The sequence below is a fragment of the Dasypus novemcinctus genome, chromosome 17, assembly GCF_030445035.2.
Source record: "Dasypus novemcinctus isolate mDasNov1 chromosome 17, mDasNov1.1.hap2, whole genome shotgun sequence".
Classification (NCBI taxonomy): domain Eukaryota; kingdom Metazoa; phylum Chordata; class Mammalia; order Cingulata; family Dasypodidae; genus Dasypus; species Dasypus novemcinctus.
In genome coordinates, this window is record NC_080689.1 from 2,828,892 (window position 1) to 2,954,410 (window position 125,519).

Genomic DNA, 125,519 nt, shown 5'->3' on the forward strand with positions numbered 1-125,519 from the left:
ACGCTGCGCTCTGCCGGGGCCCGGGGCCTGGAGGGTCCCAGAGGGGAGGACCAGCCTGAAGGAGCAGGGCTTGCCCAGGCCGCCTCTAGGGGCCCTGCGTGGAGCCCACCGCCCCCTCTCCCTCCCCAGGCAGCAGGGGGCCCACCGCCCCACCCTCCCCTCCCCCCCAGGCAGCAGGGAGCCCACACACCCCTCTCCCCCAGGCAGCAGGGAGCCCACACACCCTTCTCCCCACCCAGGCAGCGGGGAGCCCACCACCTCGCCCTCCCCCTTCCTACAACCCCCGTCGAGGGCGGGGCCACCAGCCTCCCGTGGCCGTGCCGGGTCCCCCTCCAGACACCGGCCCTGCCGGGTAGAGGCCTGGCCCCCCACCGGAAGCCCTGCGTGTACCTCGGGTGGGTCCAAGGGGGCGTGGGCAGGGCGGGGGGCCTCGGGGCCAGCCCCTTGCTGGCCAGTGCCCCTGCCCTCTGGGGGCCTCCTTCCTGCCCACGGGGCGGGCCACCCCCTCCCAGTGCCCCCACCTGGGCCTCGGGGCCAGCACCTGCGAGGCCACCCGGCTCTCCCGCCGCCTCAGGGCACCCTGCTCCGAGCCCAGGCCCGGGGGGACAGAAGGGCCCCCTTCAGCTCACCAGCTGTGCTGCTGCCCCCACACGGCATCTTCCCACGGGGCAGGGGGTCCGTGGGCTCCGGCCCCTCCCGCGGGGACTCGAGGACACCGAGGCCATCCCCGCACCCCCTGCTCTGACGCCTGGAAAGCCCCGCTGACTCCACCCCGCTGTCGCCCGGAGCCCGCCCTGGCCCCCACCCCCGGCCTGCCCCAGCCTCTGCCCCAGCCCGAGCTGGCAAACCCCGCCTGCCAGCTGGGAAAACCTCGGGACCCTCAGCCACGGAGGGAAGCTCTGCGGGCGCCGGGCACAGCTCCCCAGCCAGGGCGTGGAGGCCGCAGGGCGCGGCTCCCCCGGGGGGTGGGGGGGGGGGTTCACGTCCCCAGGCCGCGTAAGCCAACAGCGTGCAGCGGCCGGGGCTTAAACAACGGGGATTTATGCACTCGCGGGCTTTTATTTTTAATTTTTTAATTTTTCACTCACAGTTTTGAGGCTGGGAAAATGTCCACATCATCAAGGCGATGCTTTCCACCCAAGCCCGGTTCCTCCGTCACACAGTGGACTCCGCCAAGGGGACTGAGGCCCACCCTGAGTGAGGGCCGCGCCTTAACTGGAGTGACCCCACCAAAGGTTCTCCTTCCAGCGGGTTCCCGCCACAGGAATGGATTCAGTGTAAGAACTTGCTTTTCTGGAATACGCCTTTAAACCACCACAGGTAGGGAGAATTTTAAAAGCACAAATTATACTTGAAGAGATGATAGATTTGACCACATGAAAATTAAAGATCTCTGTCCAACAATGTCGAAGATAGTTACACAAAACAAAAAAAAAGCTAATAATCAGTAATAATCCTATAAAAGATGTTAGCTATATTTAGTCATTGGCTGATCTTGCTCTAACCTTAAAGTTTTATGATTATTGGCCTCTGTTGCATTATCCTATCCACCCACCCCACCCTACCACCCCAAATTATCTAGCTGTTTTAAATATCAGCCTTACCCTGGTGTAGTCACTGCTGTATATGCATTATTGTTCTTTGTTGCTGTTTTATGCCTTCATATTTGCAAAATATGAAGTTCTGTGAAAAAGAAACAAAATCTTTGATCTTAAAAAAAAAGCCTCCCCCTCCCCTTCTGCAGCAGGAAACAAATTGCTTGTTCTTGAGAACTTCACTGTCAAGAATTTAATAGAGGTGGCGGACTTGGCCCAGTGGTTAGGGCGTCCGTCTACCACATGGGAGGTCCGCGGTTCAAACCCCGGGCCTCCTTGACCCGTGTGGAGCTGGCCCATGCGCAGTGCTGATGCGCACAAGGAGTGCCCTGCCACGCAGGGGGGTCCCCCGCATAGGGGAGCCCCACGTGCAAGGAGTGCGCCTGTAAGGAGAGCCGCCCAGCGTGAAAAGAAAGAGCAGCCTGCCCAGGAATGGCGCCGCCCACACTTCCCGTGCCGCTGACGACAACAGAAGCGGACAAAGAAACAAGATGCAGCAAATAGACACAAAGAACAGACAACCAAGGGAGGGGGGGAATTAAATAAATAAATAAATCTTTAAAAAAAAAAAAAGAATTTAATAGAACCAGGTATACTGATATCATTTTGATGTTTTTGTTAATGTTTCCAAACATTTGAAATCAGAATTACTCTTATTCATTTTCGTATAATTCTCCTGACTCTCTTCATCACACATTAGTGCTCAGAAACGAGGTGTAATCCCCAGACCCCGCTAAGAGCTAAGCAGGAACTTACTGTAAGTGAAAGGGTGTTCTGCCCTAACTCTTGGGTTGTGCAAGCATGACCTGCTGTTGGGTTTGATTGCCCATAGATGGACTGTGGTGCAGTGTACTTGAAGGCTATTGAATGCAAAGAACAATGCTTAATAAAAATCTTTATTCTTTTAGTATTAAAAAAAAAGATAGTTACAGATGGGTGATGGACTGGAAGTATCTGCAATGACTAAAGCTGACAGAGGTTTGCATATTATGGTTAATTTCACAAATAAGGTAAATACATAAACCATTAAGGGGCTCTGGCCTGGCCCTGAGCTCCCCGCTGCTGAACGGACACCGCGGGGTGGCTTAGGCACAGGCCGCCCGGCTCGCGAGGGCAGAGGCTGCAAGGCTCCCGCCTCCCAGCGCCTCGTCCTCTGCTGCTCGGCAGCCGGCAGGGCCCTGGGCTTTCCCGTCGCCTGGCGACGCACAGGCCCGTCTTCTCCTTGCTCTTCTGGGTTCCGCTTGTAACCGGGTTTTCTCTAGGATCTTGACCAAGCACCAAGAAATGAATTTCAAGAGCTACGTTGATTAAGCCGGTAATATATTCAGGTCGGAAGGGAAGAGAAAAGGGAGAAAATAACAGACCATGGGTCCCAGGTAGAGAGGAAAGGGCTGAAAAGTGATAAAGAGGGCTGGATTCCCAGACTACAATTCCCCATTAAGATTATAAGGGCCCAGGTTTACTTCCATGTTGATCCAGGCGGGGCAAAGAAGCCAGAATTGGGCACAGACAGGGCCCAGGCCAGGGCCGGGAACACGGTCAGTTGTCTTTCCCGCCTGCCTTGTAAGCCACTGATGATTCTGCCGCTTTGCTAACGGCAGGGGAGGAGTCCCAGCTGTTGGCTGTTTTGATTGATTGCCCCAACCAACAATCCCCCGGGAGGGCCCAAGGATAAGGTCCCTGGAGAACATCCCGGGCTTCTCCTGGCTTCCGCAGGAAGTCTCATTCGGAATGGGAGTTCTCGTGAGGGTCCTCCAGCAGCCGTCCCGGGGCACTGATGTCCACGTGGACTTTCACCAGGATCCAGAGCCGCTGTTGATTCCCCGCCTAGCCTGCCTCACGCTGACTCCAGCTCCTGCTGCTCCCTGACTCTCTCGGTGGCCTTCCCTGTAGGCCTCCAGGACGGGCGGAGACCCGTCCTCACCAGGCGGGCGCCCCTCGCCCAAGTGACCCCATCGAAAGGTCCTATGTACAATGGCTCTCACCCACAGCAAAGGAGTAAGACTAAGAACACGTTTTCTGGGGTGCAGAACTCCAAGCCACGGCAGGCAGAGAGAAGGAATTCTTGAAAGTCAAGAAGTAGAAGAGAGAAATTACAGAAAATTCTCCACGAAAAGAAATGGAGTCATAACAGGCCATTCATTTAAGGGAAATCTGAATGGTTAACAAGTACTGAAGTACAAAGGAACAAGGATGAACTCCCCAGTAATTAGAGAATTCAAAATTAAAACTATGAGATATCCCTTTACACCACCCAGACTGAAATTAAAAGATCAGTCAGGTGAGACCAAGCACTGGTGAGAGTGTGTGGGGAGAGCAATGAGGTGGCACTAAGGGAAAAAGAAGACTGGCTACTACCTCCACGTTAGCAACATCTCTTGTCTCTTTACTTTTAAAGACAATCAGAAAAACACACCAAAAATTAACTATTCCTACAAAGTGTATGGGATGGGGTGAAGGGGTAAAATAGGAGATGGAAAAAAAATGTTTAATACAAATAAGTGAAATTAAAAAATAAAGTGAAAAATAAAAATAAATAAGGGATAGAGTGAAATGGCACTTCCATTCTACCTCAAATGGGATGTGAAATAATATGCAATGCAGATACCAGGAAACTGAGACTACCTGCAACTCCTAGCAGGAGAATCACATCTGTCAGCCATGTGGGATTTAAGCCCCGTCTAGATTTAGAGGTGGAGTGGGCATCACCATCCCAGGGTCCTCAGGATGGAGGAATAAAATATGGATTAGAGTGGACTATTGGTATTCTACTATGGAACTACTGTGACTAGTAATGGAAGAAATTGTAGCATTGATCTGGAGGAAGTGACCACGGTAGTTGCTGAGGGCAGGGAGAGGGAAGAAGAAATGTGATGTGGGGCATTTTTGGGACTTGGAGTTGTCCTAAATGATACTGCAGGGACAGATGCTGGACATTATATATCCTGCCATAACCCACTGAATGGACTGGGGGAGAGTGCGAACTACAGAGTAAACTATTATCCATGCGGTGCAGCAGTGCTCCAAGATGTGTTCACCAAATGCAACGAATGTGCCACAATGATGAGGGAGGTTGTTGATGTGGGAGGAGTGGGGTGGGGTGGGGAGTGGGGCATATGGGAACCTCATATATATATATATATATATATATATATATATTTTTTTTTTTTTTAAAAGATTTATTTATTTCTCTCCACCCACCCCTCCCCCGCAGTTGTCTGCTTTGTGTCCATTCTCTGTGTGTTCTTCTCTGACCGCTTCTATCCTTATCAGCGGCACCAGAAATCTGTGTTTCTTTTTGTTGCATCATCTTGTTGTATCAGCTCTCCGTGTGTGCGGCGCCATTCCCGGGCAGGCTGCACTTTCTTTTGCGTTGGGCGGCTCTCCTTATGGGGCACACTCCTTGCGTGTGGGGTTCCCCTATGCTGGGGACACCCCTGCGTGGCACAGCACTCCTTGCGCACATCAGCACTGCACATGGGCCAGCTCCACATGGGTCATGGAGGCCCAGTGTTTGAACCACAGACCTCCCATGTGGTAGGTGGATGCCCTATCCATTGGGCCAAGTCTGCTTCCCTTATATTTTTTAATGTAACATTTTTTGTGATCTATGTATCTTCAAAAAATAAAAAAATTAAAAATATGCAATGTAAGTATAAATGTAATAATGTGAGACAAGGAATAACTGGAAACCTCCTAAATGTCCCAAAGACCCTTACCTCACACCATATTTAAAAATTAACTTAAGGGAAATGGATGTGACTCAACCAGTTGGGCTCCTGTCTACCATACAGGAAGTCTAGGGTTCAATGCCCAGGGCCTCCTGGTGAGGGTAAGACGGACCACGTGGTGAGCTGGCCCACACGGAGTGCCAGCCCACATGGAGTGCCAGCCCACACGGAGTGCCAGCCCACGAAGAGTGCCAGCCCACACAGAGTGCCGCCCTGCACAGGAGTGCCCCCCTCCGTGGGAATGCCACCCAGCATGGGAAAGCCGCCCCACACAGGAGTGCTGGCCGACGCTGAGAGCTGGTGCAGCAAGATGATGCAACAAGAGACACAGAAAAGAGAAAATAAGAAGACGTGGCAGAACAGGCAGCTGAGGTGGCGCAAGAGAGTAATCGCCTCTCTCCCACGCTGGAAGGTCACAGGATCGGTTCCCAGAGCCACCTAATAAGAATACAAGCAGACAAAGAAGAATACACAGCGAATGGACACAGAGAGCAGACAACGGGGGGGATGGGGACAGGGTGGGAAGAAATAAAAATAAATCTAAAAAACAAAAAAAAAGATCCCATTGGGAAGAATTGACATTAAAAAAAAATTAACGAGGGGAGCAGATGCAGCTCAGTGGTTGAGCATCTGTTTCCCATGTCTGAGGTCCTGGGTTTAATCCCTTGTACCTCCTCTAAAAAAATTTTTTTAACTTGAATGGGATCACAGATCTAGATGTTAAACCTAAAACATTAAAATGAAAACATAGGAGAAAATATTTGCATCCTTGGCTTAGGCAAAGATTTCTTGGACAGAACAAAAATGTACAAAACGTGAGAAAAAAGTTAATAAATTGGGCTTCATTTAAGTTAAAAATCTTTGCTTCAGAAAGACATCATTAAAAAAAAAAAAGTCACCAAGAGGGAGAAAATATTCACAATACATATATCAGAGGACTGGGATCCAAAATATATAAATACACAACTCAACAATAAAAAGACAATCCAATTTAAAAATGAGAAAAGGATTTGAATATTCTTCCAAAGAAGATAGGCTAGTAGCCAATAAGCACATGAAAGGATGTTCAATCATCAGTCATTAAAGAAATGCAAATCAAATCCACAATGAGATATCATTTCATACCCAGTAGGAGGCTAGAATAAAAAAAGATGGGGAAGCAGATGTGGCTCGAGTGATTGGGCCCCCATCTACGATATAGAAGGTCCAGGGTTTGATTCTGGGGCCTCCTGGTAAAGTCAAGCTGGCCCGAGCAGAGAGCTGGCACAGCAAGATGATGCGGCAAAAAGAGACACAGAGGAGAGGCAATAAGAGATGCAGCAGACCAGGGAGCTGAGGTGGTACAAGAGATTGAGCACCTCTCTCCCACTCCAGAAGGTCCCAGGATCGGTTCCTGATACTGCCTAAAGAGAAGACAAGCAGACACAGATGAATACACTGCAAGTGGCCACAGAAAGCAGACAGCAAGCGCAAAAACAACAGGGGCAGGGAGAGGAGGGAGAAATAAATCTTATTAAAAATATATATAATAACAATGGTTGGAGCAGATATAGAGAAATTGGAACCCTCCTATATTGCTGGTGGGAATGTAAAATAGTGCAGCTCTTTTGGAAGACTGTGGCAGGTCCTCAAAAAGTTAAACTAAATTTAATCCAGCAATTCCACAGCTAGGTATATTCCCAAGGGAACTGAAATGTGTTCACACAAAAACTTGTATGCCAATGTTCATAGCAGCCAAAAAGTGGAAACAACCCAAATATCCATCAACTGATAAATGGATAATCAAACTGTGGACTATGCATAGTGTAGCAGATATGGTTCATGAAGTCCAAAAATAGAAAATGGGTTTGTCACCTGGTCTGTACCTGGGCGTGATTAAATTATGATTAGGGCTTTGATTGGGCCACATCAGCAGGGTATTGCGTCCCTGTCCCTTGGTGGGTGGGGACTCACAGAAAAAAAGGCACGGCAAAGGACAGAGTTGAAGTGTTTGATGCTGGAGTTTTGAGCTGGAGCTCAGGAAGTAAACGCCAAGGAGAAGAACATAGAGGAGAAGAGACGGCTCCTTACACACGGCAGAAGCCCAGGGGAGAGAGTCCGAGCTGGTCACCTGATAGTCTACAGCTGACCTTGTGGAGAAAACAGAGGAGCTGAGCCCAGAGAGAAATGAACCCCAGGAAGAGAGGAACCCAGGAAGCCTGAACCCTCGCAGGCGTCGGCAGCTATTTTGCTCCAACATGTGGAAATAGCCTTTGGGGAGGGAAGTAACTTATGCTTTATGGCCTCGTATCTGTAAGCTCCTACCCCAAATAAATATCCTCTATAAAAGGCAACCGATTTCTGGTATTTTGCATCAGCACCCCTTGGCTGACTGATATACTTACAAGGAATATTATCATACCATAAAAAAAAAATAAAGTGCTCATTCCTGCTCCAACTCGGATGAACCCTGAGAACATGAGTGAGAGAAGCCAGTCACAAAAGGCCACCTATGGTACTTACATGTATGTGCGCTTTAAAATTTAGGGTTAATTTTTTTGGCATGTGAATCATATCTCAATTTTTTAAAAGGAGAAAAATATAAATACTCTTACAATGTAATAAGAAAAAGACAAACAATCCAATAAAAAGAGCAAAAGATTTCAAATGATATCTCATAGAAGATTATGAATGGCCAAAAAGTAGAAGAAAAGATGCTTGACATGATTAGCCATTAGGGAAATGCACATCGAAACCATTTTACAACCATTAGATTGGTAGCGTCAAGAAGACTGGCCGTAGCAAGATCTGCCAAGGAGGCTGAACAACTGGAACTCTCCCACACTGCGCAGGAAGCTGTCGAACAGGGCAACTGTTTTGGAAAACGGGTCGGCATTAACTTAAAAATATTTGAACAACTGCAGCCAATTAAGCCGACCAGCTCCCTCTCGCCGTGGGGGCCCGGTGTGCAGTGGCTGCAGCTGGCAGACCCCTTGGTAGTGCCAGTGGCCGGTGCTTATACGCGTGGCCCTAAGGGGCCTCTGACACAGCCCTTGCCTGTTGCTGGTCCCGCCTGTGACCTCGTGCCATCCCCAGTGTAGGCTCCAGGCGGGTATGCGAGGAGCCTTTGGAAAGCCTCAGGGGCCGTGGCCGGGGCCGCATCGGCCAGGTCGTCATGTCCATCCACACCAAGCTGCAGAGCAAGGAGCCTGTGATTGAGGTGCTGCGCAAGGCCAAGTTCAAGTTCCCTGGAGGCCAGAGAATCCACATCTCCGGGAAGTGGGGCTTCACCAGTTCAATGCTGATGAATTCGAAGACGTGGTGGCCAAGGCACCTCATCCTGGACGGCTGGGTGAAATGCATGCCCCGTCGTGGCCCTCGGGCACGTGGCAGGCCCTGCATGCGTGAGGGCTGTGCCAGCCTTGCCCTCACCCGACCTGTGCCCTCCCATAAATGACTTCCTGGCCGTCTAAAAATAAATAAATAAAAATTGAACATACTACTACCATGACCCCGACACTCCACTCCTGGGCATGTACCTAAAAAACCTGACAGCAAAGTCCACACGGAGACAAACGCGACTGTTCACAGCATTCCACACGCCCACCGCGGGGAAACGAACAAACCAGAGTCCCTCCACGCAACGAGATAAACGCAGCATGGAGGAATTCAACATCATTATGCTGAATGAAAGAAGCCATAAAAAATTCCATTTACGTAAAATTCTAGAAAATGAATAAGCTACAATGCCAGGAAGTAGATCAGTGGCTGCCGAGGATGGGAGGGAGGAGCCGAGAGGACTGCAAAGGCCACAGGCACACTTGGAAAATGAAATCCTCATGACCTTGATGGTGATGATGACGTCACAGTGTCAACACGTGGCAATATTGCCTTCACCGTGCACTTGAAGTAGAGACGATTTCTTGTACTTAAATTACACTGCTGAAGATGGGGGGATACACCACTACTGCTAAAGAAACGAACAAAACTGTGAGGACCCAGGTGAAATGACAGACTGAAAATACATGTTCACTTTTCTCCCTCCTGAAACCCCATTTAAAATAACAGAAAAAGAAACCAAATTTAAGGAAACACCCACATGATGAAAGAAAAAGGAGAATACAAAAAAAAAATATTTTGGAAACCAGAGAACAGATGGACAAAATGGTAGATAACACAGGGGGGAACAATTGAATTCCCAGCCAGCAGTGGGAGAAGCCTAGAGCCAATCCAGAAGCCCCAAAGGGCGCAGGGTAAGTGGGGACAAAGTGAGGCGAGGAGAGGGACAGCGGTAAGAGCTGGCTGAAGGTTGGTGAAACCCACAGCAACTCCCAACACTCACGAGCCCAGAGCACGCATCAGCCTCTCCGTGAACCCACAGCCCACGGCTTTTAGCCACGCAAGGAAAGCTGCCCCCATGCCAGACAGCAGCTTCACAGGAAGACGGCTTGGAGGAAGCACGGTGTAGGAAGAAAAGAACACCAACAAAATCACCCCCGTCCTTAGCCGGGGAGATTCAGCCCCCCTAACACAAGAAGGGTTACCACAGGAGGGGACACTCGGAAAACAAAAAGATCTCTTGGGTATTAAAAATTTAAAGAAGCAGAGAAGTGGACTTGGCTCAACGGATAGGGGATCCACCTACCACATGGGAGGCCCAGGGTTCAAATCCCAGGCCTCCTTGACCCGTGTGGAGCTGGCCCACGCGCAGCGCTGATGAGCACAAGGAGTGCCTCCCCCGCGTAGGGGAGCCCCACGCGCAAGGAGTGTGCCCTGTAAGGAGTGCCACCCAGTGCAAAAAAAAGCACAGCCTGCCCAGGAATGGCGCCGCACACACGGAGAGCTGATGCAGCAAGATGACACAACAAAATGAGACACAGATTCCGGGTGCCGCTGACACAAGTGGACACAGAAGAACACACAGCGAATGGACAGAGAGAGCAGACAACCGGGGGTGGGATGGGAAAGGGGAGAGAAATAAATAAATAATAATAATTTAAGAAGCAGAAATTAAAAACTCAATACCTGGGTTGGATGATAAAGACAAGGGAAACTTCCAGAAGGTAGAGCAAAAAGATGAAGGGCTGAAAACAGAAAACAGGTACAGTGAGAAGACAAGTCCAAGTGATTGAACACGTGAATAATAGAAGGGCCAAAAGAGAGGAGGGAAAATGCACTAAGTGAAGAACGTTCCCTAGAACTGGAGGGTGTGGACTTACGCGCTCGTCGGGCCGGTCACAGTGTAGGGGGTCAAAACAGCCTTGGGACACCGGGAGCGAGCTCGGAGCTCGGAGTGGGGTACAGACCAGACTGAAGATGGGGAGCAAGAGCAGCCTCAGACTCCGCCAAAACTCTAAGGGGAGACGACGTCCAGCTGGTATTCTGCGCTCAGCTGGACTATCCAACATGTGGATACATTTTTTTGCCTTCCATGTACCCTTTCTCCTCTGGTGATCAATGAGGAGAAGCACTGAGAGGGAGATGTGGAAAGAATGGCGGATGGCGAGGGCCTGGGAGCACAGCCGAGCAGCAAGCCCAGCACCTCCGCCCACCCCCGGGAGCCCACTGCCTCTAAATATCCAAGGCGAGATCACCGGTTAGCAAGGCGGGGGCAGCTGAATTAGTGATAAGAACACAACAGACTAAGCAAATGAAAAACAGGATTAACTCCAGGAAAACAAGAAGTTGTGCAAGGGAAGCTGATGTGACTCAAGTGATAGGGCCTCCGCCCACCATATGGGAGGACCTGGGTTCAATCCCTGGGCCTCCTGGTGAAAAAGAAGACGAGTGCATACCCGTGGCAGCAAGCCAGTGCCCACACGGTGAGCTGAGCGCCCACGTGAGTGCCCATGTGGCAAGCCAGCACCCACGCGGTGAGCCAGCACCCATGTGCTGAGCCGAGTGCCTGCACAAGTGAGTGATGCAGCAAGATGATGATGCAACAAAGGGGAGACAAAGGGGAGAGTCAAGGTGAAGAGCAGCAGAGACCAGGAACTGAGGTGGTGCAATTGACAGGAAAACTCTCTCCACATCAGAGGTCCCCAGGATCGAATCCCGGTGACTCCTAGATGAGAAAGAAGAGAACACAAAAAGAGAAACAGGTACAGAAGATCACACAGCAAATGGACACAGACAGCAAAAACATCGGGGGTGGGGAGAAGAAACACTGGTGAGTAACATTTCCAAGGGGATAACAATGTAAGTGCTAAACAATGACGTAACTGAAATGAGATCTAACTATTTGGGGAGGATGTGGGGATGGGAAGGGTGGAGGGAGTGGCAGGGGAAGAAAGAGAAATCTTCATATGATGCCTAGAGGAAAAATCAAGGTGTGGCAACTTAAGCCCAGGATTTGGAGACCTGGAGGTAAACGCCAACGCTGTCAATCTCGCAAGAACTGCTTGACTTTTTAAATGATGTGCAAAACATACTTTTATTTTTAAAAAAAGTTATGTGCTGATGTAAGTACAGAAAAGTCCTATACCAATCCTCTCGGCTAAAAGGGTTAGGGATCATTTTTTCTTTATATTTTTATGAATAGAATAAGTGTATAAGTGCATTATCTGTTTGATCATACAATTATTACTTTGAAAAACAAAAGAATGCAAAGGCAAAACCAAAGGAGTGTTGTAAGAGCCGGGCATCAGTTTAGTTTTCACCTAAAGGTAATATAAAGCAGGGAGGAAGAGAATATTAATTAATGTAAGCTGGCAGCCTACTGCCTCAAGTCTCCCACTCCCAGGTTAAGCAGGAATGAAGGAAAGCAGCTGAAGCCAGTCCTAAGCCGGTAAAAAGGATGCCCGAGAAAGAGCTAAGTCAATACCAATTCAGCACTAAATTCCATTCCTTATTTGGCAAAAGTGAAGCCGGCTAGTGGGATAGGGAATCCACAGATGGATCTGGAACCTGGCAGGGTCCACGTGGACATCAACAGCCCCGAGGTGGCTGCCCCTCAGAACAAGATCCTGCCCCTCAGAACAAGATTTCCTCCAGAGGCCAGGAGAAGCCCCGGATATTTCCCAAGGACTATCCCTGGGCCCTCCCGGGGGCCTAGTGGGGGGGGGTCATCAATCAAAACAGCAAGCAGCGGGCCTCCTCCCCCGCCCCTAGCAAAGGGGCGGGATAACCAGTGGCTCACTGAGCAGGCCCGCGGCCTGAGCGCTCTCCCGCCTTTGGAGCCCTGCTCTTGCCTTCGCCCTGTCCCGGTGCCCGTGCTGCCCTGCTCCTGCCTTCTTTGCCCTGCTCTCCCCGTGCCCCCCGACATGGTTCTGCACACAAGCAAGCCCTGGGCGCTTATCATCTATAATGGGGGATCGTAGTCTGTGAATCAGCCCGCTTTATCCCTTTTCAGCCCCTTCCCCTCTACCTGGGCCCCCTGATCTGTCATTTTCTCCCATTCCTCGTCCCTCCCTACCTGAATAATAAATTACTGGCCTAACTCACCTGACGCGCCCTTGAAAGTCATTTCTGCAGCACAATCAAGAACCTAGGCAAAATCTGGTAACAAAGGAGTGGGTAAAAGCCGAAAGGGTTGGAATGGGATGGGGAAAGCTGCTAACTAAAAACCGGGGGACCTGCGCGGGACACTTAGGCCTCTCGAATGGGCTCTAACCTCCGAAGCAGCCAGTCTAAAGAGAAACAGAGGAAGGGCTTGCGTGCCAGGCTTAGCGGGATAAATGGGGTCATTTTCCTTTGTTTGGAGTGGCGGCCACGTTTTCTGGTTGTGCGCCTCTCTTGCAAGACTGAGAATAAATTCTTTTCTTCTGCAGTCAGGAGGGCCTTATTTTCTTCCAGATTTCTTTCCTGCAGTGTCCAGCTAGCTGGCAGGCCGCCAGCCACCCCGCACAGGACATGGCTGCGCTGCTGCGGGACTGGGCCATCTGAGCGTCCGGCTCAGAGTCACCTTAGCCAGTCCCTCGAGTCCTCAGCACGTGGCCCTCAGCAAACCTGCGCCGCTTGTGGCCCCAGGGCCCTTCTTTCCGAGGTCTGATGTGGGCAAAACACCACGAATCACCCAGGAAATGCAGGAGCCACGGCAGCCTGCAGCCCGGGCCACCTGCTGGTGCCAGCCCACGGCCCACCCCGGGGAGCTCGACTGCCCAGAGCGGAAAGGCGGGAGGGTGGACCCCCCAAGCACGTGCACACCCGCGCACACGTGCGCACACTCGCAAGCCCCCTGCTTGCCCACGGCGCAGTAGGGCCCCTGCTCCCCACCACCCCCACCACCCCCTCTGCTCCCAGTGCCCGCCTTAGGCCTCGAGGCGGGAGGGCTGCTGGTGCCACCACCTGGTGCTGCCGTTTGTACAAGCCGTGAAACCCGAGCAGCCGCGGCGAAGCCGGCGAGGCGCCCATGGGCGATGGGTGGCGGGGGTGCAGCCCTATCCCCTGCTGCTGCCGCGCGAGGCCGCGGGACGGGTGACGGCCAGGCAGCGCCCCTACGTCCCTTCAAGTGAGGTCTCGGCAGATGTCCCCTCTTCTAGGGCGTCTGCTTGGAGCAGGCGGGGGTGGTGTGTCAGATGTTTTCCAGCTTGCTCATTATGAATTTTAAAGATTTCCTCAAAAGCTTTGCCAAGAAGTTGCACCGTGGAATGGAAAATGCACCTGCTCCCTGGGGTCCAAGACTCTAGACCTGGCCTCGGCAGGGCTGGGCGTGTGGCTTGGGACAAATCCTGACCTTTCTGCGTGTCATTTATAAAACGAGAGGTTTGGACTTGGCCTCTGAGGTGCCTTCCAGTATTATACATTTGTCCAGATATTGGTACGGACCTGTCTAGGAGATGCAACCTGAGGCACGCACAAGCAGAGTGCACACAGGAGAAACTGCCCGCTCACCGGGAGCCCCTGGTGTTCTGGGGAGGTGGCCACAGGCCACCACCAGCCATGTGAACACCCACCTCGACGGCGTGGTGGCCTCCCGTGGGGCATGTCCACAGTGGGGAGGACGCTGGCCAGGGCGGAAGCGCCACTCATCCCAGCGGGCTTTTCCTGGAACACAGGCACATCTGTCTTCGGGTGCCTGGGGAGACCCCGAGGCCAGGCAGCGCCGGTCCTGGCCAGTGGGGTTTGAGCCCACGGAGCCGGGTCGCATGGCGCAGGCTGACCAGCCCGGCGGCGCGAGGAGACCCCACCTTGGCCCCCAGCTTCTCCTTGGTTAGCCATGTCCTTAGCTTCTTATGGAAACATATAAAAGGGGAGCTTGCATCCCAGAAGAGTGCGCTTTCTTTCTCTCCCATCACCCAAACTTTTCAAATGAGTCCAGATTTCCACGGAACCGCAGGCCGAGACTCAGATCACTTGCCTGTGGGAACTGGAAGTGGGCCTAGAGCTTGTGTCGATTTAAACGCTTCCCTGTTCCAAGAGACCAATTAAAGGAGCCTACAAGAATTTGGGCATGTATTTAGAAAGTAAGAGCAGGAAGAAAAGCAAAATCAAATCGAGTGAAAAAAAGAAAAAAAAAACAAGGGCAGAGCCATAAAGTAGATCCAGAAGTGAGGCAAAAACAAAAACGCATGCCTGAGAGTCCTACTCCTGACACTGAGACTGAAGAAGTTTCTTCCGAGAGTCCCCTAGACGCATCACGGCCAGCGCGGGTGAGCAAGGCCCTCCTGGGCGAAGGCTGAGGCTGAAGAGGCCGCAGGCCGGGGTGGCTCAAGGGCAGTAGGACTTTTTAAAGATGGGGTTTAAGGTCCAGAGTTACAAACCAATTGGTTTGATGCTGATGCCAAATAAAATTCTGGAAGCTCTCATTATACAGTTTGGACATTTAAATTAAACTGTCCAATTTGTCCACAATTACAACCACATCATGATGAGACACCATTAAAATAACAAATACTGATAATAGCAAGTGCTAGCAAAAATTTATAGTTTGCTGGTGGGAATGCAAAATGGTACAGCCATTCTGGGAAACAGTGTGGCAGTTTCTCATAAAGTTAAACATAGGGAAGCGGATGTGGCTCAAGCAACTGGGCTCCCGTCTACCATACAGGAGGTCCAGGGTTCGATGCCCAGGTTCTCCTGGTGAAGGCGAGCTGGTCCATGCAGAGTGCTGGCCCACATGGAGTGCTGCCCTACACAGGAGTGCCGGCCCACACGGAGAGCTGGTGCAGCAAGGTGATGCAACAAAGAGAGACATAGAGGAGAGATGATAAGAGATGCAGCAGATCAGGGACCTGAGGTGGCACAAGAGATTGATTTTCTCTTTCCCAGTCCGGAAGGTCCCAGGATCGGTTCCCGGAGCCACCTAATGAGGATATAAGCATACACACAACACACAGCAAATGGACAGAAAGAGCAAACAGTGGGGCAGGGGGGAGAAATAAATAAAATAATCTTAAAAAAAAAAAACAAATGTTAAACATATACTTAAAATATAACCCAGCAATACTCCTCAATTGGTGTTCATTCTAGAGAAATCAAACTTATGCTCAGGCAAAAATCTATGTAATTGTTTACAGCAGCCCCATTCACAATTGCTGAGGCAACTCAAATATCCTTCAATAGGTGAATGGATTGACAAACTGCAGTGCGACCGTCCACCCGTCCATCTATACATAGACACATACACATTGAAGAATATGAAAAAGAATGAACTACAGATACAGGCAGGTGAGTGGATATAGCTCAAGTGGTTGAGCACCTGCTTCCCATGTACAAGGTACTGGTTCAATCCCTGGCACCTCCTAAAAACAAAACAAACATGAAAAAACCAACTCTCATTGGGGAGTGGATGTAGCTCAGTGGTTGAGGGCCTGCTTCCCACGTATGAGGTCCTGGGTTCAATCCCCAGGCCTCCTAAGTTTAAAAGTCCACAACTGCACGATTCCATTTAAACGGCATTCTCAAAAGGCTAAAACTATCGTGACAGGTGGCCAGTGGCAGTGTGGGCAGCATGCCTACAGACTACAAGGGGCAGCAGGAGGGAGCTGGGGGGAATGAGAACTCTTCTGTACCCAGGTAAGTGGAGGAGTTACAGAAGATAACATATGTGTTAATTCACAGAACTGTATACCTTGAAAAAGTAAACTTTACTGTTAATTTTAAAAATTTAAATTTAAAAAATCTTACACTTACATACCTTTTTTGTCATGCCAAGCACTTTGCTGCCAATTCAGAAAAAAATTCTGTCATATTTGCCTTTTATTTTACTTTTTTAGGGAATGGTTTAGAACTATTTTATTTTTTTACACTTTTTAAAAATTAAATAGATGACAAAGAGCGTTACATTAAAAAGCATGAGGTTCCCATACGCCGCGCACCAGGCCCGGTACAGGTGGCCAGCCAGCCTGGCCCCGCCCTCACAGCACTCTCCCAGGGCACGTGGAGTGGTGCCAGTTCTGGGCTCCACATTTTTGGAAGGACATTAGGGAACTAGTTTATCTACAGCCGGGTTGTTTTCTTTTTGGTGGTTGAAAATGACAGGAACTCACTGTTTGGAGGCCGGAAGTCTGATACCGAGGTGCTGGCAGGGTTGGTTCCTTCTGGAGACTTAGGGAGGGAATCCGTCCGTGCCTGTCCCAGCTTCTGTGGCTGCGCAACCCTTGGTGCGCCTTGGCTTGTAGCTGCATCAATTCCATCTCTGCCCCCGTGGCTCCCCCTCTGTGCCTGTCTCCCTTTCCTTTTATAAGGACACTCGTCACTGGAGTCAGGGCTCCCCCTAATCCAGGTGATCTCTTCTCAAGATTCTTACCTCAGTTATATCTGCAAACACGCGTATTCCAAGTTAAGGTTGGTGAGGGTCCAGGCGGAACCTGGAATTCTGGAGCCACAATGCCACCCCTTACAGTACCTGAGTCTGCACTAACAAATCACGCTAATGGGTCATGGCTGACGTATGCTAGTATGTCTTAGCTTTATTGAGCACTTTCATGTTTTCACATCAATGAACTCATTTCATCTCATAAAGTAGCTGGGATAGGGATTATCATTCCTTTTTTTTTTTTTAAGGAGATACCAGGGAATGAAGCCAGAGCCTTGTACACAGGAAGCAGGCGCTCACCCGAGCTACATCCACCCCCAATAAAGCAGGGGTTCTTAATCTCTTGTTCCACGGACCCCTTTGCCAGCCAGGTGAAAACCATGGACCCCCAACTAAGTCCACACCGTACTCCATATTATTTCAAAAATATATCCCATCTGCACCAACACCTCCCCGCAAGAATAACGTTTTCTTAATTTATTTCAATTCAAACTCATCTGTTAAGAACCCTGACCTAGGAATATTATCAGGAGAAAATAAAACAGCGAAAACACTGTGTCGTTGGGGATTCGATCATGAGCCCCACAAATCTTCATCTCATGCGTCTGAGTGTGAGCCCACTTACAAACAAGACCTTGGAATGCGCGGTCCGGGTGTGGACTCTTTTGTGCAGTCCTCCAGGAGTCTCCTCAGGTGTGGGCCAGCGGAAGAGGGCAAGTCTTTTTTTTTTTTAAGATTTTATTTCTCTCCTCTCCCCGCCCCCCCTTGTCTGCTGTGTCCACTCACCGTGTGTTCTTGTGTCTGCTTCTATTCTTGTCAGTGGCACCGGGAATCTGTGTCTCTTTTGGTTGCATTATCTTGCTGCATCAGCCCTGTGAGTGTGCGGTGCCACTCCTGGGCGGGCTGCACTGTTCACGCAGGGTGGCTCTCCTTGCAGGGTGCATTCCTTGAGTGTGGGACACCCTTACGTGGGGGACACCCCTGCGTGGCATGGCTCACATTGTGCACAGCAGCACTGCACATGGGCCAGCTCACCATGTGCACCAAGAGGCCCTGGGTTTGACCCCTGGGCTTCCTATATGATAGGCGGACGCTCTATCAGTCGAGCCACATCCGCTTCCCAGGAGGGCAAGTCTTAATCGGAATGATGCGGCCTTCCAAGAGAGGCCCGAGACCCGGAGCTAGCTTGCCAGGGGCAAGGCAAAGGTGCAAGCAAGGAGAACCATCAGCACGGGGGCAGCGCGGCCTGCCAGTTTCCGGCTGGACATGCAGGTGCCCGCTGTGAGCCAGCACGGGGTGGTGCCCGTCACAGCAGCCCTGGCACCATTCTCAATGCGTTACTTCCTCTTGACAACCCTTTTGTTGTATTTCCCTCACAGATGAGGACAAAGACACAGGCTCAGTAACTCCTCTCAGCCATGTTGTCACTTTCTGTCCCTCGAGGCATAATACACACACACACACGGCAGTCATAGGATTAAATGTGTTGACCGTAAAAACATTCAATTTTACTCCTTTCAAACATTCATCCTGACTTTTTAGGTTTGATTAGGCCCTTTACGTGGGAAGCCGGCACTCAATCCCTGAGCTACATCAGCCTCCCTTGATTAGGCCCTTAAAACATGGATGACAAATTTAATTTACAAGTTGTTAAAAGTACATTTGTGGACTGGAATCAACCATAAGGTTATTAAAGCAACTGTGTGTTTGGCTTGGGGCTCTTTTTGACTGATGTTCTATCAAGTACCCACTGATGATGTAGGAAGAAGTATATTTTATATCAAGACCCCTTCCATCCACACTCTAGAGTTCAGCTAATTTTCTAGAGGTTTCCAGGTCTCAGATTTTATGAAGAATATTTTCATTTTGAGAAATTTCAGACTTCTATCCCACTGTGTTGGGTATAAACACTGATTACTGTCTAATATTTTTGTTTAGAAAATGTTTTCAAGCTGTCTGTAGGAAAACCCACCTTGTTCCTTTACGATCAGCTGTCAGCAGTGGCGGCATACACTTGCTGAGGTTTTCAGGAGAGCAAAGCTCTTCCTGCTTCAGATACACATAGGAAGAGCACCTCAAACAATCCAGAAGAGAAAAAAAAAGCTCAGGCAACTATTACACTGAATGATGAAACTGAGGTGGGGGCAGGGTGGTAGTGGTGGATAAGCCACCCAAAATTTATCAGGGACAGGCAAAAAAAACCTAATGATCCAAGTTTCAAAATGAGTCAACCGACTTGGGAAGGAATCTAGCACGACAGCATTTATAAGAACCTAATCTACGTTTCACGGCATGCTGCTAGCGGTCTTTGGAGAGGTCAGATACAGGCCTACGTCCTGATTCAGTTACTTTCTGTGTGACTTCAAGTAAGAACATGACTTAACCCCTGTATTAGTTGCCCAGCTGCTAAAACAAACACCACACCCTGGGGTGGCTCAACAACAGGAACTGATCGGCTCAGTGTGAGGCCAGGCTGCCTCCCCTGGGGGTCTGTTTCTTCTGGCTGTCCATCTTTGGGGTTCCTTGGCTTTTCAATCACACGGCAATGCACATGGCAGAGGCCACTTTTTCTTTCATGTTCTGCTCGCCATGGCTTCTCCTGTGTCCCATCTCCTGGGCCTAAAAAGATACCAGCCTCATTCTGTTCGGGCACCTTAACTAACAGCTTCAAAGGTCCTACTTACAAACGTGTCTACACCCACAGCACCAGGGATGGAGCGAGACTCAATCCCCAGCACCCTCTTGTGCTGCTTCCCCGTCCACGTGTCCACAGGAGGACACAGAGGATTAGACCTCAAAGCATGAAAGGAGTGTTCCGATGGAAGCTCTTATCGGCTGACCGCTGGCTCAACACAAGCCCACGCTGACGCTGTGAGGACAGGTGACAGGTTGACATCTCTGCCTGTACCCATACACAACCGAGGGAGACTACTGCTCCTGACATCCAGTACTTCCACACGGCACGGAATGACACCGCTGTTCCTCACCTGTGTGCCAAGGGAACTGGGGCTAGGTAGAACGTCCCCAGGCTTCCAGAAAGAACATACATGCTCAAGGGTTCTGGGTGAAATATCAAGTTTGCAACTTACTTTCAAATGGTTATGAGAAAGTAGATACAAAAAGAAAAACACACATAGAAAGATAAGAACCAGCCAGTGCAGGGGAAGGCTGTACAAGATATTCTTCCGAATTTTCCATACATATGAATTTGTTTCAAATAAAAATGCGTGCGTGCGTGCGTGCGTGCGTGTGTGTGTGGTGGGTTTAAAACAGGTGAAGCTGCCGGTGACATAAAGCCTGGGAAAAGCTTGGGGGCACGTGAGCACTGCCTCAAGACCTTGGAGAGCTCTGACCCAGTGGCAGACGGCCCGAGGCGGCGGCTAGGTCTCGAGGTAAAGCCAGAGCTGCCCGACAGTGGAGGCGCTGCTCTCCCCAGGGCTCGGCTGCTGTGGAAGTGTTCCCGCAGCGCCCGAGAGTCTCGCTGGGGAGCTGTGCGGGGCCCTCTGCGGCAGGGCAGGGCTGGGATGCTTGAGGCCCACCGACACATAACCTCTGACAAGAAGTCTTTCCAGTAATTACCTTAGAGCTGTTTGGAGACGAGTGACCATCGTTCACAACCACTGCTTTCCAAGGATCAGAAATCCCACTCCAGCTGGCTCACCCGAGGCCCGTGGGCAGTCGGCTCCAGGCACTCAGATGCTCCCAAGACAGCCTTTGCTGCTGCCTCTCGGGCCCTGCTTTCCGGGGTTTGTTCTCAGGCAGGCTCTCCCCGGTCCAGGCTGACATCCTCAGCTCAGCGGCTTCTCTCAGTCAACAAGTTCCACAGGAGGTCCAGGATGGGGTCCCATCCCCACTCCAAGGAGGTGGGCTCTGTAAAGACTCGCGCCCATTTGATCCTCCATCCTGTGCTCCCCTGGGGCATTTTCTTCCTCCTCTGGTCAAGCCGTGACCCTGCCCGGAGTCAGACCAAAGGCAGGAGCCTTTCTGCTTAGTGCCTTCCCTCCAGCCTCCCACGCCCTGCACCCTAAAGGCAAGTGGGGTGCAGGGAGACACCTAGACCAGGCCTGTCCAACCTTGGGCGCCCCCAACCTCCCACTAGTGCGGGGAGAAGGCTCCGCTACGCCCAGGCTCACTGAGCTCTGGGGATTAGGCACAGGCCAAACTGGCCCTGGCATCCCCAAACATCTACAGTAGGCTCTCCTGTTCACAGTGCTATCAGCTCTCCTGTAGTGCAATATATGCCTTCTCAAAGTCACCGTGCCATGCAAAACCACACAACAAAAACCACAGGGTTTATGGACACGTGGGGTGGGTGCTTGACACTCAAAAACCCTGCTAAGGACACACAACGGCAGCACAGCTTTATATAGTAAGGCAGTTAAGGAACACAGAAACCCTACAGTGACTGCTGCCCGTCATCTTGGAAACGACCTGTGCTTGCCTGTGGAATCCCACCAGCCCTCCACCCAGTTCCCACCCCACCAACCTGTGCAGAGAGGAGCCAATGAGAAACAGAGAGGGGGACAGGACAGAGGAGAGCCAGTAAATACACAAGACAAGCTGCAAGGAAGAGAAGCTTGCGGGAGCATGGGGCCCGGGGCCCAGGCACCCGGGAGAGCTACAGCTCGAGGGACTGCGATGGGAGCAGGCGGGTTCCCGCTCAGTGGACGCTGCACCACCGGGCACTGTCCTCGTGGGCTAGGCTCACTTTGTGTACTCCTATACAGCTGGATTCTGCTGGGCAAAACCACCCATAAACCAACTTGAAATTCATGTTCCGCTCCCAGTGTTCTCCAGCATGCCAACCGCACTGCAACAAATTTGCATTTTCAAAACAAGCACACCATGGCAGACTTGCCAGCCAGTCCAGCCCTCTTTGGACCGTGTGGAGTGGGTTTTGCGCTCTCCCCTGCCACTCTTCTAGGCTCTGTCCCTGCCCTCCTGACTCACTCAAGTCCTGCCGTCTGTAAAGCTCTCTGCAACTGCTTCCTCCAGCCTACCCTTCTTTAAAAGCAAAGGATATGGGCGAGCAGATCAAGACAAGGGAACTGGAAGAAGGAGTTATTTCAGGTGCCAAATTGGTCGCCTGGAAAAGGGCTCATAGTGCGGACAAGGTTTGGCTGTGGCCGCAACGACCGGGTCCTACCGCCCACACACCGACTCTGAGGAGAAACGCTCTTCTTTCAACTTCATGATCACGAAGGAATGAACCCAATACAAACGATTTCCCCACCACCATTTCTCCAAAGACAAATCCTCTTTTGTACTAATCTTTGTTTTTATTCACACATTTGATAAAAATGTCAGAGTTAGGAGTGAGATCGTTACAATAACACTAGTGACTGTACAGAGACCCCAAGTGCAGAGTCAAAGTGCCACAGGGCACGGAGCCACGCCCAACTCCCCAGTACCTTCCGCACACACAGCCAGCCACACGCCGACAATCGTGAGTGCTGAGTTCAGATATAACCCAGGGACCCTTCCCTGGCTTCTGCCAGGACCTGGAGATCGTAAGAGAGAAACGATCTGTGAGGAGAAGCCGGGGCTGCTCGAGGCATCCCTCTGCCTCTGCCAACAACGCAGAGAAGACAAAGCGTGAAGCACCGGGGCAGTCATTTCCTTGGCACAAAACCTAACTGGCAACAGGGTCAAGGGGAGGCTTACGTTAGTTTCATGTTTAGATACTTTTTTCAGGGCCACAAAAGGGTAGTAAGTAGGGGGAAAAAAGGAGGGAAGAGGATTTAAAACTTGATCCCGTTCTTGACAGACTGCAGCTTGACCCTAGGGAAACCAGCTGGGCCAAACTGACACCACCTGACCATCACCTGACAGAACAGAGTCTGAAGGGAGGAGGAGAAACGAGGGCCATAAACCACATTCCCATCATATTAGCATTCTGGGCGAGACTATATCTATTCTTTCCCACCGTCGGCCTTGAGCCTGAGAGTTCTGAAGGAGTGGGATGTGCCCACTCTTCTGCATTTAGGCTTCTGAGAAGAATGAGTCCTTGGCATCCAGGCAAACCCGAAGTGTGAAAAATAACGCCTGAATCAAATGAAATCCCATTCAATGCCCCAATTCCTTCATTTTGATACTAAGATTTAAAAATCAACAACACTAACCTAAATTTAACTGTGAAGTTTTCAGCATCTCCACTGATTCTATCGAAACACCAATAACACAGAAAGCCCCCACCTAGAAGGACTCACTTCCCAGTGCTCACGGTAAGGGGGTAAGGATAGGGAGGTGGCAACACGCCACGTGAGCATAAACTTCCCTGGGGAAGGGCGAGTCAGGGGGGTGGTGGTGGTATTTGAGAAGTGGGGAAGGAAACTTCTGGTACAAACTTCACATCCCTAAAAACTGAAACAAGGTGAAGAAAAGGCACTTACAGCACAGAGTGACACCGCAGATCCAGCCTACCTACAGCCTGCTACCAAGAGCACTCCTGACAAGGCCCTCACTGGAAGAGTCACCTTCCAGTTGTATCTTCAGAACGGAAGGAAAGTCAAAGCACTGCAGGACCAACAGTGGGCACTGGAATGTTGGCAGAGGAAACTACTCCGAGGAAGCCAGTGGAGGTGTCCCCTTCTGGCTTGAGGTGAGAGGTCTGTTCCGGGTTAGCTCAGTGAAACACTGACTTTCAAAACACTTGGCCTGAGAGTATAACCACATCTCCCCGTGGACGCCTTCTTCTCCTCTACATTTTGATAAAAGCAGTAAGTGCTCTGAATGAAGCCAGACGAGTTCCTAAATTACCCTGCACTGGCGGTCACAGCAAGTACCTTCTAACACATGTCTTGTCCCCATTCTGTATCAGTGATAAGGAGCTAAGACAGGGTGGAAGCAGCCTGTGCCTTCTCATCCCAAAGCCCTTCAGGCATACTCGATTCGGGCAGGGCCATGACTGCCCTCGCTCTTCCTCTCGGAGGACTGGGTGCTGGCCGTGGCTTCACCCATTTCCAGAGGCTTCGCCGAGATGTAGTCCTTCACTTTGATCTCCATGTTCTTGGCTTTCAGAGTGGCCATGTGCAGCTTCTCTAGGAAATCCGGCATGCCTATTGGTAGAGGGGGAAATTTTGTTAGACCGACACACAAACAGCAGGATCAAAGTAAGAAGGCCCCATTTCTTCAATGGAAGGGAGCAGTCCCTCATTATAACAAGAGACCATGGACTGATTGACAACTCTAAGTAGCAGCTGCCTCCCAGAACGTACGGAAAGAGAAGACCAGCCATGACCCCTGATTCTTTGAAAAGGGATACTGATCAGGCCAGATGAGTCCCAAAAGACTGAATAAAGTATCAGTTATCAATGATACAGCCTAATTACTGCCAATTTTATTTAAACAAACATCAAACAAAAATATTTTAGTTCCTCTCTAGTTTCCCAAAAGAAGCTACCTATAAATTGCCAGAAAAAGAAAGTTACATGAAGAAGCTTTTTTAGACAAGAAACTGGAAGGGAAAGGTACAGCTATATCCATGACTGGCAGCCTCTGCCCAGGTGATTGCCTTACAACCACAATTTCTATGCTAGACTTTTATGACCTCAAACACCATCTAAGGAGAACTAATAAAAAAAAGAAATGCTTAATTTATATGGTCCCCATTTTAGGCAATGAAGCAAATGTTCTTAAAACGCCTTCTCTGGGTCTAAGTCCCATCTGGGACCTTATGCAGTGTCTTCGTGGTCAAGAGTGAACTGTGAAAGGCGCTGCCTTCTCCCAGGAGGGCTCCAGGGCGCCCGTACCAGGGTTATTGCTGCCGTCAGGCAGACAGAGGGAAAACAAATGCTCAGCCCCGGCTCCAGGCTCCACATTCAAGACTCCACTTACCGCTGGAAACCATCCAACTAACACAGTAGCGAGGAAACACAGTCTGGGGATTGTCACTGTACGTCAACAAGTAGTCAAAGCCGTTCTGGAAAATAAGAAAGCAAAATTGAGGGTACGCGAATGATTCGGCACAACCTTCATATCCAGAAAGTGCCATGGAAGAACCACGATCCAACCAAATGCACAGTGCAAACTCCGGGAGCTAATAACTGGAATATAGGTCACCAGAAAATAGACTGAGGGCAGAGAATGGAAAGCTGAGGGTTAATCTGTGCAGAACTGGTAAAAAGGTTGTTTGTAAATCTTTGGAAATGCATAGAAATGGTGAAAGCACATCACAGTGTTTATAACTAGGAGTGCTATTACATGGGTATAACAGTGGTTGAAAGGGAAAGTCTAAGGACATGTAGTTTACTAGAAGGAAAACTAAAAAATGTAACATGGGACTGTGTAATATAGTGAAACCTCATGTGAAATACAAATAAGGGTGATATTGCATATGTAAGACTGTTTTTACAAAATATAAATACAAATAAACGAGTCAAAGAGAACAGCTCTGTACAGCAGGGGAAGCATAGAGAGATTCGGAGATAGTTTGTTTTTTTATTATTGTTATTGGATAATGAAAATGCTCTAATAATGATTGAAATGATGAATGTAGAACTATGTGATTATACCAAATACCTCTGACTGTACACTTTGGATGGAGTATATGCTTTATTAATATGTATCAATAAAATTAATTTGTTAAAGAAAAGAAGAAAAAGGACCATGATGCGACTCTGGGGCAGGGAGCACCGCTGTTTCCACTCTGTGCAGAGAAGAGCTAGCCCAGCAGGTCTGAGGCTGAGCTCCTAGAAAGGCCACGGCAAGGCGGCCCGGCTGGCGTCTGGGAACCTGCTCAGGGGGTTCGCTCTCCTGGGCTGTGCGGAGCACCAGCTTTCCTCCTAGGGGTCTGGAATTTTGGTTCGTGTTAAGCAAACCAGCCCCAGTAAAAACTTGGTCACAGGGTCCAGTGGCTTTCCTGGGCAGCAACAGCACACCATGTCACTGCACTGTCAGCGCTGGGCGAGGAGCGCGCTCCATGTGCGCCCTCACGGGAGGGAGGGTGAGACGCCTGCACGGGGGCCCCTCCAGACCCACCTCTCTCTTCCCTTACAATCCGGCCGCGAATCCTGATTCTGTCACCGTGGTAAATGTTAGCCTCATGTACAGCTGCTGAGTCCTGAGAGTCCTTCAGGCGAATCTCCAGTCATGGGGGTGGTCTTGGGGACCCCTAGCCCATGCCCCCAGCGATCACAGTTTAAAGATCTTAATCTTTACCAAAATGGTATTAACACTATTCCTACTAGTAATAACAGCAGCAAACACTCGCCTGGCTTCCTCCAGGTGCCAGGAACTGCTCCAAAGCCCACAACCCTGTACTACTGCTCCATCTTAAGGATGAGGGGCCCGAGCACAGAACGGGAAGGAAGTGCCCAAGGCCGCTGGCTGCTCAGGGAGAGCCGGGATGAACCCAGCACTCTACTGCAGGGCCGTGGGCCCGCCACCTTCCTGGTACAGCTTTCTCATCGTCTGACTCCGGGAAGGACATAGAATTAAGAAGACTCACAGGTGTCCTTATCCTAGGAGAGGTCTGAACCAGAGGATCCATCTGAAGGGGTAGGAGATAAACTTTATGCCTGCACCTTCTTTTAGAAGACTGTTTATAAGTCCAAGGTGGCACAGCTCTCTAGGAGCTACTCCTTTAAATTCGGGTGCCTTCACAGCAAAGTCCATTTTCTTCTTTATTCCCTTAATAATCTTTCAGTCTTTTATTCATTTACTTAACATAGAATTGAATGTCTGCTGTGTGCCTGGCACTGTGCTAAATGCTACCGAAGAAACAAAAACGAGCCAGTCCTTGTCCTTGGGAACTTCAGATTAACAGCATAAAAAGGTGCCGTAACAGAGAGCCTGAATTCAGAGGAAGTAAAGGTGAAGGACAGGTAAAGCCTGGAAAATGGAAGTAATAAAAACATCTATGGGCGACGGACTTGGCCCAGTGGTTAGGGCGTCCGTCTACCACATGGAGGTCTGCGGTTCAAACCCCGGGCCTCCTTGACCCGTGTGGAGCTGGCCCATGCGCAATGCTGATGCGCACAAGGAGTGCCCTGCCATGCAGGGGTGTCTCCCTGTAGGGAGAGCCGCCCAGCACGGAGGAAGGTGCAGCCTGCCTAGGGGTGGCGCCGCCCACACGGAGAGCTGACACAACAAGATGACGCAGCAAAGAGAAGCACAGATTCCTGTGCAGCTGACAACAACAGAAGCGGACAGAACAAGGTGCAGCAAGTGGACGCAGAGAGCAGACAACCGGGGTGGAGGGAGAAGGGGAAATAAATAATCTCTAAAAAAAAAAAAAGCATCTATGACACAGGTGTGTTACAAGACTGAGTTATAAACATAAAGAATTTTTATCATTCTACCCACAGAACACACAGACTAGGAAGATTATGTATATTTTACCATAATTTAAAAAAAAAAAACATACAAAGACCAAAAAAACCCAACGACTTCCTACTCAAATGAACCAGGGCTCCCTGACAAAGGTTGACCTCCCAGATCTGGGACTAGAAATACACCCGATGAACCTGGAACATCTTGTAATACACCAAGAAAGCAAGAAAGCTCTTGGGATCATGTCAAAAGGACTCAAGAGCCAAACTGAAAAGGCTCCCGATGGCCAAAAATGGTACAACTTGAGCACCGAAAGAGTAACGAAAAGCTGTGGCCTCAGCCAGGCGGCTGCGTGGTGACGCCAGGACTCCACTGAGCCCACTGGGTACTGACACTGACCGCAGCCTGCCTCGAAAGGTGGTCCAAGGAGGGCTGCAGCATGCGGAGCAGCCAGAAGCTGGAATGGCCCCACGACCACAGGCCCTCGCCCTTCCCAGCCCACCACCAAGCAGGCAAGCCAGCACTACAACCCCGACACCGTGCAGCGCACCGGCCACCTCAAGGCCTCCCAAGGGAGAGGTGCTGGACACGAGGCCTGGCCGGATGCCTTCCCTTCCCTTCCTGCTCCAGCTCCAGGACACGGGCCTGCCGGCCTTCGCCGAGCACTCGCCGCGCCTCAGCACCCCAGCTCCAGCCCCCCTTCTTTCTCTCAGCATTCCGGGGCTACCCTCCTGTCTGCACTGGGACCTTCCCTGGACCCGAGCCTGCCAGCCCCCTCCCCGGAGCCTCAGGTGTGCACTTCCGACTTTACCACCTGCCCCTGGGCCTGCCTGTCCACCCCTGCCTTTGCTAATCAAGGGCTTGTTTCATTCTTGGCTTAGGGCACTAAAGGTCTCGGCAGCTTGTGGCATGTTTTCAGGCTACACAACCTGACCCCCTCCTGACAGTCCTCGTCCATCTCTGCCTCCACCGCTGGGGCCAGGGCCTTATTTCCTCCCTGGAATCTAGAAAAGTGCAGAGCATACAGAAGACACCCAGCAAATATCTGTGGCCTGGAGGAATGCAGCCGAGATGCAGTCAGGGAGCTCAGCTCTTCCCACGAAGTCACCAGTTTACATTGCAGAGTTCTGATTCCTCCCAGTTAACCTAAAGACAGGACAGGCATCCTTGAGCCCACTGCCCCAGCACAGTGGCTGGCACTACGCAACTGGCACCCAGCGTTAAATCACTCTGGGACAGCCAGTGTTGGAGGTAACAGAAACAGAGAATCTCCTGTTGGACTTGTCCATAGTAGAGCCATTTCTCAGGGCTTGTCAACTCTGCCCGTCCTGTGGTTTTGTAACAGGCCTCTCTGGGCAGCTGCTTTGCTCAGTTGTGGACAAGGCAAGCTCCAGCTCAGAACAGACTGAGTGCCCCCTATGTTCCCTCTCACGGGAAGGCCTTGCTCTGAGGTCCGCCAGCAAACAAACTTCTCAGCCACAGAAGGCACCTGTCCACTGAGTGGAAATGTATGTGCCTTTTGTTTTCTCCAAGCATTGTTCATCTTGTGCTTACCTGAGTGCACAGATGAGCATTCCTTGGGAATAATATAATGTGCCAAGACCCTTTAAATAAAGGTCACAGTGTTTGTGACCTGCAGAACCACAGACTGTTTTCGCTCTCTCCTGGGTGAAAGGCTTGTTCTCCTGATAACTGGAGAGTAGTTCTGAAGGCCTCTAAGGAAAGACAAAAGGAGCAAGTGTAGAATTTTCAACTGACCTCTTGCAGTAAGCTGGAATGCTCTCAAGTATGTATTGGCTCAGTAGTTAGGCTCTGCTGTGAGCAAAATGAATAGGACAGAGGGGCCCAGGTGGATTAAAGGGCCTTCAGTAAACTTGCTGTGTTTAGGCTGTGGCCTTTTAAAAGTTAGTATACCCATTAAATACGTGTCCCAGAGACTTAAATCTTACAGCTGTCCATATGCCGGTTGAGCCCTGAATCTCTGCAGAGTTACAGCCAAAACCTACTCTCCAGTTCATCGGACTTGCCCAGGACAACAAACAACAGGATGATGATGGACAACGCCCATCCCAAAAAAACAGAGAGTATCTAAAACTGCAAGCAAGACAGGTCTATCCATCTCCCCCATGGGTCCTAAGCCGCTCTAAATCTGAAGCAGACTGGGAATCATCCTCCCCAAATCCTCAAGATTGAGGAATGAACAAATGTAAGAGGGGACTGCAACTATGTACTAAAGTAGACTTATTATTATTCTAGTAATGGAAGAACTTGTAACACTGATATAAAGACAGTGGTCACCAGAGGTTTGGGGGCAGGGAGAGAAGAACAGGTGTAACATGGGCATTTTTGGGACACTGGAATTGTACTGCAGTGACAGATCCAGGACATTATACATTTTGTCAAAACTTATAAAACTGTGTGGTACAAAGTGTAATGTAAGTTATATATAAACTACTACTAATAAAAACTATAGACCATGGTTAGTAGCAATATTTCAATATGTGTTCATGAATTGTAGTAAGTGTACCACATGAATGAAAGATGTTAATGGTCAAAGTGTGGGAGGAGAAGGGGTGGGGTATATGGGAATCTCCTATATTTATACAATATAAAGCTTCTTTAAAAATTAAATTTTTAAAAAAAGCATAACTATAATAGGTTAAAACTAAATATGTTTAAATCTGTGAGTTTCTAATGATATTAAGAACAAAGAGGGAAGTAGACTTGGCCCAGTGGTTAGGGCGTCCATCTACCACATGGGAGGTCCGCAGGTCAAACCCAGGGTCTCCTTGACCCGTGTGCAGCTGGCCCATGCGCAGTGCTGATGTGCGCAAGGAGTGCCATGCCACGCAGGAGTGTCCCCCACGTAGGGGAGCCCCCCACACAAGGAGTGCACCCCGTAAGGAGAGCCGCCCAGCACGAAAGAAAGTGCAGCCTGCCCAGGAATGGCGCCACACATGCGGAGAGCTGACACAGCAAGATGACACAACAAAAAGAAACACAGATTCCAGTGCCGCTGATAAGGATAGAAGTGGTCACAGAAGAACACACAGCGAATGGACACAGAGAGCAGACAACCGGGGGGGGGTGGGAGGGGGGAAGGGGAGAGAAAGAAAGAAAGAAATCTTTAAAAATATATATTTCTAAAAAAAAAAAGAACAAAGAGAAAACAAACAAAAACCCTTACCACTGGAGGATGCCTAGTTGAAGGAACAAACTCATTATTTTAAAAACTAATAAAACAAAAAAAACTGGAGCCCTGCAAGCCTCCAGGAAGCGCAGGTGAGGGGAGCTACATGACCCTGAGGACATGGAGCTCAAGGCCACCAGGCCCAGGCCTCAAGGGCCCTCTCCCCTGCCCCCACAACTTGCACACTGAAAGGGACAGAGAGGAGAAGGGAGGAGGGGACTCACTGACTCTCAAGAGACAGGATTAGCAAATATCAATGTCTGAATCTGATTAGGATCATGATTTAAATAAACCAACTACAAAAATTTTCATGGACAATCAGGAAATTTTAACACTGATTAGATATTTGATATTAGGGATATCTTGTCAATTATTTGACTATCATATTAGGCTTATGTTTTCAAAATCCCTTATCTTTTTTCAAAAGAACACTGAAATAGTTACAGAAGAATTAATGACTGGGTGTTGTATGATGATATGCAGGTTTGTTTTGTAAGTTCACAACTTTTATTAAATATTATACTTTTATTGTTAATATATATGTTCATGTACGATATAGCTCAATAAAATTTTATTAAAAGGAAAACCGAAACAATTAACACTATGGCTAGGATTTGTGCCTAAGCAATCAGGGCCAGGGAATGGGAAAGGGAGCAGCTAGACCCAGCCTGGCCACGGGGTGGTCACTGCTGGAGCCGGCTAACAGACACACAGGAAGGGTGCATGATATTATTCTCCCTACTTCTCTCTCTTTTGTATATTTCAAAATTTCCATAATAAAAAGTAAAACAAAACCCCATACCTTGGCTCAAGGATCTACCTTCCATTTGGCAAAACCAAACTTGGCTGCTTGGCTTCCAGGGACCCTCCCTATACACGATCACATGCAAGGCATCCCTCAGCTCCACCTTCCTGTCTAATTGCGCGAGTCTCTGAACTCTTCCATGGTTCATGCCTTTCTTTTTCTTTGCTTGAGTCCTGTCTTCTACCTCCAGTGCCCTTCCTGACTTCATCTACATATCCAGAGTCCACCTTTTTATAAGGATCAACGCAAGTCCTACCTTTTTCATAAAAGTTTGCCACATCCACACTAAAAAAAGGTATATTTCTGATTCCCATTATTGCCCCATCTCAACTAAAATAAATTTTTATTGGGTCCCTACCAAATACAACACACTCTGCATTTAGCTGTTTCATGATCATTGTTTCTAGAGGCAGCAATGCTGAAACTAAGTCACTTTTTTTCTCAAATAGAGAATACATGGAGACAAGATTGCAACTCCAAAAGTCAAAAGCATAAGGGAAGAAAGTGAAACTGAAGTCGTCTTCTTACAGTCTCCAGCGTAACCTAGTATATCCTTCTTAAAGGTAACTAACCACTGACAGCAGCCACACCTGTTCCTAACTTCTAAAGGAAAGATTTTCAAACATTTTTAGCCACAACCCATAGTAAATAATTTTTTTACATCGTAATTCAATTCTCTCTCACGCGTACATGCGCATACACATACATAACTAAACAAAAGTTTCATGGAATATCCTTACTATGTTGGATACATTCAATTTGTATTCGTTTTTTTTTAAGACTTATTTTTTTTATTTCTCTCCCCTTCCCTGCCCACCCCCCGCCGCAGTTGTTTGCTCTGTGTCCATTCGCTGTGTGTTCTTCTGTGTCTGTTTGTATTCTTGTCAGCGGCACAGGGAATCTGTGTCTCTTTTTGTTGTGTCATCTTGCTGCGTCAGCTCTCTGTGTGTGCAGTGCCCCTCCTGGGCAGCCTGCACTTTTTCATGCTCGGTGACTCTACTTATGGGGCACACTACTTGCACGTGGGGCTCCCCTACGTGGGGGACAACCCTGCGTGTCATCACTGCGCGTGGGCCAGGGTTTGAACCCTGGACCTTCCATGTGGTAGGCGGACACTATCAGTTGAGCCAAATCCGCTTCCCCAATTTGTATTCTATTCTACTTCTTTTTTTAATAAAGCTGGTCATAATCCACTAAATTAATTTTATCTTCCACTAATGGATAACAATCCATAGTTTGAAAACCACTACTCTAAAAATAGCACAGAAGTAGACACAGATTTCCCATTAAACACTATCTTGAAAGGGATCAACCACTGTATCTGTCATATTTATAATTTCTTCTTCAGGTAGTAGAAATAATTATATAATGAGAGCAACAAAATCCTACTAGAACACAGTCCACAGCGTGTGAATGGGGAGAAACAAAGCCATGACGAAGTGAAACAGAGCTAAAAAAGCCACTGCTGGCATCAGTTACGCAGGGCGTGAGTCTAGCTGCTCATCTTAGGGACAAGGAACAAGTCCAGAAAGGCGCTGAGGGCGCTGCCCAGGCGGTGGCGACCGGCCTGAAAAGGTGCCCGCCCTGGTACTGAAGACTGTCACCTACGACAGGCTCGTGAGCCAGGACCTAGTCCCATCTTGTTACCACTTCTCAGAGAGGGAGCTGATGGACCGTCACCTTGGTCCCGGGGGACCTTCCAGGTTAGCACCCTACAGCAGAGGTGCACAAAGTGAGCTTCCCTCACCTGGGAACTTTTAGAAACGCCAATTACACCCCAGACCTGCCAAATCAGAAACTCTGTGGTGGCCCAGTAAGGCACTGTAAAAAGCTCCGGGTGATTCCGATGCACATCAAGTTGTCCAAAATCAACTCACCCCCTTCCAAATTCAGGTGGAATCTCTCAGATGACGGAAAACTCACCTCATCAAATGACTTGTGGGGACGGATAACCATTTGGGATTCGTAGGATCTGACCCTGACGAATTCCGGAGACTCGGGCACACTAGGGTGCTCCACAGCACTGACAAGAAGAAAGGGCAAGCGTTTGGTAAAGTTTAAATAAAAAAACAACATAGGCGCTAAGATAAAGCTTTGAAAAGATCTAAAAACCTGGCTCTAATTTTCAAATAAACAGGGGAGTAACTAAGACAAACACAAACTAAGTGCTAAAAATGAAGTGAGGGGAGCCAACGTGGCTCAAGGGCTGTGCACCAGCTTCCCACGTACAAAGGTCCCGCGTTCAATCCCAACCCCAATACCTCCAAAGAAAAATAAAAAAGGAAGTGAGCCGCTTTTGGTGATTCATGTCTCACCAGGCTTTCTGTTGAGGAAGCCAGAGCATCTTTAAAACAAAACCAAATTAAGGAATACGACGAACATTTTTAACTGGAAGCTTCTCTCCCTTCAACCTTCCTAGACAGTCCCAGACCACCACCCTCTACCTGGACAGACTGGGTCCCGGCTGCAGGGAACCCCAACGGGACGATTCCAAAGAGCACCAAGGCCACGCCCACTCCCACCACAGCTGTACATGAACAAAGGACCCCTCTTAGGCTTAGCAGAGCCACAGCCAACCACACGTACCGTGACACCAACACCATCACGTTGTTTTCCCGGTCCACACTATACCGCCGGACATAAACGTAATCCCGCGAGTACATCGGATACTAGAGAAACGAGAGGCAGGGTCAGTGCTCTGCACCCTGTGGCCCTGATCAAAGGAAAACCACAAGTGAGAACACTCACAGGAAAATGGGTCACCCAGTGAAGAACCTCGGAGCCGCTCACCACGTCTCTCTCAATCACCTCCAGCTTGATCACCAGGGCGTCCCACTTTTTTCTATATTCTGTGTCCAGCTGCAGAGAGAGAACACGAAGACCCAGGAGTTCCAGGCCCACGCTAGAGAAGGCTCTTGCGACCCAAGGCCTTACTGTAGGGAGACACTGAAGTAACGAGCAGGTGTGAGGGAAACGGCTGAGTGCACTACAGATGATTAGAAGAGAGCAGTATCCTTGTACTGAAGTGAAGCTTAAAAAGGACGAAGCAAAGAGTAAGAAACAGTACTGTAATAGATATATGAAGGGAAAACACAACACAGTGATGGAGATGTGTGAGAGCAAGACAATTCTAAAAATTTGTAAACAGATAAAAAGTCCAAAGTAAGACTGTAAGACACCTCACAAAAAGAACTGGAAGGAGCATATTCTTTTAAAATGCTGGCATCACTAGTAACTAAGATATTCAAATCAAGTCAAACAAATCATGTATGTCCAAACCAAGGAAAATTCAATACCAACTGACAGTTCCAGTGCTTAGGGGAAAGTGGGTACTTGCATATTACTGGTGGGCATGATGGTTAAAAAACTAGTTACTTAGGGTCTAGCAAAACACGACCCTGTAAATTTCAAATTACATTCAAATAAAACATGGAAGAAAATTCAAAACAACTCCTTTCCAGTTAAATGTTTACCAGAATGCTATTCGACATGGGATAAGAGGAGAAGAGACACGGGGATGGATGGATGGAGAGACAGAAGTGAATGTCATCCCAGTCAAGTATTCATCTGGGCAGTGGCAACTAGCTCTCTAAGCTCAAAATCTGGGAAGGAAAATGAACTCACCTGAACATTGAAGAACTGCCGGGGTGTCACATCTGTGTAGGTTCCAAGAACTAGAATGACAAGACAGAGTAAGGGGATGCTCCCCACCTCTCCTCACTCACCCCATCCCTACCACTAAGGACATTTCAATCCAAAAGTACGACAGCCTCAAGGCAGTCAGGCACCAGGAGTCCCATCAGGTAGCAGAAAAGACAAAGAAAGCCAAAGACAACCCAGAGCGAAGGTCTCGGAGAGAAAAAACAGCAAACCAAAGAACATGGCCACTGTTCTGGGAAACCCGAGCAGAACGCTCTGCAGAGGCACGAGGACCAGAAGGCCCAGGCACCCTAGCAACCACGGAACCCTGAGGGCGTCCTCGCTGCGCTCACCTCGGTACTGGTAAAGGTGGGTGCCTGTGATTGGGCGTCGCCACAGCTTAAAATGTTTCTTATCCATCACCATTTCCCACGGCTGCTCTTGGCTGCCTGAATTTTGATTCCTTTCTGTATGGGATTTTGGTTCTGAGAGATGGCACTCAACTCCAGAGCTCTGAAACATACTTGACATTTCCTCCAACCGTTTCATCTCGTCAATAGATCTGAAAAGGAGAGAACAACAGACATGATGCAGGTAGCTGGAGTCGGGCTCTGCTTTCCCTGGAAGAGAAACAGATTTCTAAATTGCTGGCCATATAGTTTTAAGATTTTCTTTGTTTATAAAGGCAAATATTGTCAAACTGAATATACAGACAATCCTCCCTGGTACTGGCCATTAGCTTAGAATATGAGCAATGTATTTGTTCATTATGATCCTTATAACATTTTCCACTGCTGTTTATGTCAAAAATACTTTGAGGTCTAGTTTACAATAAATACAGTAAAATGTATAAGTCTTCACTGTACAGGATTTTAACAAAAACAGACCCACATCACCATCTCCCAAATCAAGACACATAATCTCTCCAGTTCTCTTGTACCTCTTTCCAATCCCTCCCACCCCCCAGAGGCAGCCACTCTCCTGACTGCTATCACCACAGATTAGTGTCACCCGTTCTTGGATATTATCGCCAGGTATCCCACAACATGCATTCTTTAACTGGCTTCCCCCACTCAGTTCATTTGAGTAGCATTCATATTCCTGCATATATATTGTTCTTTTTTCATTGCTTAGTGATCTATTATTTGAATAGACCTGCTTATTTATCCATTTGCATGTTGATGGGCATTTGCACTGTTTCCATTTTTTGGCCCTAATGAATAAAGCTGTGTAAAAACATTCTTATACAGGGAAACGGACTTTGGCCCAGTGGTTAGGGCGTCCGTCTACCATATGGGAGGTCTGCGGTTCAAACCCCGGGCCTCCTTGACCCGTGTGGAGCTGGCCATGCGCAGCGCTGATGCGCGCAAGGAGTGCCGTGCCACGCAAGGGTGTCCCCCGCGTGGGGGAGCCCCCACGCGCAAGGAGTGCGCCCGTGAGGAGAGCCGCCCAGCGTGAAAAGAAAGTGCAGCCTGCCCAGGAACGGCGCCGCCCACACTTCCCGTGCCGCTGACGACAACAGAAGCGGACAAAGAAACAAAAGCAGACAAAGAAACAAGACGCAACAAATGGACACCAAGAACAGACAACCAGGGGAGGGGGGGAAATTAAAATAAATTAAAAAAAAAAAAACATTCTTATACAAGTCTCTGTGACATTTACTTTCTTTTCCCTTGGATAAATACATAGGAGTGGAATAGTTAAGTTATAGTGTAGAATTGGAAGCAATATCCAAAGCAATTCCACCATTTTACGCTGACACCGACGCAGTAACAGTGCTGCTGTTGCTCCACATCTTGCTGAAACTCGATGTTGTCAATCTTTTTCATTTTAGACATTCCAGTAAGTGGCAAGGAACAGAGATTTGAAATAAGCCACTGATGAAAAACTGATAAAAACCACACTAATTAATTGACCCATTAAGCCAGGGGTTCTTAACCAGTGATCCACAAATTTCAGGGGGTCCGTGAGCTTGAATTGAAAAAAACCAACTTATCTTTATTTTCTCTGACCTCTAACTGAAATCTAGCATTTCCTTCACTTATGAGTATATACAATAAATAAATTACAGTACTAGTCATTTCACCTGACTGGCAAACGGGTTGGTGGAACAAAAAAGATTAAGGGTCCCTGCATTAAGTAGACTCAAGAAGTCTTTGCTGCATCATTCTACTAACATTTAAGGAACATGCACTTTGTCTAACTGGTACTTGCCTGGCATCTAACACGTGCGATGAATGAATATATGGAAGAAGCTACAAGGGAAAAAAACAACAAGGAGATGGCCTTTGACCTCAACAAGTTTACAACTAAATTGTGGGACTCACAGCCCCACAGACTAAGTTAAAAAAGGGTGACAGGGAAGCAGCTGTGGCTCCTGTCTACCACATGGGAGGCCCTGGGTTCACGTCCCGGGGCCTCCTTGTGAAGGCAGGCTCACCCGCACGCTGCGGAGAGCCGCCGGCCCGCAAGCGCTCCACTGACTCACAAGTGCAGCGGAGCACTGTCTCTGCAAGGTGACACAACTAAAAGGGAGACCAGCAAAAAAACGCAGAAGAATACGCAGTGAATGGATACAGAGAGCAGACAGTGAGCAAGCCGCAAAGGGAGGGAATAAAAATAAATAAATACAGACACAGAAGAACACACAGCGAATGGACACAGAAGGCAGACAGCAAGCAAAAAAAAAGCCATGACAGGGGGGAAGCTAAGTACTGGGACAAAACTAAAACTTTAAAATATTCCTCAAAAAAAAAAAATATTCCTCAAAATGGACAAATATTTTGTTCACTTTGAGTCTCTTGCTTGAAAAGAAACCAATTATCAAATTGTAAATTCTTCTAAATTCTTCTATAACAGTAGCCTGAAAGGAGCTTGTAGGACAAGAATCATCATGAATGCTTCAAAGACATTTAGTTTTTGAATACTTTAATAATTATTATTTTATAACTGATTTAGTCTTTTGTCCACAATGAAAACTCAAAATTTAACAAAGAGCCTAAAAGACAAGAACCAGAATCTCTGAGGCAAAGTGCTCTCTGGCTTTGGGCAGCTGGACACAAACAGGACTCACCCACAGCACTGGCTTACGTGGCTTACGGCAGGTACACCGAGGTCGCGCTCGCACGGCGGTCGACGAAGACCGACTAGCCTGCCATTTGTGGGCGCGCAGAAGAACAGAGGAGCACTCCTTAAACTGTCAAGTATTTGAGAGGGAGTGGCAATGGCTGAATTTTTTTCTAACCTCCCCATTACAATACACAAAACTGTCCCTTTGTCACTCCCTTGTGATCATTTTATAAGTGATACATTGATATTTAAACACCCAAAACTAAGTTTCACCATTAAAGAAAAGTCCAACATTCTGCCCAATAAATGCCAGGCCAGGCTCCTGGACCTGCCGATTTTTAAGGGAACAGGAAGCTGGCTCATATAACATTTTAGTGCATGGAGATAAAGGAGAGTATGTTCACAATTCTATTCAGTGCCTCTCTTGGCCTACTCCAAGATGAAGTGCAACTGCAGAGGGATAAACAGTAGCACTAAGGCTAACAACACGGCACCTCAGCCTTCAGGCAGAGAAAAGACTGGGCACTATAGTTTGAGATCAGCTACTAATTAGCTTAGAAAGCAAAGCAAGGTCATTCTGGTGTTTTGGCCTTGATCGGACTCTACCAAAATGACTAGTTTCATGTCTTTCAAAGCACAGTAAAAAGTCTTACATAAACAGTCTGTATAATGGGAAAACTATAAAAGGTGATATGGCTGCCCACTCATGGGTTTAAGACAGTATACAGGGAAGCGGATGTGGCTCAGGCAACTGGGCTCCCGCCTACCACATGGGAGGTCACTGGTTCAGATCCCCGTGCCTCCTGGAGAGGCCAGTGAGCTGGTGCAAGAGGCAGGTGCAGCAAGCTGACACAACAAGAGATACAAGAAGAAAAAACATGAGAGACAACAAAGCAGGGAGCGGAGGTTTCCAGCGCCTCCTAAAGAAGACAGTGAGCGATGCAATGGGCAGGAGCAGTGAGTTGACACAACAAGATGACACAACGAGAGACACAGAGAGGAAAAAACATAATGAGTGTCACAAAAAGCAGGGAGTGGAGGTATCAGAGGTCCCAGGTTCAGCTCCCGGTGCCTCCTAAAGAAACAAGGAAGATGAACAGACACGGCAAATGAAAAACAACAAGGGGATGGGGAGAAATAAATAAATAAATCTTAAAAAAAAAAAAAAAAAGGCGGTATACAGAGAATTCAAGGAAGATGATGGACCAGAAAGGCTAGAAAGACATGGGACTCTCCTTTCCCAGCAAAATAGCTAGAAGACAGTCAGAAATGGCCTGGAAAAAAATGTTCTAGGGCTTAGGACACCAGGGGAAGGCCGGACACCACCCAGAAGAGAGGGGCAAAGGAAAAGAATCTCAACCACAAAACTGTAAGTTAAAGCTGTAGCTGCAGAGAGAGGGGTACACAGACTAAGGCTTATCAGTTTTTTACCCACAAATTTGGTCTGAGAGGAAAATTTATAATCCTAACCACCACCTATATTAAAAAAGAAAAAAGAGCTAAAATTAAAGATCTGACTGAACAAATGCAGAAACTAGAAAAAGAATAGCAAACCATTTCCAAAGCAAGCAGAAGGAAAGAAATAATAAAGATTAGAGCAGAAACAAATGAAATTGAGAAAAGAGAATTTAAAAAACCAAAAGCTGGTTCTTTGATAAGATCAATAAAGTTGACAAACCCTTAGTTAGACTAACAAAGAAAAAAAGACAAGATACAAATTAAAAAATCAGAAATGAAACCGGGGAAGTTACGACTGACTGCACAGAAATAAAAAGGCTCATAAGAGAATATTATGGGAAACTGTATGCCAACAAACTGGACAACCTAGATGAAATGGACAAATTCCTAGAAATTCACAACCTACACTGACACTACAAGAAGTACAAGAACCTAACAAACCAGTAACATTTAAAGAAATTGAATTAGTCATCAATAATCTCCCAACAGGGGGATGGATGTCACTCAAGCAGTTGAGCACTTCCCACATGGGAGGTCCTGGACTGGGTTCCAAAGAAAACTCCTAAAGAAAAAAAGAGCAGAAAACAAGCGCAAAACAACGAGCAAACAGACTAGGGAGCCATGGAGATGGCAGTGGGGGGTCTCCCAACAAAGAAAAGTCCAGGACCAAATGTCTTCGCAGGTGAAGTCTACCAACTATTTTAAGAAGAATCAAAACCAATCCTTTGTCCTGAATGATACTGCAGGGACAGATGCAGGACATTATATATCCTGCCCTAACCCACTGAATGGGCTGGGGGAGAGTGTGAACTACAATGTAAACTATAAACCATGCGCTGCAGCAGTGCTCCAAGATGTACACACTGATGAAAGAGGTTGTTGATGTGGGAGGAGTGGGATGGGGTGGGGTGGGGGTATATGGGAACCTCATTTTTTTAATGTAACATTTTTCATGATTCATGTATCTTTAAAAAAAAAAAAAGACAAATAAAAATTAAACAAACAAAAACAATCCTACTTAAACTCTTCCAAAAAATTGAAGAGGAGGGAAAATTACCCAACACATTTCATGAAGCCAACATCTCTCCAAAACCAAAGCCAGATAAAGATACTACAAGGAAACTACAGACCAATCTCTCTATTGAACATAGATGCAAAAATTCTCAACAAAATACTTGCAAATAGACTCCAACGGCATATCAAACAAATTATACACCATGACCAAGTGGGATTTATTCCTGGTATGCAAGGGTGGTTCAACACAAGAAAATCAGTTAACATAATACACCACATTAACAAATACAAGGGGGAAAAACACACATTATCATCTCAAGCGATGCAGAAAAGACATTCGACAAAATACAGCATCCTTTCTTGATAAAAATACTTTGAAAGATAGGAATAGAAGGAAAACTCCTCAATGTGATAGAGGGCATATATGAAAAACCCACAGCCAACATCGTGCTGAATGGGCAAAGGTTGAAAGCTTTCCCTCTGAGATCAGGATCAAGACAAGGATGCCCACTGCCTCCACTTTATTCAATGTTGTGCAAGAAGTTACAGCTGGAGCAATTAGACAAGAAAATAATAAATAAATAAAAGGCATCCAAATAGGAAAAGAGGAAGTACCCACACCTCCTAACAAACAAACAAAAACAACGAAACTCTCACTGGGGAGCAGATGCAGCTTAGCGCTTCAACTCCTGCTTCCCATGTAGGAGGCCCTAGGTTCAATCCCCAGCACCTCCTAAAAAAAAACAAAACAAACAAAAAAACCCAGCGTAGTATTGGCATAAAGACAGACACATTGATTAGTGTAATAGAATTGAGAGGCCAGAAATAAACTCTCGCCTCTACGGCCAACTAGTTTTCGACAAACCTACAAAGTCTATATTAATGGGACAAAACATTCTCTCCAACAAATGGTGCTACAAGAACTGTATACCCATATCCAAAAGCATGAAAGAGAACCCCTATCTCACTCCCTATAAAATAATCAACTCAAAATGGATCAAAGACCTAAATACAAAACCCAGGACTATAAAACTACTAGAAGAAAATGTAGGGAATCATCGTAAATATCTTGTGGTAGGTGGTGGTTTCTCAGAGATGACACCCAAAGCACAAACACACACACACACAATAGATAAAGGGGACCTTCTCAAAATTCAACACCTGCACCTCAAAGGACTTTGTCAAAAGGGTGAAAAGGAAGCTGACTCAATGGGAGGAAATATTTGGAAATCATATCTCCAATCAGAGTTTAATATCCAAGATACATAAAGAGATGCTACGACTCAACAATAAAAAAGACAAACGACCCAACTAAAAAATGGGCAAAAGACTTGAATGGACATTGTCCAAAGAAGAAATGGGGAAAAAACACATGAAAAAATATTCAACATCACTAGCAATTAGGCAAATGCAATTCAAAGCTACAATGAGGTATCATTTCACACCTATTAGAATGGCCACTATTAAAAAGGCAGAAACTACAAGTGTTGGAGGGGATGTGGAGAGAGAGGAGCACTTATCCACTGTTGGTGGCAATGCAGAAGGGTACAGCCACTGTGGAGGACTGTGGCAGTTCCTAAAGAAGTTGAATACAGATCTGCTGCATGACCTGGCAATACCACTCCTGGGCATATACCCAGAAGAACTGAGAGCAGTGACACAAACAGACATCTGCGCACTGATGTTCATGGTGGCATTATTCAAGATTGCCAAAAGATGGAAATAACCCAGGTGTCCATCAACTGATGAATGGATAAACAAATTGTAGTGTATATACACAATGGAATATTATGCAGCTAAGAAAAAATGAAATCATGAAGCATATGACAACATGGATGAACGTGGAGGACAGTAGGACAGCATGTTGAGTGAAGCAAGCCAGACACAAAAGGACAAATACAGTATTACTGCGCTATTACAGACTAAATACATTGTATAATCTCATTTAGTTAATAACTTGAATATGGGCTACCAGAAAATAGAATGAGGCTACAGAATAGAGAGCTGAGGGCTAACATGCAGAATTGGTAAAAAAGATGTCTGCTAAACTTTGGAAATGAATAGAAAAGATGAAAGCACAACATAATGCTTTTAACTAGCATTACTATTACAGGGGTGTAACAATGATTGAAAGGGAAAGTCTAACGTCATGTATATCACTAAAAGGAAAGCTAAAAAATATAACACGGGAATGTACAGCACAGTAAAACTTAAGTGAAATATGAATATGGGTAACACTGCATACATAACTTTTTCTTTGAAACTGAACAAATGTATGTTAATGCTATTAGATGTTAATATCAGACAAAAACACACAAAACATTGTCCTAAGTGAAAGAAACCAGACACAAAGTACTACATATTTTATGATTCCATGTATATAGAATGTAAATATAAATCAATTTATAAAGATTAAATTAGATTAGTAGTTACGTAGGGCTGAGAAAGGATAAAGGGATTGAGAGGTGGCTACTCTGGGGTGTGGAGTTTTTCTTTTTCTTTTTAGGACGTACAGGAGATTGAACCCAGGACCTCTTACCTGTGAAGGAGGCGCTTAATCACTGAGCTATAGCTTCTCTGTGCATTTTTCTTTTTGGTGTAATGAAATTGTTCTAAAATTTTTTGTGGTGATGAATGCAAAAAAAATTGTGATTATACAAAAATCATTGATTATACACTTTAGATAGATTATATGGCATGTATCTCTCAATAAAACTGCTTTAAAAAAAGAGACAGTATATAGGGCAGTGAATAGAAACATGGGTTCGTGCGTTCAAAACTGTAATAGTAAATTACTTCACCAGTCCTTATTTTTTAATTTGTAAAGTGGGGATAATAGTATCTACCTCAAAGATTGGCTGTGAAATTAAATAAAGATCAAATTAGATGTAAAGTACTTAGTACCTGGCACATAAGAAAAACACTCAAATGTTAACTATTAGGATAATAATAACCAACTAGGGGTACAGTAAAATCTGATTTCATTATCTCCACACCCAATTTCAAATATGTATACATAAAATGGCAGAATTTTCTGGAGGATAATTGACAAAACTTAAGACTAAAATTGGAAAGCAGATTTGGACCAATGGATAGGGCGTCCACCTACCACATGGGAGGTCCACAGTTCAAACCCTGGGCCTCCTTGACCCGTGTGGAGCTGGCCCATGCGCAGTGCTGATGTGCACAAGGAGTGCCCTGCCATGCAGGGGTGTCCCCCGCGTAGGGGAGCCCCATGCACAAGGAGCGCTGCCCAGGAATGGTGCCACACACACGGAGAGCTGACACAACAAGATGATGCAACAAAAGGAAACACAGATTCCTGGTGCCACTGATAAGGACAGAAGTGGTCACAGAAGAACACAGAGTGAATGGACACAGAGAGCAGACAACTGGGCGGGGGGGGGGAATAAATTAAAAAAATAAATCTTAAAAAAAAAAAGACTAAAATTGTGTACACTCTTTGACCCAGAAATTATACTCCTAGAAATTTAAGAAGGTGTGTATAATAGTTATACATAATGATTTTACTGAAATAGTTAAATAACTATTCTATCATTACAAATTAATGATAAAATACTAGAAACAACCCACAGTTCCAACAATGAGATCAGATAAAGAGGCATGAATACCACATGCGGAGAGCTGACACAACAAGATGATACAACAAAAAAGAGGCACAGAGAAAATACAATGAGACACAACAAACCAGGGAGCTGAGGTGGCTCCAGCAGATAGTGAGTGCAAGCAGTGGTGGTGGCGGGGGAGGAATAAATAAATCTTAAAAAAAAAAAGAAAACATTCGAGGGAGCGGATGTAGCTGAAGTGATTGAGCACCTGCTTCCCATGTGTGAGATCCCAAGTTCAATCCCTGTTACCTCCTAAAATATGCATATATTTGAGGATACTCTGAGAAGCAGGCTGAAGCAAAGGATGCACTTTTATCTGTTTAGTATAACCATGGTCACTGGAGGTTTTCAGATTGTTTGCTGTTTTTCTTCTTGCTTATAGGAATGGTGTAAGAAATATCCTATTAATAAGACTTCCTCCTCTTTCTGTGTTCTACATTTTTTCTAATCCATTAATTGAGCATTAAGTTGAACCGCCAGGCTGTCTTTGGAGGAAACTCTGCGACGCTAGTGTGACTGTATCAGGATTGTGATTGTACCTTGCGGGACCTTGTTGGCAGAAGCAGCTGATGGGATGGTGCGGCCTTGGGTTCCGGGGGCCTGGGCCCCACAACTCTTTTTGCTAGGCAAGCGGTTAGGGAGGGGCTGGGCAAGTACTCCCGGCGCAGGGAGACGTGCTGTGTCCTGGTCCTCTAGTCCTGGGGGGACTACAACAACCCACCGCGGCTGCTCTGTCTCCCCCCCCCCGCCACCACCTGCAGAAGAGCGTGCGAGCCCCGACCGGCACCTGCTCCCCAGAACAGTGCTGTCCCCACCCCCGCCCCCCACCCTGCGGGTCCAGGGCTGCTCCTGCGCAGTCTGAACACTCCTTCGCCTACCATTCCTCTTGCTTTCAAACCTTCTTGTCAGTTTCCCCTCCTTGCCCTGTCCCAAAGTATTCCAGACCTGTTAACATTCTGTCGCTTGTTTCTGCTGCAGCACCGTTCTCCACGGACCAGTCTAGAACGTCTAGAACAATGTTTTCCACCTCTTTTCTCTGGGCATCATTTACTCCCAAACATCTGGCCATTGATTACTTCCTCATCCTGGTAACTTACTTTGTATTTACACAACTACTGGCAGTATTTGGAGGGATCCTTTACCTTTCTGACAATACTTAATGATGTTAGAATAAAATAGTTTTTTGAAAAATGTTAGTATACAATATTAGGAAAATCACTTGGAACAAACACCACAAACTATTGTATCTAAATAAAATAAAGCACTATTAAAGTATTCAAATATTTTCCTTCGACAACCCAATCATACAAAATAGCATGAGAAATTTTGAATATTCAGTTATGACACTAACAAAATGTTTACATTCTCTCAGAGGCTAGAAAGCTGGCCTTCCTGTTTTAATTTCTAATATATTGTTAAACTTAAAATTCAGTATTCCCCAGGGGGAAAGCTTCCCACACATTTAGCAGAAACGGTAGCTTGGTAAACTGGATCATCACATCAGTGGTGGACGAATCAAAGCACTTCAGTAACTTCAGCTGGGACACTGACGCGCCCTCTTCACAACCTTAATTAGGGACCGGGAGCTCCTCTTTGGCGAGCACTGTGGCAGGATGTGGTAAAGCTGAAGAGCCACATGCTCTTTGACCCAACAACTTCATTCAAGGTATAGGCCACACACAGACTCCCGCACCTGAGCCCAAGGACACAGGAAAGAAGCACCGTCTGAAATAGCAAGCTAGCAAATAAAGGCAACCTAAATGCTCATCAACACAACAGATATTTTCATATATTCAAACAATAGATCATTAAAGTTGATAATGAACTAAAGCTACATGCAAACAAGGAAAAATATGAAAATACAATGAGTAGAAAAGCAAGTTGCAGACACTTAACAGTGTATTTTTTGCAGTTTTTTCAATGAGATAAAATTCACACAACAAAAAGTCTCTTTAAAGTGTACAGTGCAGTGGGGTTTTTTTAGTTTATTTACATACTTGTACAACCATCATCACTATCTAATTCCAGAACATTTTCATCACCCCAAAAACAACCTCCTACCCATCAGCAATCACACCCCATTCCCATCTTCCTTCAGGCCCTGGCGACCACCGATGTACCTTGGGACTCTATGGATTTGCCTGTCCTGGACATTTCGTATCAATGAATCACACAGTATGTGATCTTCTGTGTCTGGCTTCTTTCACTTGGCAGCTTTCGAGTTTCATCCACACTGAGCTGACAGACATTTGGGTGGTTTCCACTGTGGGGCTATGGACCACTCGAGCAGTTAGAGCTCAGCTTCTAATTTGGGTGAGGTTCATTAAAGGCTCCTGGCAGGGCTTTGAATCTTGAGGTAACACAAAGGCAGGGGGTTTTGGAGCTCAGCCTCAGTAATCCGGAGGGCACCAAGTGCAGCAGTGCCCCCGGCCTGGGGACGCAGTGCCAGTCACGCTGCCCACGGAGATTCTTCCTGGGGCAGGTCTGGGCTGCTCTTTCTTCCCCTCAATGCTCGGAGGGACAAACACCCTTCCAGGCTTAAGTTAACGAGTATCAGATTCTTTGTTTGCAGCTAAGAACCCAAGAAATGGTTGGGTCAAAGAGCTTTGTTTTCAGTTAAAAGAAAAAAAAGGGTTAATCAATTTTTGAAGGTTCTGAATTTGAACTGAAAGTTCAAAGGTAGTATTGACGGCTCCATTGCAGATGCTGCAGAAATAAGGAGGGGGGCTCAGCGGTTAAGCATCTGCTTCCCTTATACAAGGGAATATCTGGTATCATTCATTCATTCATTCCTCTTCCCTTCCCCGCCCTACACCCGGTTGTCTGCTCTGTGTGTCCATTTGCTGTGTGCTCTTCTGTGTGCACTTGTATTCTTGTCAGCAGCACCAGGAATCTGTGTCTCTTTTTGTTGTATCATCTTGTTGCGCCAGGTCTCCGTGTGTGCGGCGCCACTCCTGGGCAGGCTGCACTTTATTCACCTGGGGCCGCTCTCCTTACGGAGCTCACTCCTTGTGCGTGGGGCTCCCCTACATGGGGGACACCCCTGCATGGCACAGCACTCCTTGCGCACATCAGCGCTGCGCATGGGCCAGCCTGCCATATGGGCCAGGAGGCCCTGGGTTTGTACCCTGGACCTCCCATATGGTAGGCGATGCTCTATCATTTGAGCCAAATCCGCCTCCCAATGTCTGGTATCTCTTAATACAAAAACAAGAAAGAAATAAGGAGGCTGAAATGGGCAAGAAGACCTTGCAGGAGGAAGCAAAAGCAGTGCCAGTGCTAGCCTTGGTTAGAGAACAATTCAGGACCACACGCCACAGAAGATGGCGTTTCTCAGAAGAGCATCCTTCAATAACAAGCACCATTCCTAAACATCGTTCGTATTGTTTAACAAAAACGACAGGAGGGAAGCGGATTTGGCCCAGTGGCTAGGGCGTCCGTCTACCACATGGGAGGTCCGCGGTTCAAACCCTGGGACTCCTTGACAGGTGTGCAGCTGGCCCATGCGCAGCGCTGATGCGCGCAAGGAGTGCCGTGCCACGGAGGGCTGTCCCTGTGTAGGGGAACCCCACGCGCAAGGAGTGCGCCCTGTAAGGAGAGCCGCCCAGTGCGAAAGAAAGTGCAGCCTGCCCAGGAATGGCACCGCACACACGGAGAGGTGACACAAGATGACGCAACAAAAAAAAACACAGATTCCAGTGCCGCTGACAACAACAGAGCGGACAAAGAAGAACACGCAGCAAATAGACACAGAGATCAGACAACTGGGGGGAAGGGGAAAGAAATAAAATAATTAATTTTTTTAAAAGGCAGGAATCTGTCTCCACCTCTGGGATGTCTAATTAAATCAGGGACTCATAAAAGAATTTCACAGTAATAAATGTTTTAAGAAGAGTAATGACTATAAACAATATTTTGAATGCTTAAATCAAGCACTCCTTATAATTAAAGGTCACTAGATAGCCTGGATTTAAATGAAGAAACAATGTCCCTGTGGAAAGATGGAAATGTCCTGTAAAGGCATGACATTCATTCTTTGAACAGCACATCAATGAGAAATTGCCTCATGAACTTGTAAATTATCAATCTAACTACCTCTCACCATACTTCTTAGCCTGCTGTGTCAAATCCTGTTGGAATGGAAGGGGTATCTAAACTTTGGTACCTCAGAGACTTAAGTAATAAGAACAGAGATAGGGCGGACAAAAGATTATTTCCAAAATAGTAACAGAATCAGCTGATTAGTAAGAGGATTAAGGAAAGAAGCTAATGCTTCCCTTTTCCTGAAACTAAAATCACTTCAATATTTGAGAAAGACTGGACTGAGAGCCATGGAGGCTGAGCACAGAACCATGAAAGCAGAATAATTAGTACAAACACTTTGGCTCACCTAGAGGCCCTACCCTCAGCCTAGAACTTGACATAAGCTCCAAAATAATTCAAATGAAGCCATCTCCGCATTAAGGAATTGCAATGAGACGACGTCCTCATTTCACACAACCTCAAATCCCAAATTACTATCAAAGTTAGAGACTTTCAATGCTATTACATGGGACACACCTAGAAAAAAAAGATATAAACTAACTTATTGCAATTCTGAGCCACCTGATAATGGTCAAATAAGTTCAGGTCAGCTTTTATGTAGTTCTAATAATGACTTAATTAAGAAAGGTATGATGATAAGATACCCAGAAGCGACAGTGAAAAGAAAGAATAATTCCTTTAAGCCAAAAGGACTTTATGTTGATCATTTATCTGATTAATAATGTAACTGAAAGTTAAGAAACAGATGTTGGGAAGCAGACGTGGCTGAACAGATAGTGTGTCCACCTACAATACAGGAGGTCCAAAGGTTCGATACCCGGGGCCTCCTGGCTCTTGTGGTGAGCTGGCCCACGCGCAGTGCTGCTGTGTGGAAGGAGTGCCAGCCCACACAGGGATGCCCCCATGTAAGGGTGTCCCCCGCACAAGGAGCAGCCCCTGTGCAAGGAGAGCCGCCCCCCGCAAAACCACAGCATGCCCAGGAGTGGTGCCACACGCAAAAAGAGCTGACGCAGCAAGATGACTCAACAAAAAGAGACACAGATGCCCAGTGCTGCCTGATGAGAATACAAGTGGACACAGAAAAACACACAGCTAATGGACACAGAGAGCAGGGGATAAATAAGTAAATCTTTTTTAAAAAAAGAAGCATGGATGCTTTTTCAGTTAGCCGAAAGGGTTAATATCTGAAAGTACTGAAACTGGTTAGATATACAGCCATTTCCAACCAAAGCCATTGCAATGACTGCTCCAAATGATCTGGCCTTTGTGTGTGGATGTTTCTACTGAAAGGGGGAAGACTCCACCTTGCTCTGACATCCACATGGAAAACCTTGTGGCTGACCTTGGTTTTTGGTATCCCCCTCTCTAGGATGCCTTGGTCTCTGGTAATGGTTGTAACTTTGTGACTCACCACCTGTGCCCAGTTGGTACCCACCATCCTGGCTCAGCCCCTTAATATTTATTAATGAAAGGACCTGTGCAAACTCATTAGCATCCTGATGTTGTAAAATCCTGGAATTTCTGCAAATCGGGGAGGCAGCTGTGGCTCATGAGGCCTTCTGTGCTCCTATGCCCAGCCAAACAAACTTTCTCTGAGCCCCCAGTGTCCTTAGAGATGCATCAGGAGAAAAGAACCTGCTTTTGCTCGTTATAAAAACTGTACTGAAACGGTAAAGTATTGTAAAGATTTATTTATTTATTCCCCCCCCACGGGCGTTTCACACTCGCTGTTCGCTGTGTCCAATCGCTGTGTGTTCTGCCTTCTTCTGTGTCTGTCTTCTCTTTAGGTGGCACAGGGAACTGATTCTAGATCCTTCCAAAGTGGGAGAGAGATGCTCAATCTCTTGAGTCACTTCAGCTCTCTGGTCTGCTGTGTCTCTTATTGTCCGTCCTCTATGTCTCTTTTTGTTGCATCATCTTGCTGCACCAGCTCTCTGGGTGGGCCAGCACTCTGTGCGGGCCAGCTTGCCTTCACCAGAAGGCCCCAGGAATCAAACCCTGGACCTCCAATATGGTAGACAGGCGCCCAGTCACTTGACCCACATCCACTTCCCAGTTCAAGTATTTTAAATGCCCTGGGAAGACAGAAATAGGGGAAATGGCCAATTTTCTTCATGAAGCTTATTTATTCAAATTTCTAAAGCAATGGGCTGTAACTTAAAAAGGGGTGTGGGGAGTTAATGGAACATTTTCCCCCAGTCCTTCATATTTCTTAACTTCCTCTTTCTGCTGTTTTTTTTTTTTTTTATGTTCCAAAGCAATTTTTTTTTTAATTGCTTCAGTGTATTTTCCATAAAGATTTGCCTCTGGCTCACTGAATACCAGCTAGAGCCAAAAATAATGGCAGAGTGTTATTTTGCACAATTACTTCACTGAAGCCAACTGGATAAGAATACTGAAAGACCCGACTGCCACCCCTGACCCCAGCAGTGAGTCAAAATCACTCTGTATAAGCCATTTCCTTTCTAGTTCATTGCTATTAATGAGACTCTATTTGGTAAGATGTTCTTAAGCATAACAGAATAGAAAGCAAAGTTATTATTTTTCATTCCAATCAGAAATTCCAATACACGTCAGTTAAAGCACAAGAAATACCCTGCACAGCCCACAGTTTGACCAAGATGGCAGTAGAATTTGTACCAACACAGACTGGTACACAAACAGCACAGGAGAGCCAAAGCTTTGAATAAGAGGCCAGGCGACAATCACACTCTTCGCCTGCTAACAATGAAAGTGCACTTGAAGAGGTACACTCAACTGAGCTCCACTATGCAAGCTACCCAAAATCAGCCAGCAAGAACAAGATGTTCTAAACTAGCTACAGTAGCTTCAGCAGTCATAGTTTTAAAGGAAATAGAATAATTACAAGCAAAAAGTTAACCTGTACCCAGAAGGTTTTATTCAATAAATACACAGCAAGCTATCAAAACAAAGACCTAAGAACTAATGTCCAACCAAGACGTAACTAAATAGCATATTATCTGCCTCCTTATCAAGATTTTTAAAAAAAAGGTTGTCAGGATGGGCAACTTGATCAAATTTAAGAGAAATAATTCAAGCGTGACTTGGACAATCAAGTGTGAAATGCAATTTCAAAGCCAGTAACCTCGAGATTATGCTTCTTGAGGAGGATTAGAATCAAGAGAGTTTCAACTGCTTCCAGGTTGCAGAGACAGCCAGAGGGAGTAAAAAAATGAATACCTGGCCGTCATCACTGGTCTGCCTTCTCCCATGTGGTGGTCACTTACCAACTCAAATGTGTTTCCCACATTCACTTCCTAGCTTGCTTTTTCCCTCTGGCTCCTGCAAATGGGAGAACTGGAAAGCTGGACACATTCATAAAAACACAAGAAGTGAGCCAAGAGTAAAATCTACCATCTAAGCCCAACACTGTTCAACCCCAGCCCCAAAACAGCATCAACCCTGCTTTTTGCACCCAGGGGCTCTTCTGGCTATCCTCCTCTTTCCCACACAGATCTAACGTGGGATTTTACCTCAAACCTCACCACTGTGGGACGTATTTCATTCTCAAAAATACAATAATCAAAATCCAGTTAATAGTGAATTTCTCAACTTAAACATTTCCTTCTCATAAATTCTTTCGTCTCTCACATCTGAGAGTTTGATTAAAATGTACCGACAAGTAGGTATTTTGCCTAGTTTCCATCGGTATTCCCCTTTGCAGGTTGTCTACATTGTTTGTGGTTCTGACTTTAAATTGCATTCATAAAAGTTATCTTTCCTGCTAGGAAGAGTATTCCCAGTTCTTAAAATAGACTTACATTTACCCACAATTCACAGTGCTGCCTAAACAGCTGTCTGGCATTCAGGTGCTCTGCCTCCCCAAAGGCCACACTGTCCGCTTCTTCGCTGGGGTATTTCCATTTTTAACCTAACCAAGAGGGTGGACTACAGGGTTGAAAGGCTGTCTCCCTGCTGAAGCAACTGATCAGGACCTCATCAGGAAGAGGGGGCTATCCCGGGATCCCGAACGCGGGCTTCGGGAAGTTTCAGAGTTGGGGAGGGGGAGAGGGTGGGCACTGTTCTCAAATCTGGTGAAGAAGGATATAATCAGAGACAGCGTGCAAGGCCGGAGCGCAGGCAGGTTTCCCCTTGAGCTTCCCTGAAAATCTAAGAAGGGCTCGGATTCCGCGGCAGAGACGCACGAATCCCGGCAGGGGTCCGGAGCTCCCCACGCGGCGCTGATGACAGCGCGAAATCCGAGCCGAACGGAGCGGTGCTCCCCAAATTCCAGCGCAAGCCACAAAACGGGGTTTCCTCATTCGTACAGGTTAAACGTCGGCGCGCCGGCCCGTCCACGCAGGGCCAAGCCCTCCCCGCCGCACCCCTCGGCCGCGGGCGAGCCACCGCGGGAAGAGCCCCGGCGCCGCCCGCGAGGCCCGGGCCCCGTCCTCCCGCGGGTCCCCGCCGGCCGCCCCGGGAGGCGCGCCGACCCACCGCTGCAGCTCCTCCTCCTGGATGCGCTCCTCGTCCCACGCGAAGACGCCGGCGAGGGCCGCCATCAGCGCCGAGGCATGGCCGGGCCGGCCGCGCAGCCGGCGCCACAGGCGGCCGAGCAGGACGCGGCGGGCGCTGTCCGAGTAGAGGCGGCCGTAGAGCTGCCCGATCTGCTGCGCGCGCCGCACGCGCAGGCCCGTGACGAAGCGGCACTGATTGGCCAGCAGCGCCAGCAGGCCCCCGCCCCGCGCCGCGCGCGCCGCCAGCCAGGCCGCCACGGCCGCCGGCGGCCTCCGCGGGAACATGGCGCCGCCCGGCCCGGCCGCCCGCGCCCCGGCGCCTCCCGCCCCGGCCGGCCCGCCGAGCGCCCCTAGCTGGCCGGCGCCGAGCCCGCCTCACGGCCCCGAGCCCGGGAGCCGCTGCTCATGTCCGCGCAGCCGCGGCTGAGGAGAAGGCCCCTCCGGGGCGCCGGTGGGTCGCGGCGGCGGCCGTGCGGCAGGCGCTCCTGGTCCGGCGGACCCCCGCCCGGTGCCCCCGAGCCCCCGCTACGGTCCGCGGGCCGGGCCCGCGGCAGGAAACGAGGCGCGCGGGCCGGCGAACGAGGCCGCCAAGCGCGCGCCTTCCGCCCGCAGCCCGCCCCCGGCTCTGATTGGTCCGGCCGGCCCTGAGCGGGCGCGGCCCGCAGCTCCGGCTGCCCATTGGCGGCCCCCGCCGCCAGTCACCGCGGCCCCGCCCCGGCGCCCTCCCGCCCTGCGGCCGCCTCGCGGGCCCGGAAGGGCGAGCGGCGGCGGAACCCGCAAGGGCGTCGCGAGGCCTTGCCGCCGCCATCTTCGGCCTGCCCGGCCGGCCCCATAAAGAACGCAGACCTGCCCCTAGGGCTGAGCCCCCCCCCCGGGGCCGACCTCCCCCCAGGGCTGACCTCTCCCCCCCAGGGCTGACCTCTACCCCCCCAGGGCTGACCTCTACCCCCAGGGCTGACCTCTACCCCCCAGGGCTGACTTCCCGGGGGCTGATCTCCCCCCCAGGGCTGAGCCACCCACCCCCCCGGGGCTGGCCTCTCCGGAGCTGACCCTCCCATCCCAGGGCTTCCTGTGGTCTCCAGGCGCCCTGCGCTGTGCCCGGGTCTGGAACAAAAAGAGGCTTTCACTCTTCCCGGCTAACACCCTTCTCTTTCCTTTCACAGCTACAGTTGTCTCTAAAAGAATGGAGTAAATGCCCTCTATACCTCCCCATCAGTTCTTCTCTCTAGAATTTTAAAAACCAGTTTCCTCCTCACCATTTTCTCTAGGGTCTTTTTCCCTTTGTTCAGGCTCTAGCATTACCCGCTAGCCTTCGTCCTTTCCAATCCACCATCCACAAACTTTGCTTCCGTACCCCAGAACAATTTTTAAAGACTGTGTTCCCTCTTTGCCTATTTTTAAGAATTCTTCATCGCAAACGCAAAGGATTGCAAACGGTGTCATTTCTGATACATTGTAAATATTATTTTAAAATAAAACTTTTATTTTCAGGTGTATTCAATGGCATTTAAATCCCACAGTAATTTGGTTTCCAGCATTATTCATTTTTTAAAAAATATAGGCTTTTAAGAGCTGTAAATTTAAGTTACTTTTTTCCTTAATTTAGTGTGTCCATTCTATTAATACTTCCCCCACAGAATTTTAACTTAATGAAAATTATATTTACACATAAGTTCTTTATTGATCCCCATCATACTTCACTTGCCCCCCCACAAAAACTATAAAGAAAAAGTAATTTTTAAAAAATTTCTTAATGATCATAAGCCTCTGTTGAATTTTTTTCCTGAACTGTGTTTCTATTTCCATTACTCTTTAAGATTAAAACAATGTATATATATTACAAATGTCAATAATAAGCAAAAAATTAAAGATGTGTTGGAAACCTTTCATAATGAGATACCTAGTGCAGATAATATTTCAATTATTTATTGGTTGAATATTATTACATATAGCTATAAAATAGTGTTAATCACCCAGTCTATTCCTAATTTTTCAATTTTTGTTAGCAAACACTAAAAACATAAGTAGTTAGTAATGAAAGATGTTTCTTAAAGGGGTGTGTGTGTGTGCTGTGTTGTTCTAGTGTCAACTCGGTCACGCTGGAACTGTATTTCCCAGAATGCCCTGTCATACATAGTTCTAGGTTAGAGCTGGCCAAAAGAGGGACTTGTAGCAGATTTGGGAGGCGAAGCACAGTGTGTCTGCACCCTTCCGCAGCTCTCTGGGGTCAGATAGGGAGAGGGCAGGCAGCAGGTTCCAGCTTACATGCTGCCCTGTGCGGAGCTCAGGACTTCTTCCATCTCATGGCCCCAATGGCCAAGGGAAGTGCCCAGACCCACCTCCAGGCTGCAGACCTGCAGAGGTGACAGTTTCTCAGGAGTCTCGACCTTCCGCCCCATGACCTCAGCTCAGTCTGCTGGGCCCCTGGGTCCCCTCCCTGAGCTGCAAAACAGAAACCTTCTAAGCAGTGAGCTGGAGCAGCCTTAGACTGATCACCACAATCGAGTTATAAACCTTTTGTTATCATCTGGAAACGTTCCCCTGGGCCCCTTGGCAGCCAATACTCTCCCCTAACCCATGGCCCTCCGTGGTCATTGATCTGCTTTCTGTCACTATAGCTTTGCCTTTTCTAGAATATCAGGTGAATGAAATCACGCAGTATGCAGTATGTTGTGTCTCGCTTCTTTCCCTTAACATGATGGTTTGGAGATTCATCCATATTATTGTGTCTGTCAGTAGTTTGTTCTTTTTAATTGCTGGGTAATATCCCATTGTATAGAAATGCCAGCATTTATCCATTTACCACTTGACAGACATTTGGGTTGTTTCCAGTTTGGGTTGCTATGAGCATCTGTGTGCAAGTCATCTTGTGAGCATTTGTTTTTATTTCTCTGGAGTAAAAAACCTAGAGGAGGAATTGCTAGGTTGTATGGTAAATGTTTAACTATTTAAGAAACTGCTAAACAGTTGTCCAAAGTAGTTGTACATTCTGTATTCCCATCAGCAATGTATGAGGTTCCTGTGGTTCCGCATCCTTTGTCTACATTTGTTAACGTAAGCCATTCCAGAGGTTGTGTAGTAGTATCACATTGTGGTTTTATTTGTACTTCCTTGGTGAAAAGATATTGAGCATCTTTTCATGCGCTTAGTGACCATTTGTTTGTCTTCTTTTGTGAGTTCTCTTTTCAAATATTTTGTCCATTTTCTTTTACTGTTTTAGGATTGGGGGTGGTTTGGGTTTTTTTTTTTTTCTTTCTTTCTATTAATTGAGTTGTAAGAGTTATTTATATATTCTGGATACAAGTTCTTTGCTGGGTATATGTCTTGTAAATATTTCCTCCATGTCTGGCTTACCTTTTCATTTTCATTTTGTCTTTTGAAGAGCACAATTATTTGATTTTGGTGAAATCCAGTGTATCAAATTTTTCTTTTAACGGTTTGTATTCTTTGTGTCCTATGAAATTTTTGATTCCACAAAAGTCTTCTATGTTTTCCTCTAGAAATCATATAGTTTCCACACATTTATGTCTAAGGTACTTTTTTTTTTGTTATTTATTTTTATTTTTTATTTTTTAATATTTATTTCTCTCCCCTTTTCCACCTCCCCCACCCCCAGTTATCTGCTCTTCCATGTGTTCTTCTGTGTCAGCTTATATTCTTGTCAGCTGCACTGGGAATCTGTGTCTCTTTTTGTTGCGTCATCTTGCTGCATCAGCTCTCCATGTGTGCAGCACCACTCCTGGGCAGGCTGCACTTTTTTTGCACTGGGCGGCTCTCCTTACAGGGCACACTCCTTGCATGTGGGGCTCCCCTATGCAGGGGACACCCCTGTGTGGCACAGCACTCCTTGTGCACATCAGCACTGCACATGGGCCAGCTCATCACACGGGTCAGGAGGCCCTGGGTTTGAACCCTGGGCCTCCCATGTGGTAGGCAGCGCTCTATCCGTCGAGCCAAATCCACTTCCCTATGGTACATTTTGAGTTAGTTTTTGTATGTAACATGAGGTAAGTGTTGGAGTGTTGTTTTTTTAAATTTCTATATGCATATCAAGTTATCCCAGTATCATTTGTTGAAAATTCTGTCCTTTCCCCCATTAAATCACCTTGGGGCCTTTGTTGAAAGTCAGCTGACCACTATGTATGGGCCTATTGACAGACTCCGGTTTCACTGACCCATATGTCTCTCTGTGTGCCAGTAGCACACCGCCCTGACTACTGTAGCTGTAGAGTAAGAATTGCAATCAATTAATGTAAGTTCTCCAAACTGCTTCTTACTTTACAAAATCGTTTTTGGCCGTTCCAAGTCTTCTGCTTTCCCTATACATTTTATGTGCTTCTAATGCATTGTGTCTTTCATTCCCATAAGCTCTGTTTCTTTTCTTTGTAAGCTTTCAGACTGTTCTTTTTTTTAAGATTTTTATTAATTTCTCTCCCCTTCCCCTGCCCCCCTGTTGTATGCTCTCTGTGTCCACTCACTGTGTGTTCTCCGTGTGTGCTTCTGTTCTTGTTAGTGGCACTGGGAATCTGTGTTTCTTTTTGTTGCGTCATCTTGCTGTGTCAGCTTTCCATGTGTGCGGTGCCACTCCTGGGCAGGCTACACTTTTTTGCATGCTGCTCTCCTTACAGGGTGCACTCCTTGCACGTGGGGTTCCCCTACTTGGGGGACACCCCTGCATGGCACGGCACTCCTTACACGCATCAGCACTGCACATGGATGAGCTCATCCCACGGGTCAGGAGGCCCTGGGTTTGAACCCTGGACCTCCCATGTGGTAGGTGGACGCTCTATCCGTTGAGCCAAATCCGCTTCCCCAGACTCTTCTTTATGCTCACCCAGTGTGTCTTCATATCCTTATCTCTTTAGTCATATTTTCCTAAAACTTCTTGAATTGATTTAGGAGATTTGTGTGATTATCTCTGATTAATTATCTTAAATCTTGTGTCTCCTCAGGGTTTTTCATTTGTTCCTTGGGCTGGGCCATCTCCTCCTGTTTCTTAGTATGGCTTATAATTTTGGGCTGATTTCTAGGCATCTGATGATGTTGGTGAATTTGGTCCAACAGTTTTCTTTCTTTTGCCTAATAGTTTTGTTTCAGGGCTCTTTTTGGCTCTTGGCTCAACTTATTCAAAGTCTTTAAAATTGCCCAGCTTAAGTATCAAAATAGGACCAGGGACCCACTAGTGGGGAGCAGGTCAGATCCAAGGGGTCTGGGATACCATGGACACCCCGGAGCGGGGCTTCTTCCTGCGGTTTCCCGGCTGGCCAGCAGATGGCGCGCGCCGTGAACCTTCCACAGGTGTCTGCCTCCGCTGGCCCCGTGACCCTGGGCTGCCGGCCAGATTCACCGAGGAGAAACCCCTCTGCCCTCTGCGCCCCTCCCTCACCCAGGGAGGAAGGCGGCTGTTCCCCTCAGGTGGCTGCAGTGAGCCACCCTTGGGCTTTGGGCCTTGAGGGTGGGGCTGGGTGCCATTCCTGGCCTCGGGTTGGTAACTCGGGGACGCCCTTTGCGCTTGGTGGTCTCAGCCCCAGCCCTCCTGGGCATGTGCAGCACTGACCTGACCTCAGATCCCCAAAGCAGCCCCCCGGACAGCTCCTCTGCCCTTCCTCTGTTGCTTTTGTGAGAGCTGAGCCCTGCCTACCTTCTCTGACACCATCTTCCCAGAAGTCTCTCCCATTTAAATTTTAAAATCAGCCTGTCAATTTCTACAGAAAAGCCTGATGGCTTTTTAAGTTTTTTTTTTTTTTAATTTCTCTCCCCTTCCCGCCCCCCCAGTTGTCTGCTCTCTGTGTCCATTTGCTGTGTGTCCTTCTGTGACCGCTTCTATCCTTATGAGCAGCACCAGGAATCTGTGTTCCTTTTTGTTGCATCATCTTGTTGTGTCAGCTCTCTGTGTGTGTGGCGCCACTCCTAGGCAGACTGTGCTTTTTTCGCATGGTGTGCCTCTCCTTACGGGGCGCACTCCTTGCGTGTGGGACTCCCCTATGCGGGGGACACCCCTGCGTGGCATGGCACTCCTTGCACGCATCAGCACTGTGCGTGGGCCAGCTCACCACACAGGCCAGGACGCCCAGGGTTTGAACCCTGGACCTCCCATATGGTAGGCAGACGCTCTCTCTGTTGAGCCACATCCGCTTCCCCCAATGGCTTTTTTTTTTTTTAAGATTTATTTATGTCTCTCCCCTTCCCCCCCACCCCCGCCCGCCCCAGTTGTCTGTTCTCTGTGTTTATTCGCTGCGTGTTCTTCTTTGTCTGCTTCTGTTGTCAACGGCACAGAAATCTGTGTCTCTTTTTGTTGCGTCATCTTGTTGTGTCAGCTCTCTGTGTGTGTGGCACCATTCCTAGGCAGGCTGCACTTCCTTTTGTGCTGGGCAGCTCTCCTTACGGGGCACACTCCTTGCGCGTGGGGCTCCCCTACGCGGGGGACACCCCTGTGTGGCAGGGCACTCCTTGCACGCATCAGCACTGTGCATGGGCCAGCTCCAAACGGGTCAAGGAGGCCCGGGGTTTGAACCGCGGACCTCCCATGTGGTAGGCGGACGCCCTAACCACTGGGCCAAGTCCGCTCCCCCCTGATGGCTTTTTAAGTTGGGATTGCAGAGTGAATCTTTAAATTAATTTGAGGAGGACTGACACCCCAACACCACGAGTCCTCTCACCCCTGAACACGGTGTCTCTCTGTTTATTTAGGTCTTCTTTAATATCTCTTAGCAATTCTGGTAGCTTTCAACATACAGGTCTTGTACATATTTTCGTTGTAAGTACCCCTGAGTAGTTTTATGATTTTTGATGCTATTGCCAATGGTCTTTTTATACTTCAGTTTCCAATTCTTCCTTCCTAGTATGTAGAAATACAACTGATTTTTACACTGGCCTTGTATCTTGCAATCTTGCTAAACTCATGTATTAGTTCTAGTAGCTTTTTGTAGATTCCTTAGAAAATTCTACATTCACAATCATGTTGTCTGCAAATAAAGATGGTTTTACTTCTTCCTTTCCAGTCTGTTTCTTCTTTCACTCTATCCCACTGCCTAGAACCTCTGCTACAATGCTGGGCAGCAGCGAGAAGAGAACGGGGCCCTTGCCTTGTTCCGTCTTCCTGGGAGCACATTCAATCTTCTGCTCTTCTCCAGTCGTGCTCCTTCATGGTACACCTGCAGCTCTGGCCCTCTCTCCTTTCAGGTAAATCACTGCTGAGTGCTGCCCACGCGTGGATGTCCTCTCACCACTGTCCTCAGTGTGACACCAGCATGAGGCAGAAACACCTGTTCCCAGGCTGACTTTTTTCTCCCCTGGCCAGCGGGCCCTACGGGCCTCCCCAGGAGGCCGTAGATGCAGGTTGAGGCGGCCTGGCCGGAGGAACACGGGCCCCTGAGCTGCTTACGCACTCAGGACTGCTCAGGCCCAGGCGCATTTATACCGTTTCCATTTAATGACAGAGCGCCGCTGTGCACGCCCAGGGGGACGGCCGGGGGGGCCACGACGCCCGGTGCAGGAAGGGCTGCTCAGGCCCCTTGTAACTTGGTAACAAGTGCTGGGTCTCTGCTAAGGCCTGCTGGCGTGCCAGGTTCTCAGAACAGCGGCTGCCTGCAGGGAGGAGCGTGGGTTTGCAGCGCGGTCCACCTGCTGGCGCCTGCGGAAGCTCCACGCGGCATCCCTGCTGCCCCCGCCACTTCAGCACCTTAACTTCCGCAGGTCCCGTGGGCCGAGGGGCAGAGCAGCTGGCCTGGCAGCCGGAGTCGTCGGCACGACCTGCTCTGGGCCTTTTAGGTCACTCAGCAAACGGGACGGGGAAGCACATCCCAGTGAAGCGTGTGGCACTGCCCGCGCCCGGCCCCATGGGGCACTGCCGCTTTCTTAGGGGAGGAGACGCCAGGTGCAGCAGCTTATCCTTCCCCTTGGAAGGGGCAGCCGAACACGCCCCAGGCCACTAGGCCCCTAGAATTCCCAGAAAGCGCCGTGGGGATCGACTCCCCACCCTCCGGCACTCGTGTCTAATCGAGGTGACAGGAGGCTGCTCTTTCAGCCAGCACGGTGTCGCCCGTCCTGCAGAGCAGGGTGATGTCTTGTGCAAGAGAGACGAATGGGAGCTCTGCAGCCGAGACGTGACAAGGGCTCGGGTGGAGAGAACGGGCACCGCTGGCCCTGCTGGCTGCAGGCGAGCTGCTTTGAACATGATGGAAAGAGCGCTTGTCCGCCCAGCAGCCGCACACCTCACCCCCGGGGACGCACTGATTTACTCCAGCAGGAAGCTACATCTGGGACGGCAGCTGCCCCTGGACTCCCGGCCTGCCTGTTTACAAACCTCCGCGCGCTCTCCGAGCGCCTTTTCGGGTCTGTGCAGGCCGGGGGGCTAGGCTGAGCGGGCTGCAGCAGGGTGGGCACCTCTCTGCAGGCCCTCCAGGAACGCCGCACTGGTTCACTGTTTCTGGAAGGGGGGGAGAGTATTTCTATCATGCCTCTTCTTGCAACCTTTATTTTCCATTTTCTTTTCCAATTCAGAGCAACTTATATTGTCTCTGAAACTTAAGCTTCCCCAGCTGTAAAACAGAGGTTCAAAATCTATGTTCAGGGGTTATGGTGAAGCTCAAAAGACATCGTGGGAGTGAAAAGACATTGTCAACCGTGGGGGGCATAATTGTCACTGTTACCTCCTCCCTTTCCCTCTGAATTATTGAGAAAATTGAGATACAATCCCCGCATATTACTATTTCAGTCAAGGCTCTCTTTTTGCTGTTGTACTTGGAATCCGCTCAAAGTAGTTTTAAACATGAATAGGGAAACAGAATTTGAAAGATACAGGAGTGTCTCAGGAAACGCGAAGGTCAGGGGCAGGAACCGCAGTTGGGCGTCGTGGACTAGAACAGGCAGGAAAGGCAGTGGACGTGAGAACCGGCTTGGAGCTCCGCCTGCAGGAGCAGGACCGAGGGCCCTCCTCAGCTGCCGGGAGGGCTGCGGCGACACGGTGGCGACAGCCCCCTTCCCCGCCAGGGCGCCCCCCACCCGGGGCAGCTGTCGGGGAGGCTGGAGGCCTGCTCTTCCCCTCCGGGGGTATCACCACTGCTCAGAGCACCCGCTCAGCGTCCCCCCAAAGCCAGGCCCTTTCCTGTTTTCACGGCGCTGGTTACGGGCAGGCCTCCTTACTGCTTCCCCTGTTGCCCTTGGCAGATCTGCCTTCTTTCCCCGGAAGGTGCGGCAACCCCGCCTGAGCCCGCGCTCACTTCCTGTCTCCTCGCATTTTCATTAGAGCACGCTCACTGCTGCTTGGACAGAGGGCTATGCTTACCAGGCTGTGGTGCCCGCGGGTGCGCTGCGCCCGTTCTCCAGCCCTGGGATCCCCTGCGCCCAGGGGCTCCTGCGGCCCTGTGGGCTGCTCCACCAGGGGCTGGGCGCGCGCTCTTCCTTGCTGCTTCCTCCACGCCCCAGCATGCTGTGCATGCATCTGGGGAGTGGCCTTTGCATCCGAAGGAATGCCCCTCGGCCCCCACCCACGGCCCAGCCTGGTGACCACGATGGAAACGGATGTGTGGGCTCCAGCGCACTTCCTGAACCCGCAGCCCTCTGTGAGCGCTCGAGGGTGCCGAGGCAAACGGGTGGGAGAGACTGTAAAGGAAGCCCACCCGCCAGCCAAGGTGGCTCTGGGAGGAAACGCTCCCGTCGGTGGCAGCAGTGGTGCACGGGAGGGCAGGGGGGATCGGGCGAGGTCCAGCCACACCTCGAGGCCAGCCCTTTACTGGGCACCTGCCATTCGGGCCGTGGACAGGAAGTACGGACAAGGGGTCTTGCAGACCCTGGGGCCCTTCTCAGCAGCCCGGGTGACCCGACACGAGCCGAGCTACAGGCTACCGGGTCCCGTGCCGGGCGGGGGCTGCCCCACCTGCCCGTTCTCCACTCGCGCCGTCCACCTGGCCCTGACGGCCGTCCACCTGGCCCTGACCGCCGTCCACCTGGCCCTGACGGCCGAGGGGCCCCTGCGCAGGAAGCGCCTCCCTTTGCCATGTCCTGCCCTCGGCAGCGAGGCCGAGTGTCTTCCCCGAGTGAAGAACTGATGTCTCCTCAAACCAGGGTCCCTGAGGGCACCCTCTCCCACTCAGATGCCATGCCCCAAAAACCACAGGGACAGGCGGAAGGCCAGGTGGCGACAACCCACGCACACAGCACCCGGGACCAGGAGGGCATGAGGGCGTGGCCGTGGGCGAGAGGTCAGCCCAAGGACACTGGGCACCCCCAGAGCACGGCCACACCTGCCACCCCCTCCTCGCACAGGGGCCCTCCAGCCCACCCAGCACGGGCCGGCAGCTGCTGTCCTCACCTGCAGGACCCGGGCAAGAGCTCTGTGGCGCTGCGCCTCCCGCCTGCCCCCAGGCGCCCCCAGCCCTTCCCACCTCACCAGCCGTGAACCCGACTGGCCCCTGCCGTCGGGCTCAGGACACCCCCGGCCCTCGTGGTCTCTCCCGCCGGTGCTCCTGCTCCTGCCCTGGGCCCCGCCTGACCCCGGGCCCCGCCTGACCCCGGGCCCCGCCTGTCCCCGGGCACCGCCTGACCCCGGGCCCCGCCTGTCCCCGGCCCCGCCTGTCCCCGGCCCCGCCTGACCCTGGGCCCCGCCTGACCCTGGGCCCCGCCTGTCCCCGGGCCCCCACTGACCCCGGGCCCCGCCTGTCCCCGGCCCCGCCTGTCCCCGGGCCCCCACTGACCCCAGGCCCCGCCTGTCCCCGGGCCCCGCCTGTCCCCGGGCCCCGCCTGTCCCCGGCCCCGCCTGTCCCCGGGCCCCCACTGACCCTGGGCCCCGCCTGTCCCCGGGCCCGCCTGTCCCTGGGCCCCGCCTGTCCCCGGGCCCCCACTGACCCTGGGCCCTGCCTGACCCCGGGCCCCGCCTGTCCCCGGGCCCCCACTGACCCTGGGCCCCGCCTGTCCCTGGGCCCCGCCTGTCCCCGGGCCCCGCCTGTCCCCGGCCCCGCCTGTCCCTGGACCCCCACTGACCCAGGGCCCCGCCTGTCCCCAGCCCCGCCTGTCCCCGGGCCCCGCCTGTCCCCGGGCCCCCGCCTGACCCCGGGCCCCGCCTGTCCCTGGGCCCCGCCTGTCCCCGGGCCCCGCCTGTCCCTGGGCCCCCACTGACCCCGGGCCCCGCCTGTCCCTGGGCCCCGCCTGTCCCTGGGCCCCGCCTGTCCCCGGGCCCCGCCTGTCCCTGGGCCCCCACTGACCCCGGGCCCCGCCTGTCCCTGGGCCCCCACTGACCCCGGGCCCCGCCTGTCCCCGGCCCCGCCTGTCCCCGGGCCCCGCCTGACCCCGGGCCCCGCCTGACCCCGGGCCCCGCCTGTCCCTGGGCCCCGCCTGTCCCTGGGCCCCACCTGTCCCCGGCCCCGCCTGTCCCCGGCCCCGCCTGTCCCCGGGCCCCGCCTGTCCCCGGCCCCGCCTGACCCTGGGCCCCGCCTGTCCCTGAGAGCCCTGCCAGTCCTTGGGCCCCGCCTGTCCCCGGCCCCGCCTGACCCCGGGCCCGCCTGACCCCGGGCCCCGCCTGTCCCCGGCCCCGCCTATCCCCGGGCCCCCACTGACCCTGGGCCCCGCCTGTCCCCGGGCCCCGCCTGTCCCCGGCCCCGCCTGTCCCCGGGCCCCGCCTGTCCCTGGGCCCCCACTGACCCCGGGCCCCGCCTGTCCCCGGCCCCGCCTGTCCCTGGGCCCCGCCTGACCCCGGGCCCCGCCTGACCCCGGGCCCCGCCTGTCCCTGGGCCCCGCCTGTCCCTGGGCCCCACCTGTCCCCGGCCCCGCCTGTCCCCGGCCCCGTCTGTCCCCGGGCCCCGCCTGTCCCCGGCCCCGCCTGACCCTGGGCCCCGCCTGTCCCTGAGAGCCCTGCCAGTCCTTGGGCCCCGCCTGTCCCCGGCCCCGCCTGACCCCGGGCCGCCTGACCCCGGGCCCCGCCTGTCCCCGGCCCCGCCTATCCCCGGGCCCCCACTGACCCTGGGCCCCGCCTGTCCCCGGGCCCCGCCTGTCCCCGGCCCCGCCTGTCCCCGGGCCCCGCCTGTCCCTGGGCCCCGCCTGTCCCTGAGAGCCCTGCCAGTCCTTGGGCCCTGCCTGTCCCTGGGACCCATCCTCAAGTGGCCTCTTGCGTGGACCCCGTGGCTGCCCTGGCTGCCACACGCTGTCCAGACGTGCGTGGGTCCCGCACTTTGTTTGGCCGTTTCCGTGAAGAGTGGACAAGTCCGTGTCCTCACTGCAAATGCCCTCTGGCTCACGGCTGTGGGCTTCCCTCTCGGTGCCTGCCGCGCCTGGCACACCCCAGGGGCCTCTAAAGGCGCTGAAACGGCACAACTCCCAGCCCCCGAGACGTCCGGCCTCCCCAGAGGCAGGCGAAGCCCCTGCGCCGACACGGCTCGCCGTGCTGGGATGGGTGACGAGCGCGCAGGCGGCCATGGTCACTAATGGCACTGTCCTGCGCGCTCCCCGCCCCCGGGAGTGACCTTTCCTGCGGTGGCAGGGCCCAGCCCCAAGGAGGGCCGTTCCCTCCTTGACCACGCTGGAGCTCAGAGCCGGTGGGGGCACGTGGAGGCAGGGGCTCCGCGGCGGGAGCGGGCTCGGGCCCCTCTCACGCCCCCTGCCTTTAAATGACAAGCCCCGTCGACGTCTCCGTCGTATCTGAGAAGGAAACCAACCAGTCCCAGAAACTGACGGAAAGAAGACAGGAAGCCAAGGACATTTACGTTCTTATCTGTGGTTTTTTTTGTTTTTAAAATTCTTTTCCTAGAAAAAGAAAAACACAACAGGGGAGTTCATGTGACGAGCTGTTGGTGTCAGGATGGCAGGGAAAAAGAGGACAGAGCTGAGGCCTGGGAGGCTGACGTGGCCTGAGCCTGCAGAACGGCCTGTGGGTGGCAGCTGGGCCTCGCGGGTGCCTGGGCTCCCGGCCCACCCACTCAGACACCTGCCGCCAGAGAGCTGGCCCCACCTTGGAAACCTGCCGGCGACAAACGCCGCAGGGCAAGCCCCCCACAGCCTTTTCACGACAGGCAGCCTCTCCTGCAGAGGCCAGGGGCTCCCGCGGACACCTGGCACCGCGGCAGGCGGCTCCCGTAGCCATCCACTCGCGGGCCCGTCCGTGGGGCTGGAGGACAAGGAGCACTGGAGTTAGACCATGGATCCTTTCCGGCCACCGCCCACGGCACTGTCCACGCTCCAGGCTGCTCTGTCGCCACAGGGGCGGGGGAGGCTGGGGTCTCTCCTTTCTGGCCACCACCCACGGCACTGTCCATGCTCCAGGCCTGCTCTGTTGCCGCGGGGGCGGGGGAGGCTGGGGTCTCTCCTTTCCGGCCACCGCCCACGGCACTGTCCACGCTCCAGGCTGCTCTGTCGCCGCAGGGACGGGGGAGGCTGGGGTCTCTCCTTTCCGGCCACCGCCCACGGCACTGTCCACGCTCCAGGCTGCTCTGTCGCCGCGGGGGCGGGGGAGGCTGGGGTCTCTCCTTTCCAGCTCACCACCGGACACTGGCTCCAGGAAGCCAGGGGCTGAGCGAGGACAGCGTGGCCTCTGCAGCCACACGGCAAGGCTGTCCAGTTCCGCCCGCCTGAAGCCCCGACCTCAGGGTGGAAAACTCAGCCAGACCCGCAGCCACGTGGGCACCAGGGCAGCTAGGGTGATGGTGCGGTGAGGCAGGGCCAGGGGCACGCAGCAAGGCCAGGGGACGGTCGGGAGGGGCAGGGCCGCCGCGCAGTGCACGGTCCAGGGACGGGCGAGCCCGAGCCCTCCGGCTAGGCCTCCCACCCGCTGCGGGCTGCTCTGGCGCAGAGGCCAGGTCCTGAGAGCACCACGCTGGCCACCAGCCAGGACGGAGGGCGCGCGGGGAGGTGGCCGGAGGAACGACCATGGGCTGGGAGGACCGTGGAGCTCGGGGGAGGGCAGGCTGGCCCTGTCTTAAGAAGAGAGGCGGCTGCTGCTGCTGCGCGGCGCCACCCTTCAATGTGGGGTGAAGGGGCCTGACACAGACCTGCCCGACCCTCTGCAGGCCCCGGGACCCTGTCTCCAACAGGCCCTGCTCCCCTGGCCCGGGCCCCGGCCCGCAGCACCAGGGCGGGGAGAGCAGACGCTCCGCCTCCCCCCGCCAGTCTCTCTCCTGGTGAAACCAGAACACACGGGACAGGAAGTCCCAAGAGTAAAGTGCAGAGAAGGCCCCGGAGCGGGCAGCCTGTCCTGGCGCTCCGGGCGGGCATGGGCCTGCGGGCACCGTTCCTCTCCCCTCGGATGCTTCCTCCACTGGCGACTGTCCGCAGCCCGTGGCCCCCAAGGAAAGCCCCATCCCCAAAGGGAGGACGCGTGCGTGACCATCCCTAGGCTGCTGGTGACTCGAGGGGGAGGGCGGCGGTGAGGGGGAGACGGGGCCCTACGGAGAATCCGGGAGCCCCGGCGTCACGGGCGGGGGTGCGGGCGCGGCCCCGAGGCAGTCCCTCCCAGGAGGCCAGGACGGCCAGGAGCCGCTGAGCCGGGCGGGTGGCGGCCCTAGGGGGTGTAGGCGGGGGGCGGCTGGAACTGGTTGATGACCTCGTACTCGGCAGGGTACGGCTCGCTCTCCTCCATCTCGGAGAGCAGCTCCAGCGCCTGCTCCTCCTCCTCCGTGGGGTAGTGGCGCAGCAGGTTGGCCGCCGTGGCCAGGATGGAGGCGCCCCCGGCGCCCGCCACCAGGTAGAAGCTGACGGCGAAGGTGACGTAGACCTGCGAGCCGTGGTACTTCTTGTGCTGCTGCTGCTGGGCGAGGATGAGCTCCGACGCCCAGTAGGAGAAGCCGATGACGGTGGCGCACTGCAGGACTGCGGGCAGAGGGCAAGGCAGGGTCGGCGGGTGCCAGCCTCGCCGCCCGGCCCCAGGCCCCACCGAGGGGAGCGCCTGGCCACGGGCCCCGGGCGGGGGCTGGCTCCGCTGGGCCGGGCAGGTTCTCCCTGGGGACCGGGGGCCGAGCAAAGTGGACATGCCTGTGCGTGAGGGGGGCAGACGGGCCGGCGGGGCGGGGGCCGCTCACGGGAGTGCGCTGTGCGCTGTGCGCGTGCCCGGCACGGCCCTCCCCCACCCGGCAGGCCTGCGGTTACCTGTGAGGATGTGGGCGAAGGCGTAGCGACGGGTGATCTTCAGAGCGGGGTGCTTGGGCCCGAAGACGTCCAGGAGGAAGGCGGACAGGCTGCACAGGATGCCCAGGAAGCAGAAGGCGGCAATCACCCGCAGGAGCAGCACCGTCTGGGGGTTCATGCAGAAATCTGGGGGGGGTGGGGGACACATCCTCAGGCCTGGGGCGACACGCCAGGCAGGACGGCCCGCCCGGGGAGGAGCACGCCCCCCCATCCTGGGGTGCCCGGCGGTCTCCGGGGAGCCCGCCTGGGGAGGAGCACGCCCCCCCATCCTGGGGTGCCCGGCGGTCTCCGGGGAGCCTGCCTGGGGAGGAGCACGCCCCCCCATCCTGGGGTGCCTGGCAGTCCCCGGGAGCCTGCCCTGGCCCACTCTCAGCGGGCCTCCAGCGCTGGCACACACCCCTGGGCTATTGCGCCCCATGCCCCGGGCCCTGCCGCCCTTCCCAGCACGCGATTCCACCGGGCAGGCGCTGCCCTGCTCCCCACGCCTGGTCAGCCCAGCTGCCCGCTGACCTCGCGGTAAGGCCAAGAGGGCGACTAAGGGCAGTTCTGCGCCCAGTCGCACATCCGCTCCCTTTTGGCGGGACGACAGTACCAAACCAGCCGGAGGCGCCCACCTGCACCTCCTCGGACTCCAGCTCCCTGAATCCACTGAAACGGGCGGTGCTTTCTTAGAAGGCATAAGCCCCCGCGGAGAGGAGGGGGCTGTGACAAGGCTCTGAGGCCAGGCAGCAGGGGCAAGCAGACGCCGCCGGGCAGGCTAGGTCAGCTGAGGCGCAGGCGGCCGTGGGCGGCGCCGAGCCACGGCCACAGGCCCGGCAGCCATCCCAGCGGCTCACACGCCGGCGGCGCCAGGCGCCTTCTGGGATGCGACAAAGCTGGTGGGGGGCACGCTGTCCCAAGATGAGTCAACCAGGGAAAGGAAGACACTGGGCCAGGCACCCAGGGTCCTGGGCGCCCAGGCCAGGCAGGGGCTCCCGGAGGGAGTTTCCTTCCGGCACGTTCCTGCCGCTCCGACTTGCTGAACAGTTAGACAGACACTGGCAGTCTCCTCCAGGAGCCAACAGGCGCAGCTCCCAGAAGCACCCAGAACACAGGGCTGGCCCAGGGGAAGCCGCTGGGCCGTGGACTCTGAGCCTTCAGGAGAGCAGGAACCGGCCGTGACGGCCCTTCCCTCGACCCTGGCCGCTGGCCAGCTCTTAACCTGCTTAGGCCGTGGGTCACCGCGTGACTCAGGCAGATTTAGAAAGGGTTCACAAGGCTCAGAGCACAGGCTCCTTTCCAGGATCTTTTTTTTTCCCTTTTGCCTCAAAAAGTGACATTTACGCAAAGAAAAAAATCAAGAAAAAAAATGACAAGATGCCCTTCCCTTGGCCCCCAGGAAGGGCCCCTCCCAGAGGTCGGAAACGCAGAGGATGGCTCCTGTGGAGGCACCAGCGAAGCCACAGTGTCTCGAGGCGTCCCATGCCGACGGCCACAGCCACGGCCGGAACGTCCACCGCGGCCACTTCCGCGGCGGCAGGGTCCCCTTCGGCGCGCAGGTCGCAGCCGATGGCCAAGAAAACCCGCTGCCATCAGAGCCTCTGGCCCCGTCAAGGAAGACGGTGGGCAGAGAGGCCACAGCCGGCCACGGGGACCGGGCACGCCGCGCGGCGGAGGAAGGCGGCAGGACAAGCGTCCCTCTCCCGAGGACCCTGGGCTTGCCGGCTCCTCCAGGCTGCCGCTTTCCCGAGAGGGGCACAGGCAGGCCGTGGACAGAGAACCACCGGGGCGCCTTCCCCGCGTCTCGACCTCGGATGGCAAGGACGTGGGCTGGTGTTGCGGGACCCGCCAGCTGCGCAGGCCGTGGGCGCACTCCCAGGCCGCCGGGGCCCAGGTTCCAACCAGCAGCCGGTAACGCCCACGCGGCTGCCCTAAGCCCCCCACGCCAAGAAATGCCGGTTCTGGGCCTCAGAAGAAGGGGGCTGAGGAGCAGAGCCCAAGAGCCCGGCGAGCCCATCAGAGCAGGCGCCCGCCGACAGGTGCCGACGGCACGGAGGCCCGGGCAGAGGGAGAGGGCTGGGCTTGGCGCTGAGCGCAGATGCCCTGCCTCGGCGCGGCCTTCTCGGCCGGGTGCCCACACGCCCGGGCTTTCGGGCCGCCCGCCGCGCTGCCCCCGTCTGCTGCTAACCGTCTGCTTTGGGCCTGAGCATTGAGCCGGGTGACCGGTCACCTGCCTCCAGGAGGCCTGTCGGCGCGCCACCCTGCCAGCGCGCCACCCTGCCAGCAACCAGGGCCGGCAGAGCCAGGAGTGAGAAGCAGGCTCTACGACGCCCAGCAGGCAAGGCTGAGGGGAGCGCGGGAGCCCTGCTCGGCCACAAGCGTGTTTGTTACCTAAGTCCACAGCTTATACTACACGCTTACTATTTATGGATTTTGTGGATGAATATTTTAATAAAACTATTTAAATGAGAAAAAATAAATAATACGTAAAAATAAATCCTGTGAGACAAGCTTGGAAGCACCTAGAAACCCCTGGGGCCTCGGGAAAGGCTCCCGGAGCGAGTGGGGCTGTCCTCCGGCTTTCCCTGGAATATGAGTAAAAAGCCCTCCTCGGCCCGTGGCAGGGACGGGTGGGGGGAGGTGCGCGCCGTGGGCTCGGCCACCAGGACTCGCTGAGCCAGGCACGCAGACCTGGCTTTGCAACGTGCTGTCCTCTGCAGCACGGGGCTGCTCACTTGCCGGCACCCCTGACACTGTGCAGCTGCACCCGACCACCGTGCTCTTCTGTAAACAAGGAAGACGAGCACGTGGTGAGAACACCCCGGAGAAGACGGTCCCATCGCTGCCCGGCGGCCCCACGCCGCCCGGCAGGCTTGGAGCGGTCTTTCGTGGGTCCCTCCAGGGAGGTCGGCTGCTGTCGTCTTAGCCCCCGCTGTTGCCCTGCTGGGCAGAGGTGCTGAGGGTCCAGAGGCTCCGCCCAGTCCGTGTGGACCCGGAGCCCAGGCGCCCGCCCTGTGCCCAGCTCAGAGTCACCAAGTACAGGGTGGGCTGCCATGCTCTGCCAGTGGAGACATCCACACGACCCGAGGCCAGAAGCTACTGTGGGCCCCGGAGCTCCTGAGCTCCCACAGGGTCAGCCGCTCCTAAGGGGACAGCTGAGCTCCCATGGGGTCAGCCGTTCCTACAGGGATAGCTGCTTCTACGGGGACAGCTGCTCCTACAGGGTCAGCTGAGCTCCTATGAGGACAGCTGCTCTTATGGGGTCAGTCGAGCTCCTATGGGGAGCCACTCCTACAGGGTCAGCTGAGCTCCTACAGGGACAGCCAAGTTCCCACAGGGTCAGCCACTCCTACGGGGACAGCTGAGCTCCCATGGGGTCAGCTGCTCCTATAGGGACAGCCGAGCTCCTACAGGGTCAGCCGCTCCTACGGGGCCAGCCGAGCGCCTGCGGGGCCAGCCAGCCGCAGCACAAGGGCTTATCAAGCAGTTAACAGCCATTAACTCTGGGGGGGGGGGGGCTGTGGGCGCTGCCCGCTCCCCGTCTCTGGCCTCTGGCCTCGCCTGTAGGAAGCAGCAGCAGCGCCGAGCCCCGGAGCACCAGGGGCAGCGCGGGCCTGGCGAGGGCAGCAGCAGCCGCGCTGCGGAGGCGGCCGCTGCAGGGTCACCTTGGCGAGTCCTGCCTTCTCAGGCCTGTCCTCGGCCTCTCCGGGGCCGGGGGGTGGGGCCGCCCGGGGGATGGGGGATGGAGCACGTCCACACAAAGCCCCGGCAGTCTGGTTCCGCTCCAGAGCTCTGCACGGCCGAGAGGCTGACCTTCCCTCACCCTCCCTCGGGAGCTGCGGCCCGACAGCACTGCCCCCGGGTCAGTATCCCCAGGTCGCTGTCACCCCCTCCCAGACCCCAGCAGAGCACGAGGGGCAACGTCCAGCTGCTCCGTGAGAAGACACCGAAGACACAGGCTCCCCGACCAAGGCCCCGCTGCCCGGTCCCGCTGCCCGGTCCCTCAGAAACCGGGGAAGGGGGTAGCTGCCGCCGCACAAGACCCGACCAACCGCCTTTCCAGGTCACTGGTGACTCACTGCCTGCGGCCCACTGCTCCCACCTCGCCTGACCCAAACAGGCTGCGGGCAGCAAGAGCTGGTGGCACTTCCTGTTGGGCAGCCAGGACGCCCGACTGGCCCCACTGGCCCTGCCGCGTAAGCCCCCGGCAGGCTCCCGACACGGGACTCCCGGGGCCCTCGTGCCTGGCCGGGTCACCGCCCAGCACCCACGGGCTGAGACAGAACTGCCCTGGAAGTGCCAGGCGTGTGAGTCACGGCCTCGTGCACACCCGGCCACCCTCGGAGGCAGGTGATCCTCGGGATCCCCACTTCCTCGTTCCCCGCGGGTGCATCCCCAGGCTCTCGCGGGGGCCATCCAGCCCGGCTCCGGAGGCAGGAATGATCACCTGTGGCTGCCCCCACTTTGGCCATGGGAGGGCCGGACCTCGGCCCAAAGAGCCGGGCGAGAGGCAGGCAGCCCTTGGCCAGAGTCCCTGGGGCCTGCCAGTGCGCCTGCGACCGGGCAGGGCGGGCGGGTCTGCCCAGCACCCAGCGGCGAGGGCTGCGAAGTGTGCGAGAGAAGAAACGCAGAGCCCTGCGGGGCACGAAGGCGAGGGGAGGGGGAGACCCTGGAGCCGCCCGACGCCGAGGAGGCCAGCGGGAGCGGTCAGGCCTCGAGCTGAAGACGCCGAGCACCAGGCACGGCCAGGCGGGACCGTGCCCAGGCCCGGGCCCCAGCGGACAGCAGGCAAGGGCGGCGCTGGCCGTGCCCTCCCGCCCGGAGCGCGGTCCCTCTGGAGCCAGGTCCAGGCCCCGCGGCGAAGCGCCCAGGCTCCCGTGCCAGAGCCCCGAGGCCCTGAGGCCAGCACCCTCGAGGCCTCACGAGGCCGGCCCGCCAGGGGCCCCCGGCTGCAGGGCCGAGGAGGTGGCCCCGGCAGAAGCGTGCCCCGGCCGGCCGAGGCCCCTAAGCTTGAGGCAAACACACTGGGGAGGCTGCGCGGCCTGCGCCACAGGAGGCGTGGCCGCCGTTCCTTAGGTGAGCCGAGGGGACCTGCACGGGACTGTCCATTCTCAACACGCCCACGACAAGAAAGCACGCCAACCTGGAGCAAGCGCGGGTGCTTCTACACAGGCCACCAACATCGACGGCCCGGGCCGTCCTGCCTGCAGCTCTGGGGGCTTCCTGCACATCTGAGATAGGGCCGCGGTGTCGCGGTGCATCTCCCTCCACAGCATGGATTTCATGACCCCTCCCCCCAGGGATCTGAAGGGGCACGGTGGGCCCTCTCCCAGTTGTGGGTGACACTAAGCTCCTGAAACACCGAAATGCCGAGGGGCCGGCGCCCAGGCAGGGTGACATGGGGGCGCAGTGACAGCTGTGCTCCACGGCAGCGGCGCAGGGGACGCCCCGAGGGGCTCAGGCCCTGGGCACCTGGCTACAGACCAAGCAAAAGCCGCGGTCGCGAGCCGCCATCACGGTGCGACTGCAGTCCCTGAGGGCCACCCCGCCGAGACTTCCACCCAGCGAAATCTGGGCACAAACCAGACGCCACACCCTGTTCTCCCCAAGATCATCGCCAAGTCTCAAACCCCAAGAAATGCAACTGCTCAGAGAAAGCCATTCCTGGCCAGAGGGGCGGCTCTCACTGCGGCCTGCGGAGGTGGCGCGGGGGCCACGGCATGCGAGGGCCACAGCACGCGGGGCCTCTTCACCAGACCCCCGACCTTTTACCCGAGAGCTAACGGGGCCGACGGGCCACCCTAGGGCGGAAGACATCCTGACTGCATCCCACCCAAGGAGTGGTACCCGAAGAAAACAGGGAGACCTTGATTTTTATTGTTTGTTTTCAGGAGGTAACTGGGATCCAACCCAGGACCTCATCCGTGGGAAGCAGGTGCTCAACCACCGAGCACACCTGGTCCCTCTGCAGACCCGGAGAACAGGCCACAAGGCCATGGGCAGTACCGTCTCGGTCCAGGTGGGAGGAGAGACACTCCAGGGCTCTGTTTCAAAGGGAACAGCTGAAAAACCACAGACAGTGGCGAGCACGGACTCGAGGCCGCGGCTCCTCGTGCACAGGCTCTCCCCGCCCCTCCCGCCAGGGCCGGCCGGGTCCAGAGTGGCCCTCGGGCACGTGCTGGGAGCACGAGGGCAGGCCCTGGCTGTCCGGGGTGGCCTGAGGGCCTGGGCGGCTAGGACTGGCCCTGCCAGTAGACGGGGCTCGCCAAGTGCTCCCCCAGAAGCGGTGGGCGTGCGGGGCGGCCACGCTGCCCGGGCAGGGGATGCCGCGTGGGGCAGGCAGGGCTGTGCCCGGGACCAAGAGGCAGCTGGTTCCCAAGGAAGGGGGGGCAGCTGGAGCCTGTAAAATGGGGCGCTCCTAGGGTGACTCACGCATGCCTGAGACAAGCAGCGCGCACGGCAAGGGCCGGGGGCCGCTCTGCCTGGAGCTCGCCTCCAAGCTGGGGTTTGGGGAGCACGCCGCACGTCAAGCCGCCAGGGTGACGTCTCCTTTCTTTTTTGTTGTTTTGTGTTTTTCAGCTCCGGGAACTCAGGGAAAGCTCTGTCACAACACTAGCTGCGTGTGAGTTTAAGGCACAGGCACCCAGAGTCTAAATTCCAGCGTCTGACATTAAAACATCGCAGTGTCCAGGTTTCAACTAAAGGTCACAAGACACACAAAGCAGGACACAAACGTCCAGGCAGAGGGAAAGACGGACGCGCTAGAAGCCACCAGTGAGCAGGACAGGTCTGGGACGGTCCCAACAAAGACTCAAAAGTACATGCTCGAAGAATCAAAGGGAGACACAAGCAGACGACGACAGGAAATCAAGAAAACGACAGCAGAAAGGGGGACATCAGGAAAAGGAAGCGAGCAGGTGAGGGCCAGGTCCCCGGAGGGGCGCGGATGTGCCTGCGGCGGGCAGCAGGGCCAGCACCTGGAGGTGAGACGACTGAAATCCCTCAGCGAGGAGCAAGAGGAGGACCGCGAACGGGTGCCAGGAAGCTGGGGGCACCACCACGCTACAACATACACACTGCGGGAGCCCCGACAGAGAGGAAAAAGAGAAAGTGGCAGAGAGAATATTCCAAGAGATAATGGTGGGAAATGTCCCAAATTTAATGAAAGACACAAATATATACATCGGAGACGCTCAACAAACTCCAAACGGGATAAACCCAAATAGACCCACACTGTATGAGGATAAATCAAATTGTCCAATGCCAGAGATAAGGAGGGAATTCTGAAAGCCACAAGAGAGAAGCAATGTGTCATGCTCAAGGGAGCCTCAAGGCGATTAAATAACAAGTTCTCACAGGAAACCCTGGGGGCAAGAAGGCAGAGGGAAGACATATTTAAAGTGCTGGAAGCAGAATATTGCCACCCAAGAATTTTATATCAGGCAAAACCGTCCTTCAAGAATAAAGGAGATGACCTGATACCTCTGTATAAAACCAAAAAAAAAAAAAAAAGAATGGAGAAAAAAGAAAACAAAAACAAAAAAAAATAATTAAGACATTCTCAAAAACTAAGGGAATTCATACCACTAGACCAACCCTACCGAGATGCTAAAGAGAGTTCTTCGGGTTGAAAAGAAAAGACAAGAGTCGACAGGTGGAAACCACGCGAGGAAATAAAGATCCACAGTGAGGGTGACGGGTAACTGTAAATGCCAGTGTTTTTTGTTTATAACTCAACCTTCTACTTATTACAGGATCTAAATGGCAGTTGTATAAAATGTAACAAAAAATCAGTGGTTTTGGACTCCCAGTGTATAAAGATGTAATGTATTACAAGAACTACACAAATGTGGGGCAATGGAGGCTAGAGGAACACAGATTGTGTATACTGCTGAAGTTAGGTGGGTATCAAAGCAAAGATTCTTACAGATTTAGGATGTTAATTTTCAGCTTCATGATAACTCCAGGAAAACACTGCAGAACACTCAAGCTCAAGAGAGCCAGAAATAGGTACTGGCTGCCAGGGGCATGCAGCAGGGGAAGCGGGGACCTAGGGCATGAGGAGCTGGAGAAGTTTAATAGAGGAAGTTGTTAGCATTCCGCCAACATCGTAAAATGAGTGACCTTCCTGAATGGTATGCTGGGGAGGAGCAGAGATGAGCAAGAGCATGTTATACGTATGTTTCCACAGTAAAAATGAACAAAATAAAAGAAAGAAAGAAAGAGCAGCTAAAGAGTCCAAGACAATTAAAAGGTAATACAAGATTCTGGAAGGGATCTAACCAAGGAGGACAGAGTGTTCAAAACAACATTATTGGGACATAATAAAAAATAGGAATACTTTTTTTACTTAAAACTTACAGGAAAACTTTTTTTACTTAAAACATTTAAGTAAATGTCAAATTCCTTAAACTTGATGGCTGCCCTGAAGATTGACATCCTTATTCTATCTAGGAAACGTACGAGGCAATATTAAGTGTTCAAAGAGTGCATATGTGTACAGCATACCTCCAAGTGTTCAGAAAATGGACTGATAGATGAACAGATGGATGGACAGATGGACAAATAGAGAGAATGAAATGGCAAATATGGCAAAATGTTAAAACTGGTGGACCGAGGTGCCTGGGGTGGGGGGGTGGGGGAATGTGGAGTGCTCTGTGTGAGGTTTCTGTTATTTTTCTAAGTCTTATAAGTATGAAAGAAGTATTTTAAAATTAAAAGGGGGGAGGAATGAAAGCATGCTGGCCCCGGGGGCTGCCCTCCCACGGTTTTTGCGCTTGCTCTGGGGCGCTCCTTGGGCCAGCCCTCCTGCAGACCCTGGCTCCCCCCGTGCCCGGGGGGAACCCCGTCTGCCTTCCTGGCGCTGCCCAGAGCAACCCGCCCTGGACGCTCGGCCAAAGGCCGACTGCCTCGCCCTGGTTACTCCTCCACGCTAGGAATCCTCGGGTATCTTCCAAAACCTCCTCCCGCTCAAAGTTCCTTCTCCCTCCAGAGCAGCCCCCCTGCCTCCCAGAAGGGAGGGCCCAGGGCGGGATGCCGAGCACCCCTGGCCCTCGTCGCCGCCCAGCACCTTCTCCGCACACCCCCAAGGGCAGCGGGCGGCTCGGCAGGGCCTGCGGGGGCGCAGCGCGTCGGCGCAGGCCGGGCCCGGGCAGGCGGCCCCTCACCTTTCAGCAGGTCGGGGTGCACGTAGCCCAGCACGTCGGAGACCCCCAGCTCCTGGCGCGAGCAGGTGCCGCCGTGGATGTGCAGCCAGGCGGGCTCGGCGAGCGCGGTGCACAGCGCGGTGATGGAGAGCGCGCCGGGCAGCGCCGACGCCAGGCTCCGCTCCGGCTGCTTGGGCAGCGCGCTGCCGCCCGGGCCCCGCCGCCGCCGCCCGCCGGGCAGCGCCGCGCCTCCGGGCGCGTACATGCCCGCGCCGCCCGCCGCCGCGGGGTCGCTGCTCGCCGCCGGCTCCGCGGGCCCCCGCCTGGGCGGCCGCGCGGGGAGGCCCGGCTCGGGCCGCGGGCACCGGGCTCCGGGGGTCTGGGCACGGCGCAAGTGGGCGCGACCCGCGCTCCTCGCCGCTCCGCAGGCCTCGGGGCCGGGATGGCGCCGCGCGCTCCGGTGCGGCCCCGCAACTGGCCCGCGCCGAGCGAGCGCAGAGCGTCGACCCCGCAACGCCCGGACCGACCCGGGCCGGATCCGCTTCCGGCTTCCGCCCCCTCCGCCCCGGGCCCCGCGCGCGTCATTGCGCAGGCGCGCCGCCGGCCCGCGCACGGCCTCCTGGGGCGCGTAGTTCGGGGCCCGCCCGCGGCGCCTGGCACCGGCGGCTGGGAACTACAATTCCCAGCGGCCCGCGCGGCCGGGCGGGCCCGCGGTTCCCCTGATGACCCGCAGGGGCGGAAGCGGGCAGGCCCGGAGACCGCGGGGGGCTGCGGGGTTTGCTTGCGGGACGGGCGCGGGGCCCGGCTGCTCGGTCCGTGTGCCCGCAGCCTCCTCGCCCTAGCCCCTGACCATGAAGAGCTCGCTGGTGCTGCTGAGCCGCGTCCCCGCGCACCCGGACTCCCGCTGCTGGTTCCTGGCCTGGAACCCCGCGGGGACCCTGCTGGCCTCGTGCGGGGGTGACCGGAGAGTCCGCATCTGGGGCAGTGAGGGTAAAGCCCGCTGGCTGCACCACCCCTGGCTCGGGGGCTCCGCGTGCGCGCGGCGGGGGGGGCGGAAGGCTCGGGCCCGGGATGGGGGGGTGCAGCCTGCCCGGGAGGCAGATCCCCGACGGGGCTCCAGGGAGGAGAGGGGGAGGCGACCTCCGCGTGCACTGTCCCGGGAAAGTACTAGTCGCAAAAACGGTGGCGGCTGTGGGGGTTCCGCGGTCGTTGCTCATTTGATAGTTGCTGAAAGTGGAAAATAAGGAGAGAGGCGTGGTAGGAAAGCAGGCGGCGAAGCAGTTTGCGGCTTGATGGTGAAGTTTAGCTTTATCTCGAGGAGCCACTGACGGTTTCGTATATGGAGGAAGACTCCTCAGGTTTACTCCAGAAATATGCCTCCAGAGGAAATGAAGTCACTCGGCATGGCTATAAGGCGCCTTAGCAGATACCATATTGAGCCTGGCCTCCCGCGAGCCGTCAGCACCACACAGCGGCCGCCGAGCCTTAGCTCCTCCCGGTGCGCGGGTCGCCAGGGCCGGCCTGTTCTCTGTCCTTAGGTGGCAGCTGGGTCTGCAAGTCCGTCCTCTCCGAGGGCCACCAGCGAACCGTGCGGAAGGTGGCCTGGTCTCCCTGTGGCAATTACCTGGCCTCTGCCAGCTTTGACGCCACGACTTGTATTTGGAAGAAGAACCAGGACGACTTTGAGGTAACCCGGGGAGGCGGGGCCGGCACTGTTGCTCGTTTGCCCTTCAGGAAGCCCAGCCCCTTGCCTAGTGTCCCTTTTTCCTCTCCACAGTGTGTGACCACCCTGGAGGGCCATGAAAATGAGGTCAAATCCGTGGCCTGGGCCCCCTCTGGCAGCCTCCTGGCCACCTGCAGCCGCGACAAGAGTGTGTGGGTCTGGGAAGGTGAGTCCCGCCCCTCCTTGGAGCTGGGAGCTGGTCAGCAGATGCCCCCCATGTCCCCGGCGGGGTCAGCTCTTGAGGGCCGTTCTTCTTTCTCCCGCAGTTGATGAAGAAGATGAGTATGAGTGTGTCAGTGTCCTCAACTCCCACACGCAGGACGTCAAGCATGTGGCCTGGCACCCAAGCCAGGAGGTAGGGAGCAGGCAGGGTGTCTGGTGTGGAGAGCTGTGGCCACTCCCCTCTGCTCTTAAACCAAACTGGCTCAGGGATCTCCGTCTCTACCCCGTAAACATTAGTTCTTTTGTAAAATTGACTTCGTGGGGCTGCCCTGTCCTGGCAGGGAGTGGTATTGGAGCTGCCGGCACTTCCTGGGTCATAGAGACAAGTGCCGTATCCCCCGTCCCCCCCAGCTTTTGGCCTCTGCCAGCTATGACGACACAGTGAAGCTCTACCGGGAAGAGGAAGATGACTGGGTATGCTGTGCCACCCTCGAGGGCCACGAGTCCACTGTGTGGAGCTTGGCGTTTGACCCCAGCGGCCAGCGCCTGGCATCTTGCAGTGATGACCGCACCGTGCGCATCTGGCGCCAGTATCTACCAGGCAACGAGCAAGGTGAAGGTCCAGTAGGAGCCGAAGGGGACTCTTCTCTCCAGAGGTCTGATCTGCTAAGGGGTTAAGACATAAGCATAAAGGACAGCAGACTGGGGTAGAAAGTGAGACATGGCATGGGAGGGCTCCAGATAGAGTGCTGGGAGAACCAGTGGAAGCTCTGTGGGCCGCCGGAGCTTTCCATGAGAAGGGGCAGTGAAGGGATTCTAAGTGGGGTTCGGAACACCCCAAGCACAGACCCCAGCTGCGTGGTGGTCTGTTCAGGTGGAACACGGGGTCTGAAGGGCTTGGGGCAGAATGCAGGGTGGGGGCAGCTGGTGGGTGCTCTTGAAAGGCATCTAACGAGACAGTTAGGCTGCAGAACATTTCCTTCTGGGGATCCTGCTTGAGAGAGGGCAGCCTGGCCACTGTGTGAGGCCCGGAGACGAGGACAGTAGCTCGTGGATTGTGGGGTGAGGGCGGGAGAGCTGGCGTCTCCTCTGCAGTGGGGCAGTCACTCCCCCGAGGTGCCTGAAGCTCGAGAGAATTCTGTCGTGCAGGGGTGGCATGCAGCAGCTCTGACCCCACCTGGAAATGTGTCTGCACTCTGTCCGGGTTCCACTCCAGGACCATTTACGACGTCGCTTGGTAAGCCCTCCGCCTGCCCCTCCTGTGAGCCCACCTGCGGGGGCCTGCACATTCCTCGGGGCAGGCCTGACCCCACCACGCTGGCTTCGAGCCTGCTGGCCTGGGGCGCTCAGGCGCCGGAACCTGACTCGGGCCAGGTCCCCCCCTGTGCTGGGACCCCAGGCTGTGAGGTCAGCACCGGCCCTTGGAGTTCAGCCTTGTCCCATCCAGGTGCCTGGTGACCCTGTGGCTCCGTGGCTGGGGTTTCACGTGTTCGTTAGCAGTGCCCTTAGGAGTCTGGAGACGCTACACCGCCTGTGTGGAGGGTGGCGGGGGCAGCTCTGGCTCTGGGGATCTAGCCCTAGGAACTTACCCGAATTGATGGAAAAAGGTGATGCACACCCACGCTTGATTGCATTAGCAAACATTGGAAATAACCCACATATTCAACAAAAATGGACTTAAGTAAATTATGGTGAAACTCAGTGACCTTTTATATAGCTGTTTAAAAAAAGGCTAAGAATACATCACAACCAGGGAAACTGCTGATGCTAAGTGAGAGGCGCACTGTCCAGAAGTGTGTGTCGTGTTATAGGCTAATTGTATGGGAGGAGAAGCTGGCTGGAGGCTCTGACAGACTAGGGCTCATGTTCATGGCTGTGCATGGGTGGGGGGCTCTTGGAGCAGAGACTTTTAGCGGAGGCCTGAAGTCCAGGGAGAGAACAGTCCGGAGACTTAGAACCAGCCTCTCCCCGCTAAGTTGCCTGCAGGAGGGAGGAGCCCCCTGTGCACTCACAGCCACGTTCCTCCCAGGTGTCAGCTGACGGGGGCCCTGGCCACGGCCTGTGGCGATGACGCCATCCGAGTGTTTGAGGAGGACCCCGGCTCCGACCCCTTGCAGCCCACCTTCTCTCTGACGGCCCACTTGCCCCAGGCCCATTCCCAGGATGTCAACTGTGTGGCCTGGAACCCCAAGGAGCCAGGCCTCCTGGCCTCCTGCAGTGACGACGGGGAGGTGGCCTTCTGGAAGTACCAGCGGCCTGAGGTCCTCTGAGCCAGCCTGTCTGTGGGTGGAATGCTGGTTCCCCAGAGGACATGCATCCTAAGGCCTTCCCGGCCCCCGAGAGGGCCTGCAGGATCATCTGTGATCCCCCTTGACCCCACGTCCGCATTCAGACTAGAGGAAGTTGGCGCCGCGGACCTGCGCCTTCCCCCTCGTTTGACCCGGGCTTCTTGGCAAAGAGCCGCAGAGCATCAGCACGTTGGTTCTGAAGCCTCGGGGTAGCTTGCTTTAAGGCAGAGGGAGAAAAAGCGTTAAGTTTGGGGTGGGGGGTTGTCTCCCTAAGACCTTGTGTGAAATTGTTAAGTTTTATATAAAATAATCCATCTCGGCCCTATTTTACATATAAGTATATTCACAATTTAAAAGAATGCCATTGTGAGTCCTTTTCTGCCTTCCCATTTGTGGGTAAATCCTTGCATGTTAAATCTTTTTTTTTGATGTAGTTTTAAGAGTAAGGAGTGCCTGTTTTCACTGTCCACCTTTGAGCCCAGGCGCTGTGGGATACTGAAAAGTAAATGGAGAGGCAGGGAATGTGGCTTAAGCAATTGGGCACCCGCCTCCCACACGGGAGGTCCTGGATTCGATTCCCTGTGCCTCCTGAAGAAAACAAGCAGACAACAAACAAAACGGAAAAGGAACGTGGGGAAAGACACCGTAAAAGGCTCCCACCATACACAGGCCACATATCCTCAAGGAGAGCGGCAGCTGGCTGGGAGGCTACAATGGCGCAAGGCATGAGGGTCTGTGCCCTCCAGAGGAGCACAGTGCATAAACACACGGCACAGCTGTGACGTTAGAAGTTCACCGTGAGGCAATCAGGAGACACCTCGTGCTTCGCAGAGGGGTGATGAGGAAAAGCCCATTGAGAAACAGCACTGGGTCTCGGTCTGGTTCTCTGAGTCACTAGGACTCTCCGAGCTGCATCTTTCATTTACTTGGCGCGCTCGAGGATTCTCAGCCTTCTGCCTGCAAACGACGGCTGCGGGCATCGGCGCTCACGGTGCACTGCAGACTCTGGGATCCCTGAGGCCACCCACCGGCACCACACTACTTAGAAGTCAGTCCCTACCACCTCACACTCAGTAATCCCGCCAAGTGCACCTAAAAATACCCTTTGTAGAACCAGTGTACAGTAAAAAGTCTTGTATTAAACTTGACCTTGAGAACTGCCTTACTCTGAGAAAACAGCATGTGTGAAGCGCTCCCACACACTTAAGTGATGGCTGGCTGAGTTCTTCATGGCATGCCTTTCACCAGCAAATTAGGGAACTCAGAGTTGGCTGTTTGGCAAATGTGTTCTTGGGTATAACCAATTGTGATAACAGACGATTAAAGCTTTTGAGCAAAAATTGGCATTTCTGAGAACTTGTATTTCCACCATGAGCTTGACAGCTAGCTTCCCGATACTGCAAGCCTCCTGACAGGACTGGTAGTAATATTAGCAGTAATTTTTCAGTGTGTAATAAAACATGTCAACGTAATTTTCATTGTGTAATAAAACCTGCCAACGTTTGGAAGGAAGATCTAAGCCAGTAAACCAACATTTTCTGAATGACTAAACCACATGACAAAATCATTCATGGGCAAAGAGATGCCTTCAAGGTGTAAGACCAGTGGGTTTAAGGTAGCAGTACAAAGAGCACATTGGGGGAAGCAGATTTGGCTCAACAGATAGAGCGTCTGCCTACCATATAGGGGGTCCAAGGTTCAAACCCAGGGCCTCCTGGCTCATGTGGTGAGCAGGCCCACGTAGAGTGCTGCCGCGTGCAAGGAGTGCCATGCCATGCAGGGGTGCCCCCCTTGTGTAGGGGAGCCCCATGCGCAAGGAGCACACCCTGCAAGGAGAGCCGCCCCATGCAAAAAAGCGCAGCCTGCCCAAGAGTGGCACCACACACACGGAGAGCTGACGCAGCAAGATGACACACAACAAAAAGATACAGGGAAACGGACTTTGGCCCAGTGGTTAGGGCGTCCGTCTACCACATGGGAGGTCCGCGGTTCAAGCCCCGGGCCTCCTTGACCCGTGTGGAGCTGGCCCACGCGCAGTGCTGATGCGCGCAAGGAGTGCCCTGCCACACAGGGGTGTCCCCCGCGTAGGGGAGCCCCACGCGCAAGGAGTGCACCCCATAAGGAGAGCCGCCCAGCGCGAAGGAGGGAGCAGCCTGCCGAGGAATGGCGCCACCCACACTTTCCGTGCCGCTGACGACAACAGTAGCGGACAAAAGAAACAAGACGCAGCAAAAAAAAGACACAGAAAACAGACAACTGGGGGAGGGGAGGGGAATTAAATTAAAAATATTTCTAAAAAAAAAAAAAAAAAAGATACAGAATCCCAGTGCTGCTGAGAATGCAAACCGACAAAAGAACACAGCGAATGGACACACAGCAGACAACGGGGGAAGGGGAGAAGGGGAGAGAAATCTTAAAAAAAAAAAAAACAACCCAACACACTGGCGAGGCTTCAGGTTCCACACTGCAGCTAACCTTTAAGAAAGTACCATTTGGCCTCCTGTGGTACCAAAGACTGTACACAGGTACCCAGAGAGGTGATGTACGTTTCTCCCCTTCCTAACTGCTTGTCTGTGTGAAGTCAACTGCTCTTCATTCTACCTCGGCTCATTGTTAGAAGACTGTTAGGGAAGTGGATTTGGCTCAACTGATAGAGCGTCCGTCTACCACATGGGAGGTCCGTGCTTCAAACCCCGGGCCTCCTTGACCCGTGTGCTGCTGGCCCACACGCAGTGCTGATGTACGCAAGGAGTGCCCTGCCATGCAGGGGTGTCCCCTGCATAGGGGAGCCCCACATGCAAGGAGTGCGCCCCGTAAGGAAAGCCACCCAGCACGAAAGAAAGTGCAGCCTGCCCAGGAGTGGTACCACACACACGGAGAGCTGATGTAGCAAAATGACGCAAAAAAAAAAAAAAAGACACAGATTCCAGGTGCCGCTGACAAGAATCCAAGTGAACACAGAAAAACACACAGCGAATGGACAGAGAGCAGACAACGGGTGGGGGAGGGAAGAAGGGGAGAGAAAAAAAAAGACTGTAGAAGCTGAGAATCCCTGTTAAGCCAGCCACTAAAGATTTACAAAATGCAAAATGCTACTCTCCTTGGGGGGTTGTTTTGGAAAAAGTTAATTTTAAGTAAATTTTAATTTTTAATATAATAACTACCAGTGACTATAACCTACAAACAATAAAAGCTCTTTGGGCGTGGTTTGTAGTTTAAACGGATCGAGATCAAATTAATTTGGAAACTGCTGACCTAGGGAAGTTGCCCTTGAGAATGTTTCAGTTCAGTGCACACTGTACCTAACACCCAAGAGAAGGCAAGAATTTGAGGAGGAAAATCTTGGTTTGAGTCACTAAATTGATTTAACAAGGTCACATCAGCTGGGGAGTTCTGACCCCCCTTCTGGCACTGCCTCCTTGTCTGGGCGCGGTGGGGTATTATAAGGAAGATCTTAAGAAACCTTTAACTTGTCTGTTCAAGATCCAGTGTTTTAGGTGACGAAAAGCAGTCTGGTCACTTTGTGATGCAGGAATGCTGACATCTGGGTAGAATAAAGGACAAGGTGACACACCTGACTAAAGGGTCGCTCAACAAGGATGCCTTCTCCAGGCCGGTGGGAAAGCTCCAGGGGACGGCCCAGGAAAGAGCAGGTTTGCCTTCCACAAGTACTAATTAAAAGCAAGGTCAGGGAAGCAGCTGGGCTCCCGTCTACCACAGAGGCGGCTCAGGGTTCGATGCCCAGGGCCTCCTGGTGAAGGTAAGCTGGCCCATGTGGTTTGCTGGCCCATGCGGGAGCTGACGCAGCAAGATGATGAACAAAAAGACACAGGAGAGACAATGAGAGATGCAGCAGACCGGGGACCTGAGGTGGCACAAGAGAATGATCGCCTCTCTCCCAGTCTGGAAGGTCCCAGGATCGGTTCCTGGAGCCGCCTAATGAGAAAACAAGCAGGCAAAGAAGAACACACAGAGAATGGACATACAGGGCAGACAATGGAGGGAGGGAGGAGAGATAAATGAATAAAATCTTAAAAAAAAAAAAGGTTCAAAGACAAAAGCAAAAGTTCTTTTCAACAAAAAGCCATAAGTCGGAGAAAGGGAACTTTTAATTTGGAATCGCTGCAAAGACAAAACAGTTTCTCCAAGTTGTTTTATTAGGAGGTTTAACTCAAAAAGAACTACAAAAACATGACAAAAAATGCTGTCCACAGTTCATGTTTGACCAGCAACACAACACCTACAGACCTGGGTGCCAAGTCTGGAATGCCAGGTGCCGAAGGGCACATGAGGAGGACTAGGGTGCTGACGGGCCAGGTCTCCACTGCGCGATGCCGTGCAGCGGCCCCGCTCCTCATTTACGGTCCTACGGCGGCCCCGTCCCTAAGAAACACTCAACTTCCCTCTGCGCAGAGCGGCACCTCAGGCTCAGTCCGAGTCACTGTCGGTCTCGGCTTCTTTCACGTCCACGCTGAACTTGTACTCCTGGTCACACCCCATGTAGGCGTCGCTCATGAAGTACAGCGTATAGTTGTGGGCACCGGTGGCCGGAGCAACAAAGTCAAGCTTCACCTGGAGAGGGCAGGCCAAGGCCGGTGAGCATTACGCGGGCAGTTCCCACACCCCGCCGCCCCTCCCTGCAGAGCCCAGGCCGCGCCAGCCACCCTCACCTTGGCTTTCTGCTGCAGCGTCAGCCTCTTGATGGAGATGAGGCTGTTGGACTTGGCATCACCGATCACCACCCACCAGCCCTCCTCACGCTTCTGCAGGGAGGCAGGGAAAAGAACACCGGCCAAGCTTTCCAAGCTTTCTTCACAGAACATAATTTGATACAACTAAGATTCTGAAACTGTCCAAAGGCGCCTGCAGTGGATGGTAGGGCAGGAGATGGCTCTGGCTCATCTCCTGGTCTCCGAGGCTCAGTGCTTGCTCAGTGCTTGCCACTGAAGCAGGTTTCGTTATCAGAGCAGGCCTTTGAAATAAAAGGCACAGGTGCCGGGGGAGAAAAATAACTTAACCTGGGCATGTACCCCTGACTAACGAAGATGCCACAAGCTGGTCACCCCACTCTCATGAACCTCAAGAACTCCTATTTAAAGCACTCTGTCCTCAGAGCCTGCTGAATGCTAGTTTATAAAATTACGTGTCAGTTTATCTGGTTTCTGCTTCGACCTTCAGTTATTCTTCCATATAGAAAGGGTCAGTTTCTCTTTCTGGCGGGAGAGAACCAAGCCACTAGGAGCAGAGCGAGTGGCAGTGAGGACGGCGGAAGCAAGCACTGACAAGAGAAGCCTGTGCCCGGGAGCCCCTTGGGGATAAGGAAGAATGTGCCCCGGGCGGCAGACACTGACACGACCACACAGCTCGTTAGCTTAAACGGTTTGAATTGAGGTTTAGCAAGGGGGAAAAAAAGGAAACCTGACATGGCCCAAGACTCTGAGCCTGTGACCTCACTGCTGCTGTGTCCCTCTCCCAGGGCCAACGTGCCAGGAGACTGGGCCTCCCAGAGACCCTGGAGGCCGGCTGCAGCACCCACCTGTGGGAAGAGCGGCGCGATGACGGGGCCTGTGACTTCCTCCTCGCGCTCCAGCTGCACCAGCACCACCACGGGCCCACCGCTGCGGGAGGGAACAGCGTCAGCGGCGTGGCCGGTAGGGCCCCGGGGCAGGGCCGCAGCCCGCTGCTCACCTGCGGATGCTGTCCTTGTCCACCACTTCGTAGGACAGCTCGATGTTCGGGTAGCGGTTACAGAAGCGGGCCACGTCAGCGATCTGGCTGTCAGACAACTGCAGCAGTGCATTGCGCTCTTCATCCTCCATCTCCATGATGTCGAAAACGCTCTCCACTCCCTGCAGCGAGTGTTCAGGGGAGAAGAACACAGACAACACACGTGAGCCTGGCGCTGGCTCCAAATCGCTGACTTAACTCCTGCACATCGCGTCGTCTAAGGAGAAGCCAGCTCGGAGCAAACGTGCCACGAAAGGCTGGCTCTTTGGCATCCCCTGAGTCACCCTTTCTGAGGAACAGACCAGAAGTTCCCCCACCATCCCAAGGGCAGGACCCCAAGCACGGCCCGCCCAGCACCCGGGGCCAGCCGCAGGTCACCTTGTCTGTGCAGCGTTTGATATGCTCTGAAGTGAAGTGCGGGAGCTGCTTCAGGTACGAGTCCTTGGACCACATGGCCTGGGTGACCATCTGGGCCAGTTCCATGGCGGCCAGCGCAGGGCTGAGCCACCCGTTGCTGGAGAGGACGTCCACACAGGCCTGGATGAGCCGGATCGCCTAGAGAGGACGGGAGCCCGCGCAGGCGCTTCACGAGCTGCCCCGGGCCGGCCTCCCGAGCCCCACCCCCACTCCCACCCCCACTCCCGAGCCCTGCCCCCGAGCCCCACCCCGTACCTTACTAAGGATCCCCTCCGCATCGGACTGCAGCTCAGCGCTCAGCTGCATGCGCGACAGGTGGGCCTGCAGGAGCAGGTTGGTCTTGACGTGGGGGTCGTTGAACTTGGGGTTGTTCAGCTTGTGAGGAACCTTCTGAGCCAACTGGAGAGGGGTGGAAAAGCAGCGGATGAGGAGCCGAGGCCCTCCTGAGGCTGGTCCCCAGGCCAGAGCCCGGTGGCCCAGGTGCGGCGCCGCGCCCCACCCCCGGGGCGCCGGCCTGAGGCAGAGCCCTCACCTGCCGCAGGAGGTTGTCCTCATGGTGCCGGATGGGGATGTTCTCGTACTCGGCCGCGTTGGAGATGATCTCGATCAGCCCCCGCACCTTGGTCTTGGCGTTCAGGGACATGCTGAAGAGCTCTGCAGGGCGTGCAGGAGGGGACCGTCAACGGCCCGGCCGCCCTGCGCCCCCGGCCCACGCCCCCCGGCAGACCCCGGGGCCCTCACCGATGGTGGTGTAGTTGATGTAGTAGTAGGCGGCGATCATGCCGAGGTTCAGAGGCGCCACGTCCATCTCGTCCTCGATGCTGATGCACTTGGACTGTTCCAGGTCGCTCAGGGTCTGCTCCACAAGCTCCGACAGGTGGTCAGACAGGTGACGATGGGAGATGCCTGGGAGCAAAGGGAGGAGCAGGGCGCTGTCTGGCAGGGTGCGGCAAGCACAGATGGCTACCTGCTGCGCGCCCCGGCCACACACCCTGCAGGTTGTAGTAGTTGGGGTTCTGGGTCATGCGGCGGTACAGGAAGGTCCAGGTGAGGTAATCCACGGCATCCTGCTTGTTCTCGATGGTCTTGGTGACAATCTCAGCATTGAAGTGGTCGTGCATGCAGTGGTCCAGGTGAGACTCCACTGGCAGCGGCTCGTACAAGAACTTCTTGAAGAAATCCTGGTGCGGGAAGGGGGTAACAAAGAGTAAGACACAAGGCCAGGAGCAGGCGCCACAAGCACACCAGTCGGGACGGCCTCCGGACGACAGACCAGCCGGTGGCAAGCGGGAGAAACCGAGAGCTGGAAGGCGGCATCACTGGCTACGAGAGGCTGTGGGGACTGGGACACCGAGTCTCACAGAGCACAGCCCAGGACAGATGAACCAGCCAGAGGGCACGCACTTAGGTGTCAGGGGCCTGTGAAAGCTGGGCACAAGGCACCAAGGCAGAAGTGACAGCAAAACAGGAAAATGTAACTACAGACACCGGTCAAAGATGAAGAGCCCGTTCCCGAGGTTCAGAGCTCGGGGGCTGGGGCTGGGCGCAGGCTCACCTTCTTGGAGCCCTGGCACATGATGACGCAGCGCCCCTCGTCATCCTGCAGGGGGCGGTTGGCGTGGCCCACCATCTGCAGCACGTCGTATATGGGGTAATCCACGTACCTGGGAAGAGAAGAGGGGAATCGTCCATCAACACCCAGGCAGGCCCCGAGGCTCCTGCCTCCCCAGACGTGCGGGCAAGGGCAGTAAACCCCTTCTGTGAGCGCTGGCGCTTAGGGCGACTGCTGCGCGTTTTAGTTGCAAGTGTATAAAGCTTGTGAATTTGCTGCTCGGGATCCCTGAACCAACGCTGTAAACCTACCATGCCAAAAGCAAAATGACGCTCCCCGTTAAAGGATCAAATATTTAAAAAATCAAGCTTTACAAAATTAATAACTGTCTCTTTCATATCAAAGTCACATGACTTATCCAAGCCTGGAAGTATGTACAGACATTAAAACAGGCCCATAAACTGAGTAACACAGTGAACCCAGAGATGGATGAGGATTGTGGCTGAGGTACAAATGCAAGAGTCCTTTGAGCGCTAGAGCAGATGTGTATCACTATTACCAGGTGGTGGGAACGTGGAGAAGCATGGGAAAATACAGCTGGAGTGACCTACAGATGGTGGTTAACAGCAGTCTTATATATAATATCTTGCATCAATGCCAAAAATGAACTGTGTTGACAACAAACTGTACTGAAAAATTGTGCCAACTGTACACTATGGACCACGGTTGGCGTACAGTGGTGATATCATCTCATAATCTGAAACAAATGTTCCTCCACGGTGTGGTGTGTTGGTGAAGGGGTGCTGTACAGGACATCAACACACGGGTATGATTGTTTTGCAAATTCATAATCTCTGTAATAAAAATAAATTTTTAAAAATAGGGTGGGCTGGGGAGAAAACGAACCAAATGTAAGATAGAGACTACTGTCAGCAGTAATATTTTGACAATGCTTTTGTATAGTTTGTAATAAATGTTTCACAACAAAGCAAAGTGCTGGAGAGATGATGTACAAGACCCCGTATGATGTTGTGTATATTTTGTAAGTTCACAATCTTTACTGTACACTTATTGTTTATGCATGTTTGTATATGAATACTTAAATAAAAAATATATTTTAAAAAACCAGGCCTATGAAATAAAAATAATTTCAAAACAGTCTGAGTCTTAGGGAAAGAAAATTGAGTTAAATTAGTCAGGTTTTTCTAAGAAAGACCAAAACTTCCTCTTCCTACTTGTTACCACATTGGTGTGACCTTGACTGAGTCATCTCCTCTTCTCTAAAATAAATCCGTTGCTGACATAACATACAAGATGCCTCAGGCTCTAACTTCCTGTCTCTCCAACTTGATGAAACACGGAAGGCCAGTGACTGTCAGCTTGGCTGTCCTTCCCTGCCCGTCCCTGCCCCGCACAACTCTTCAACTCCTGAAGCTGCAGGCACTGTGTTCCCCGGGCAGGGCTTCCCGGTGCTGCCACGCGGCGCCTGTACTCACGCGTGGATCTTGCCGTTGTAGTACTGGGTGTCCATGATGATCACCAGGTGGGCGGCCACACTCATGCCCCAGCAGAGACTCCGAGACGCCACCACCACCTGGATGGCCCCTGAGCAGTGGGGAGAGGAAGGCTGAGGCCCGGACCCCGGCGGAAGGACTCAGAGCAGAGTGGGCAGGGGCCGAGGCCAGTGTTACTAAGGGGGCTTGGGCAGGGCTGGGAGGTGGCCCCGGGCCACTGCTGCCTTGCTCTGGGGACTGTCCAGCCCAGGGGAGTGGGTTTAGACCACTGCCAGGAAGACGGGCCCTGCCAAGTGAACACTGCTAACCCCCATTGGTCACTGGCCGGCTTGGGAGGAGGCAGAGCTGCGCCGTCTGCACATATGCCCCACACCAGCCAGATCCCAGGGTCAAGGAGTGGCAGCAGGGATCCCGGCAGGAACAGCTCCACGGACACTCCAGGCAGCGCCAAACGGTAACACCCCACGTGAAATACGAGGAGTCCACAAGGCCGAGCACACAGCCCACCAAAGGGAGCCGTGGAGCTCCACCAGCGGTTACGTTCTCTAAAACCTAACCAACTCGGGGAACCTGGTGTCCATGGAAACCCAGGCCTGGTGGCCAAAGGTCCCGGACACTAGAAAAAGATTCTGAAATTACACGACCTCGCGTACTAGACTTCTCAGCTAGCAAGTAGGAGTATTTGTCCCATCTACACCCCAAGGTCCTCGGAAGGATGGAACAAGGTAGCGGTAACGGTAAAATTGTCATGAAAACAACTGCCACGCCACTGAAAGCCACCAGCGTCCTGCCCTGGAGTTGAACCCACGTCACTTGGCGACGTCCTTGGGCAGGATCTCACTTCACTGCACTGCCAGTCTCTGGGGGTGGTCAGGGCTCACCTGAGCTGAAGAGCTGCTCCACCAGGCGCCGCTCCATGGGGCTGAGCCCCTCGTGCAGGTAGCCCACCCCGTTCAACAGCGTCTCCTTGAGGGTGCTGTCGCCCAGCCTCTCCAGGTAGGGGATCAGGTCCTTCTCAGTGCAGTGCAGGAACCTGGGCAGCACGGCACGGACGTGCTTCAGAGGGGCTCCCCGCCCCCCAAAACGAGCAGACCTCCCATCTGATGGCAAGAGGCGGCCCCCCCCCAGGGCGCGCCAGTCTGTCTCGCCCGGCCCACCCCCTGCTGCCACCCCCGAGGCCAGGCCAGGGACAGTGGGTGCAGCCGGGCCTCGACCCGTGGCCAGGCCAGTACGCACCTCTGCCGCTGGATGTCTGCCGCACACGTCGTGAGGATGTCGATGGCCGTGAGGCGGGTCTGCTTGCGGGACGGGACGAACACGATGACGGGCTTCTTGGGAGAGTGCTTGGTGATGGCGTGGTAGACAGGCTTGGCCATGGACAGCAGGCGGGTCTGCGTGTGGCTGATGTTGAAGCCCTGGAAGCGAGCAGAGCACGAGGTGGTGAGGCCTGGGGTCGGGGCTGCGAGGGCCCTGCAGGACGGGGACCAGGTCCCACCTGGATGTGCAGCTCCAAGGGCACCGGGCGCACATTGGGGTGGAAGTTGAACGTGGAGGTGGCGCTGCACCCCAGCCAGTGGGCCACATCCTTGGCGTTGGAGAGCGAGGAACTGAGTGCCACGATGCGAATGGGCCGCTCTATCTGGGAGGAGATGTAGCGCATCCGCGAGCAGATCACCTCCAGGACGGGCTGGGGGGCAGAAGTCGTCGTCACCGTGGGCTCAGCCCAGGGGACGACCCAGCAGCCCCCCCACCCCACAGCCCCGGCAGGGTCTCATCATGCGCCCCTTCTTCAGCCTCGCGCCTCCCCCCAGCAGCCAGTCCCCACAAAGCAGCACTGCTCTCCAAGACCACTACCCAGAAACCTCCCGGGCCCGCCAAAGGCTGGCGGGAGGCGAGTCTCTCAGCCGAGGCCCCTGGGCTCCGGCCGCGGTGGAGGCCGCTTGGCCGGCCCAGCCCCTCACAGACCCGTGCAAGGTCCCGCCCGTACCCCGTTCTCGCCTCCAATGAGGTGGACCTCGTCCACCACGAAGAGGTTGATGTTCTGGACGTTCTTGCGCTGCTTCCAGCGCCGGGACAGGATGTCCCACTTCTCGGGGGTGCTGATGATGACGTTGCCCTTGCCCAGCAGCTTCAGGTCCGTGCTGGTCTCCCCCGTCAGGAGCACCACCTTCTTGCTGAGCCTGTCCTGGAACTTCTCGTACCAGTCCAGGTACACCTGGCAGGTGAGGGCCGGCGGGCAGCTCGTTTACTGCGAGGAAAGCCCGAGGAGCCAAACCGCGATGGGGCGCTGCGCTAGCCCCGCCCACCCTCCAGGTGACGGAAGCTCTGCTCTCTAGCCCCAGCGGACCCTGCAAATGCCAGGAGTTGGGAGCCCTGGTCGGGAACCCCAGGCGGCTCGACCTGCCGGCACGACACCGCCCACCTGCTCTGCCAGAGCCTCCATGGGGGTGATGTAGACACAGCGGCCCTCCGAGCTCTGCAGCAGCATCCTCAGGATGGCAAACTCCGCACAGATGGTCTTCCCACTGCCCGTGGGAGCCCCCACGAACACGTTGTCGTCACTGTTGTACACGGTGTTAAACACTGCAAGCCAGGAGAGGGGCCACATGAGGCACCGACCAGAGGCAGCTCTGACCCAGGCCCGGAGCCCGAAGAGAGGGCCACCCAAGGCGGGGCGTTATAGGCCGGGCAGCCATGTCTCCAGCCAGCCCACTTGGGGACCTCTCTCCCCGCTCCCCTGCTCCCCTGCTCCCCTCTCACGCTAAAGGAAAAGGCGACGAGACTGACGGAGCGTTCAGGACCCGTGGAGACAGGGAACAGCAGGAGAAGCCAAGCAGCCAAGGCGCCGCCTCTGCTTCTCTGCCCTCTTCTCGGAACAGGCTGCAGAGGGCCTGGCTCCCTTCTGATGCTTCCCTGTCCCCCTGGACGCGGCCTAACACAGAGAGGAAGGGCCCAGCGCCACCTCAAGCTGGGGAAAACCCAAGCTCTCCTACTTCTCAGCGGGACAGCAGGGCCCTCCGAGCCCTGGTTCCTCGCCTGTCAGGTGGAACGCTAATGACAGAACCTCAGCGGCCATTCCCTCGTGGGGTCACAGGAGAGAGAACAGAAACACCAACAGCCACGTGCTTGGCCCGGCACTCGGAACACCAGCAGTGCTCCATGAGACCAAGGAGGTGCTCCCACAAGCACTGCGTCCCGGCTCTGGGCTTGAGCCACCTGCGCCTGGAGACCCTCCTCAGAGAGACATGCAAGGCTGATCTCACAGTCACAAGGACCCTGAGAAAGGAAAGGTCTCTGAGGTGCTCTCAGGTCTGCCCAGCGCAGGACACGCCTGGCTCTCAGTGACCTTGAACGGTCCCGTGAGGAACAGACACACTTACCTTGGGTCTGAATGGGGTTGAAGAAAGGAAACTTGTCCTGATAGAGACTCTCGAAGGCGCTGTTCCTCAAGGCGGATACAGGCAAGGGCTGCAGATCCAGGAGCTCCGTAGGAGGCGGGTACTTCTCAGGTAGGATCAGGTGCCGGAAGGAGACGGGCAGCTGGGTCTCACAGGCTGCAGGAGACGGACAGGGGAGGAAGCACACCTCGTCTGACCTGCTGACCCCTAGCCCCTTCAGGAACGCTGGAAACCCCGAGGCAGCACAGCCGCCACTCCCTCCCCAGCCCTGCCGTGCCCAGTGCCAACAGAGCACATGACCTCCTAGCTGCCCTCGGGGGGCGTTTCCATAGGGGGCCCGGGAAGGGGGCACTCACAGAGCCAGCGGTCCGACACCACGCGGATAAAGTACTGCGGAGGCAGCGGCTCAAAGACGGGCACAAAGAAGGTAATGAGGTGCTCGTCCTGGGCGTACTTGGCCTTGAGGAGAAAGTACTCGTGGTGCAGGATCACCTCGCTGTCCACGTCCTCCACCAGGATCCAGAAGGCCTCTGATGAGCCGTGGACCTGCCGGCACAGCGCAGGTGAAGGAACGCAAGCGGCAGAGGAAGCGGCACTGCCAGGCCAGCTCTCCTGGGTCACCCGAAATCAGTGCCGCCGCCAAGCAAAGCTCACCTTCTCATCCCACTGGAAATCTGGTGTGATGGTCAGCTCCACTTTCAGGGTGGAGCGAGTGATGGGCTGCAGGTGCACTGACAGCTCCAGCTTGGGGAACAGGTGGACGTACTTGTGGATGGTCTTGCCCATCTTGGGCATGCGGATCAGCTCGCCTGGGAGGAAGCGGGAGTCCAGGGCTACGGCTGGCGGCCCGAGGGCCACCGAGGAAGCAGAGTCTACGCCCGCGGTGGGCAGCCTCCCTCTTCGCTCTCAGTGGAACCCGAGGTGCAGTCTCACGACCACAAGCGTGCCCTTCGGTGGGATGCGAGTGCAGCTCGGGGACGCACAAGCCACGGCACCTGGGGAAGGGGTGGGCACGATGCCTGGGCTCTCGGGACAAGGTGGTGGCCCACTCACCTATCTCGTTATGATTCAGGTCGTACAGGCGCTCAAAGGGGAAGTTCTTCTTCTCGATCTTCTTCACCACTTCCTCAGGCAGTTTCCGGAACTGGCGCAGAGGGCACATGGACTGCCACCTGCCCGCACGGAGGCAAAGCTGTCAGTCCTCACGGCAGGGCCTGCCGCAAACTGCCACGGCTCAGCTTCCCAGAGATTATCCATGACCACACAAGATGCGGTGCTTAGAGGAACACGCTCCAAACGCTGCTAGCTACAAGGCCAGAGTGGCACCAACCCCCACCCACAGGGTCACATCACAGTTCACGCATCAGGACCAGTGACCAGGCATGCCCCACGGCTCCCCCATCTCACACTCCTCATCCTGACGACCCCAGAGGGCGACCAACTCCCAGCGCACAGGCCTCACATGCGCTTGTCGATCATTTTGCAGAGGTTCAGAGTCTTGTCCGTCAGCTGTGCCCAGCCTCGGTTCAGGACAATCTCAAAGATCGCACGCATCAACCGGCCAGCCGACTGCAGAGAAATGCAGCACCCCCTTTTTTTAAATTTCAATTATCCCCGGGCCTAATTAAGCTACTCTAGATATTCCCAAACTATGGCGCAATCACCCTCACCGACTAAAATACAAAGTTCCTTCTACAGTTCCTCGTGCCCCATGTTGTAGTCAGTGTTTGCTGAGCAGGGGGCTAGAAAAGTATAGACCACACGACATTTGAGCCTGACATTCGCTGCATGATTTGAAAGCTTTTGGCTCCTTGAGCATTTTGGGACCCTAGCAAGGTCTGAGTGCTGGGGACCTGCCCTCAGGTAAGGCTCAGAGGAGCGACGACAACCCGTGCCATTCTCTGCTGACTGGTGAACCCTGCAACCACGGTGGGAAGTCGCATCTCAGAAGGCACACGCTGGTCTTATGGCCCTCCCCGGCACTCTCCTAAGGCCTTCTCTTCCCCACGTGCTAAAGATAAGCGCAGCAGAGGGGCTGGACCACACGCACCAGTGCTAAAACCAAGCATCCCCTCCCCAGCATCAGGCCTCCTCTCCCCAACATGCACGGAGGACAAGGAGTCGGAGCTGCTGGCCCTTGTCACAACCCAGCACAGCCGGCCCTCACCTGGGTAACGTACACCATGTCGGCCATCAGTGCGAAGCCCTCCAGCTTCAGCTGTGAGATGAAGGCTTGGAGAAGCACATTGATCTGGGAAAAGAGGAAGGTCCACTCAGGACGCTAACCACGGAAGGAGCAAGGGAGCGAACGATGCTCCTAATCCAGGCATTTCCACAGCTCCTGAGTTCCAGGCATTAAATAGCCACTACTCCAAACAGAACACACAATAAGAGTACAAAAGCAGGAGCGCTGAGCAGGTCACGCACGCCAATGCTGACTCGAGCGTCACCTCAGGAAGACCCCGTGATAGAGGGGCGCACCTTTGCACTGGGCTCCTCGATGCTCTCCTTTACAGGAATCGGCACCCGCTCCAGCAACTTCTGCAGCTCCAGTTTTTCCTCCTGCCACAAGAAGGAACAGGTCAAGGGATGGCCAAGAGGCCCCGGGGAGACCCTCGAGCCGCGGGCGGCAAGCGCCTGCCCCACTCGCAGCAGGCCCTCGGGCTCACCTCCCTGACGGTGATGTTCTTGAACTCCGAGGACAGCGAGAAGACTCTGAACAGCTCGATCTCGCTCAGGGTGGGCTTCAGCAGCTGGTTGTATGTCTGCACGGTGTCGTTGGTGATGTAGTAGTGGCTGGCTATCCGGCCCAGTTCTGTCACCTGGAGAGAAAGACGATTCAACCCGAAGCTGACCACTGACGTGCTCCAGCCTCTAGCTGTGGACGCTGGGGGCCATCGGAAGAACCCAGAGTCACACACGTGCCTTACTGCCCCAAGCACAGGAAGAGGGCACGACAAACGGACCCACACAGAACTGAGGCCCACTCAGGTGAGATGGCCGAACTATCCACCTGGTTAGGGGAAGGAAGCACCGCCAGGTTTTACTGCACCACTTGAGAGGTTCCTGGGTTCAAAGGGCACATCCCATTCTGACCCATTCCTTCTACTATGCCAAGCAGTGGGCAGTCAAGACAGGCAGTACTCAAATCAAGAGACCAATCTGAAAGTGTTCCTCCTGGACCTACAACTCTGGCTGAGGTCTCTGCGACAAAACCCTCTGCCCACTCACCTGGAAGTTGCCGGTCTTCTTGTCATACTTAATCAGGTTGTTCTTATCCAGCATCAAGGCAGCGGTGTGAACCAGGTCCAGTCGGCGCTGGTCCAGCAGGGGGTCTCCCTTGAGGTCATCGTGAGAGATGCCATAGAGAGTCGGGGACCGGAGCATTCGGATATATAGGTAGGCATAGCCCAGCCAGTTCACCGCATCCTACGAGAAACAGCTCGTGGCTCTTTACATTTCCAAACGAGAAGCTCCCGCCCTACTACAAGGAGACATACTAGGTTATCTCCTGAATATTTATCACATTTCGCTGTTAAGAGTTCTGAGATCTTGGTAACGAAGGGACCTGTCAGCCACAGACCCAAGAACCTGAGGAGACACGTACCCTATGGATGCAGGGTGTGTGTGGGGGGACACACCTCAGATGCCTGGAGGCCAACTGTACCACAACAGGGACCACCCTGTCCCTGGTACGTCGGCTTCCACCATGGCAGAGCACGGCCCTACCTTTGCATTCTGGACGTTCCCCAGCACGATTTCCGCATTGAGCATGTCGGGGAGCTTCGACACCATCTGGCTCTCGATGGGCAGCTGCTGGTTGAGGAGGGACAGGTAGTACTGCAGCTCCCCGTGAGAGGTGATGAGAATCCCTTCGCCCTTGGTGTCATACTGAGGTCTTCCTGCACGTCCCAACATCTAGGTCAGACAGGAGACCAAGAGGGTTTAGTTCAGCGTGGTCAAGCTCCACAACGTGGCGTCAGCTTTGCTGTCTTTCTGGCCTCCTCGCCTTCCATGCACAGGGTACTTTCCCCTACTGAGAATGCACTAAAGGTGCCGTACCTGCAGGATGTCCAGGGCCCCCAGTTCTGTCCAGCGCCCCTTCTCTGGGCTGTACACCTGGGTGCCTTTGATGATAACTGTATGTGCAGGCAGATTCACACCCCAAGCCAGAGTTGCCGTGGAAACCAAAACCTACAGAGGCAAAGGCAGGCAAGAGGGAAACATACCTCAGCACCAGACGCCTAGGAGCCGCATCTTCTCCAGGCAGCTGCCCAGGGTGAGGTGGCCCAGTCCGTGGCAATGTGGGAAGGGGTCCCTGGGCTTCTCATCTATTCTAGAATGAACAGCTCAGAGTTCCAGAGACACCACAGAATCGGCTGTGCAGGCCTACGTTAATCAACTTACAGTCACTAGGCACACATGTGGGATCTCCTGAAGAGGGAACGAGTGTGGCCCTGACCTTCGGGTGGCACACCTGCAGCCACCTGTCGTTCCCACGATACCTGTTCTGCTCTGCTCAGATGCTCTCCTAGACTCACTCACCTTTCCTCACGCGGTATGTGAACGCTGGGAGGGGCGCTACTAAGCCGTGTTTACTGAGCCTCCCACAACACACTGCTCAGGGTCGCCCGACCCAGAAACAAGAAAGCCCTGGGGAAAACATGCTGTACCATCTTCTGACATTTCAGGGCTTCTGACGTGAGTCACCTGCTCCCCCAAAGCTCTGCCCTGCCTCACCTGGATGTGTTTGTCAGCAAAAAGATCCTCCACCAGGGTTCGGTCAACTCTGGTCATGCCGGCATGATGAATAGCAAAGCCATAAGGCAGAAGATCTTTTAGCTCCAGGTTCTACAGAACAGAAAAAGAACCTTCTGTGGGAATTCCCAAGGCCTAGTTAATCTTGTCACATGAGCTCAAGTGAAATGGGACCTCAGAGAGAGCCAGTGACCGGGAAGGAAGGCGGACCCTGTGCCCACCCCTCACCTTGCACTGCTCAGCTTCCGTCCGAAGGACTTCCGTGGAGGCGGAGCCCTCCCTCAGAAACAGACCCAGGGTGTCCTTCTCCAGGCACATGTCCCGGATGGCCCTGGCCGTCTTCCCAGTCTCCTTCCGGGAGTGGACAAACACCAGGACCTAAGTGGAAACACACAAGCCACAGTCAAGACGCAGCTGGCAGTTCTCAGTCCCAGGGCACCACCCCGCGAGCGGGACGCAGAGGCGGCACTACCATGAGGCCAAAAGCCGATGTCCTGAGAGGAGGCTGCGGCAGGAATGTGCGCTGGCTCAGAGGCAGCTATGACAAGGCCAGCAAGACCCTAAGGCAAGGAGCCTACCCGGCACAGTGACGGAGACCTGGAGCTGGGGAAGGACACCCTAGCACCCGCCTCTAACAGTAACCTGAAACATGCTACGGAGGCAAACTGAGAAATTTCAATGAGAATTTGTGTTCAGGTCCTGATAACTCTAAGTCAGATGGAGGCTGTGTCTGCAAGGTAACAGCTAGAATACTGTACGAAATAATGGGCCCTGTCCTCTCCAAAAGGGCTGAATAAGAAATGAGTACCATTTTGCAGGAAATAAAGAGCTCCTAGCCTTTACTGTCTCTTCACAGAAACTCATACCCTTCTTTTCATTAGACAAAAATAAACATAATTTGTCTCTCTTCTTTTTTTTTTTTTCTTTTTTTAAAGATTTATTTATTTTAATCCCCCCTCCCCTGGTTGTCTGTTTTCTGTGTCTATTTGCTCTGTCTTCTTTCTTTGTCCGCTTCTGTTGTCGTCAGCGGCACGGGAAGTGTGGGTGGTGCCATTCCTCGGCAGGCTGCACTTTCTTTCGCGCTGGACGGCTTTTCTTACGGGGCGCACTCCTTGCGCGTGGGGCTCCCCTACGCGGGGGACACCCCTGCGTGGCAGGGCACTCCTTGTGCACATCAGCACTGCGCATGGGCCAGCTCCACATGGGTCAAGGAGGCCCGGGGTTTGAACCGTGGACCTCCCAAGTGGTAGACGGACGCCCTAACCACTGGACCAAGTCCGTTTCCCTGTATTTTCTTAGTTAACATGATTAAACAGTGTTCAAGTGAAGACATTGACACTTCATTTCCTAGGAAAATGCCCTCTCGCTAGTTTTTCATTTTCGCCTTGATTTTCACTCTTCTGTGCTTTATCTTAGTTTTTAGTTTTGTCATGTACTTTTTACTGTCAGCCACCCCAAATCTTCTAGGTAAGGACCCTCAGCAATGCAGACAGGTGTGAGGATTTCTTTTTGGGAATTTTTGAATTACAAACCCAATTTCTTTAGCAGTCACAAGACTATTCAGGTTATCTACTTCATCTTGGCTGAGTTTTGGGAGAATTCACCCACTTCTAACTTCTCAATGTGTGCGCAGCATCACCAGCCTTCCAATGGCCGCAGGGTCTGGCGAGAACTGCTGCACACCTGTCTTCTCTCTATCTTTGTTAACCTTGCCTGATTAAGCATCAGTAAGTCAAGAAATCGAAAGAACAGGATTCAAGAATAACAAGGGGTCAGGGACAGACCTGGTTTTTTCCAGCATGTTCCATGATTTTCTCATAAACTATCTCATTCATGATCTGGAAACGCTTGATGGCTTTTTTCTCTGTGATGCCCACATAAGTCTGTTCCAGAGGCACCGGGCGGAAGCTGGAAATCCGACAATAAACAAGTGAGGCTTGTGGCCGAGAACGCCGAGGGAGTCAGCAGTCCTCCTCACAGCCTGGGAGCGCTGTCTCTGAAACTCCTCCTTCTGTATTCACATCACAGCAAACCCCTGGGCCCTTCTAAACCAATCCAGTAGTACTCACTGGAAGGAGAAGAGGAGGCTGCCCTGGCCCATCGTCTCTCCTACCTGTTGTCAAAGTAGAAGAGGCCTTTGGCGGGGTCGACACGTAGAAAGGTGGCCACATCTTCGTAGTTGGGGAGGGTGGCACTAAGGCCAATAAGCCGCACATCCTCCTGGGTCATCTCGATGTTCCGGATGGCCCTGGCCACCAAAGCTTCTAACACAGGGCCTCTGTCGTCATGGAGAAGGTGGATCTCATCCTAGGAAAGGAGGGAAATAATTCTAGGATGAAGTCGTCAAGCCCCTTTCCTGAGACCAGAGCCATTGTGCAGGCCTGTAACCTAGAATTTCTGTCAGAGAAGACAAGAAAGGGAGTCCTACGCAGTACCTGTTACAAACCCAAAGGGAAGGCAACGCTCCCCCGAACCACCCAAGGAGCACGCTGACCAGGAGCTTCGCTTACTTTCAGTGAGACACAAGAGTGCACGATAAGAAAACCACAAATTTATTAAGAAAATTTCTTCACTGGAAATGAAGCTTCTGAGCAGACCCTGTTTCTATCAAACAAGGCTTGCCCTCTGGATAGTTACCTTTACCTAAAACAAACGTTATCTTGCATCAAATGAGGACTTTTATCTGCAGCAGGACTTCTCAAATTTTAGCAAGCACAAAATTACCAGGGGATTTTGTGAACATGCAGATTTTCAGTAAGTGTGGGCGGGGGCCTGAGATTCCGTATTTCTAACAAGCTCCCACTGGCTGCTACTGCTGCTGGTCCAGAGATTAGGCTTTCGGTTCCAAGGCTCTACAGCAGGTCTTGGCAAATTTTTCCTTAAAAAGCCAGGGTCAATATTTTAGGCTTGTGGGCCATGTTCTCTGATGCAAACGCTCAACTCTACCATAGTACAGAAGCAACCATAGACTACACGTAACATAAACAGATGGTGTAGCAGTGTTCTCAATAAAACTTTAATTACAAAAAAAGGCAACCATGGACCAACACCTCTGCCCTAAAGCACTGAAAACAATCTAAGAGGTTCTCTCTCTATTCCAGACAACATAAAGCAGCTGCACTCAAAACCAAAGCCACTCCTCTCTGGGAGCCTCTGTATACTCACAACACAGTGTCCTGCCTCCTTACTCATTCATTCTGAAAATGGAATATTCATTTGTAAAGGTTCTGGGACAATACAATGAGCTTCTGAATCCTGCAATTATTTCAAAATATTTCAGACATAAAGATGAAGAAGAGAAGCAGATTTGGCCCAACGGACAGGGTGTTCACTTACCACATGGGAGGTCCAAGGTTCAAACCCCGGGCCTCCTGATCTGTGTGATGAGCTGACCCACACACTGTGCTGATGCACGCAATGAGTGCCGTGCCACGCAGGGGTGTTCCCCGCATAGGGGAACCCCATGTGCAAGGAATGCGCCCCATAAGGAGAGCCGCCCAGCGCGAAAAAAGTGCAGCCTGCCCAGGAATGGTGCCACACACAAGGAGAGCTGACACAACAAGATGGCACAACAAAATGAGACACAGATTCCTGGTGCCACTGATAAGGATAGAAGTAGTCACAGAAGAACACACAGCGATGGACACAGAGAGCAGACAACTGGGGGGAGGCCGGGAAGGGGAGAGAAATAAATAAATAAATCTTAAAAAAAAAAACAAAACCAAGAAGAACACAGCAAACACAACTACCGCGGAATGTTTCAAACGTGCAGATTCTCGCCTGACAACAATAAAGCTGGCACTGGCTGTCATTACAAGGTGACGGGCACTGAAGAAACATTTGCAGCAAACCCAGCACACCCTCCCTGGCCAGGGGCGTCTGGTGTTCCCGAGAACTTCCTGCTCACCAGAATGACGAGCCGCACCAGCTGGGTGTAGGTGCGCTCCCCGCCCTTGCGGGTGATGATGTCCCACTTCTCGGGAGTGCAGACGATGATCTGAGTGGCACTGATTTCCTCCTTGCACAGCTGGTGGTCCCCAGTCAGTTCTGCAACAGTGATGCCATAGGTGGCCAGGCGCTGGGCAGAGGAAAGGGATGTCAGGAGTGCTGGGAGGTATCAGTGGAGGGTGGGGAGAGTAGGTGTCACCCACTGGGCACACATCAGAGCAGTGAGATCACATGGACAAATGCCCTAGATCAAAACCTCCTTCACATGCAAACAAGGCGCACACAGTGGGAGCTCTGTAGGTAGGAAGGGGAGACGGGACCAGTGACAACCAGGACCTGGACTAACACCACTAAGGCTGTTGTCAACCATGTTCGTGGGAGCGATTCAAAAATCACCCTCAGGGAAAGTGGATTTGGCCCAATGGATACGGAGTCTGGGAGGTCCAAGGTTCAAATCCAGAACCTCCTGACCCGTGTGGAGCTGGCCCATGCGCAGTGCTGATGTGCACAAGGAGCGCTATGCCACGCAGGGGTGTCCCCTGCGCGGGGGAGCCCCACACGCAAGGAGTGCGCCCCGTAAGGAGAGCCGCCCAGCGCGAAAGAAAGTGCAGCCTGCCCAGGGATGGCGCCGCCCACACGGAGAGCTGATGCAGCAAGACGACGCAACAAAGAGAGACATGGATTCCCGGTGCTGCTGACGAGAATACAAGCGGATACAGGAGAACATGCAGTATATGGACACAGAGAGCAGACAACCGGGGGTAGGGTGGGGAAAGGGAGAGAAATAAATATAAAATAAATAAGTAAAAATTTTAAAAATCTAAGGAAAGAAAGAGGTGACTGTACTATCTTTGTCCTTTTTAAAAAAAATAAAAATCACCCTTAGATGCAAAAGGCTCTAGGTGCAGAGACGCACTGGGGTGAAGATCAGATGAAAGTGAAAAGCTGCTCTAAGAGTCCAAGGCAAGTTATGACATCTTGCTTCAAAAACTATCTGGGTCAAGTCCAGATTTTTTAAAAAGTCAACTTCTAAATGGAGAAAAACATCTCTGCCTCAGGCCTTCCAGAGAGGCCCCATTACAAGAACCAGTGACGGACCACGTCCTCTCCCACGGAGCTGAGCTGCCCCGGCCCCTCCTGGAGGCACAGGCACAGGCCAGCCTCACCTTCCCAAAGCTGCCCACCATCTCCTGCACCAAGGAGCGCATGGGGGCGATGTAGATGATCTTGAAGTCGTCCACGTTGATGGTGCCGTCCATGTTAATGTGCTTCCCTATCTCTCGGAGCATGCACATCAGGGCGACGTTGGTCTTGCCGGCACCCTAAGACAGGTAACAGAAGAGCAGGCCAGGTCCGTGGGCTTATCACTCCATCAGGGAACAGAGTGCACCCTGAGATTCGGGGGATGGGGGGGAGGGAGAACGCTCTTATCCCCAAAACTACTGCCGCAGCCCACACAACCAGCCGCCGGGGCGCTTACAGTAGGAGCACACAGCAGCAGGTTCTCATCTGTCTCCAGGGCAGCACGGCAGAGTTTACTCTGGATCCGGTTCAGGGTCTTGAAGCCCTCGAACCCTGCCTGGGCGTATTTGGGCAGCTTCTCCACCGGAAGCAGTTGCTAGGAGGAGGAAACGGCATTCGCGTCATGTCCCCTGCTCCCACCCTGCCTTTCGCTTCCTTACACTTTGCCCGCCTGTTCCTCGTAACCTCCCTGTATTATGGCCCTTCTCAGCAGCAGTTTGTGCTGCTGCCTCCCTCTGCCCCTCCTCCCAGCCACTGTTATCTTCCCCCTCCCAGCCGATCGCTGTTCTCCCCGCCTCATTTCAACCGCCCTCATCCCGTATCCGCCCCGGCACAACCTCGGAAACAACCCCCTCTGCCATCAATGGCTTACGTCATAAACCGCAGGTCCGCCCTTGCCTCTGCAGCCAATCCTCAGCTGCCCCGCGGACATGCCCCTCCCACAACCTCCCCGCCTCCATGACACTATAAAACCCCATGTACTTCCCGAATAAAATCAGACCTGCGCATAGACCTCGTCTCCGTGGTTTTTCCTCCATCAAACCGCGCGTCCCCCAAGCCTTGAGCCGCCCGCTGCCGCCCCGGTCAGGCCGTGGCGTAGGCCCGATCCCCAGCAGCGACTCGCCTGCAGTGACCCGCCTGCAGTGCCGCAGCGGAGGCCAACAGCGTCATACTGGCAGGACTGTTTTTGTGAGGTCACCAGGATGTCGATTCCTGGCAACCTGCATGCCTAGAGCTCTTCTCTGAAGGCCAGTCCAGAGAGATAGATCAATGCTGCCCCCTGGGCCCTAGCTAAGAACAGCTTCCACTCCTGAAATAAACCTTCTATAAAATAAGGCCACATTCCGATCAGTGGGTTGAAACCTGAACTGGAATGAAGGCGAACTGAGCAGAAAAACGAGAAAAGCAATTCACTCACTTCTTCCGAGCCGAAGGGTTTGGGTTTCAGAGCAGGCACATGCACCTCCTCATAGCCCTTGCGCTGGCGGCGGAAGGATCCATCTGGAAGCTGACAGCGTTTATTGGCCATGAAATGGCTTCCCTGGGTAAAAACCAGGTCCTCCAAGTCCAGAACCTGCCGTGGAGCCAGTGCCTGGGGTCCAAAAAGCAAAAACCCAGAGGAAGTGAGAAAGCTGAGCGAGTGCAATCCCACCTGTCGCGCCCCAGGCACGGCCGCTCCCACCTCTCCGCCCTGGTCCAGGTCCATGGTCTCCAGGTCCGTGTCCATGCGAGACTGGCGCACGCGCTCTCTCCGCGTCCTCTCCTCCTGCAGTCAGGGAGAGAGAGAAAGAATAAAAACTATGCCTCGCTATCCTAGGTTCTCATCCTTGAAGGTCCCTGCCTCGCTGAGCCTGACTCACGTGGCACTAATAACTCCCCAAGGAGAAAAGTCGCCCCTTCTGCACAGACATCTGCCATGGAGACCATCGAAACGGCCAAGGCACACCAACATCTTTAAAGGACAGTACACCATATATAGGTGTCGGAAGGAGACGTTCAGCATCAAGGGTTCTCCCTGAGGTGCAAAAGGGTGGGTTCTCGCTTCATAAACACGTTCCAATTCCAGGTTTTCAAGCAGTGCTGGTGAGGATAGCAGCAGGTCAATGGTCTGGCGACCACTAGAGATGTGAACATATTGGTTCTAATCTGTGTCTACTGACAAACTCAAAGAATTCAGAAAAATAACTTCAGCTTCCTTTTTTATTAAGAACTGAACTCTGTGCTGCAACCGCCCAGCCAATGCGCCCTTTCCAAAGCAAACGATCTCGCTTAGGAATCAAACAGATAAACCAAGTCAGGCCTTACCCGGATCAGATCCTCCTTCTCAGTTTCGTGGAGCTGGTAGAGGAACTTGGATAACTCTGGATCAGCTTCCATTTTTCCCATGATTCTTTCCTTTTCCGCTTCACTCTGGGCACTGGCCAGCAAGGTACAGTATAAAACTGCCAACAACAAAAGGAAGGAGAGCAGGCAAAGAGGAGATGAGATAAAATCCACCTTCATGCTTGGGGCAGAAGACGACACAAAACGAATGCGCGCCAAAGCCGAGTGTGACCCAGCGCCCGCCCGCACCGCCCCCGCGCTGTGGCAGAGCCCCCCACTGCGGCAGAGCCCCCCGCTGCGGCAGAGCCCCCGTGCACTCACTCATCATCCTGTGCTGCCGCAGCACCTTAATGAAGTCAAAGGTGTTGAAGCCCAGGAGCAGCACCAGCTGGTTCTCGCACTCCCGATCGTCACTGGCCGTCTGCCGAGACAGTAACACCGTCAGGAACACAGCCTCTGCTGCAGCACTGAACACAGAAACCCATTTTTAGCCACTTTTCCCCACAGAAAATGTGCCTTTTCTTGGCCATACCTTCAAAATCTCCAACACTTCGTCTGCCTTCTTCTGCGACACAATGGCATCATCGTAGAAACGACTGAGCTGCCGCTGCAGCCAAAACGCATCAATATCCCGAGGGTGCAAGTCCTTCTTCTTGGAACTCATCAGTTCACCGGAGGCTACAAGCTACAAAAATAACCAGGTACTTGGCTCACCGGTGTCGATCTGCCTCAACTGCTCTCCCACCACCCTTCAACAAACTTGTACTCTCCATCCCAAGGCCCTCCTTCTTTCGGGAACTCTCCAAAGAGGAAAAAACTCTGCTATGTTAAGTTTAGAAGCACACCAGACTAAGATTTCATCACCCCATGCCTTTGGGAAGGGGAAGATGACTGGCTGAAATCATAAGAAAATTATGACGCTACATCCTTCCTGTGGCTCACCCTCTATAAACAACATAAAGCAGGTCCTGGCGTGGCAGGCAGTGCTACCCGCAAAGCGACCTGGCCCTGCAGCAATGGAAACAGCGGCACTCACGTTAGCCGAGAGGGTACAGCGCACGACGGCCTCATCCCCTTCCATGTCGTCATCAGACGCTTCTTCTCGAACCTCCCCATACACGTCTTCGTCGCCTTCCTAGAGAACAGCCCAAACCCAGCCTGTGGCCTGGAGCTGATCCTGGCATCACCACAGAACCTCTCCCTTGAGTCACCCCAAATTAGCTCCATGGTTAGAGCAACGGCTTTAGAAGGAATCCACGAGCTAATCAGAACTGAGCCAGCCTAACTCCAGAGTGCACCTAACGGGACCTCCTCACTACCCTCGGTCCAGCTGGCAGGGGTTCCTCAGGCTGCGTCCACGCTCACCTCAGGTCGTGACACTGTTAGCTGGACCACGGTCTCAATCTCTCTCACTCCCTCTCTCAAAATCAATACTCAAAAAACACCAGAGCTTTTTAGACTACCAGGACAAAGAGCTCTACAGACAGCGGCTGGGGAAAGCAGATGGTGATCCTGGGTTGGAGAGAACACACCTGCATTCCCGGTACTTAACAGTGTCACAGTCAGAGCAGGTACTAAGAAAATAATAAACATTTTCTAAACAAATGAACCGCTACAAGAAAAGCGTTCTTTTAAGTTTACTACTTAAAACCATTAAATCTTGTTACTCTACTGTAGGAAAGAGGTTAGCAGTCATCTATTTCAATCACCTCTTTTCAAGAAGGGGAAACTGAGGCCAAATAGTCTGCGCCCAAGACACAGGACTAAAATTCAGATCTCCTGACTTCCAGCTCAGTGTTTTTTCCTCCGAATCCCCTATGCTGCCCCAATATACACTACTCCAGGGTCGGCATTTTACCTTCAGGAGTCAAACCCACCCACTGAGAACTTGAAGGCCGAGCCTGCACTTGTGTTAGTTTCCCACTAGTCTCCGATTATCTATATTCAAGAAATTCTAGTTAGAAAGCAAATGACAACTCCAGTGACTGCTGTAACTGTTAAACAACTGTGTTCAAACCATGCCCACGCTTAGACAAATGCCCTTTCTTTCAAAACTGTCAGAGGGACAAAATGCTGAAGCAATGAGAAATTATGATCACAAAAAGGTTAAAATACAGTAAGAAAAAAAAAGAGGTACCCACTGTACTTTACCTCTTATATTTCTTTTGTTGACCCACTTGGTTTATTTTCAAGTATTATTTATTCATTTCGATTGACTTTATAAATTTACAGACTGACCTAAAGATACCTATAGCAACTTTTTAGCCAAATAATACGCATTGCCTAAATCTGACATCCATACAGCACCATAAAATTAATCTGGCTTAAGCTAGGATGATTTTTTACACTAGGAGTGGTCCCATTACCTTAACAATTTAAGAACAAGACTGAGTCCATGTGCTTTGTCACTCACCTCCTCATCAGACTCAAACTGCACATTCACACCATACGTCTCATCAATGTTGTCATCTGAAATGAGAGATTAGAGAGAGAGCAGTGAATGGCTAGTGAAACAAGGCGCTAAACCTCCTCCCCAGCTGCCTGATTTCTCTCTCATCCAGAAAGATCTAAGGTCTAAGGACTCAGCCACAGACACTGGAATGGTCAACCTAAGAGCCACCTGTGCTGCCACCAGGGGGGCCTTCTCCAACCTGCCGAGCTTCACTGGGCTCTGCTCTACTTCCCAGCCACTCACCCCTTTTTCTCCCCTATTCTACACAATAAAGGGACCTCAGAAAAACCCCAGAATAAGAAACAGCTGCTGGAATCTACCGGTGTCCATCAATCAAAACTCTTCATTAAACACAAAACTGCTTGCAGATCTCACTGACACGTTCAGATCTTTGTAAATAAATGATGCCACAAGATGTACAATTAGTAGTCAACAACCAATCAGTTACTATCATGAGAACAAAGAGAACTCAGTTACCCATGTTCTGGATTTCCTTGTCGCCACCATAGTCTGTGATCTTTTTGCCCAAGTTTACTAGCACGTGGTATCTGGTGTCATCCGTCTGACCCAGCAGGAGGTCAATCTCCTTTCGCCTTTCCTTGTCCCGGAGCTTTTCATTCTTCAGGACAGCTAGAACTTCATCAGCTGCCCCACAAAGGATATCACGTGGCTGGTGGCAACCCCCCAAGCAAACAAACAAGAGTTAGAACAACGGCATGCAGAACGTCACTGGCCAGCTTCATGTGACAAGAGGATGAAAAGAGCCGCACCTCTTCAAAACCTCCACCCCTTACAAAAGTCACCATCTACCAGGCCCTGGCCACTTTCATTAATGTCGCTCAAAACGCCAACCAGGAGCCACAGCTTTTAGAGATGAGGCAAGTGACTGTAGAAAGCAGGACGAATAGGCTTCCACAACAGTTTGCCACGTCCCCAGGGGGGAAAGGCGCTTTGTAATCCTCGCCCAGCCTGCCACACTTTTGGTAATTCTTTGTCCTCACTGCCTGTACCACCCACTTCACCAGAGCCTCTCAGAGACTCCTACAGGCCCTTAACCTAATTGTGCTCATTTAAGGGTTAAGGGTACAGAGTTCCCATCCAGGTTCTGCCAAGTAGCACCTCTGTGACTTGGGAAAACTGTTTAAGCACCCTGTGCGTCCAGGTCTCTCTTCTTTAAAAAGGAAAGTAAATATAAATAACAGCTATCTCATAGAGTTAATATGAAGACTGAAAGAGAGAAGATGGGCAATGTGCTGTCCCACATAAACACTAGTAAATGCCTGTATGGGCAAATCCAGCAACAAGATTCTTCTGGTGCCTCTCGCCTGTGACCCTCTCTCTTTTTAAAAACATGGCCTGGCCTCTAGACCGTACCTGGTCCCCGAGGGCAGCCTGGATGAAGCTGAGCAGCACCTCGTAGGTCTCCCGCGTCTCTTTGGTTTTGGGCTTGTAGATGATGCCCACCATCTCATCAATCCCCTCTGAAAGCAGGGTATAGCCCTTCATCTTATTGATGTCGTGCCGGTCCTCGTCACGCTTTCTTCGCCTAACACACGCACATTTGATGTTAAACAGGCAGAACCTTCCCTCACTAAGGCAAAACTAAGTGACGATCACACTCCTTTCTGTCTCAGCTTCATGGGACACATGTAACATTTGAAAAGAGGACCCTGTACCTCAGCAAATGATTCCCACTTGCCCTTAGTCACCTACAGAAAATGTTTCTTTCTTTTATATATATTAGAAAAGCGCAGGTTTACAGAAAAATAATACAGCAGATAACAGTGTTCCCACATACTCCTCCCCCCCAATTATTAATACTTTGCATTAGTGTAGTACCTGTGTTACAACTGATGAAAAATATTATAATTGCCCTTCATAATCGCCATTTCTGGATGGCACACAGTGACAGAAAGGCAATCCCCTGTCAATGTGTCATCAGATATACTCTGTGTTACAATGAGACATTCTCCTCATTCATTAAAAGAAAACAGCCCTTTACACCTTATATGATATTATACAATCAGATTTTGACTGTTTCTTTGCCCCTCAGAGGCTTTTTCTTTTCCTGGCCTCAGACACTGAACTCCCAAAAGAAATGTGCTGCCACTAACTCCCCAAAAATTACAACACTGGGACCAAGCAAATACTCTGCAAAGTAGAGGACCAATGACAGAGCAAGGAGTTTTGAATATAAGTCCTCAATTAAAAAGGCACAGGCATGTCTGAGTCCTTATCATGGGGAGGAGGAGAACATGGAGATGTTCAGGGTCAAAAATTTAAATATTATTTAAATTTAAACGATTATTTAAATTGTGATTATTTAAATGATTATTTAAATTGTGAAATATATCCCTTCAGAAGAAAACAAAATCAAAAAACAATTTTTTTCTTACTATAGACACTTGGGTGTTATGACAAAAAGAAACAAGTAGAGAGTGAGTGACAGCAGAGGGAAGCAGTAGAGATGGGAAGTTAGCAATGGAATTAGAAAAGCTCCAGTCAAGGGTCTGGAAAATACCATGAAGACTACTGTCTGTGGATCAGAAAGAAATATGCCAAAAAAGGTACTGGAAAGGAGTTTTCCACTGCAGCTTGCGAAGGCCAAGAACCTTTCACCTCTCGGTTACTGCTTTAACCAGCACCAAGCTGTTTTACAAACACTAACACCTCATCTTGCACCAAGCATTTCAGCAAAAATATACTGGGAAGGCGGGCTGGGGAACTGAAGAAGACACGTGGTTTCTGCCTGCTACTCACTTGGCTCTTCTTTCCTCCTGCATCTGTGGTTTGGTCCGCTGGGCCTTGTCTCCCATACGGGTGCCCTCCAATTTTCCCACCAGGGACAGCACCTCTCCTGTGGGTTCATCCCGGCGAGTGCGGTCAATGAGGGAGCGGTCAGCTTGAAGGACAAGATTTGAGTTCTGAAAAGATCACAGTATTATTGGAGATTTGGTATGAGCTGAGCTAATTACTCTATCATAAGACACTAATGATAACAAAGTAGGAAGCAAAGCACCTAAGCAGTAATAATCACCAGACAAAATAAAAAGAGGTTTTCCTTCAGAAGCAGTAGCATTTTATAACACCACACGTGGGCACAGGGCTGAATTAAGCTATCAAGTTGTTACCATAAGGACGGCTATTCCCAAGAGAAGGCCCTCCCGATCCGGCCCCCAATTTGAGCAATAATTACCAGAGCATCTGAGTAGAACCTAAACAGATACAACTGGCATTAAGGCCTGCTCCCACGGAGACACAACATGTAGAGTATTACAAACCTGGAGCTTAGATCTATTAACTGCAACTCAAAAAGAAACTTGTGCATTGACTGGTATTAAGTGTTGTACCTACATACCTGATAAGTGTGATAACACCTCCTCTACACTAGATCATATGCAAGAGATAATGAACATGTTAAAAATCCTGGGAAACTTGATTCACTTTCTTAGTTAATGAACTTGTCTATGAAATAAAAGAATGGCTTTCTTAAATACTGCATTTATTTTGCTTGCCATGTTCTTGTTATTACCTATATTGTCTTCTGAGTTTATGTCTACAGCATCCTCCAAAATAACATGAAAATTTTCTTTGCCCGTCATCAGGAACTAACTACAAAAAATAAGACCTTCACCCATTTTCCTTGTATGAGGAATATTTGTTAAACATATCTTCTTAAGAGTAAGAGAAGTATGAAAACAAGAAATGATTCGATAGCTAGAAAATTTGCTTATTAAAATATTTTCACTTAAGCAGCTTTGAAAATTCTAAAACTAATTTGAGCTTTTCTACTAATCTTATTTTACAAGTTTACTCTTTGCACTTAGTTCCCTGAAGGATATTAACCAGACCTCGGTATTGCTCAGGAATAAGATAACATCTCAAAGCAAACTCAGACAGAATGGTGTAAACCTGCTGATTTTCTCAGAGACAAAAAGCTTGTTGGTATCCTTGAGGGGCTGGCTGAGAAAGGAGCCACGAAGGCCTTGCATCAGCACAACTACATCGAAACTGTGGTTTACTAGCTGTTGAAATCAAGGACAAGTTGAACGTGCTTAAGACAGTAAAGGAGCGAGAAATTGCTCGTACCCTCCTCACAAGACCCTTGGCATCATTTGTTTTTTTTGTTGTTGTTGTTTTTTAACTTGTTTTTCTTCTCCTCTACCCCTTTCCTTTGCCTATAAAAACTCCAGTTGCCGTTATCACTTGGAACTGGTTTGGGGGAGACCCCCCAGTTCCTTGTTTGTACACTCGCAATCCATCACCTTCTCGCTAACAGGCCTGCCTGACCAGTCCATGGGGTACAGCCGTCATCAGGTCACCAAGTCGGCGGGCCAATCCCCGCTTCCCTAGCACGGCCCGCGGTAACGCACGCCAGGGCAGAGCGCCCGGAGGCGGCGGCCTGGACACCGCCGAGGGATCCAGCCTCCTCCGGAGCTCCGGGCCTGCGCCGCCAGCCAGACCCCAACCGGGCTATTCACGTCGCCGCGGGGCCCCACCTTCTCCGCGACCCCGTCTCTCCCCGGTTTTCACACTGAAGCTCCCTTCCTCAGCTCCCGCTCCCTCTCGGGCTCCTTCGCCCCGCGCGCTCCCACAGGCCCACACGCACCGCCTTGTACTCGTACTGCAGGCTACGGGCGGTCACGTCCGCCATGGCCGCGGCTGCCCCGGGCCCTCAGAGGTCTCCTCCGCCTCACGGCACGCAGCAAACCACCGCCGCGGTGCTCTCCCCCGGCGCCGAAACACGCAGGAGAGACGTACCAGACCGGAAGAGAAATGGGACCCCTTCCGCTTCCGGGTCGCGCGCCGGAAGTGTGGGGGAGAGTGTTGCAGGCGAGCGCGCGTCCCCCGTCCCCCGCGGCTTTGTGGACGAGTGAATGGGTCCGGCGTGTCGTGGTCCGCCGGTCCTTGGGTCTCGCAACTCTAGTTCCGGTCTCTCCTGGGCGTTTTGGTCACAGGGTTCCGTACTTTCGCCGAGCCTCGTAAATCATGACGAAGCGTACCCCTTTTGGGGTATCCAAGAACGAAGAGAGGCCCAGGAGATGACTATCAACCTAGGCCTAAGGGGCCCCAGGCAAAGGAAATTTTCGTGTAGTAGATTGGCTAACGAGCTTTTGAGAAATGATTTTTAAACCTTTTTTAAATTTGCTGCCCATATTGAGCTTTGCAAGAGTCTTCATTTCCTCAAATCCTGAGCAAAAGTTTACCACTTACTGGCATTTGAGATACTTGAAAAGGTAGAATGGAGGTAGTTCCAGAAAGAGTTGCAGTGGGAAGGGGTAGGTTATAGGGGCAAAACCCAAAGCTGTGAGAGAATATTCAGTGAAAGCAAGAAATTGGTACTGTTGTAGCAGTTGAGAGAGGTTCAGTTTATTTGCATATAGAAAGGCCAGGACTCAGGAATGATTTTGAGAAGGAAAAGTGGTTTATTGACTGCCAGCTGGACTCGGGAGCTTTCTGTTTCAAACCCGAGCCGGAACAAGATTTTCAAGTTCTTTTTATACAGGGTGGGAAGTCAAATGGTGCTTTTATCAAAGAAAACCACTTTCTTTGTTAAGTCTTTGCCTGAGTACCAGGTAGGTTTTGAACGAACATATCGCCCACACCTCAGATGAGCCTGAATTAGCATCTTGCCCACATTCCGTCTGGATGCAACCTTGAATGCACATTCAGTTTTACATCCTTTCTAAACATTCAAAGCCCATATCACTTAAGTGGATTTCTAGAGACTAGGCACACTTGGATACAGAATTAGATGATTTTGAATTTATGCACAGGCTATATTATATTTTCCATTTGAGGCCAAGTCCAAGTTCCCTTAAATTTCGGCATCACTACTATCAAGAGTTTTCCTGGACTGACTGGTATGTATATAGAGTTTGCATTGCTAAATTGCCTCCTGGGCCTGGAGTCGTTGCCATGGTTACCAAGAGCAGGACTGCAGCCTCTCACCATTCCACATCCACAAATCAGGACAGACAGTTTAGGTTAAGGTTATCTCTGAAGAGACAAAGAGCCTCCCACCCATAGCCCACATCTGTACAAGAAATAACTGGGCGGGCGGGGAATGCGTTCTTGACAATTCTCGGGGTCCTGTCGATGGTGAGATAACCGTTATCCCCACAACATGAAGGGTGAGGTTCAAGCCTATTTGTTTATTATAAGATTAAAAGAGGGGCAGACATATAGATTAAAGGAATAGAACTGAAAGTTCAAAAATAAACTCTTACATTTATCGTCAATTGATTTTTGGCAAGAAAGCCAAGATAATGCAACAAAGAAAGATTAGTCTTGTCAATGAGGTGCTGGGACAACATGCAAAAGAATGAAGTTGGACCCCCTATCCCACACCATATACAAACACTAACTCAAAATGGATGATAGACCTAAATGTAAGACCTAAAATTATAAAACCCTTATAAGAAAACAAAGGAATAAATCTTTGTGACCTTGGATTAGGCAATGATTTCTTAGATATGTCACCAAAAGCACAAGTAACAAAAGAAAAAAGTCAAATGGGACTTGATCAAAAAATTTTTTTTAAACTTTTGTGCTGTATACCATTAAGTGAAAAGACAATCCACAAATATATAACTCTTACAACTCAATAGTAAGAACACAACTTAGTTGGAAAAAATGGGTAAGGGATTTAAATAGAGATTTCTCCAAAGAAAATACACAAATGGACAGTAAAGCACACGAAAAGATGCTCAATATAATTTGCCATTAAGGAAATGCAAATCAGGCCCAAAATCAGTATATTAAAATCACCCACTAAAACCATTATAATAAAAATCAAAACACTTCTTAAAAATTAGTAAAAGAGAAGAAAAACTGTTCTCAAGGATTTTGGAAAATTGGAACCCTCATACATTGCTGGAGGGATTATAAAATGATATAGCCACTTTGGAAAATAATTTGGCAGTTTCTCAGAAAGTTAAGCAGGATTATTACATAACCCAGAAATTCTACTCCTAGATATATGCCTCAGAGAAATGAAAACATTTGTTCACATAGAAACCTGTACATGAAAGTTCATAGCAGCATTATTCACAATCACCAAAAAAAAAAAAAAAAAAGGAAACAGCCCAAATGTTCATCAACAGATGAATGCTTAAACAAAAGGTGGTACATCTGTATAACAGAATATTTGGCAATAAAAAGGAATGAAATACCAATACATGCTACAGCATAGATGAATCTCAAAGACATTATATTAAGTGAAAGAAGCCTCTCACAAAAGAACACATATGGTATGATTCCAAATCTATGAAATTTCCAGAATAGAGACAGAGTAGATCAGTGGTTGTCTCCTGTGGAGGGAGGAGGGAGGGAACGGGAGTGACCGTTAATGGGAATGAGGTTTCTTATAGGACTAAATGGAAATGTTCTAAAATTAGGTTATGGTAATGGTTGCACAACTCTGAACATATACTAAAAACCATTAAACTGTAGAAAGTGAGAGAATTTTGTGGTGTGTAAGATTTTAGAACATTTTTAAAAGGTTTGTCCCTCTGACTTAAGCCTTAGGGCTACCCTGGCAGGCACAGAATCCCAGGGCGGCATTAGTTACCAAATTGGGGGCTGAGCAAGGGCCTTTAGTTTTTGTTCTCACCTCTGTGTGCCCCATGTGCTGCCTCTCTCCAAAGATAGCTTTAGAATTCCTTCAACTCCCAAGCCCCAGGCCTGGACAAGCCTCACCTGGGCCCTGTCACCTCATGTAGCTATTCCTCAAATATTTATAGGTGCCCTGCATTTCGTGAGCACTTTTAGGGAGTTAAAGGAAAATGGGACATGATCAGTTCCCCTGAGAAGTTACAATTTCACAGAAGAAATAAAACATACCTACATAATTGGAATTTTAAAAGCAGAATGCAGGGAAGCAGATGTGGCTCAAGCAATCGGGCTCCCGTCTACCATATAGGAGGTCCAGGGTTCAATGCCCAGGGCCTCCTGGTGAAGGCGAGCCGGCCCGTGTGATGAGCTGGTCCGTGCAGGGGTGCTGCCCCACGCAGGAGTGCCAGCGCACGCCGAGAGCTGCTGCAGCAAGATAACACAACAAAAAGAGACACAGACAAGAGACAATGAGAGATGCAGCGGGCCAGGGAGCTGAGGTGGCGCAAGAGAGTTATCGCCTATCTCCCTCTCTGGAAGGTCCTAGGATTGGTTCCCGGAGCCTCCTACTGAGAATACACGCACAGAAGAACACACAGTGAATGGACACAGAGAGCAGACAATAGAGGGAGGGGGGAGAAATAAATAAATTAAGCTTTAAAAAAAAAAGCAGAATACAGTCGTGCCACAAGGGACCACTGCAAGTTATCAGAGCTGGTGGAAACCTTTCTGCAGGGAAGGCAGCCTTTGGCCCAGTGGTGCAGAGTCTGGCTGGGGCCTCAGGGACAGTGAGGGTTCTGGGGTGATCCAGAAAGAGCCAAAGCCTGTTAGTGGGAAAAGAGAGGCAGGTGGTGGGAAGTGGGAAGAGCCCAGTTCAGGAATGGAACCACGTGGCTAGAGATCTAGTCCGTAATCTCTTTGTTGAAAACATGACATCATAAAGAGTTTTTACTTTAACCAGGAGACAGGGAACCAGAGCAGGTTTCTGTTCTTGTTTGATTAGAGGGACCGACATCTATTGTTTAGCAAAAATTGAGGGTATCCATCATGTGACAAGTGTGCAAAAGTACCTCACTTTATCCCCATGAAGTCCTGTGAAATAGAAGATTCATTTACCCATTTTACCAATGAAGAAACGGAGGTCCAGAGCACGCCCTTGCCCGGCCTCACCTGCCTCGAACCATGCCTTCCCTTCCAGGTCCCTCGTGCTTCCCTGGCCACACAGAGCTGTGCTTCCGGAAGCTGCGTAAGATGGATGGGGCGGGCCTGCGGAGAGGGGGCACAGCTGGGAGCAAGCGGTCAGGGGTGCCTGCCGGCAGGGGGTGTGGAACTAGAGACGCAGGAGGGCGATGCTCAGAGGGCCCTTGCTGTGTCCAAGAAGCCTGAGGTTGACTGAGCTCTGGGGGCTGGGAAGAGGGGGCTACCATTGAGAAGTGCCTCTGGCCTGGGATGGAACGAACGCGGCATGGGGCAGAGTGGCACTAAGTGGAATGACTCCGGTGAACATCCAATGCGGGTCCTAAATGGAGAAGGGGTTCAATAAACGGTAGTACCCTCCTTATTTGCTTAGGACACTAAAGCACATCTTTTTTTTTTTTAAGATTTATTTTTTATTTATTTCTCTCCCCTCCCCCCCACCAGTTGTCTGCTCTCTGTGTCCATTCACTGTGTGTTCTTCTGTGTCCACTTGTATTCTTGTCAGCGTGTCTCTTCCTGTTGTTGTTGCGTCATCTTGCTGTGTCAGCTCTCCGTGTGTGCGGCGCCACTCCTAGGCAGGCTGCGCTTTCTTTCGCCTGGAGTGGCTCTCCTTATGGAGCACACTCCTTGCATGTGGGGTTCTCCTATGCTGGGGACACCCCTGCGTGGCATGGCACTCCTTGTGCACATCAGCTCTGCTCATGGGCCAGCTCCACACGGGTCAGGAGGCCCTGAGTTTAAACCGTGGACCTCCCATATGGTAGACGGACGCCCTATCTGTTGAGCCAAGTTTACTTCCCAGTGAAGCACATCTTGAACTGCTTTGTTCACTCACTCTCATTTAGCAAGTTTCTATTGAGTGGCTCCTGTGTGCTGGGCTCTGTACTAGGTACCAGGACTGCATCAGTAAACATGACAGATGTCACACGCAGCTATGTCTAAGATTTAACCAAGTAGTGTCAAATCAACTAGGAAACTTGAAAACAGGCTTCGTTCCCTCCTAAGTTTTCAGTTTAGGAGACAATGCACTCATTTTCATCAGAAGGCAGTTTGATGTCATGATTAAAAGCACAGGCTCTTATGCCAGACTGCTTGGGTTCAAATCCCAGCTTCGCCCCTTACAAGTTGTGTAATTGTGGGTAAGTTCTTCCTTTTTTTAAAAGATTTATTTTATTTATTTCTCTTCCTCCACCCCCACCCCTGTTGTCTGCTCTCTGTATCTACTCGTTGTGTGTTTTTCTGTGTCCACTTGCACCCTCAGCGGCACTGGAACACTGCGTCTCTTTTTTGTTGTGTCATCTTACTGTGTCAGCTCTCTATGTGTGCAGCACCACTCCTGGGCGGGCTGCAATTTTTTCACGTGGGGTGGCTCTCCTTGCAGGGCGCACTCCTTGTGCATGGGGGTGCCCCTGCATGGCACAGCACTCCTTGCATGCAGCAGCTCTGCATGTGGGCCAGCTTGCCACATGGGTCAGGAGGCCCTGGGTATCGAACCCTGGACCCTACCATACGGTAGGCAGACGCTCTATCAGTTGAGCCACATCCACTTCCCATAATTGTGGGTAAGTTCTTAGCTCTCTGCATCTCAGTTTCATTAGCTGCAAACAGATAATTTTGCCTACTCCAGAGGGTTGCTGGGCCCATAGAACTACGCCTGGATATTGTAAGCATAAGGTGCTGCATTTCTCAAAAGCATTTTTGACACACTCTGCATTTGGAGGCATCTATGATTCACACAGGACAACTGCCTCATTCTTTGTCATTGCCATCCTCTCATTCCAAATGGTCCTACCTAACGTGATGAACCTTTCACACCTTTTTCCTAAACTCCCGATCTCGCACAGACGACAGCTGCCCTCACTGGGTGAACCCAACAGCACATTTCAGGGTGGCCAGGCTGTCCCAGAATGCCATGCACCATGGTTGCATTCTGAGATCTAGTACGGATGCCTCACCATTTCTTGCAGGGACTGAGAACTCTTTCTGGCATGCAGGTTGCCATGCTCTGGTTGAAAAACGAAACCATGTTATATCTACGTATAAACGTTTACTCCTTTCAGAGGCAGACCCCTGCCAAGGGTTCACCCACCTGGTTCTGAGTGGCCCACCCCTGGCCAGGCAGCAGGTGGCTCCCCAAGTTGCAAGGGCCGGCTCACAGAGGACAGGCTCTGGACGAGCCGTGTCCTACTTGGGTGCCAGGCAGCTCCCCACTGCACCATGCCCTGCAATTTCTACTGGAGGATGGAGCCTTTGAAAACCTGTATCATACCTTCAGGCATTCTACTTGTACCCCTGTCCACCTTTCTCTTTGGGCTCTAATTTCCTTTCATCCTGGCAGCTCCAAGCCCCCGTCTATTAATCTCCCTCAGTCCCAGACTGCTGGTTGGGATGAAATTCAAGTCCCAAGCTTTAATCTCTTTTTGCCCCCAAGGCATTGTGGTCTCTCCAACGGGGCATCTGAGAACCAACTTTTCGAGAAGCCCCCGGGAACAGATGGAGTGCTGGCCACATGGCTGAGGCTGCACCTGGTGAGGGGGGCCAGAGGCAGCCGCGGGCAGCTGCAGGCTTAGGAAGGCCTGGGATGCTCCAGCCCAGGAAGGGCCAGCTCAGAGTCTCTTGCTCATCCTGGCACCAGAGCTGCCCTCACAAGGGACCTTGCACTCTCTCTCCCAACCAGAAACCAGTGACGCACCTTCTGCCAGCGGTGCCTTAGCCCATGCTGCAGGACGGGAGTGATCACTTTAATACTTCGTTGCATTATTCCCTGATTATTAAAATGAGTGGACATTTTTGAAAAATGAAAATAGGCGATATTAATGATAGTACGACAGCTGGAAGTCACCGGATAGGCAAAAATGGCAAATCTTTTGTCACAACTGGTTGGGAGCTCATTGGATTTTGTGTTCAGTTAGGAAATAAAAGAACACAATAAAAGAATACGGACAAATGTGAGATTTTCATTGAAGAAAATATCTAAAAGGCAAGATCTAATTGGATAGTCTATGCATATTTTCTCTTTTATGTCTCTGGAAGTGGGTCCCCTTTGCCCCGTTAGTGTTCAAATTATTATTCAACTTGGTGTTGTCCATAATTGCCTCAATACCCCCGGCCATCTGGAATGATGCTGTAGTAACCAACGCGCGTTGAGTTAATGTGCCCACGCGCCTCCCACTTCAGCCTCACCCTGGGAGGGAGGTGCTGGGAAAGGCAAGCCGCCGAACGGCCCTGCGCATCCCCCGGGTGTCCTTGTGGAATATGCCAAGAGCGCAAGACCCTGTACTGCAGCCATTTCTTCCTCCAGGACTAAGAGAAAGATGGCCAGGAAAGAGGGAGTCTCCCAAGGCCAGAGTTCCTCGGCTCAACACAATGCATTGCGCACACAACACCCCCCCAGACCCCCAGGGGAGAGAGTCCCACCAGGTGAGCTCAAGCTGCTGGCGTGCGGAGAGTCATCAGATCGGACCCGGTAGCCTTGGGTCATCTGCCCCCATCCAGCAAACAGTAACAGGGTCTGACTAGCTTGTAAGCAGGGTGGAAGGCACGTGCTGGTGTACGGAGCTTTAGGCGCTGGGGGCGCTGGCCACTGAAGCACCCGGGCAAGGTGAGAACCTGTGGGCGCCGAGGACTGCCCTTCCATTCTTTTTCGTTCTTTCGTCTCCATGGAGCTCCTGTGTCTTTCCTCTGAGCTGTCTGCCCTGCCTCTCCTCTTTCAGAGATAAATTGTAGAATTTTAATGTATATTTTATTACAGTATTATTGAATGAGTAGTTTGATTCTATGCTTGTTTTGCCACTGCAGTAGCATTAGCCACCTGATCTGTCTCTCTTTAGGAAAACGCTGAATTGGTTGTTTGGTCTCCCCGGGCCTGGCTCCTGGTCTGCACAATGGGGAAGATGTGGACAAGACTAAGTTAGTTAAAAGCCCCTACAGCGGTGGTTGTGTCTACGGCTACCCCTCACCTCCCATCCCGGGACATTCTCAGTCAGGCGGACAACACCTCAGGGAGGGCCCAGGGAACTGCAAGCAAAACCCCCCATACTTCAGAAGTCCCTTGGGGACCCTTCCCAGGTGTTTCCTTCCCCTCCTCCCCTGACTTCTGTTAACCACGCTCTTTCTTTACATGGCTGTCCTCCTCCTCCTCCTGGGTCTAAAGCACCCCCTGCTCAGCTCGGAGGAAGTGAGCAGCGAGCACAAACCCTGTGGGCAAGAGGGCCCCTGGACAGAGGCCAGGGGAACGAGATGACCCAGTGCGTCCACAGAGCCAGCTCAGGCAGGGCCCCGAGGGGGCCCTGGGAGCACAGGGCTGGAGGCCAGGGGCGTCCGGCAGGTGTGGACAGGGTCCACTTCTCGAGAAGATGCTGGATTTTAAACCTCGCCTGCCCAACGTTTTCATCCTTCTCTCTCCCCTGGGCGGCTGGGCCGAGCATAGAATTTTGGACTTGAGCCCATCTTCCTCGAGCCTTGTGAAGGCACTGCCCTTTCACCCTCCTGCTCGTGGGCCTGTCTGGAGAAGCCTGACGCCGTTTCCCCTCCTCTGTGTGGCTTGGTTTGTCCTTCCCAGAAGCCTGCAGAATCCTGTCGCTTCCTGGTGCTCTGAAGTTCCAAGGATACACTGGGGTGAGTTATTCTGCCTCATTGTTGGGGCACTCTGTTTCAGTCTGGAACTCCGCCTGTTCTCCAGTCCTGGGATGCTTTCCTTTTTTTTCCCAGGAGGCACCGGGAACAGAACCTGGGGCCTCCCGTGTGGGATGTGGGCACGCAACTGCTTGAGCCACGTCCGCGCCTCACTTTTGTGATTCCTTCCTCTCCCTCTTCTCTGTTCTTTATGTCATGTGTTGGTCCCACTGGGCCATTTTTTGAATGTCTACTTTATTCAAAGGTTTACATATTTAAGAAAGGTATAAATGGCTGAAACTCTGTGTAAGAATGCTGAAAAAATTTAGAAAAACATTGCCAATGAAATGCAAGAAGAAAAAGTAAATAGATCAAGATATTAAGTAAAACTGCATAATGATGAGAAGAATAGTACATTAAGTAGGAAAGAATGGCAACCAGCAAACAGAGCAAGATGGGAGAGCAAACAGGGAAAGTATGTGCACAAACCAGAGAACCTTGGCATTCCTTTCATTGTATCTGGTCCAAACATACGTATCATAGTATTAAGACATGCTTAAATATTTGTTGAATGAATGACTAAGTCATGAGGACAGACTTCGGACAGAATCTGCTTTTATCTTGCAAATCCTTGTTTAACCATGAGCCATTTATTTGTTGTCCTGGCAAGAGTACAAGTGCTACACCTGAGAGGAAACAATAATTTTTGCAGATATATGAGTAAATAAATGGCATGCATTGTGTGTTACACACAGGTTGCAGCTAATCTATTGATAATTCTCTCTCCCACAAAGCCCTTCCGGGCTGATCCAAAACAATGGATTTTGTGAGCATACTGAGCCTACTTCCTGTAAGTTATCCCGGACTTTCAAACAGCCCTGTACAGAGAAAGATGGCACAGCCCCTCCCCCACCGGAAGCTTCCTCCTATTTCTCATGGCTGGGACACTGTGTCATTCGTTCATTCATTCACTGGAAAACATTCCTTGTTGCACACCAAGGGCGCAAGTTCTAATTCTGGTCTTTGCCCTCCAGGAACCTAGAGACCCCCAGGTAACCATCTCAGCAGGTGCAGGGGGGCGTCCTGCCTGGTGATGTGGGCAGAGGTGGCAGGCAGCAGCCCGGAGCCCAGAGCGGTGTGGCCTGGAGGCAGTGCCCATGTCACCTGCACCCCAGCCTCCAAGGGAAGGGCTTTCATTACCGCCTTCAGCAGAGGAGGAAGTCAAGGCCCGGAGGTCTAGAAATTTCCCCAGGGCTCCTTCTCTCCCGAGGCCCGAGGCCCGAGGCCCGGCAGCGTCCCCTCGGGAAGGAAGGATGGCACTGGCCCTGGAGGCAGGAGGGCCGCACCTGCGCTCAGCCAAGGGCTGGGGCCAGCCCCGCTGGGGCCGGTGAGGGTGCAGGGAGCCGTGGGGATCCTGGCCCCGGGCAGCACTCCCCGCCCCCCAAGCGGCGTGGAGCCCTAACCTGCCCGGCCCCTGTGGAAGGGCCCCGGGCGTTGGGGACGGGCAGGCGGCTTCCCCCTGGGCCAAAGGCAGGCCGAGGGCGTGGAGCTGGGCCCGCGGGCCCGCTGGCAGAGGACGAGAAATCCCAGCGAGGCCATCTGCCACGCGGTGCCCCGGGGCTCTGCGGGCGGCGGGGCGGGCAGGTCCGCACTGTGCTGTGCGCAGAGGCTTGCCTTCCGCGGGGAACGCGCGAGCGCCGGCCAGGGACCCCCGCACTCTCCCGGTGTTACCGGATTCTATCTAGGTTCTTGGCTGTGCTGCAGAAATGAACCTCAAGAGCACGCCGGGTGAGTTAGGTCAGTGATTTACTCAGGTAGGGAGGGAAGAGAAATGGGAGAAAATAACAGAGCAGGGGGCCCGGGTAGTGAGGAAGGGGGTGAAAAGGGGTGAAGAGGGCTAATTCACAAGCTACAATTCCCCATTATAAATTATAGTCCCCAGGGTTACTTGCGGAGGGCAGGGCGAGAGCGCTCTGGGGCCTTGAGGTTTGCGTGTAAATTGCTAATTATCCCTCCCCCTTTGCTAAAGGCAGGGCGGGGGCTCCAGCTGTTTGCGGTTTGGATTATTCCCGCACCCGTCAATCCCTTAGACAGGGCCCAACGATAAAATGCTAGAGAACGTCCGGGCTTTGCCTGTCCCAGGAAGGAGTCTTTGTTCTGGGTAGCAGAATCCCAGGGGTGGGGGTCCTCCAGCTGCCACTTGGGGGTTCCAGATGTCCCTGTGGACGCTGCCAGATTCCAGATCCAGCTGTTAAGTCCCTATCTTATTAGCCTGCTTCACCGGGGAGACCAAGGCGTCCCGGGAGGGGCGGCGAGGGAGGCGGCCAGCGCCTCCTACCCCCAGTGTGGGCGCTGGCGGGGGGGGGGGTGGGGGGGGGCCACGGGTCTGGTCAGGCGCCCGGCTGGGAGAGCTCCCTGGGTGCTGTGCCCTGCTGCTCACCCCCCAGCTGGGCCCCGCCCGCAGGTTTATTTTACAGTGTGCAGGTAGTGCCTGCGTAGGTTAGCTCCAGAGAGGCTCGAGAGGCACCAGTCCCGTCACCAATCCCGCTGCCCTCCAAGCACCACGGAAACATCTGGAATCCACACTTCGGGACTTTTTTCCTAGGTATATAATACACACATATGTGTATATAATGCGAAATAAATCATAGCACACTTTGGAACCTGCATTTTTTAAATTTAACATGTTTCGTATGGTCTGTTTTCCACATTAAGAAACGTAGATCTATACCCTCTTTGTATTTCTGTATTTTATATATTGTGTAATGACCAAAATGTGCCAGGTGTATGTGGTTGATTTGAGTAATTATGGTAAAAATATGAGAAACACATGACTTCTACACAATCGTTACGGTTTGTATGTCATTTAAAAACACCAGGAAAGCAGATGTGGCTCAAGGGATAGGGCCTCCGCCCACTATATGGGAGGGCCCGGGTTCCATCCCTGGGGTCCCCTGGTGAAAAAGAAGAGAAAGTGTGCCTGTGTGGTGTGCCTGTGCGGTGAGCCAGTGCCCACGCAAGTGAGTCACGCAGCAAGATGGTGACGCAACAGAAGAGAGGAGAGTCAACGTGAAGCACAGCAGAGACCAGGAACTGAGGTGGCGCAGCTGACAGGGGACCTCTTTCCCCATCAGAGGTCCCAGGATCGAATCCCTCTGAATCCTAGAGGAGAAAAAAATGAGAAGACCAAACATCACACAGCAAATGAGCAAAGACAGCTAAAACAGCAGGGGGAGGGGGAAGTAGGGGAAGGAGGAAATAAAATAATCTTTAAAAAATAAAACCACCACTGTTGGGGAGCTGATGTAGCTCAGTGGTTGAGCACCTGCTCCCCATGTACGAGGCCCCTGGGCTCATTCCCAGGTGTCTCCTACAAAAAACACCGTAGGGGCTCAGCTTCTCCCAGTGCTTGTACCTAGCTTTTCATTCCCGCTGGCAGTGGGTTCCTCTCCACGTGGCTTCCTCCTGTCCTTTCCCACATCACCTGAGGCAGGTCTCATGGCATCCTTTTTTTTTTGATACTGGGCCCGTCTTCTGAGAAGGTGGTCCCAGCTCAGCTCGTTTTTTTGTTTTTCAAAGATTTATTTCTCTTCCCTTCCCTCCTGTTGTCTGTTCTCTGTGTCCATTTGCTGTTTGTTCTTCTGCATCTGCTTGCATCATCCAGCAGCACTGGGAAACCGTGTCTCTTTGTTGCATCATCTTCCTGCGTCAGCTCTCCCTGTGTGTGGCTCCACTCCTGGGTAAACTGCACCTTTTTTGCGCTGGGCGGCTCTCCTTTCAGGGCACTCCTTGCACATGGGACTCCCCTACATGGGGGACACCCCTGCCTGGCAGGGCACTCCTTGCGCGCATCAGCACTGCGCATGGGCCAGCTCCACACGGGTCAAGGAGGCCCGGGGTTTGAACCGTGGACCTCCCATGTGGTAGGCGGATGCCCTATTCATTGAGCCACGTCCATTTCCTCACCCTGCTTTGG

The 125,519-nt window shown here is 52.4% G+C and overlaps 4 protein-coding genes and 1 non-coding gene across 5 annotated transcripts; 2 read left to right on the forward strand and 3 right to left on the reverse strand.

Annotated features, from left to right (window-relative positions):
* Positions 1-8,223: 8,223 nt before the first annotated feature.
* LOC111761962 (small nucleolar RNA SNORA70) lies at positions 8,224-8,357 on the forward strand. Its single transcript, XR_002795184.2, has one exon. It is a non-coding gene; the product is annotated as a small nucleolar RNA SNORA70 (small nucleolar RNA).
* Positions 8,358-22,262: 13,905 nt separating this feature from the next.
* STARD7 (StAR related lipid transfer domain containing 7) lies at positions 22,263-52,901 on the reverse strand. The gene is made up of 8 exons (XM_058278103.1): positions 52,582-52,901; positions 35,263-35,471; positions 34,895-34,944; positions 34,019-34,129; positions 33,857-33,939; positions 33,194-33,293; positions 24,840-24,924; positions 22,263-24,061 (listed from the first exon to the last, which is right to left on the reverse strand). Exons 1-8 carry the CDS (start codon positions 52,884-52,886, stop codon positions 23,880-23,882), a joined length of 1,125 nt encoding a protein of 374 aa, XP_058134086.1. The 5' UTR covers positions 52,887-52,901; the 3' UTR covers positions 22,263-23,879.
* A 12,390-nt stretch (positions 52,902-65,291) lies between these two features.
* Positions 65,292-77,364, reverse strand: TMEM127 (transmembrane protein 127). The gene is made up of 3 exons (XM_004483595.4): positions 76,856-77,364; positions 67,671-67,835; positions 65,292-67,394 (listed from the first exon to the last, which is right to left on the reverse strand). The coding sequence occupies exons 1-3, from the start codon at positions 77,097-77,099 to the stop codon at positions 67,087-67,089; spliced, it is 717 nt and encodes a 238-aa protein (XP_004483652.2). The 5' UTR covers positions 77,100-77,364; the 3' UTR covers positions 65,292-67,086.
* Positions 77,365-77,525: 161 nt separating this feature from the next.
* On the forward strand, positions 77,526-82,347 carry CIAO1 (cytosolic iron-sulfur assembly component 1). The gene is made up of 7 exons (XM_058278105.2): positions 77,526-77,824; positions 78,373-78,521; positions 78,612-78,723; positions 78,824-78,912; positions 79,131-79,332; positions 79,869-79,956; positions 80,749-82,347. Exons 1-7 carry the CDS (start codon positions 77,686-77,688, stop codon positions 80,987-80,989), a joined length of 1,020 nt encoding a protein of 339 aa, XP_058134088.1. The 5' UTR covers positions 77,526-77,685; the 3' UTR covers positions 80,990-82,347.
* A 2,799-nt stretch (positions 82,348-85,146) lies between these two features.
* On the reverse strand, positions 85,147-112,938 carry SNRNP200 (small nuclear ribonucleoprotein U5 subunit 200). Its single transcript, XM_058278104.2, has 45 exons — positions 112,728-112,938; positions 110,879-111,042; positions 109,493-109,664; positions 108,596-108,788; positions 108,080-108,135; positions 106,703-106,801; positions 106,199-106,351; positions 105,988-106,087; positions 105,649-105,785; positions 105,026-105,109; positions 104,762-104,935; positions 103,802-103,939; positions 103,488-103,643; positions 102,281-102,451; positions 100,487-100,680; positions 100,158-100,281; positions 98,602-98,751; positions 98,356-98,466; positions 97,678-97,809; positions 97,345-97,533; positions 96,847-97,044; positions 96,285-96,437; positions 96,097-96,177; positions 95,783-95,866; positions 95,078-95,184; positions 94,669-94,787; positions 94,270-94,424; positions 93,972-94,161; positions 93,598-93,771; positions 92,640-92,800; positions 92,205-92,432; positions 91,713-91,904; positions 91,454-91,632; positions 91,099-91,250; positions 90,200-90,308; positions 88,707-88,815; positions 88,143-88,332; positions 87,893-88,057; positions 87,684-87,805; positions 87,407-87,550; positions 87,113-87,289; positions 86,696-86,856; positions 86,544-86,625; positions 85,678-85,770; positions 85,147-85,579 (listed from the first exon to the last, which is right to left on the reverse strand). Exons 1-45 carry the CDS (start codon positions 112,770-112,772, stop codon positions 85,436-85,438), a joined length of 6,411 nt encoding a protein of 2,136 aa, XP_058134087.1. The 5' UTR covers positions 112,773-112,938; the 3' UTR covers positions 85,147-85,435.
* Positions 112,939-125,519: the final 12,581 nt, after the last annotated feature.

Excerpts from the sequence above, each read along its gene's own strand:
- STARD7 (XM_058278103.1), bottom strand. The coding sequence starts at position 52,886 with ATGTTCCCGCGGAGGCCGCCGGCGGCCGTGGCGGCCTGGCTGGCGGCG. Across the intron at positions 35,472-52,581 it reads CAGGAGGAGGAGCTGCAGCG|ATCTATTGACGAGATGAAAC; the intron begins GTGGGTCGGCGC and ends TCTCCTTTTCAG. Across the intron at positions 24,062-24,839 it reads TAGTTGGATGGTTTCCAGCG|GCATGCCGGATTTCCTAGAG; the intron begins GTAAGTGGAGTC and ends CTCTACCAATAG.
- TMEM127 (XM_004483595.4), bottom strand. The coding sequence starts at position 77,099 with ATGTACGCGCCCGGAGGCGCGGCGCTGCCCGGCGGGCGGCGGCGGCGG. Across the intron at positions 67,836-76,855 it reads GCACCCCGACCTGCTGAAAG|ATTTCTGCATGAACCCCCAG; the intron begins GTGAGGGGCCGC and ends CACCCCCCCCAG. Across the intron at positions 67,395-67,670 it reads CTTCGCCCACATCCTCACAG|TCCTGCAGTGCGCCACCGTC; the intron begins GTAACCGCAGGC and ends CTCTGCCCGCAG.
- CIAO1 (XM_058278105.2), top strand. The coding sequence starts at position 77,686 with ATGAAGAGCTCGCTGGTGCTGCTGAGCCGCGTCCCCGCGCACCCGGAC. Across the intron at positions 78,724-78,823 it reads GAGTGTGTGGGTCTGGGAAG|TTGATGAAGAAGATGAGTAT; the intron begins GTGAGTCCCGCC and ends TTTCTCCCGCAG. Across the intron at positions 79,333-79,868 it reads TCTACCAGGCAACGAGCAAG|GGGTGGCATGCAGCAGCTCT; the intron begins GTGAAGGTCCAG and ends TCTGTCGTGCAG.
- SNRNP200 (XM_058278104.2), bottom strand. The coding sequence starts at position 112,772 with ATGGCGGACGTGACCGCCCGTAGCCTGCAGTACGAGTACAAGGCG. Across the intron at positions 94,788-95,077 it reads AAAATGATCGACAAGCGCAT|GTGGCAGTCCATGTGCCCTC; the intron begins GTGAGGCCTGTG and ends CCGTGCGGGCAG. Across the intron at positions 94,425-94,668 it reads CCTGAATCATAACGAGATAG|GCGAGCTGATCCGCATGCCC; the intron begins GTGAGTGGGCCA and ends GCTTCCTCCCAG.